The following is a 144179-nucleotide window of genomic DNA, read 5'->3' on the forward strand; positions in this document are numbered from 1 at the left end:
GGTGTATTAGCATACAACAGCTATGAGAGAGGAGCCATCATGCTCACAGATGGTATACGCAGGGCTCCCCTTTGGGTCCCCAATGAAGACTTTGGCTCCATATTGTTAAACATGTGGTATATGAGATCCTTTGAAGCTGCTCATCTCTGTTCTCTACCTGCCACCACACCCCAGCACCTCGATCCAATATTCCCTTCTAGTGGGCAACAAGAGACTTCAGAGGAGCCTTTGGTCCATTTCTGCCCACTATTTGGCATATTTCATCTGTTGCCTGTCGCATCTTCCAATGGGACTCTCTCAACACTTTTTCTCCCACTAATAATTGTAACTTACATTTGTAGAGGACCTCCTAGTTATAATATGGTCACATACTTTATCTCCTCAAAGGGCAAGTATCTTTGTTACCATTTGATAGGTAAGGAAACTGAGTCTATGAGGAGCTAAATAATATGTCCAATAAGAACTCATGATTATACAATGCTTTAAAGTTTTCAAAGGGCTTTCCCAACATCTGTCTCATAGCTTCTGGTAGGTCCTGGGGTAGTTTTGTGTGTGTGTGTGTGTGTGTGTGTGTGTGTGTGTGTGTGTGTGTGTGTGTATGAGAGAGAGAGAGAAGGAGGGAGAGGGACAAGGAGAAGGAGAGGGAAAGGGGAAGAGAAAGGGGAAGAGAGAGGGAGGGAAAGGGACAGGGAAAAGGAGAGTGACAGGGAGAGGGAGAAGGAGAGAGAGAGGAAGGGAAGGAGAAAGTCCATATATTTAGAAAGGACTATTATTATCGGGGACAAACTGGCATAGTACCTGGCACACAGTCAGTACTTAATAAATGTTTATTGACTGACCTTAGACATCAGTCCAGTCCTGTTCCCCAACCACATTTTATGGAAGAGGTCATTAGAGTCTGGAGAAATCAAGTCACTTGGGCAAAGTCACACAAGTGGCAAGACGACAGAGGCAGGATTTAAATCCAGGTTCCACAATTCCGAGCTTGTGTTCCTTTCACTAGTGTCTCTCTAAGCTCCTTAATCATCAAGTCTTCTCTCTTGTTTAATCCCTCCAGACTGCCTCTAGGATCCTAAACCCAAGCTGGAGTTCCAGTTCAGCCGTTCAGCCAGAGATGTGTGACTTCAGGCAAAGTACTGGGTCCCAGTTTCTTCATCCATAAACCGAGGGGCATGAGGCTCCTTACACCTCTCTTCATTATTCTGTGATTCTCCTTTCTAACAATGCAGCTCCAGAAATCCTGTCTCCCCACCAAGCAAGGGGAGGTGTGATGGGTCACCATGGCTATGTGGTCCCCTCTTCACCCCCAAATTGCGGTTGCCTGTAATACAGATGATATACTTTTATTATTTGCTTAGATACATGCTCAATTCCCCTATATATTTTGTTTCCTGCATGCTGCTACCCATTGACCCATATGAATAACTTACATTTATACAATTGTTTATAATCACTTTCTGGTATGTTAGGTCCCTTTATTCAACTCTGCAAGGCAATATTAGGTATTCTGATCAACCCTCATTTTACAAAGGAAGATACTAAAGCTCAGAGAAGTTTTGCCCAGAGTGGGATCCTAAGTCAGACACAAAAACAAAACTAGAACTCAGGTCTTTCCTTTCCTGAGTCTTTTGTTCTTTCCACAGTACATTTTGTTTTGAATTGCAAAATAGCAGGGAGTAGGGGTCCAGTACTGGAGCAAGTGTAACTAAGTGCTCTGTCACCAGGTTTATAGGTGATCTTCAAAAGAGCCATCACCATCCATCTGTAAAAAGTGAAGGGGGTTGGACTGGATGATCTCTCAGGTAATTTGCAGCTCTAAGCCTGAGTTCACAATTCTTGGTGAACGGTGGTAAACAGTACTGTGACTTTTCAGCTCCCAAGGGTGGGTGGGATTGAGGGAGGGCCTCTGCTGGGAGCCAGGCAGCCTGGGTTCTAGTCCCAGCTTTACTATTACCAATCTGCAGCTATTTGGGAAGTCGATTCCCCTCTTCTGTATAATGAGGGTGTTGGGCTAATTGAGTTCTAAGCTTCTGAGCCCTCACATTCTAAGTGTCTGATTCCATCTGATTCAGATGATCTAGAAGGTTCATTCTGGCTCAAATATGCTAGCGTTCTGTTTTGTAAGCCTTTCTGCTCTCATTTTACTACAAAAAAAGCAATCAGTTTCTGTGGTTGTCTACATTAAACAATTGGGACACGGTTTCTTTTTCCAAAGTGGAGATGAGCTGTAGTGGAAAGAAGCCTGGAGTTGGAAAGAGGAGCCCTAGGTTCGAGTCCCAGTGACTATAGACAACATTCCTCTATCAATGAGAATAGACTTGCACGGCCCATCTCACAGAGCTGCTGTGGGGATCAAATGAGAGGCTGGAAAACGCTTTTATTAAACGTCCTCTCGATAGCATGAACTCTTTTGGTAGTTCTGTTGGAAATATTACATATGATTTCAGAGGCCATCTAGTCCAACATATACCTGGAAATTTCTTCTACCATGAATTCAATTAGAGAGAATCTGTTTGAAGACCTCCAGTGACAAAGAACCTCCTACTTTCGGAGGTAGCTCACCATTCTTCTTTGGGACAGTTCTAATTTTTACTATTTTTATCAAGTCTAAATTTCTCTTGGCAACTTCCACCCCTCCAAAAGCTTATTCATAGAATAAACATAATTCGCTTTGGTTCAAGAGAACTCGGTAAGTGCCAGCCTTCAAAAAGTTGTATCTGCTTTGAATTGCCTCAGTTTACCAAAGGTTAACAGAAAGGAGCCATAATAGTATCTTAGACAGTTCATTTCCCCCTCCCACTGTACTGACTATATTTCAAGCCTATTTCATCTGGAGAGAAAAGGTTGTTTATTTGTTAGTTAGTAAGCTCTAGATGACCTAAGCAGGTAGTATTCAAAGCAAAGGCCATTTAAAACAAGATAAGCCAAGCTACTGACATTAGGTAGAGCAAGAGGGTATTTTAGGTTCAGATCAGCAACTTGTCCTCTGGAGCAAGGATTCCTTCAAATGGAGAGAGAATTGGGGTATGCATCACATGGGAGACTTCTCCAAATACTGCAACGTTGTCTCATCAGAATATTCTTGGCTCTTGGAAAGGATCCCATGCAAGCAGATATACACGTGGGTCTAAGGGACCAAACTTTTAAAGTTATTTCATTCATATCCTATCCCTTAGGAAACAAACTTCCCCCACCCCCCTCCCCATCCAGACATTTAATTGGGTAATGGAAAGAGCCCTGGATTAGGAATCTTAAAGAGATAGATCTGGTCCTTCTATCAACTCTTGGGGCCTGACTTTCCTCCTAAGGAAAACAGTACTCATTGTGGATGAAAAAGAATATTAAGATTCAACTAAGGAACACTGAGGTACTCCCCAAACCTGTATATGGTTCGGCTTGGTTCTTGAGAACTTACATTTCTTTTAGTGAACGTTTCTCATCTCCCGTGTGAAGTAAATTATTTTGGGGCGTTGATTCCAAGTAGAGGCTAGCCCGGCGTCAGAATGACCGCGAGCCTGCAACAGAGGGAGGAGCTAGAGGGGTTTAAAATGTGAGCGCAGAAGGGGGGCCTCTTTACTTCCATTCTTGCACACTCACTGGAGTGGGACACGCTGGGCTGAAATCTAGAACCTGATCTTACTTCAATCAGTAAGGCTGAAATCCATCTCCCTCTCTTTCTCTCTTTTTATTAACAAATGCTCACAAATCTGGGGCTGAGCCTCTAGACCACCTTTTATCTGTTACACACTCAAACACAAGTCCAGCTTTGGTCTGCTGGTAAACCGAATAAATCTTCAAGTATCCAAACGGTTAGGGCTTGACTACTTACAAAATCGGCTCTAGATTGTACTAATTACTCTCTTCCTCATCACTATAAGGTAGTAGAGTATAAAAGAACAAGTTCTGGACTTTAAATTAGGAAACCTGGATTCAGATCCCAGCTCAGATACTTGTTAGGTGTGTGACCATAAAGCAAATAACTTAACCTGAGATTATTTCCTTATCTGGTAAAATGATGAAAATAAGACTTGCACTACCTACCTCAAAAGGTTATACAAGCCTTAAGGACTATATAAAACGTGAGTCATCTGATTGGATGATGAAGTAAAAAATTTTAAAATCCAATCAAGTTGATACACACCAATATAAATACAGGAAAAGCAAACCAATTCCCAACTTTCATGTTTAATATTCAAATGATCTCATTTTGACCTCAGGGCTGCGCCCAGAAAAATCAGAAAGGGAAAACCTGAAGGATTTAGACTAAGCCTGGAGGCTGTGTTCCTCTGAATGGGGGAATTGGTTAAATATGGCAGCTTAACTGATTGTCTCAACAGTCCATGCTTGGCCCTTGGAGGCTGGCTCAGGATTCTTTTCTTCTGTAGCGGAGCTTGGCCTAGAGTTGCCCTGGAGCACCCTGAGGGCCAAACAGAGCCAGGAAAGCTGGCTTCTCAGTGGAAGGCCCACAAGGCTCCAGCAGATGGATGTCCTTGCCTGCTATCTTCTCTCCTGATGCACAGCCAGGCGCCTGTAGGAAAGGGGCCACAGCCTGAAGGGACATCAGCCATGTGCGTATCACAGCGATTCTTCAGACAGGACGTCCTTCACTGGCTCTCTTTCCAGGTTGGCAGGGAAAGGCCAAGAGCAGGTTCCCCCTGCAGAAGTCAGTCAGTTTTAACAAGAATCACCAGTGGGACAGCTCAGGGAACAAGGGAAGAGGCACCACTCTCAAGGGAACCCATAGGGACGGGGGCTGGAGGGAGCCAGGTTTTACTTTTCAGTCTGTACAGTGAGGCTTTGATGTAAGTATCTCCACCCTCACTGCACCCCATTTGTATTTTCATCGAGAGGACAGGTCTGGAAGGCAAGTGTAAGTTCAAGCTATGGTTTAAAAAAACAATCCTTACCTTCTTCTTTAGAACCAATAATATCAGTTTCTAGGCAGAAGAGTGGTAAGGGTAGGCAATGGGGGTCAAGTGACTTGCCCAGGGTCACACAGTTGGGAAGTGCCAGAGGCCACATTGGAGCCCAGGACCTCTTGTCTCTGGGCCTGGCTCTCTATCCACTGAGTCACCCAGCTGCCCCAGCTCAAGCTGTTAAACTAGAGCAAACAGAATCTACAACTTCTTTTCCTTAAATTATAAATTTGCTGGTTGCATGGGTGAGGAGATCCCATCAATGGTGAGAGTGGGAAATGGTAGAAGAGTCACTCCAATACAGGCAAACATGACTGAAAGTGCAGGAAGAACTGTTTATCAAAATATTTTATTTTAGGAGACCCCCTCAAAAAAAAGACCCTCCTCATTAGACAGATGCCCCAACAATACCCTTGCTTTTTTTCTTTTTTTCTTTTTTTTTAATCAACTAAAACAATCTGATGCTTAAAATAAAAGACAGGAAATATTTCCCAATCAGACTTTAGTCAAGAATATATATATATCTATATCTATATATATATTTTTGATCCTGGGGATGGGGCAAGGGAGGGGAAGATGTTGCCAGTAGTTCACAGAAGTATTCGGTTTTCTTGTTACACAGGAAATAGAATGGCATTGCTGAAGACACAACACACAGCAAGGCTAACTAGAATACGACTCGTGGCTAGCAAGGAGGGGTGAGGGGAGAAGGAGAAAAGAAAAGGGGGGCTTGGGGGAGGCGGGAGAGACAAAGTATCCAATGGGGCTGGATTAGGAGTCCAGGATTTATAATTTACATTGAAAATGTTGCTGCGTGTGCCTCTGCCTGCCTTGGCGCTGGCTTGGTCTGCCTCAGGGGATTCTGCTCTGGGAAGAAAGGGACTGATCCTCAATCTCGCTGGGAAGCAGCTGGGAATCAGAGTCATCTTCATTATATGGGCGGCTTCTTTTCCAGCTGAGAAACTTTTTTTTTCCTTTTTATTTTTAATTTTAAAAAAGAACCGCAGCCAAAATAAGACATTAACTGCACAATCCAAAATGGCTGCGCTTACACTATTTATAAAAACACGTAAGAGTCTATTCGGGCTGGTCCAGGAGCTATACTTTCCCCGGGATTTTGGCCCGCTTCCGAGCAATGGCGTCTTCCACGGCTTTTAGCTGCTTCAAGAGCTCTTCCCGTCTCGACAACGTGCTCGACTTCCCGGACTTGGCGCCAGCTGCAGCTGGGCCCCCATCGGAGGCTTTGCCGGGCACGCTGGTGACTTTGCTCGAACTCTTGGACTGTGGCGATAACTGGCGTTTCCTGGGAAGGAGGAGAGAAAAGTGAGAGAGCAGCCGAGGAGGGGCCAAAGGGTGGACACCACCTAAGTGGGCAGCCCTCACTGGCCTGGGAAGCTACTCCCGACTCCAATCCTACAGGATGTAAAAGGAAAGACGAGAATGGCTTTGGGCTGCCTAAAAGAATATGTGAAGAACTAAGGGCCGAAGTGCTCTGGATGCCCAGGGCGGTGGGGGTTGGGGCAGGTCTCCTGCCTATGTAGTTGCTGCTCTTCAGACAAGGCGCATTTGGAAATGGACTTCAGAGACTCATGGCCTGGATCAACTAACTTGCTCCCCAGCCCTTGCCCTTAGGCCCTAGCTGGCTGGTAAGGCTAGAAGAGAAGGCGCCTCCTGCTGACTCCTGACAATACCACAGGGATAAAAGGCCTCAATGATCTTGGCTCGATGGTGATTGTAACACTATTCAATCAGTCTCTGTTGAAGTCCAATAGAAACTCTCCAATCTCTACTTTCTGCCCTGAAATCACTTGATTCCAAAATGCTAACTGATATTATTTCCACTGAAAACTAAGTTGAGAATGTGCCCCTATTCAGAACTTCACTCTTGGGCAGCAACAGGTTCTGCTTGTCAAGTTTGGCAAAAAAAAGGGCAGAAAAGTATTGAGTTATGCTAACAAGGAAGACAGAGGGCTCTGCATGCCTCGCTCCCTCTGAGGGGGTCTCATCTCTCTAGGTCTCTCCTTCCAAGGAGTCCTCAAAGGACTCCAGAATGACAGTTTGATAAACAGTTAACTTTTCAGGCAATAACACTGTACCAGAGGTCCTAGAACCTAAAAGCTACAAGGAAGATTGATTTTCTGAAAGCAATTCAGTTGACCCAGCATGTTCATCTGCCCGCCTCCACTGAAATGGAGACAGCATAAAGAGATCCACAATGAATTTATTTACCCAAAGCTCAAGCTGGATTTGCCAGGCCTGGCACTTTCCTTCGTATCCCCCTTTTGTTCCCTTTTCTAAGTGCTTTGGGCAGATAGTAGGTACTCAAAAATGTTCTGACTGTTTGCCAGGCTATTTGGCTATTGGCTGCTTACCAGTACCTTTACTAGGAGAGGAAAAGGAACTCCAATCAGTTAGTCTGACTCTGCTATCATGACTAAGGAAATATGCGTTAGAACAAAGTGTGAAAAGAGCTAACATTAGGCTTTCAGATTGTCAGCGGATATTATCCATTTATGCCTCACTGTTGGCTCCATGCTGGGGAAGGGGAGCCCAGGAATAGGCTTTCAAGGCTGGCAAGGCTTTGGGGGTGGGTCCAGAGATGGACTGGCTACTGACTGAGGATGAAGCTAAGATCAGAGATGTGGATCTCCACTTTGGTCATCGGATAGTCAAAGTCTTTGGCCATAAACTGAATTTGGGAACTTTAGGCACAAAGGTCACGTTGTGTCCTCTGTGCTAGTGGGAATAGCGTCTCTGAGGAACTGAAGCATTCCCAAGCCAGGACTCTTTCCTGTGTAGCCAAGGCTCCTTTTCTGCTTTTACAAGCCCACGACAGGTGAGGATCTGCCTTCTCTTACAGGAACGGGGCCACCATAGATCTTGACTGAAAAAGACAGAAGAGAGCGCTCACCTATCTGGTTGAGTCAAAGGCGGTTTGGGGTTCTGTCCTCTCTGGCGTTCCTGTTTGGGAGAAGAGATTCTCCCACCTGGTTTCCTATCACGAGAACCTGAGATACAAAGGGAAAAGGAGTTATTTTTTTTATTCCATGACTAGCCAGGATCCCTTCAGTCAGAATATGATGATTTAGACTGTTATTAACTTCAGAGGCAGAAGAAGTTTAATACTTCTTTTCTTTTCGAGAGTGGTAAGGGCTTGGCAATTGGGGTTAAATGACTTGCCCAGGGACACAAAGCTAGGAAGCGCATGAGACTAAATCTGAACCAAGGCCTTCCTGACTCCAGGCCCGATGCTCTATTCGATGAATGAAAAGTCTTAACTATACTCCAGATTTTAGACTGCTTTCTTCTTCCAGATCTTTAAAGCGGTGCTCCCCCTCCTCCATTAGTCACATTCTATCTAATGTTCCACTGCTGGGAGCATCAAGAAGCAGTAGGAGGAACAGTAGCTGCCAGAATCATAGATGCTTCCAGTTCCTCTCTCTTCCGGCATTGTTTAGCTCCTTCATTCCACCGTTTAAAAATTGATTTTTTTCACCAATTACATGTAAAAACTGTTTCTAATATTTAAAATGAATTTTGCCTCTCAAATCCCACCCCCACCTCTACCTCTGCTGAGATAGTAAGCAGTCTCATATAGATTTTACATGTGCAATCATGTTAAATTTTTTTCACATTAATCCTTTTGTAAAAGGAAACTCGAACAAAAAAATTAAGAAAGTGAAAGAAGTCTGCTTTGGTCAGGATTCAATGACTCCCATCAGTTTTCTCCAGAAACAGATGACATTTTTTATTATGAGTCCTTTGGGACTAAATTGCTGAGAACAACTAAGTTATCCACAGTTGTTCACTGTACAGTATTCCTGTCCCTGTACAATGTTCTCCTGGTTCTGCTTATTTCACTCTGCTTCAGCTCAGTATAAGTCTTTCCAGGTTTTTCTTTTTTTTAAAAAACCTTATCTTCCATCTTAAAATCAATACCATGTATTGGTTCTAAGGCAGAAGGATGGTAAGGGCTAGTCAATGGGAGTCAAGTGACTTGCCCAGGGTCACACAGCTGGGAAGTGTCTGAGGCCAGATCTGAACCAAGGACCTCCCTTCTCTGGGCCTGGTTCTCAATCCACTGAGTAACCCAGCAGCCCCTTTTCCAGGTTTTTCTGAGCTCTTCCTCCTTGTCCTTTCTTACAGCACAACAGTATTCCATTACAATCATTAACTATAATTTTCTCAGACATTCTCCAATTGATGGGTATCCCCTTCACTTTCCGATTTCTTTGCTCCCATAAAAAAGAGCTGCTTTACATATTTTTGTACTTATAGAACCCCCCCCCCCCCTTTTTTAACTCTTTGGGATACAAAACTAGTAAAGAGATTATTGGATTAACTGGTATGCACTGTTTTATAGACCTTTGGGCATAGGTTCAAGTTCTCTCCTAAATGGTTGAATCAGTTCATAATTTCCCCAACAGTTCCTTAATGTCTCAATTTTCTAACATTCCCTCTGGGATTTGTCATTTTCCTTTTCTGTCATAATAGTCAATTTGATAGGTCTGAGGTAGAACCTCAGAGTTTTCTTCATTTGCATTTCTCTATTTAATAGTTAGTTAGAGCATTAATTACTTTGTCTGAGAACTGTCTGTTTTTTCTTTGACCATCTATCAATTGGGGAATAACTTATATTCTTATATATTCAATCATCTCTTTATGTAGTTGATAAATGAGGCCTTCATTAGAGACATATAAATTTCTGCACATTAGGATTACTGTGTATTACTTGCTATCCTATTTCCCTCTGCTTAGTTTCTAACCTCTATCTCCCTCAATTTGCCCTCTTTTCTATCAGCCCTACCTCCCACCTCCCCCTTATCTTATCCTCCTCCTCTCCTACTTTCCTGCACAATAAGATTGTGTATGTTCTTCCCTCACTGAGTCAGGTCCACACATTCCCCATCTCACCTCCTCCATTTTCCCTTCTACCATGAAAGCTCTTTCATGTTTCTTTTATGTGCAGTAATTTACCCCATTCTATATTTTCTTTCCCCCTCCTCCCAATGCATTCCTCTTTCTTGTGCATTAATTTTATTTTTTATATAATCTCATCATATTCAACTCACACCCTTGGTCCTCAATGTATACTCTTTCTAACTGCCCCAATAATGACAAAGTTCTTAGGAGTTACAAGAATCACCCCATATAGGTATGTAAATATTTAACCTTACTGAATGTCTTTTGATGTTTCTCTTGAGTTTAGTATTTGAGAGTCAAATTTTTACCAGGAATGTTTGAAAGTTCTCTTTTTCATTGAATATCTATTTTTTTCCCCTGAAGGATTTGAAGGATTATAATCCGCTTTAATGGATAAGTGATTCTTGGTTGAAGAATTTCAACCTTTGCCCTCTGGAATATCAAGTTCTATGCCCTCTGAACCTTAAATGAAGAAGCTGCTAAATCTTGGGTTCCTTTGACTGTGGCTCCACAGTATCTGAATTGTATCTTTTTGGTTACTTTCAATATTTTTTTCTTGACCTGGGAATTCTGGAATTTGGCTATCACATTCCTGGCATTTAACTTTTTGATATCTCTTTCCTAAAAAACTGGTAGATTCTTTCTATTTTACCCTATGGTTCTAGAACATTAGGGCAGTTTTCCTTGATAATTTCTTGAAAGGTGTCAAAGCTTTTTTTTTGATCATGGCTTTCGGGTAATCCAATAATTCTCAGATTACCTTTCCTATATTTATTTTCCAGGTCAGTTGTTTTTCTAGTGAGATAGTTCACATTTTCTTTTCTTTTTTTCCTCCCAATTTTTTGACTTTGTTTCTTCTTGTCTCCTGGAGTCATCAGCTTCCACTTGCCCAATTCTGCCTTTTTAAGTTCTCTTTGGTGGATTTCTGTGTTTCTTTTACAGATTAGCCTATTCTGTTTTTTAAGGTATTGACCTCTCTTCAGTGTTTTTTGGTGACTTCTTTACAAAGCAGTTGACTCTTTTTTCATGCTTTTCCTATATCATTCTTTTTTCCCCAACTTTTTCTTCTACCTCTCTTATTTGATTTTAAAAATCCTTTTTGACCTCCTCCATTAATTCTTTTTTGGACTTGAGAGCAATTCTTATTTTTCTTGGAGGCTTTGGATACAATAATATTGACTTTGTTGTCTTCTACTGACTTTGTGTTTTGATTTTCCCTGTCACCAAAATAAAGCTTTGAAGTCTACTCTATATGTCTCTATATATCCCATGCATATTCTGATTATAATCATTTACTGGTTGCTAAACATTTTCCCTTCCTTTCTTTTGGTTACTATTTCATATTTTTCTCTTCATCCCAATCCCCAACACACATACTCTAGACTTCAAAATACAAACACACGTGCCTGTTTTTTTTTTTTTTAAAGCCTTATCACCTTCCATCAATACTGTGTATTGTATATTGGTTTTAAGGCAGAAGAATGATAAGGGCTAGACAATGGGGGTTAAGTGACTTGCCCATAGTTAGGAAGTGGCTGAGACTGGATTTGAACTCAGGATTTTTTGTCTTTAGGTCTGGTGCTCTATCCACTGAACCAGCTATCTGCCCCACTGTCTTTCATATTTAAATATTTCCCTTAGTTTCTGAAGATCTGGGAGGCTAGAATGTTTCAATAGACATCAGCTTTTTCTCTCATGAACTACATCTTCCTTTTACCTCAGCCAAAAACAGGGATGGATTGTTATAATCTCATTCATAAGTATTCTACTTTTTAAACTCCTGAATTGGAATTATTCCCCTTAAGTAACCTCTTCCCTCCCTGCTGCCTCATTCTTCCCAATCCTATTTTCCTCCTTCATTCTGTCTTCAAGTCAATCCATCCCTCTCTCCTCTTTTCATCTGCCATTCTTGCTCTAGGTCTTACTTTTTTCCTCTTACAATCTTAATTTTATTAATTAGTCTAACTCGACCCTCTATACTTTGAGGAAGGAGTGTGCTCTCTACATTTGAATCTCCCCTTGTCCTAATGCTACTGTTCATGTCTTGTCAAACCTTGAAATTACAGATGAAGGAAAAACAAGACATCAATCAACATTATTCTAAAAGACCGAACCCTAGATCAGCAACACAAATTTGTAAATTAATCTCAACTGGGGCATCGATGTATTAAAAAACAATCTTCCTCTTCCCTAATTAATTTTCTCTTATTCCCTTCTCATCACAGTGGCTGTTCCAAATCTCCTTTCTCTCCTCAAAATTTCTCATTGTGCCTCTACTTCTTTTCTCTCAACTGAGGAGCTTGTTTCATACTCAGAAAAGAGATGCTTGGAAAAAAAAGTTATTTTTTCTCCCCTCATCTCACAATCCAATGACATGCCCCACCATTTCCTCCAGGCTCTGATGGTAAAGAAGGCTTATGTGTTCTCTCTCTGTACCAAGGTAAACAAATCTACATAGATATTTGCTGCCATTTCATTCTATCTCCTCTAGCAAACTGTCCTCACTTTCTTTGATTTCTTCCTATTTACAGCTTCCTTCATTATTACTTACAAAGATACAAAGTTCTCACCATACTTAAAAGTTTTCTTAGATCTTTCCTCCCTTTTTTATACTTCTTGAATAAGTTGTCTACTCTTGGTGCTTCTACTTCCTCTTATCTTACTCCCTAACTCCCTTTTTCGCTTTTGACCTCATCATCCAACTGAAACTGCTCTTTCCAAAGTTATCAATCATGTTTCAATTGCCAAATACAACGGTCTTTTTTCAATCCTGATCTTCCTTGATCTTTCTGCAGTCTGTGACACTGCTGATCAGTCCCTTCCCTTATATACTCTTTCTTCTCTGGCAGGGTTTTTGAGATACTGCTCTCTCCTGGGTCTCCTTTCTGCTACTTCTCAATATGTTTTGATGGATCATCATTATCCATGTCATATCCACTAACTCTGTGTCTTTCAAGATCCTTCCTGGGCTATTGGCTCTTTTCCCTTTATATTCTTATCTCTCAATTATCATCTATGCATAAGATTTCTAAACCTATTTATTCAGGTCTAGTCTCTCTCTGATATCACTAATTGCTTCCTGGACATTTTGAACTGAATATTCCATTAGGCATCTTGAATTCAACATGTCCAAATCAGAACTCATTTATCTTTCCCTAAATCCATACCTCTTTTGCTCTTCCCTATAGATGCTAAGGATACCACACCGTCGAATCAACTGAGTGTTTTTTATCTTCATTTTAGCTTCCATATCTCCAATTAGTTGCCAAATCCTGTCTTTTCTATGTCCTCAGAATCTCTAGCCCAGGTCCATTCTCTCCACTCACATGGCTACCACTCTAGTTAGGCCATCATCATCTTTTGCCCAGACTACTGCAATAGCCTCTTAATTCGTCTTCTTTGCTTCAAAACCTCTTCCTTTCCCCAAATCTATTCTCCATTCAGTGGCCAATGATTTTCCTAAAGCACAGGTATGATGTCCCCCCTCCCCCCCCACCTCTAGAGATTTCCTATTGCCTCTAGGATAAAATAGAAACTTGGGGGGGTGGGGGGGGGGAAGCATTTAAAGTTGATCCCAATCTGGTTTTTTCTCTTTCCAATTTTCTTACAAATCACTTCCCGCCACACATTCTATGCCAGTGTATTTGCTGCTCCTTGCATATACATATTGTTCATCTCCCACTTATCTGCTTTGGCACTGGCTATCTTCCATGTCAGGAGGGCACTCTCCCTCCACCTCCACTTCCTTTAAGATGCCTTCTAAAAGTCTCTTTTGACTCCTTAGCTGCTGGTGTTCTCTCTTCCAAAATTACCTTGTAATGATTTTGCATATATTCTATATAGACTTCTATATAGACACACTGTCTTCCCCATTAGATTGTAAATTCCTTGAAGGCAGGAATTGCTTCACTTTTGTCTTTATACCATAGCTACTTAACAGTGCTTGACCTCAACTTTCTTTGGTCAAACACCCTAACTCGTCCTCCTTCATTATTCTTACTTCCTCTTAGTAGAGCCCCCTGGGCTGTCAGTAGTGAATTTCTTCTTTTCACCTTGTGACAACCTTTTCCACTAGACTCTCCTTCCTTTGCTCCAGGTTCTGAGCAAGATGACAAGGCCACTCCCTCTTGCTCTGCTAGTCTTTTCTGAGAGCTTACTCATATCTTTGAATGTTTTTCCTCTTTCCATTCCTACTGCCTACCACACATACCTATTTCTCTCTTTTAGAAAAATAATTCATCACCTAAAGCTACTGTGGAAAGAACACTAGATTTGGATTCATCCCTTCCCATATTTGGCCTTGTGTTTCATTTTCTGTCAAATAAGGGGATTGAATTAGAAGAGTTTTCAGATCTCTCTCTGCTCTAAATCTATGATCTTTATTTTATTGCTTGAATAGTCAAAGCTGAATAATATTGGAATATACTCAATTCTGATTGTTTCCTACTTACTTTTAATTCCTTAGAATCTAGCTTCTGACATCACCACCCAACTAAAATGATTCTCTCCCTAGATTACCACTAATCTTTTAATTGCCATTATCCCTGTATTACTCTGTATCTTATATAAGTTCTCTGAAATTTCTGACACTGTGGACCACCCCTTTCTCCCTGCATACTCATGTTCTGTGACATTACTCCTAGTTTTTCTACCTATCCAAATATTCCTGGTTTAATTTTTTGGATTGTTCATCCTTGACATTCATAGGTATCTGTCAAAAGCTCTATTCTTAGGTTCGCTAATCTTGATATATTCTTTCTTGGCAATTTCATTATTCCTTAAGGGCTGATGTGACTGAAGCATCACACTCCTTTATCTATCTATCTATCTATCTATCTATCTATCTATCTATCTATCTATCTATCTATCTATCTATCTATCTATCTATCCATTTATTAAAAACCTTTGCCTTTCATCTTGGAATCAATACTATACATTGGTTCTAAGGCAGAAGAGTGGGAAGGGCTAGGCAATGGGGATTAAATGACTTGTTCACAGTCACACAGCTAGGAAGTATCTAAGGCTAGATTTGAATCTAGGACCTCTGGCCTCTAGGCCTGGCTCTCAATCTACTGAGCCACCCAGCAGTTGCTCAGTATCAAAAGTATTGATTCTAAGATGGAAGGTAGGGATTAAAAAAACAAACAAAAAAACTGAAAAAAATTACACAAAGTCTTTGGAATGGAAGCTGATGTGTGTAACTTACTATAATAGCTGTTCCAGTCATACTCATAAATAACTTGCCTATAGGACTGGGAGGAAGCAATTTTGGAGCTTTATTATTATTCTGGCCCATTTTTGCAGAGTGATAGTGAAAAAGTCAAGTTTGTGCCAAGAACTGCAAGTTGGGGCCTGAAAAGAAATTCTCTCCTTAATACTAAAATGACAACGGGGGGATTTCTTACCTCTATCAGGAGAAAGGTTAGCTCGTTTTGCTGGAGGAGAAGTTTGTCTATCTTTGTCTGATGGTTCATATCTCTTCCTGCTTCCTTTATCAGTTGCCTAAAATGAGAAAGGAAATAAAGCCAAAGACTAGAGGAACTCTGGGTAGGACTAAATTAAAAAAAAAAAAAAAAAAAAAAAAAGCAGAAACAGCAGTATCAAGTAACAAAACTGCCGTACATTCAAGGCAATACTACCTGACACAGCCATTGCCTCTCCAATGGACTCAAGTCAATTACTGATCCTCTGTGGGTCTCTGTTCCCCTATCTTTAAATACATAGGAAAGACTCATAAAACATTCCCTATTTCAAGAAAGTATTATATAGAGGACATTATTCTTTTAGTACAGGGACACAAAGTAATTCACTTGATCTAATGAGTAAATTGATGTATGACAGCCATGACTAGCTTTCCAAGTGTGGTCCAGAGCTTCTGATTTTGGCTTGGGTTTGTGATTTTACTGATGATGGGAGCTCAAAATGAGGAAACTTGCTCTACCAGAAGATCAGTAATTGCTCAGCAGATTAGACAGTGGTGTACAAATGAATTAAATTTACTGACATACAGTAAAGACTATACATTTTTATATCTTAAAAAAATCTCTTAATATGTATTATGTCCTCCTTTTGCAGCAATTCCTTATTTCAAGTATGTGGCATTGAATTCACAAGATCTTGATGTATATACTTTAATTTTCCACCCTCAAAAAACTTTGCTTTTATCACATTGGATATTAAGCATACTTTTAATAAAAAGTTCATTTTTCCAAGCCTAGATTTAATTATAAGTGATAAGTTTTCAATGGGATTTAAGTAAGGTGAGTTTCTAGAGCACTGACACATGTTTATTTCTTTTTCTTGGATTTATATATTAACTTTTTGTGAACTGGGACACGGTGTGAGGTCATGTTTGATGCATTCCATCTCCATTTAGGGATTTCTGTAAGTCTGGAACAATTTTGCTTTCCAGAGATCCTCATTTCTAATGGGCAAAAGCCTTCCAGGCCTAATGGAAATAAAAAACAACAAAGATCTATCCCCAAACATGTTTTATAGACTGAGGAAGATGCTCCAATCTTAACTTGTTATCTGAACTTTCTCTGATAATACTTTTGGTACAGCTTTGAATGAAAGACTGAGTCTCATCAGCAAAATCTACATTTCTCAATCTTAAGTACTCCAGCTTTTGCATTTTGCCCATGAGAAGAGATTTTTCTTCATAGCAAGTGTTAGTGACTATTTGTTTTTAAAATGGTCTTAATATGTGTTCCTCCAACCTCAAGAAGCCTATACTAGACATCAAAGGAATCATAACAACCCTTCTAGCTGTCAGATCCCTCTGAAGGTCTTTACCTGTTTTCAGAGGCTTTTGTGCATCACCAGTGTCAGTTCTTGGTGGTGTTTTTCATTTGCAAGTTGTAGGCTTGAAGATCAATGAAAGGTCTGACTTCTTCATATCAACAGTTATTATAAGTTATTGAAGTATGTGCTTTTATTAAAAGATACAACTTCTATACATTTCCATTGTTAAAAACCAGACTTATAAACACAACCAAAGAGAGCAATGAAATATGTGTATGGCATGACATGTAGTACCTAGAAAACTAAGTAAAGGTGGAGAAAACTAGATTCATCTGGTCCAGGAAGGGCATTTTGTCAGAACAATGTCAGTGGAAGTCCACATCTATCACTCTGTTTCCACAAAATGAAAATTTATCCAAATCATTCCTAGTCTCAAGTAAACCACACAACACTGTTGTATGAGAAAGCTGCCTTGTTCAGTGACTTGCCAAGGGATATAAAGTCTAGGTCAGAGAGAGGGAGTCAAAATCAGATACTAGATTTGAGGGATTGAGCCTAGGAGCGGCAGGAGGGCTCTAGGAGCATTCTGAGGCTTTCCTAGAAGATGCCATCTTTGAGAAGGAGTCAAAAATTTCTTTACTGTGTATCTCAATGACTTTTAGGGAGCTTAAGTCTTTCTTTCTTTTTTTAAACACATAACTTCTGTGTATTGGCGCATAGGTGGAAGAGTGGTAAGGGGGTGGGCAATGGGGGTCAAGTGACTTGCCCAGGGTCACACAGCTGGGAAGTGTCTGAGGCCAGATTTGAACCCAGGACCTCCTGTCTCTAGGCCTGACTCTCAATCCACTGAGCTACCCAGCTGCCCCTTAAGTCTTTCTAATAGTTAATGTGATAGCATATCCACAGGCTACAAAAATAATTCATGGTCTTGTTTTCATGGAATGTATTCATTCATTCATTCATTCATTCATTCATTCATTCATTCACTCACTCACTCATTCATTCATTCATTCATTCATTCATTCATTCATTCATTCATTCGTGGTCTCATTCTTCTCTTGCAGTCAGTATACTTTTTTGGGGAGTCACTGGTCAAATTTACAATGAATTCTCTGGGAATTTCCAAGTCTCACTACCAACATGAAGTCATCCTCTTGGTACAGTCTCCAATTTCTAAAAATGCCAGGAAACAAAACTGTAGTTTGTCTTGGCAAATGGCAGTACCAAAACCAGCACTGATTCTCAATCGTCTGCATGAATTTTAAGAGGCCAAGTTCATGAGACTAGAAGTCATTTCTTGCCACCCTGATGGAACTCCATTTTCCAAACAAAGGAGGATCCATTCCTAGTGAGTAGAACTATGGCTCTAATTCAGACAGGCTTGCTAGGTGAAGTTTCCTGTTACTGATATTTGTTTCTTACTTTTTTCCCCTCCTATTAGTAGATCATTAGCAGCTGAATTAGTTGAACTAATGTCCTTGCTTTATAGGTCTTACCTTATTTAATAATGTCAGTTTGATCTCTTTGTGAGCACTGAACCCTCCTTGCTGAGGTTGTGGTGGGAGCACTTGTTGGGGTGGTGGCGGCTGCTGAGATGATTTACTACTGGCTGTAGGTTTTGTGGATTTGGGAGGCTGTGTGGGTGCCTCCCTTTTCCTCTTCTCTTCTTTAACACTATCTTCTTTTTTTGATTTTCCTGTTAAATGACAAATTCTCATAGTCATTCACCTTAGTAATCTCTTCTTTTGGGTTATTTTTGGGGTGATATAGTTAATGGCAGGAAACATACACAATATGTATATGCAAATTAAAAGTGTGAATATGCAAAAAGAAATCTTTTTTCTATGTGCTGAATGGTTTCTGAAAGGTAGCAGAAATAATAAATATAGTTTGATTATATAATGGCTACTATGGGAAAACTCTGGCCTAGGCACTAGAGGTGGGTTGAAACTACAAAGATGAATGTTTCATCTCTATTTTGTTATAACTGAGAGGCAACTTGGCATAATAGACTTAGATTCAGAAAGATTTAGTTTCAAGACCTGTCTCTGCCACATCCTGGCAGTATGACCTTGGATCAATCACTTTACAATTCTCATCTTGAGACTATAAGCTTCTAAGTAGGTTTGATGTGCACTGGCAGTGGAAGTTTTCCATATCAGGTGTTTCCCATGATCTCTGAAATCACAGGTCTGGTCCAATCCCCTCCCCTGCCCCTAAACAAACCCTATGAACACATTTATCTTTCTTACAGCCAATGCAGTGGATTATTCTAAGAGAGGAAGGTCCCTGTCCTCCAGGAGCTTTACTGTCTAGTAGCTGGCTTAAAAAAAAAAAAAAAAAAAAAAAAAAGATGACAGATGCATAATGTGTGAAAGTGGATGTGAGATACATACATAGTACTAGGAGTTCACAGAAGGGAAGATTTAATTCTGGACAAAAGAAGATTGTCTTTCCTTTATCTTTTAACCCACTCAACTATATTAGTTTATATTTATATTTTTGCCAAAAATAGGCAACAGATATTCTGTAGATATTCTATTCCAGATGGATCTAAATGGCTAAAAAATTATTAAGAAAAAAAGTGATATATTTTATAATAGATCAAGATTTACCCTTGAAGGCTTTTCTTTCTATCACTGAGAATGAATGACATATACAGGCCCCCAAATTACTCTATATTACCTACCTTATGTGAGTGAATTAAACAATACTCATAAAATGTGAAAGGAGAAACTCACTTAAGGATAGGATGAGATGTCCACATGTGGTTTTTCATTTTTGTAGCCAAAGGTAACTAGAGATGTAAACTATGCAAAAATTCATTGTTTTGGGGGAACCATTTAGACATTTACTGCTTAAATTTTTGTGGCATGATCTTTTTATGAGCTCGAATCATCACTATATTGTTCTAAGTATCTTGTTTTTCTCTCTTCTTTTTTTAATTAAAGTTTTACTAAAGCCTTCTCTTTCTGTATTACAATTAGGTCCTTGCTAAATACACCTTCCTCAACCTTGTACCCTTGACTGAGCCCGAGTCACAGTCATATTCCTGAACACCTGCAAAGTGTGGCGCCTTCTCTACAGATGTATAATTCTTTCACAAGATGAAGTGGTACAGCATAAAAAAAACAGATGAGTTACCTTTCTCTTTCTTCGGCTGGGCAGGGGTGGGAGACCGGGAACTGGCAGAGGAAACAGGACTGGCCAGATCAGCATACATGTCTTCTGAATCAGCACTTCGAACAGAACTGCTACTCGAGGTGGCGCTGGAGACAGAGGAGACGCTGCTCACACTCAGGGACCTGAAACATACAAAGAAATCCATGCACCACCAACGGGACACTGGATTGCAGGACAGTGGGGCAGAAGGGGAAAAGCAGAGGGGGTGGGTGGGTGGGGGTTAACACAGATAGAGATTGGCTGCTTCCCAACTGTTGACCAACATGGCTAGGTCTCCTCCATTCTTAACCCTCCCTGGTTTACTCACCCCTGCTAGTTGTGCCACAGGCCATCTACAACAGGGGCCTCCACTCCCTCTCTCTTCACTCTCTGTAGTCAGGCTTTCTGACCTCTTCATTCCCCTGAAACTGTTCTCCCCAAAGTTACTAGGAATCTCTTATTAACTGTTACTCCAATAGCCTTTTCTCAATCCTCATTCTTCTCAAGTTCTCTGAAAGCTATGAGATGCTGCTGATCACTCTCACTTCACTGATACTCTCTTTTCTCTAGGTTTTCAGGATATTTCATTAGCTATTCCTCCCTTTTCATCTCCTCTTCTGATGACCCTACCTTTAGGTCTCAGCCTAAATCCTGTCTTGGAGAGGAAGCCTCTGCACTCTCCTTTATTGCTAATGCCTGCCCTCTGCTGATGGTCTCCGATTTTTCTTGTCTGAGGCTATTTCCTATTGTCTCTCTCACTAGAGACAGGGAGCTCCTAGAGAGCAAGATCTGCCTTTTGCTTTTCTTTGTATCTCTAGCACTTTAACATTATGCTGGCTCTAATAAATGTTTACTTTGTGTATATACTTCAAACATTTATTAGGTGCCTACTGGTTCAATGACATCTCAATAGTATTCCTATTTCCTACTGTTGTTTTCAAAAGGATGTGTGTGTTCAGAGCTGTAGGATTCAGAGATAATGGAACGTTCTTTCACTTAAGTAAAAGGATTCCCTGTCCAGTTAACAGAAGGAAATGAGCAAAATCTGTTGTGTTTGCACATGCTGCCTGCCAATATTTGAACAAAAGAGGCCCTGCTCTGTTAAAATGGAAAGAAAGAAAACAAGGAAAGATGATGTAAAAGCTAGATCAGGGATATTTCATTTCAAAACATAGTCAATCTGAAGTCAGAATTCTGAATCTCTCTCAACTTTGGGAAAGTTTATTTTGGATATTCCTTATAGATTCCTTAGTATCTAGACAAAAATAGTTTACAAATAAAGCTACTTTCCTTTCTCTTGTTCCCACTTTCCTTGTCTCTGAAATGATTTGGATTAGATAATCTTTAAAGGAAATATTAAACTATTACAACAGACACAGAAGTTTTCTTTAAAATGGCAGTGGTGGTGTTAAATATCATGTTTTATATTTTTCCAGAGAAAATACCTACCTGAATTTCCTAAGACCGTCAGTAAGTGGTATGGGGAAAGGGAAAGAACCAGATTTTAAAAAAAGAAAGAAAGAAAAAAGAAAAGGAAAAGGAAAAAACTATATGGGTAGGCCAATAAAGAAAAGTTTAGGATGAGAAAGCATGACTTATCCCACTGCCTGGAACACTGATAATCATTTTTATTTTACAGGTGGTCAAGTCACACATATCCACTGTGGTTTGATCTTTCCCACCCTGTACTTCTTACAAGATTTTAAAATGCTTTGCAGAACTCTTTTCTATTATCTTTCTTCTCTTTCAAGTGTCTCTTCAATGTTCAATGAAAGTTTCCTTAAAGAGTCTAACTAATTCTCAAGTTCTCACATTGCAAGCTATCAACTTTCCACCTGGTAAGATCTGAATAAGAAACTTTCTGGAACTCAACAGCATAGTTTCCGATACCTGCTTCCACCCATCTTTTTACTGGCATTCGCTGGGTTTAGAAAAGATACGAACATTCCTAGTTCTCTCTTAGACTGGGAAGTAGGAGATAGATCTGGTGATTTAATCCAAATGTTTCAAGGAGTAAGGGACATCATCTATAGTCTAAATTTTCTAGTTTTACTTCATAAATACAAAAGTATCTCCTTCCTATGCTAGATATATTCACTTGGAATATTACTTGTCTCCAGAATGAAGGGAATTATGTTTGTGAAAGTTATTCTAAAAAATTAAGATAATTTCAGAGCTTTTCTCTAACAGTGTAGTAGCCTTTTTCAAACTTACAGGATTTACTAGTAATTGGTCCCAGAATACCTCAAGGAGAAGGAAGCTAACACTTGGCTTAACTTCTTACCGGGACTTCCTGGACCCTGATGGGGAGGGAGAAATAGAGGCAGAAGTTGATCGGGAATGGGACCTAGAGAGAGATCTTGACAATGACCTGGATCGGGAACTAGATCCGCTATAGCTACTGGCACTGCCGCTGATGCTGCCGCTGATGGTCCGCCTGCAACACAATAGGAAATCCTGTTAGAATCGACAACAATGAATCTAGGACAAAGCAAATTTCCCCTTCATTATGATGGGGCTACTAAATAACAATGCCAACCCTTGGTTTAGACAAGTAAAGTCTTTCTACATATTAAGTTCAGGGTCCATTATAACTCCATTTTATTTTATTTTTCTTTTTTTTAAAACCCTTACTTCCTATCAGTATCAATTCTAAGACAGGAGAGTGGTATGGGCTAGATAATGGGGGTTAAGTGACTTGCCCAGGGTCACACATCTAAGAAGTGTCTGAGGCCAGATCTGAAACCATTGATTCCAGGCCTGGCATTCTATCCTCTGTGTTACCTAGCTGCCCCACTCCATTTTCTTTATGGGGGGGGGGGGGGGGAACACCTCAGTGATAGCTCATGCCAATTCTGAAGGGATACTGACCATTATCACATGGTCTATCATCACATTAAACTTGTTCCCAAGGAATGAGACAGAAGTTATTAGATGGAAAGAGACCCTATCGGTCCCTACTTTGCTACATGTTCAATTCCACATGTTGAACCTGTGAACATAGAACACTATTTTTAGTGGTAAAAAGCAAGATGACATGGCCTGTCTAGAGACTAAACCTTTAAATGTGGCAATATTAGCACCATGCCCTAAGTAATAATAATGATGGATGATGGTGATAAACTATATATTCCTTTCAATTTTAGTTTTTAAAGCACTTTTACATTATGTTATTTCATTTATTCTCCACATCCACTCTGTAATATGGGCAAAGTAGTTATCATTTTACAGAAAGACACTGAGGTTTAGGGTAGTTAAAAAAGCTGAGAAAGGTTACAAAACTAGTATGTGGTAAAGTAGGATCTAAAAGTCAGGCCCCTTACTTCCAAACCCAGGGGTCACTTGACTAGACAGGATAAATTACTTTTATTCCTCTGGTGACTAGATATACTTGTTCAGGAACTTAATTTCTTCTCTATCAGCTTGGCTCTGGATTCCTGAGTTTACCATCTCTTGATTTATATCAGTTTACTTTGGGACTGCTCACCTATACCATTCAGAAATTTCAGTGACCACAAAGAGAGCACAATGATCTCACCTTCTGGGTGGGGTTCTTGTTTGGCGGTCCTTCCTTCTTGCTTCTCTGTTATCCCCTGGCTTGGTTGGCTCTGGTGCAGGTGTAATGGTTTTGGTGGACTGTGGAGGGGCTGGAGGTGGAGCTGGCTTTTTCAGAGACTTCTCTCTAAGAGGTAAGAGTCCAAATATATCAGCATCAAGGAGATCTTACTGTCTGAACAAAATGTCTAAATGTCACTCCCAGAGTATTACGAAAAAAAGCACAACTCAAAGTTTCATTGCTTCATTTAAATGGCCACATTATATACTAGTGACACAATGTGTCAATGAACTTTGAAGATATTTCATTCATCACCATCTAAGACCCTTATTTGAGGAGGGAAGAACAGAAGGATTCTAGCATCACTAGGCTCTAAAAAGTAATATTCCCTAGGATTCTAAAGTCAAATAACACTGATTGTTTCTTGAAGACACCAATGAGAAAGTGTCTTTGTAATTCCACAAGAGCATGCTGCAATAGATTAGGCTCACAGAATGCTGGGCACCTGGCCATCATTTTACAGTTGACTTTAAGTACAGGAAAGAGGTCCTTGACTTGCCAAAGGCTGTAAAGACAGCTGATAGGTATCAGAGCAGGCTCTCAGACTCGAGTCTTTTCTATTCCACCATGCTGTCTCTCAAAAATCAAAAGTAGCGTTTACTAATATATGGGTGGTAGAACCAACCATTTGGGAAAAATGAAAGAATTACTTTAAAAAGTGACCAAGCTGTCTTAAAACTCTTGACAATGCAATCCCACATCTGGGCACAAATTCCCAGGAGATAAAAGACAGAAACAAAGTGTCAATATATAGTAAACCAGTCTTAACACCACTTATGAGGAGACAGTGTTGCCTAATGGATAGACAGAGCTGGCCTCAGAATTGGGAAGATATGGGTTCATAAAAGGTCTGGGACTAGGTGAATCACACCTCTCAGGATCCCATGCAGCTACCTAGGAAAGACAGTTTAGTACGATGTTCTGCATTTGGAACTTACTAGCTGGAGGCTATACTTTAATTATTGTTCTATAAAATGAGGAGTTGGACTCTGAGGATCCATCTAGCTCTAGATTGATGACCCTAAGATAAGAGGCCAAGCAGTGGCTGATCTGAACTGAGGGAGAGAATTTCCTCACTAGGAAGTCCCTATTGCCAGGAAATCACAGATTAAGTCCAAAAACAGAAATGACAGCTCTAAGTAATTCAGAGAAACATGGGAATTATTCATATGAACAGATGCAGAATGAAATAAAAAGAATCGGAACACACAATGGCTCCAATATGAATGAAAAGAACATGAATGTCAGGATTTGAGTCACTTAAAAAACCATAATGGTCCTGGAGAAGAAATGATGAAATACCCTCTTCCAGGAGAGGATTTGTGAGATTGCCAGGCACAGGGTCAGGTGCTTCTGCCTAATTGCTTTACTTTGTGACAAGGGAAGGCTCAATTCTACAGGCAAAGGTCCATCTAGAATTGAAAGCAGTATGTAAAGAAAAGGTACCTGTAAAACTTTAAAGATCAAATGTTTACCTGATTGACCCTATAGCTTCTTGATAAGGGCATGGTTCTTAAGGCAATATGCTAGAGCAAGAAGGGTATGATCACATGATCCAGAGTACAAAGAGAGGGGTTGATATATTGGTGAGAAGGGTAATTTTTTCAGAGACGGGAATAAAGGAGATGATGCCAAATGTTTCTGAGATGCAGAGAAGACAAGAGGAGGGAGCTCATAGCAAATGTCCTCTATTTTCTCAGTAAAACATGAGCTGAAAGTGTGAGAACAGAGGATGGATGATATTAGAGGCTTGGGGAAGGAAGAGGTTAGAGAGGAGTAAAAAGATTGCTTTGCTACAGTAAGGGTCCTGTTAAGATTAGATAATAAAACTGTAATGCACCCACAGCCCAGTTGAAAAACTTCCTTTTGCCCTATTTGGTAGCAGGTGAAGAAAAGTAGAGGTGCACATGGAAGGAGCAATCTAAGATTGGGGGATGTCAAGGTATGAATATATATATGAGACAAGGGTAACAGCATAAGCCAGTGTGATATTGAATTAGATTAACCATAGGATCAAAACTGTGAAGGGTAAAAATTTAGAAGGATGATGGTCTGGGAAAGAATTAAAGGAGGGGAAAGTCTAGAGCAGTAGTTCCCAAACTTTTTTGGCCTACCGTCCCCTTTCCAGAAAAAATATTACTTAGCCCCCTGGAAATTATGAAACTATTTATTGAACTCAGAATAGAATGTAATACAAAAGTGTGGCCATCACTGCTCCCCTAGATTGCTGCAGCACCCACCAGGGGGCGGTAGCGCCCACTTTGGGAATCACTGGTCTAGAGGTTTCAAGGACAAAGAACAGGTTTAGGAAGAATGAGTTATAGGGAAAGGTGAAATTATAGGTTATGATAAAATTAAAAAAAGGAATTTCAGAATTATTGATCATTATGTGTGACTACACTACTGATAATCTGTGGCAGAGATAAGTGGTAAAAGGTTATGAGAACTCAGGAGATTAAGGAATTGGGAGGTCTCAAGGCATTTGAGAGAAATTCCCTGTTATACAGGAAAGAGGTAGAATGGAGAAGATACTGTGAACCAGGCATTGAACACTTTGAGAAAGGAGGGAGAATGATTCTATATGGTGTACTGTGGTATATATATGGTATATATGGTATACTGTGAGACAGGTACTAAACTTCTTGAGAGAGAAGAGATAACAACTGTGGGCCACCAAGATCTGGAGTGGGAGATATATTTAGACAGAATGAACTTAACTGGAGGAGAGGTTTCTGAATGATAATGGTAAAGGAAGGTTTGGCATGTGGCCACAGGGAACAAGGGTATTCCAAAACCCTGTTTAAAACCATTGGAAAGGATATGAGCAGCCACCGAAGAGAAAGGCTTCTAAAAGACGTGGCATTTGAATTAAGTCTTGAAGATAATAATGGAAAAGGAGTAGTTTGGTGGTTTAGCTGGAATACTAGGATATCTGCCTAGCAAGAAAGGCTGTAGACACAAGGCCTTGAATGCCTAGATCAGAAGTTTACTCCCCCCTCCCCCTGCCCTGAGTGATAATTACTAATAATATTTAAGTAAGAATAATGCATCCGAAAGCTAAATTAGGAAGCTTAATATGAAGAATGCATTAGAAAAAGGATAGACCAGGGGCATGAAAAACATTTAGAAGGCTGTTAAAATAGACTAGACAAGGAGAAATGAGGGCCCATACCAGAGTGAAAAAACAAGAAAGAGAGGAAAGAAAGAAAAGAGTGCCAACCAGGGATGAAACTTCAAACTTGAAGTCATTTGTACAGATAGGAGGTCATCGAAAGGAGAAGAGGACCAAGGACAACATGTCTAAAGACATGAATGAGGTAGTAATAAAGGAGTCATAAATAAATACTGTTGGATAAGAGAAGAGTAAGAGTAGAGCGTCATTGAAACCAAAGGAAGCAAGTCAGCCAGTCAGTCAATATATATTAAGTGCTTCCTTTGTGCTGGGCACTGTGCTAAGAAGTACTCAGGATACAAAAAGAGAAGCTAGTAATCTATTAGGGGAGCCAATAAGTAAACAGTTATGTGCAGAAAGCTATAAACAGGATAAAAATGGTCCTCAAAGTTCAGGTCTGATCATGTCACCCCTCTATTCACTAAATTCTAGTGACTCAAAGCTTATAAGCTACACAGAATGCGCCCATCATCTGCATGGGGCAATGGAGGCAGGCAATGTGGGCACCTTTGGTCTGGCTTGCAGACATGGAATAGGGATGCTTAATGTCTTTTTGTTCACATCCCTCTGACTGTGCAGTGAAATCCATTGATGCACTTCTCATATATATATTTTTTAATTTAATTTTATCTTTTTTAATTTTTCTTTTTAAACCCTTAACTTCTGTGTATTGGCTCCTTGGTGGAAGAGTGGTAAGGGTAGGCAATGGGGGTCAAGTGACTTGCCCAGGGTCACACAGCTGGGAAGTGTCTAAGGCCAGATTTGAACCCAGGACCTCCCGTCTCTAGGCCTGGCTCACAATCCACTGAGCTACCCAGCTGCCCCCACTTCTCATATTTTAAAATACATAAAACAAAACACACAAGATTATAAAAGAAATGAACTCTACTTAAATAGTTATCAGCATATTAAAATAAATCCATGGCTCCTAGTCTAAGAATCTTTGATTTAGAGAGTTACTAAGAATACCGAGAGGTTGAATAAATTGTTCACAATCATGCAGAGTGTGGATCAAGGGGTATGACTTGAGCTGAGGTCTTCCTGGCTTCAAGGCTGGCTCTCTAACCATTAAGCAGTACTACCTTTCTAATGATTCATAATTAACTAATTCATAGTTGATGAATCAGTCTGATCATTTTCATTTCATAGGTAATTTCTCTGAGTTTTAGTTTTGTTCAAGTGATTTGTCTACAGTAAGTAAAACATAGCTGGGAATCACCAAGATCTAGTTATAGTAAAAACAATCTAAACCTGGTATAAAATAAAACATGAAAAAGTTATGGTCCTAGATATGTTAGTTTACAGGCAAGAATGCCTTTCCTGGATAACTGAACTTGCCTCCTGACACTTGCAGCAACAATGAAAAAATATGAGGTATAATGGCTTAAACCTTTCATATGGCTTTAAATACTGAGTGCCTTTACCTTAATTACACAAATCCACATTTCTATAAAAAATAAGAAGCCAAAAGACTTTATTTAGGAGAAACTGGAAAAAAGTCAGATTCTTTCCAATGCTTCCTTCAGTTTTTTATAGCAGCAGCAGCAGCAACTAATATTTCTATGTCACTTTAGAATAGACAAAATATTTGAGATCAACTATGTAGGAGTAGGAAATTCATTACTAACTTAATCTTTAGAAGCAATCTAAGTGGGAGATCAGAGAAATTCTTTTAAGAAAAGCCTATTGGGGGTTGTGTGTGGGGTAGATGGGTAGCTCAGTAGATAGAGAGCCAGGCCTAGAAATGGGAAATCCTAGTTTTAAATCTGGCCTCAAAAAAGTTCCTAGCTGTGTGACCCTGGGCAAGTCACTTACCCCCCATTGCCTAGCCCTGATTTACAAATCCTCTGCCTTGGAACCAATACACAATACCAGTACATTGGTACAGGTTTAAAAAAAGAAAAAAAGCCTATTTGCCCACTTAGAAGGTTCAAAATTATTTAAACTGTTGGAAAAACAAAAGATTTATTTCCTTATTTTCACCTATTAGAATATGGGCATCTATTCAAATGAAGTGTTTTCTTATTGAAATTGGTCACTTGACATTTATTTTCTTGTTTATTCTGTCACCTGATGTTCTGCTACCAGTCACAAATACTTAACAGAACTCCATTCTATAAGATTTTCATTCTTAATTTTTCTCCATAATCTGACACATTAAAAAAAAAAAAAAAAGGACAAATTATTGGGAAGATGAGAAGAAAACTGTTCAGAGCTTTCTCAAGTAAGGACACATTTAAATTCCTCCAAACTCACCCTTTTCCAGCAGGTGGGGCAGGCTCTCCTTTAGTTTTTATAGAAGGTTTATGTGGGGATGGTGTTGGTGATGGAGAAGGGGAAGATGAAAAAGACCGAGACCTGGGAAGTAAACAATATTGGAATGGCTGTCAGGGGTAAATATGACATAAATAAACACAATGCAAAAGAACAATTGTTAAGTTACCATGCTTAAGAAAGTTACCATCTTGAAGAATATAAGACCATATGAGGAGTTAACATTTTGCTGAAGTATTTAGGCTAGACTTAGAGAGGTACACTAATTGTTATTAGTAGTTAGAAATTTCATGAGTCATCTCCCACACTGTAATTTACTTTTATTTTCAGCTTTTTTCCTTTAAAATCCCCTAAAATTGTGGTGTCAGAACTGCAAGGAATATATAAAAGATAAAAATTGGTTAATGATATTTGATGGAATGCAAATGCTTAGCTTTATGGTAGTAGTTATAACACAAACATCTAAAAGCACTTAATATCAATAAATACAATGAAAACAGATGAATATGGAAGGAGTAAAGAGATACAGAGTAGAAAGAGTGAAGAGTTAGGTACTTAAAAATGGAAGGCCTTTTGCAGCGCCCTTTTTGACTAAACTTTCCTTCACATTTCCCATCTGTTTTGAGTTTAAATCTCTTGCATCTTTCCCTTACTCTGACTTCCCACTACAAATGCCTTTGTTTGGGCCCTTATCTTTTCTGACCTAATTTACTATTCTAGTATCCTATGCCTCCATTCCATTCTTCACAACACTGATACAGGTAATCTTAATGTATTATTCTGATCACATTTCTCCTCAAAAACAATCAAAGGCACCACACTATTTAATGAATAAACTACTGCTTTTAAGGACTGGTGAATTTAGCTCCAACCTCTCTGTCCAGCCGTTTCCCATAATCCCCATATTTATGTACTCTGTATTCTAGACCAGCGATGAGCAAACTATTCCTTGCGGGCCAGATCCAGGTGTAGTTTTCCCATCACTGCCTTAAGCAATTCCCTAATCACTACATCTGGATGTGGGGAATAGTTTGCCTATTACTGGCCTAGACAAATTAGATTCCTTTGAGTCTTGGCTTCTATGCATAAATGGCAATCAACTTGGAGCTAGAAATCACCTAGTCCAAGGTTCTCATTTCACAGATACAAAGTCATGGAAGCCTAGAGAAGGAAGTAATTTATCCAGGGTCACAAAGGTACTAAGTGACTGAGTAGGGACTTGAACTTAGCTCATCTGACACTAAATCCAGTATTTTTCTCCCACAGCATCACACTGCCTGCCTCCTGATTCCTCCCAAACTCTCCTTATCCTCTGGCTAGCTACTCTAATTTATTTTTTCTTCAAGTTTAAGTCTGATTCCTACCTTTCTTCCTCCTTTTTTAAACCCTTACCTTAGATCTTAGATCAGTTCTAAGGCAAAAGAGGAGTAAGGGCTAGGCAATGAGGATTGAGTGACTTGCCCATGGCCACATAGCTAGGAAGTATCTGAAGCCAAATTTGAACCCAGGACCTCCAGTTTCCAGGCCTGGCACTCTAGCAACATTGTGCTATCTAGCTGCCCCTGGTTCCTACCTTTCTTTTGAAGACTTCCTTGACTGGCCACTCTCTGGGACAAAATGACCTCTCCTTCATACTCATCTCACTCTCCCAAGCACCATGTGGATGTGACTTTTCCCTAAGGCAGAGGCAGTTATGTGTGGCACAGTGAGAAAAACTCCTTTGGAAGACCAAGAGCTTGGGGTCAAACCCCATAGTTGTCATTTGTTCCTTCTGTGATAGGGAGAAGTCATTTCTTATCTTTAGTCCACAGTTTCCTTCTCTGTATTCCTTAAGTCTGTAATGTATCTGTATCACTAGTGCTTATGTGCCCCTAAAGAACTATTTCTTGAATGAATGAATGAATACAAATTTAGTATCAGGTTTGGAAGGATACATATAGCTGAGAAGAAATGCAATCCAGGCTGGGAGAATGATTCATGTCATAGGACAGTCATGGGAATGAACTAGTTTTTGTGAGAGATCATCTGATTGGAGTGAAGAACCTAGACTGGTGAAGGGGTTGGGGGAGTTTGGGGGGTGTGAGAAAGCTTTAAAGGCCAAGATGAAGTATTTAGAATTGTTGAGATAGAGAACAGGGAAGAGGATCATAGGCAGAGCTGAAAGGTGCTTTAAAAGTCATTCACAATCCACTGCCCACTACTGAGGCATCTCTAAAGAAGAAGAGGTCACAGGGGCAAAGATGGAATTGGAAAATTTGCAAATCTTATCACTCCAAATTCATCACTTTCCCACCATGCCATGCCTTCAGTAAAGAAGGAACATAAGAAAAACAGTGTTAGAAGATTATTTTAGCAGGTGGAGAGAGTAGAAACAGGGAAAGCATCTGGAAAATGGGTAGTTTCAGGAAAATGACAAACTCTTTTGACAAGATAAGTTTCAGATATTAGGCTTATTTATCTAGAAATATCCTATAGCCAAAGGGAGAAATCAGAATAAAAGGGTGAAATGGGTAATTAAACTGAAGATGTACTATAGGTCTGTGAGTCACTCAAAAGTCACTTCCTAGACTGGGGACAATACTAATGAGGGATTACTAAAGATACTAAATATACTAAAGGTATTAATTAAAACAAAACAATCATAGCAAATAAGTGATTCAGGGGACTTATGTTGTGAATGAAACAAATGGCTTGTGTGTTCATATATATATTTTTCCTATTTAAAACTGCCATGCAAAAATGTAAATATTTTCTGTTATTTCCAGAACCTGAACATTAAGGAAAATTATACGCAAATTATTACTATCCATCTATCTAGACCAATAAATATAATTTTTTAAAAAGGAAGTTGTCAAGAAATTTGGATGATTCAGTTTCACAACATTCTGTTCATTGAACATTTTTATACAGTGAAAAATATTTATAAAATGATTCATTAGGGTAAAGACTCAACATTTCTCTTACAGAGTAGGAAGGGCCAAGTGAGTGAATTACAGTATGTTATCACAGTTCAATATAAAATTGCCACTTCTGTATTTCTCTCAAATCTGTCTTGAAGATGCTTTATAAACAATTGTCTACTGGCAATACACACTCTTTCAAAAGAATGTTTCACTATCGTTTTAAAAAATGTCAAATTAAGGGGGCAGCTCCAAGACAGAAGGTAAGGATTTAAGAAAAAATGTCAAATTAAGGAGAGAGAGGGGAAGGAGGAAAGGGAGAAGCACCCAGTATTCTTGAAACTTTCCCTTTGGCAGTCAAGGTTGGATCAGGCTCTTATAAGTTGTTACTCATCAATTATCTGGGAGAAAACTAATAGCTTTCTTCAAAGGTATGTGACTTAATTTTGTGTACTTGCTAACAATTTAATGTTCTTTATGTACTGTGTCTATGCTCATCAGTAATATTCACTTGTATTTTTTAGTACATTTAGACATTTTTAGTAAATGTTTGAGGTTCGGAGTAGGTAAGCCACTCAGAATACATGGGATTCTCTTGGCTCCATCAACTATTAGTGGGGTGATTTTAAAACTAGTCACTTTTCTGAGCCTGAGGTTTTTCCTTTTCTAAACTTGGGAGATGGACATTTGCTGTGTTTACCTTGCAGGGTGGTTGGGACAATCAAATGAGGATACTGTGAAAGTGCTATAAAAATGATACAGTAATATACAGATGGAAAACATTATTCTAACACGCTAGACCTAGAAAGGTCTTTTTAAGTCTTTTCCTATATATGAATATTGTGTTCACTTCAAGATCCATGAGGGCACAGGCCATACTTTCTAATTATTGGACCCAGTTGCTCAACCTAAGTACCTAGAAGAGCATCCAGCTCATAGCAAGTGTTAAAAAAAAGCTTGACAAGTGTAAATAACTGTTAAAACTTTTTATTTATACTTATTATTTCTCTGTGCAAAGTAATATTAAAGTAAGAAAGTCTGCTACAACTTTCTTATTCCTTAGGAATTGTGTATCAACCAGAATTGAGATGGTTAAAGGTTTTACTACAAGCATAATGTCCAATGATAAAGTTCCCAATGAAACAATAGCGAAAAGGAAAGTTATCCTTCTAAAGGCTAATGTTAATGTTTTCTATATGCTATCTAATGTGCTTTAGCTGAGAGTAAAATATTGTAGTTAGTAGTATAAGGTGATATATTTCTCATTGCTTACCTAGTTCATGGAACCCTAATGAAATTGGTCTACTTCTCAGTCCAGAATAGAACCTAAATGTGAAATTGTCTTACAGAAGCTGCCTGCATGGGTAGCTCAATCCCACCCATGCAATCCAGAGGGAAAAGGGCTGGGTTTCTAGTCAGAAGATCAGTGTTCAATTTCTATCTCTGACACTTGCTGCTATGTAACTTTGGGTAAGTTATTTAAACTCTCCAGGCCTTAGGTTCCTCAGCTATAAAGGAAGGAGTTGGACTATTAAATGGCCTCTGAGGTACTTTCTAACTCTAAATCAATGATAAGATGCCCCTTCTACTGTTAGTCAATCTTTTCCAAACAGTGACCTGGACAGATTGTGATTAGTTACATAAAAAATAGAGAAGAAAAGGAGAGTTGTGCTGAGTACAGAAACATAAACAGTCTATGTGACATGTTAGATAATACTGTGAAAGAAGGTTATCAATGGAAAACTGCTGCTCTGTGTACATGTAAGGATGCAGTGGGGTTAAGACTGAAATGGGATGAATCTGTAAAGGGTTAAAGTAGCTGGAAAAGCCAAAAAGAAAAAAAAAAGTATTAAGTAGAAAGACAATTAGAAAGGTATAGAGCTTTAAATATTTGGTGAATGTAGTTAATTTAAGTTCCATTCAATTCTGACTTATAAGCAAATGAACACAAAGCTAAGTAAAATTCTTAACAGAACCCGACAATTTTCAAAACCCAAACTCAACAATTCCAAAGGAGGGAGTTGTTTGAACTTTTTCCAAACTTTACTTTAGTAACTATGGATTACATTTTGGTGGCTGAAGAAGACAAGAACTGGAACAACTTATCCTATGTATGTGCTAGGCCAGTTCATTCATTGCATAGTTCTTGTTTTTTTTTGATTGGCATAGCTCAATTCCAGCATGCTTGGAAAATACATTGATATTTCTAGACTAATGACTTATGTTTCCACTGCTATTTCATTTATCAAAACTTATAATAATTACATTCTATTCCACTTGGTCTTAGGGCATATTAATAACTTTTAAAACATAGCATTCAACATTTATTTAATAGTTATCACAAATCATTTCAAAGCAATCAAACATTTAGCAGAATAATATAGCCTACCTACCTGAGACAAGGAGACAGAGACCCTCCATGGAGAGCAAACTACCTTGACCGGAATTTAGGAACTATTAAAGAGGTACCCTGGTTGACTGCCTCTGTTGCAAGGGTACATGGGGAAAGAGGTCCCCAAACTGTAAGTAACCAAGGCCCCAACTGAAAACTGTATAAAAATAAAGTCGTTCAACACAAAGTCCACAGATTGCCATTGACCCGCTTCCATCTCTTTTTCCAGAAGAGCAGGGAGGCAGTAACGCTGGAGAGCACTGGCCAAAGAAAGTATACCTGGATCTGCTGCCTGAGAATGAGCTGTGTCTAGAAGACCGACTAGAATAGGAGCTGTAGGATGAGGACCTGGACCGGGATCGTGAGGAGCCAGAACCAGAGTATGATGATGAACGAGATGATGACCTGATTAAAGAAGGGGAGGAAAAGTCATTTCATCAACCTAAGAATATTTGGTTACTTAACTTTGTTAACTTTCAGTTTTGAACAAAATTGTGTTCTCCCTGCAAAATTTATACCCCTTCTCCCATTTTATGGACACAACTCAATAAAATCTATTTTTCATTAGACATTAAGTCCCCTAATCTGCCTCACCTTCCACACTCCTCAGCCCAAACAAAAATCTAGGCTCTAAGTATTTCAAATGTTTTCTTGTGGAAAACATTTAATATTATCATTCTATAACACACTGACTTCCAATAGCTATTAAAGCCTGGCCTTAAAGGGGCAGGAGGGCCCACTGATTTTCAGTAGCCTTGCAAGAGGGGTTTTATGTGACTATTACTAACACGACTTATGGAAAACTAGTACCACTGCTCCTAACCTTCCCTTTTCTCCGTGAAATCACCTCAAATGTTCTTTGCAATTTTTGTGCATTTGGGAGTTAATTCTCACCTTTTAGATCCTATTTTCACTGGGAAACAACTCCACATAAATTTCATTCACATTAAAAACTAGTCCAAAAGGAAAACACAGCTACTGTTAATAACAATAAACCAAACTATCTAATGAAGATAATGCGGGAATAACAGTCTTGTACTCTAAGCTGCCCTTTCTCTCCAAGGACTCTTTTTACCTAGAGGAATTGGATGCAGATGCTGATGAGGCAGACGTTTTTCGACGCCTCCGTGCACGGCTTGGAGAAACGGACACACCAAGTTTCTTCTTAGGGGACTTAGATCGCCGCCAAGGATCCTTCCATTCATCTGCTCTTTTAACTTGTGGGCCAGCTGATGTGGTTTCCTTCTTTGGTGGTTCAGGCTGACGGCTGAAAATACACACACATACCAGTTTTAGTGAAGCTGTCTATCTATCATATGAGATTGATGTTCCAAAGCAGGGGGGAAAAACGCTACAAAAGTATTCTAACTCATAATTGTCATCTACCTCCTTTATCACCTAGCTTTGTGGTGAGAGGACAACTTGTAAATAAAAGGAAAGAAGATATATAGAAATAAAGAGGCACTTTCTCTTGGAGAAAATTATCTTTTAAAGGGAGATTCATTCACTCCATTGAGCAAAGTAATACAAGATTCCTTAACTCTTCTAATCCACCACAACAAAGTTCTATAAATTAAAAATCTAGCCTTGCAAATATTAAAATGCAGAGTATGACTTTAAAGAGATCAATTTTACTGCTTTAGTAAATAGTAAAGTAACCTAATTAAACCCTAAAACCAAAGCAATTCTAAGAAAAATAGTTAAGAAAGCAACTAGGAACCATAATGATTCATAAATAACCATGAACATAGGAGGTAAGATTAAAGGGTTAAGGGTGATAAGGAGAAAGATAGTCTATAAGGCCTTGAATATAAACTAATCTACATGACCAATGTTGATTTACAAATTAAATGAGTTTGGTGGACAATGGCTTGTCAAACTGAAAATAATGAAAAACAATTTAATGAAAGCAAATCTCAGATGTGAGACTCCTGGAAAGAACTGTTCTCCAAGTGAATGTCCTGATAAATGGATCCAGCTGACTAAAATAGTTCTTATAATTAAAGACATAATTTTGGCACAATATTTGAGGACGGGCAGATGCCCAGAAGGTATGACTTGTTTTTGTTTAGACTCCATGATATAAATATATTCCAACAGATCTAGGTAGTATCATGTGCTAATGATAATAGTTTGGGATTTCAGAGAGTTAATGATTGCAGGCCCTAAGAAAGAAGTTCTAAGATTATCATTTATAGAATGTTATATCAGATGAAGTTAAATCAGCAGAACAAATAACTAGAAGAGAAAATGAATGTTAGTGTTCCATTTTTTACTTTTTGGGATGTATTCTTTTGTTAATAGCAGTGATAATTGGATTTGCTTAATTAGTCAACAAGTGTTTGTTCAATACCTACCAGATACTTATTAGCACTATGCCTGTAATCTGGGGATACAAAACTTTAGCTATAACAGCTCAATTAACCTGAGTACACATTACCACTAGAATTAAGATCAAAATTTCTCTAATCTCAGTTGAAGTCCCTGAACCATTGCTACACAACCATGTCCTACTGTATTAAAGTAATACAGGAAGGAAATGAAAAACCAGATTAATTCCATTCTGAGAAAGACCATTTAAAAGATGCCTTTTCACCTTTTTTTACTTCTGAGATTCTCATCTTAGCTTAAACAGGAAGTTTGTGTTGCTTAATCAGGATTTGCCTTAATTATTACAGCATTTCAGCTCTGCTAAAATATTAATTTTAGTATTAAAATAAAAAAGAAAGGAGAGAAAAGATGGAATTAGAGAAGGTAGGGGGCTCTCTGTTCTGTGATTGGTCCTAAAATTTAAAACTATGCTGTGAAAGGAAGGAAGGCAAAAGAAGATTTGGCTTGTCTCCATGTCCAAAAAAACTATTTTAGATTGTAGATAGACTGGTTATTCCAGGCTGTTCACAATCCTTTAGAGTCAACATTTTCTCATCTGCAAGAACTTCCCACCTACTCTGTAGATAAAACTATTTGGAATCCAAATGAATTGGAAGATTCAACAGAAGCAATATTGAGCCCAGAAGGTACTTGTACATAGTCTTCTTTTCACACAGTTGCATTACAGGAAATTCTAGGTATACTCCAAGCACTCTTACCAATGACATGAGAACTGGGACTACTCTGATGACAAGCAAGTGAAGAGGTACTGGATTTTTTATAGGCAGAGAAAGATTGACAAAAAGGGCTGACTATAGGTATCCCTTCCACATCTCCAGGATTAGGGGCACAGTACCCTTGCATTGTGGAAAATTAGTATAAAATTCTTTGGCCCTTCCTTTGTACCAGAGGAGAAGTCTAATTTTTTTCTTTTATGGAGTATTTAAAGTAAAAGAAATTATGTATATTTGTGGCATTAAAAGATAAAATATGCTGATATTATATAATACCATACATATATTTTATGCACTTCCATGTTTCTAAACTTTTTCTGTATCATTTGCTGGCCTTCATGGGCCATTTATGACTTCTGCAAAACTCTCCCCAAATTCCCATTTGATTTCTTATGTGGATCCGCAATATATCAAAACTATGACTGGCAAAGTCACAACATGGAAGGGATATCTCTATTTTCAAAAAAGTAACAAACAGGCTATCATTTAAGAAGCCATCTCTGTAGGATATCCTGCCAACTGCTATCCAATGCTAATAACCCTTTAAAAAATAATTCCAAAAAAATTTAAAAATGCTCTCAGGCCTAGATACCAAACTGAAAAAGTATTGATTTTGGGGGCAGTTCATATTTTTTGATTAATGAACATATTATCAATAAGACAAAAGCTTCCTGAGTATAGGCAATGTCTAATTTATAATCTTTGTTCTATACACCACTGCTTGTAGAATATCCATAACAGACATTTATTATATCCACAAAGGAAAAAATGTAATATTATACACCATTTGCTTTGTTCTTAAATTTAGGTAATATAGAAAGAAAATTATTTTTTGTCCACTTGAATGAGGGGTTTTTTTACGGGGATCCTACTGAACTCAAGTCTATTTTATCATTTACCTTACTTTGTGGAAAAAATATATTTACTATATCTTTTATGTACTCTCACAAATCAATCAGTGTAATCAAGGAAATATTTAATGCTTAATTTGAATGAATAAATATAAAAGCATTTATGAGGGGCAGTTAAGGAGACTTTCTAGCAGTATGCCCCAAGGCAAGTAGTCCTTACCACTCTTCTGCCTTGCACATTCAATACTGAAGCTAAGACAGAAGGTAGAATTTAACAATAAATAAAAGCATTTATTGTTTCATTTATGCCAAATGCTCTAAGCATTTGGGATACAAAAAGAAAAAAGGAGACAATGTGGTTTAAGGATCTTGCAATCAAATTGGAGGAGACAACATATATGAAAGACTTGGAGGCGCTAAGGGTGCTGGGGTAGAACAGAAGGTAAGGCTTAGGGAATTTTAGTTCAGTCAGGACTCACTGGAAAATTTGTAAATGGTAACTCTAAATTCATCCAAATAATGTGAATAGCAATGTTCAATCATGTTCATATTTTTTTCTGGATAGGGTGTCCTTGTGAGGTCAGGGTATCCCTGACCAGGGATTCCCTTCCTTGCATGGGAAGGCAAAGGGAAAGGAATTTTTATGAGAGAGAAATCTGTTTGATAAAGATGTTAAGAAAAAAAAAAACACAAACAAAAAAAAAACAGGATAAGTAAAGTAAGGGAATGGAATAGCATTATATATTAAGATCCATTGATGTGAGGAAATCTAGAAACTATAGGTTTGGGAAACATAACTGAGGATATTTTGGTGAAAGTCAAAAGAGGGAAAAGTAGAAGTGATTTTGCCACTGGAGAATAATAGCGACTACCTAGACAGAAAAAGTAAATAGATGAAAAGTTAAGGAAATACAGAGTCATTCCACAACAGAACTGGAGGATTTTAATCAACCAGAACTTCTCTCTTCAAAAGGCAGAGTAGCTAATTTTGAATCATCTTAATTTAATTCTTCAAAAGGTTGAGGAATCAACAAGGGGAAATTATATTCTGGAACTGATTCTCAAAAACAGGAAGGAATTGGTTTCTGAGATGGATGGAAATTATGGGAACCTAAGTGGTGTCCATTCCATTTTAGAGTTTGTGATAAAGAAGAAACTCACATGGTCTGATATAGATCCAAGATTTTAGGAAAGCAGATTTCAAATGGTTCAGAGGAAAGGTATGCTCTTTTAGTCTAAAATGCTTTAGGAGAGAGAAGTCAGTCTAGGAATGATGAGAGATAGGATACAAAGGGAAGTAAGTACATTGAGATGGATTTGTTTGATGAGGTTAGTGTGAACACACATGGAACTAATCAACCAATATTTTAAAAAAGAAATGTAAAGACGCTGTAAGCAATGTCAGATAACAGAAGATAGCCTGGTTCTGTAAAAATAGTGCCAGGAATATGGAAGCTCAAGAGTGAGCTAAGGACAATACAAAGCTTTTTCCCCCCTTAGCTATACTGGGAGGAGGAGGATCAAAGAAGGGATAGCATCTTTGCTTAGAATGGATGAGATAACTGACAAATTCAATTCTTGTTTTGTTTCTGTTTTCTCTGAAGAGAAAGACCTTTTACACTGGAAATCAAAAAACTTGATAGCAAAGTTAAGAGATCTAAGAAGTATACCTAGGTTACTTGATGACTTCAGTTCACCTGGTCCAGGTGAATTACAGCCTTGGGCCTTGAAAGAGTTGGCAGATACATGATCACTGAACAACTCACAGTGATATCTGAAAGATCATGGAAAACAGAAGGGAACCAAAAGACTAGAGAAGAACAAAAGCTGTTCCCAATTTTCAATAAAAGGAAGAGAATAGAATCAAGATTCTGCAAACTACAGGACAGTGAGCTTGATTTTTATTCCCAGAAAAATTCATGTTTGTTAAAAACAAAATACTTTAAAAAACAAAAACCACACTCAAATCAGACTAACCTAATTTCCTTTTTTGACCGGATAACTAAACTAGAAGATGAGGTGAATAATGTGGCCATAAACTACCTTGATTTTAGAAAAGCTTATGTTATGCTATTGTGTTGGAGAATATAGAGGTATGGAATCAACAATAACATAATTAGATATATACTGAATTGGTTGGGTGGCTGGACCTAAGAGTAGTTGCTAAAGAGTTATGTCAACATAAATAATATATTAGGAGGTCTCTAGTGTAGTATCTGTGGATCTGTGTTTGTCTTGCACTGTTTTTAACATTTTAACGTCTTGCCTAAAGGCATAAATAGTATGCACATCAAATTTACAAATGGCACAGGTTGGGAAAGCTAACACAATGGATAAAAGAATCAAGAACATCAAAGGATTTTGATAGGCTAGGGTTGGTAGGGGGAATCTAATAAGATGAAATTTGATAGGGATAAATGTAAACTTCTTGTTCTTGGGAAAAATAAACAACTTCACAAATTTAAGATGAAGAAGACAGACAGATAACAGTCATTCTAAAAAAGGATCTGGGGGTTTTAGTGTGCTTAACATGTATCACCAGTAGATACAATAGCCAAAAGAACTAATCTGATATTTGAGTTGAATTAAAAGGGATAGCTTCTAGAATAGGGAGTGATGATCTCATGGTATTTGCCCTGCTTAAGATCTCATCAAGAGTATTATGTTCATTCTTGCTGGTCAGTCAAGAAGCATTTATTTAGATTTTACCATATGCTTGGAACTTTTCAGTTCTTTTTTTGTGTAACCTATTCCCTTTACCTTTACCTGGAAAACTCTCTATCTTCTACATCATTTCCTCATCATTGCTCTTTCAAAACCTGGCTCTAAAATCACATCATCTAGCAAATTTTCCATGAATAGTTTATATGTATAGATTATCTTAGTTTCTGAATACTTGATAATTATACTCTCTGCATCTTTTGGTTAATTCTTCAAGAGCAGAATTTCATTCATGTTCCTCAGGGTACTGAGTAAAGTTCTACATGCAATGGGATGTCATACAAATTCAAGATACGTTGAACTCCTACAAACATACCAGAAGCTGTTCATTCAAAATGAATTTAACAACTATTGCATATCAAAAGTTTAAACCAGAAGGGTCAAACCCTTACATTTGTAAGGTACTTCTAAAACAAAAAAGATTTCTTACAGTATTTATAGAAACAATTTTTTGTAAAAGCAAAGAAGTGAAGATAATGTAGATGCTTATATTATTTTGGTAAGAAATGATGAATACGAGCATAAGAAAGGTATGGAAAAATTTTTATGAACTGATACAAGGTGTATTAAGTAGAACTAGGAAAATAATATGAATGTAAACAATGAATGAACAATGTAAACAGAACAACAAAACTATAACTGAATGCTGTAAAATGATAATCACTAAACTTGTCTTCAAAGAAATGAATAGATACCTCCTTCCTTTCTTTGCAGAGGGAAAGTACTATGGGTATGTAACACTTCAGATAATGTCAGACTTTTTGCTATGTTGGTTATTTTGCAGAATTGTTTTGGTTTCTCTTTCTTTTATCCTTTATTATAAAAAACATAGAGATCTCATAAGGGGATGGAGAAGGGATATATTAGAAAATGCAAATTATGTAAAAACAAAAGATATCAATAAAACTTAAAAGTTTTCTTTTTAAAAAAGATACTTGAAAAGGGAAGCAATTTTCTATAAATAACTCATCACCAGTTATCTCTGATTGTCTTTTTCACTTTGCTGGTTGGTTGTTCATATTTGCAAAAAACTCAATGGTCAGGATATAGAATAGGCATGAATACCTTCAAAAGATGTTATTTCATCCTTATAGGTACTCTTTCTACTCATATAGATCACTTCTTCGGGCCTTACTAGATGGTTTTCATGAATTAGCATGAATGTTTCTCTAATGATAAAATTTAATAGTGATAGACCTTATTTGGACTGGTACTATAATGTCATTGGTGAAAGAAACTCGTTCCAGAACAGATCCAGTTTTAGAGCCTTAAGGGAGATGCTTGTGGTTACTGAGAGGGTGACTGATTTGGCCACTGTCACATAGTCAATGTCTCAGAGATAGGTTGAATGGGTCTTTCTGAATGGGAGGCTAACTCTCACATTGATCTCTGTGATAAACTTATCAAAACAATAAACCCAGTGATGAAGAAGGCCTTAAAAATATTTTCTCAGTTTTAATTTGAGTGTTTAACTTGCACATGTAGAGTTGGTTATCTTCACCAAAAGTGAGAAAGAAAATAATCTTTATCTTTTGATAGGAAAAAAATTGAATCTAGGGAACTACCAGGTAAGAAACCTGTCTCTACCAAGGTAGGACAGCACCCTTTTTTGCAAAAGTTTTAAGAGATTTGCCTAGAGCACTGAAATGTTAAATGATTTTGCCCAGGGTTAAATAGTCAGTCTACATTAGATACATTTAAAGTGGGGCTGGACATACCACTTCTGGGTTTGTATCCCAAAGAGATAATATGGAAAAATACTTGTACGAAAATATTTATAGTTGTGCTCTTTGTGGTGGCAAAAAAATGGGAAAATGAGGGAGTGTTCCTCAATTGGGGAATGACTGAACAAACTGTGGTATCTGACGGTGATGGAATACTATTGTGCTGGAAGTAATAATGAACTGGAGGAATTCCATGGGAACTGGAAAGATGGCCAGGAATTAATGCAGAGCAAAAGGAACAGAACCAAGAGAACACTGTACACAGAGACTGATACAATGGCACAATTGAATGTAATGGACTTCTCTACTAGTAGCAATGCAATGACCCAGAACAATTTTGAGGAACTTATGAGAAAGAATGCTATCCACATCCAGAGAAAGAACTGCAGGAGCAGAAACACAGAAGATTGATCACATGGTTCAATGGGGATGTTGACTTTAAATGATCACTCTATTGCAAAATAGTAATACTATGGAAATAGGTTTTGAACATTGATACATGTAAAACGTATTGGAATTGCTTGTTGGTTCTGGGAGGGAGAAGGGGAGTGAAAGAACATCAATCATGTAACCATGGAAAAATATTCTAAATTAACTAATTAAATAAATTTTTTTTTAAAGTAGGGATAGAATCCAAGTCTTCCTGGCTTCTAGGCTAGTTCTGTAACCTCAATACACTCAGAGTGGACAATTCTTACTGTTTTTAATTTTCCTTAGGCCCAATCTAAATTTGTCCCATTGTAACTTCTATCTATTTTTCTAAGTTCTAAGTTCTATTTGGTGCCAAATAAAACAAATATACTCCACTGCCATCATATCATCTCTAAGTCTTTCCCCTAGCTAAGTATCCCGATTTTTGAATCCACTCTTTCTGTGTCATGATTTCAGGATTCTCTTCATTGTCCTAGCTGGCCTTCTCTGGACTCTCCAAAAAATAATAATCAATTTAACAAGCATCTATTAAGAGTCTACTATAAGCCAGGCTTTGGGGGTACAAAGACAAAAACCAAGTATGCCCCATCTTCAAAGAGCTTATATGCTACTAGCTGGAAGTATAGGAAAGGAAAGAGATCAGGAAAGGCCTACTGGAAGAAGTGCCACTTGAGTTGTATTCTGAAGGAAACTAGAGATTATATGAGGTGGAGGTGATGAGGGAGAATGTTATGGGTCCAGGGGTCAGCCTGTACATGGGAGATTGGATATTGCATATGGGGACATCAAGTATTGAAGTTTAGCTAGAATGTTGTGTGAGAAAAGTAAGATCCTAGAAGGAGAGTTGCAAGATCTCAAGAGGCCATCTAATTCACTTTTCAAGCACTTTTCCCTTTGACTCTCATTTTAAAAAAGAAAAATGAGGCCCAAGAAGGTCAAGTCACTTGTCTCAAGTTATCCAGGTAGTGTAATAATTGATATTTGAATGAAAGTTCTGTGACTCCAGAAATAGTGCTTGTTCCATATACCATAAGCAATGTGTAGTTGATTTAAAAAGATAACTTGGAAACTGATCATGAAGGGATTTAAATGTTAGACACAAGAATTTGCATTTTTAAAAGTATCAAAGAGAGCAGAGAGGTTCTTGAAACTGGAAATGATCTAGGTAGGCTTACACTTTAAGATAACCAATTTTCCATTTCTTTGGAGTTTATATTGGAATAAAGGGAGTCTAGAGGCAAAGTGATAATGAGGTTGAACTAGATGGTGATTCTACAGGTTGAGAAGAAAGGTAAGATATGAGAAGTGGTGTGGAGGTAGAATTGATCAGACTTAGCTGACTGCTTAACTGCTTAAGAGAGGGGTTGTGATGAGGAAGAATTAAGATCAAAAGACAAAAATACCAAAAATGACACTGAACAGTAATGCACTGAAAAGAAATAGGGAAATTAGGTAGGGAAAGGAGATATTGGGAAGAAAATAGTGAGGTTCTATTTTAAACATTTTGAGCATAAGATGCCTATGGGAAATTCAAGTGGTGATGTAGGAATGGGGCTCAGAAGAGTTGAGATTTGTAAAGTTGTGAGTCATTTGCGTTGAGATAAACTGAACCTATGGGAGCAAAAGGTGGGGAGAAGGGGGCTGTGGAAAAATATCAGAATAGGGTGTGAAGCTTCCTCACTCTCCTAATAATAGTCCACAGAATCAATTTTGACTTCCCTGGCCTCAGACCCAGTACTATAGGCCCTAGGACAAGAGCAAAGCTAATAGAATGAACTCAACAAAGTAGCCCTTTGGGGACAGGATTGGCAACCTCACCTTGTTTGCTAAACTCCAGATGCTAGGAGGCAGAAGGCCCTGGGAATAGTTGTGTCTGCTGTGGCCTTGGCTCGAGAGACCCCAATTGGCCCATAGCTGGGGACTAAAGAAGTGGACACCACAGAGTCTATAATAGCACCATGCCCTAAGGGCAGGAACTCAAACCACACTGCTAATGAAGGAGGGATACAGACTAGACACCCACTCTTTCCCAAGCTGCAGCAGTAAGAGAGGAGTGAGGAAGGTGTGCACATAGGGGAGTATGATTGCTGAGGGACAGGATGTCAGCTGGGGTCACTCTCAGATCTGGTTGGAATACCTGAGGTCAATCATGGACCAGCATTTGAGCAACTAGGATTACATGTGACCTTGGACTATAAAAAATGAATTAACTAAATAGGACCCAAGAAAACACAAAAAAATACTAAGGCCTGAGGTAACATATCCCAACAAAATAGGAACTCTGAGACTCCAGCAAAAGTCAATAATTAAGTCTATTGGCTTAGCAGCTAAAATTAAAAAACAAACAACAAACAACAACGACAACAAAAAAAAACCACAACCCCTACCCCAAAAACGAGCAAGTAAAGGAGAAATTATCCAATTATTGATAGCTATTATGGGAACAGAGGAAGCCTCAGTTCAAACTTAGACAACAGTGAAGTGAAAATACCTACTTCAAAAACAGTAAAGAAATAAAAGAAATGTTCGCAAGCTCAAAAGAGCTTTTGTAAGACTTTAAAAAAGATATCAAAAATCAAATGAGTGAGGATGAAGAAAAATTAGGAAAAACAACATAAGAGTAATGCCAGAAAATAAAAATTATGAAAGATCATCAAAAGCAGAAAAGGAGATCCAGAAATTCACAGAAGAAAATAATATGTTAAGACCTAGAATTGGACATGGAGGCGCTAGTGATTTCCCAAGACAAGAAGAAATAATAAAGCAAAATCAAAAGATTAAAATAATATAAGAGTGTATGAAACATCTTATCACAAAAACACTGACCTAGAAAATAGATCAAGAAGAAACAATATAAGAATAGATGGACTGTTGTATAGTTATGATCAAAAAAAGAATTTAGACACCATACTCCAAGAAATCAAGGAAAACTGCCCCAAAATTCTAGACTCAGAGGGTTAAACAGAAATAGAAAGAATCTATTGATCACTCAAAGAAACTCAAAGATATTAATGCACAGGAACATCATTGCTAAGTTCTGTAGCTCTCAGAGTAAGGAAAAAGTACTACAAGCAATAAGAAAAAAACAATTTAAATACTGTGGAACTACAGCCAGAATAATACAATTTAATAGTCACAATGAATACAGGATGTGGAACATAGTATTTCAATGAGCAAAAGACCTGGACTTATAACCAAAGTGAACATCCAGCAAAAATAAGCATAATTATAAAAGGCAAAAAAATGTATCTTTAACAAATTAAAGGAGTTTCAACTACTCCTGGGGAAAAACCAAGAACTCAACAGAAAATGTGATCTATAAGAGATACACAAAGGTAATAAAAGAATAATCATAAACAACCCAAAAGGACAAAGTATTTGTTTTCTGTATGGGAAAATGTCATTTATGGCCCCTGAGAATGGCATCATTTTGATGGGGCATGTATGAATAGAAGGCTCAAGATCAAAGTGAATGTAATGGATGAGCTGAAATGGTAGTGGAATAGATCAGGAGGAGGTAAGGTGGAATGGTGATCTCATATGGAAGAAGAATAAGTGAAGGAACTGCCAGGGAGAAAGGGAGGACAGGGTGGAGAGCTTATAGTACTAGAGCATTACTCTCATTGGACCTGGGATAGAGAGAACAACATGCATAATTTAGAAAGATAAAAATCTTCTTAAAGTACAGAGAAACTGAAGGAAGGGGGATGGGATAAGAGAGGGACTTGGAGTTTCCTTGGGACACTGATAGAGTAAGAGAGGGAATGATGGGCTAAGAGAAAGAAGGACAAAGGGATAAATAAAGGGAAGGAAGAGAGAGATACCTGGGGGGGAGACATATCAAGAGGTAGTGGGTTAAGGTGAAGGAATAAAGGAGGGATTCTAAGGAAAAGATAGGAGAGGAATGTTAAGAACTTAATTCATATCAAGGAGTAGAAGGGCGAAGTTGAGGGGATAAGGGAATTTTGGAAAGGTAGACAGAACAAGAATTAAAAGGTAAGAGGGAAGGGAAATGGGAGGGTAAGGCCAGAGGATAACAGAGGATTTTGGGGAAGGAGTGTGAATTGGAAAGGTATTGGTCAAAGGAAATTAGATATCTGAGGAGAAGTATGGTGGAAAGAAAGGAAGAAGGGGACAAGCAGTACGGAAGAACAGAGTAGATGGAAATGCACAGCTAATAGCTATGACACTGAGTGTAAATATGGTGAATTCATCCATGGGAAGAAAATGGAGAGCAGAAAGGATCAAAAAACCAGGACCTGACGATGTATTGCTTATAAGAAACACACTGAAAATGAGAGAGTGAAAGTGAAAGACCCATACTATGATTACATTTTTTTAAATGTCAAAATCAAGAGAAAAAATATCAAAGTTAAACAAATTCAAAGAAAACTCAAAAGCAGAGGATGTTTATATTAGCACACATATATAATTTACATATTTAAAAACAAATGATAACTAATGTAGACTTTGGAATTTCATACATAATTACTAAATGCATTTATTTAAATGGTGGGTTTTTTGGTTTTTTTGGGGGGGGGGTTCAGGCCTTTAATCAGCACACTTTTCAAAGAAAAGCTTTTGGTGGACGTCCTCTAGCTTACACACCATTTGAACATTTGCAAATTGATTTTATCTCTATGCCAAAAGCTGGACACTATAAATTTTGTCTGATCATAGTCGATCAACTGACCAGGTGGCCTGAAGCATTTCCTATTGCTCAGGCCACAGCGGCTTTTGTTGCCAAAGTCCTTTTTTTTTTTTTTTTTTTTTTTTAAACCCTTACCTTCCGTCTTGGAGTCAATACTGTGTATTGGCTCCAAGGCAGAAGAGTGGTAAGGGTAGGCAAGGGGGGTCAAGTGACTTGCCCAGGGTCACACGGCTGGGAAGTGACTGAGGCCAGATTTGAACCTAGGACCTCCCGTCTCTAGGCCTGACTCTCATTCCACTGAGCTACCCAGCTGCCCCTTGCCAAAGTCCTTTTGAAAGAGATTATTCCTCATTTTGGCCTGCCAGCACGTATTGACTCTGATAAAGGAACTCACTTTACTGATTCAGTATTATCACAAATTTATTCATGTTTGGGGATAACTCCTAAATTTCATACATCATATCATCCCCAGAGCTCCAGCCAGGTGGAAAGGATGAATAAAGAACTAAAAACTATGATAGGCAAACTGTGTACCGAGACTCATTTAAAATGGCCTAAAATTCTACCTCTGGCCTTATTTTATATCAGAAGCAGACCCAGAGGTTATTTACACATCTCACCATTTAAGATGCTATTTGGACATCTACCGATTCAGGCACAACCATTTAACTCTGCCTATACTTCATTGTTAGGAGGGGATACAACCATTGCCACTCATATCAGACAATTACAACAAAATTGCGAGAACTCCAAGACTCTAGAACTGCTGTTCAAGTAGGCCACTTAGACTTCTCACTTTATGATTTGAACCCAGGTGATAGTGTGTACATAAAGAATTTCAAATGTTCTGGGTTGACTGAACCTGCTTATGATGGACAATTCCAAGTCCTATTAACTATACCAATAGCCATTAAAATTGGGGAAAGGGGGTAGGGGGCAGCGGTCAGTGGATTGAGAGTCAGGCCTAGAGACAGGAGGTCCTAGGTTCAAATCCTCAGACACTTCCCAGCTGTGTGACCCTGGGCAAGTCACTTGACCCCCATTGCCCACCCTTACCACTCTTCCACCAAGGAGCCAATACTCAGAAGTTAAGGGTTTAAAAAAAAATTGGGGAAAGGGACTTATAGATTCATTGCAGTCATGTGAAATGAGTACCGTCTATTGATGATGAATAATTCTCTGTACTAATTATAATTGCCTGTATCTATTATATTTGATTATTGATTGTATTTGACTATTGTGATAAGAATGCCCTATTGCTGGATTTGCACTATTTTGTTGCACTTTATTTGATTAATCCTTGTACTTGAACGATACATATACTACCTCACAACGGAATATTTGTATTAGTGACCAATATTGACCTGATGTGTCTTTCAAAATATTTTGTGCCTTTTGTCATTCCTTTTGTACTTTCTTGAATGTATTATTGCTTTATATGCCTCAGCTGCACTCACATCACTTTATCTACCTCATTTTACACTCACACTGTGGATCATGGCAAGTTAAAGAGGGAATAAATCTTATTTTTGAAAACTAACCTCTACTCTTTACCTCTGTGATTGTGTAAACTACACATTTTTAATATTTTTTTCTTCCTACATGTGCAATACAGTATTTGGTTTTTTTCTCTTTTCTCTCATTTTTTTTACATTTGAAGCACGTCACCAGCATTAAATAGACTTTTGACTGTTTAGATTTTTGCAACAAAAATAAGCCAAGATGTCCATTTGCCTAGCATATACATTTATACCTCAAAAGCTTTGGACTATAGAAACCTGTCACTAGTTATTTAATTATTATGAGACTTTTGCTCCATGACCATGTCTAATCCAAGGAGAATCGGATCACAAAGGAGCACAGAGTTTTGACCTGCGAAGTGCAAAATGAGCACATAAAAGGAAAGAGACTGAACTAATCCTATAGGGATTGATGACATTCTATGCAAAGACTTGATCCTGTGTGAGACTCAAGGTTGCAACACTTAGCATATGTTAAGATGTAGGACTTCCTTGTACCACACTCTATATCAAGTACTCAACATCTATTGTTCTGGCTCCATTATCTCTGAAAGTGAAGAAAAGGATTGCACCGGCAAATGCTATTTCCCATTTGTCTCGAGATCTAGTCTCTTTTTTTCTATTTCTTTCATGATGTGACAACTTACTGTAGTCCAGGTTGCTAAACTGGGTTAGTGAGTGATTGTTGTTGCAAAGCTTATGGGACATAGATCGCTATAAGAACCTGTTGTGATTTGTGAAATTCTTCTTTTTCTTTTTCCTAGAATTTTTTCCCTTCACATTTTATTTTAATATCCTGTATTTCCCTCAGAGGTTATTTTTTCCCCTTTTTACTTTTCTTTGGATTCTTTGATGTTTTGATAATTGATTCATACATCTTATGCCTTGACCATGTATTTCTGTGTGATTCCCATGTGTATCCCTGTATTTTCCTCGGGGGGGGGGGGAATGTAAAGTTATTCTCCTCAGGGGGGACTATGATATTGCTGTGAATTTGGACTCGAATTTGACCCTAATTTAGAACAGAAGACTACCTTCCAGAATCCAGAAGGTGCCATGAAGATGCCTGCAGAGATCACACACTGCACCAGAAGATCCAGAGTGAACTTTGAGACATGGTGAATTTGAACTTTGGGGGGGTTTGAACGTATTTATTTTGAATGGACATTTTTATGCCAGAAAGGGGACTTCCCCCTAAATGGCCTTTTGTCAATGCAACAAACAGTGGTTTTGTTCTTTCTCACTTTTATCTCCGAATTATTGCAAACTTTAATTTGATTATGTTTTCATGATCCACTGGAGAGACTGGTCTCCCAAAGGATCACAGGGGGGAATGTAAAATTGAAAAGACTTTGTACCCCTTTAAATTACATTAGCCAAACTCCCTTGATACCCATAATTCCCTAAGCCTTTTCCTATTGGTCGTTGGTTTTCACGGGCTATATTGAAAGGGAGTTTTTGGCATGGTCACGGGTCATTTGGCACTGGAGGCAGCATGGTGAAGGGTGAGTTGGGACCCTTTCCCTGCATTTTAATAAATCCTTATAAATATCATACTTTGGAGGCATTGAATATTAATTTTAAAACTTACAAGACTCAGGTCTCCCTCAAACCCAAATGGTAGCTTGAGGGAATAGAAAGGCCAAGAGAATTTTTTTTTTAAAAGGATGGTATATATTTGGGAATGTTTGTAGGTGGAGGGAAAGAGTCCATGAATAAAAGATAGAAGATTTCAAAGAGACATATGTTTCACCAGTTTTTTTTAAAGCCACTACTGCTCACTGCTTTGATCAGTCATTTTTTTCTTCTAAAGTCTCTCTTATTTAGTACTTTGATCAAGAATTCTGAGGTCTTTCAGAGTGGTTTTTCTTTATATGACTATTGTTTTTATTGTGCTAATTATTTTCCTGGTCCTATAGGCACCTATTTTATTGCCGTTTCTTTGCTACTACAAAAAGTGATGCTATACACACACATGTTCTCCTATATAAGAGTTCTTCCCCTTTCTCCTTGATCCTTTTTGGAATATGTGCATAATAGCAGTCAATGGAAAGAAGAGAATGTACAATTTAGTGACTTTTTAAAATAACAAAATGATTGTTAATTAAGTTCAAAACAAAAAAGTAACAAAAAAATTCTTAAGGGGGGGGGAATAATTGAGTTTTCCAAAGAGTTTTAAAAAATGGGACCAAGAACATGGGTAGGGGTTGATCTTGGCAAAGAGAATGACCTTTTAAGACTAGAAAAAAAGAAAGATGACAAAAGTATGGAATAGAATGCACTGCCTTGATTTTTTTTTTTTAAGAAACATATAAGCAAGAGGTCATTTGGAATAGATGATGTGGAAACTTCAAAAGAGTCTCAGGAAAGAGTAAAAGGATTGCCACATAGCAGGAGAGGCCCAGTTAAGCTTATGGTCAGCATATAATGGAGCTATCATCTTTTTGGGCTCTAGACATCCCTCAGTGCAAGCTAAGATAGCATCAGCCTTTTTTGGTTATCAAATAATAGGTGACTCATGTTGTACTTAAGAGTCTTCAGAGACAAATGTAGGGATTATATGAACACAATTACAAAACACTTTTCACACAAAGTTAGATTTAAACAAGTGGAAAAACATTAGTTGCTCATGGGTAGGCCAAGCTAATATAATAAAAATGACAATCCTACCTAAATTAATTTATTTATTCAGTACCATATCAATAAAACCACCTTTAAAAAAACCTTTATAGTACTTTATAGAACTAGAAAAAATAGTTTAAAAATTCATCTGAAAGAACAAAAGGTCAAGAATATCAAGGGAACTAATGAAGGATGGTGGCCTTGCAGTTACCAGATTTTAAACTGTACTATAAAGCAAGAATATCAGAACAATCTGGTACTAGCTAAGAAATAGAAGGGTGGATCAATGCAATAGATTAGAGGTAAATGACCTCAACAATCTAGTGTTTGATAAACCCAAAGATCCCAGCTTTTGGGATAAGAACTTGCTATTTGACAAAAACTGCTGGGAAAATTGGAAAACGGTATGGCAAAAATTAGGTTTAGATCAATATCTCACACCCAATATCAAGATAAAGTCAAAATGGGTAAATGATTTAAACATAAAGTAATATTATAAGTAAATTAGAGGAACATAGAATAGTTTACCTGTCAGAGCTATGGAGAAGGGAAGAATTTATAACCAAACAAGAGATAGAGAACACTGCAAGATGTAAAATAATTAATTTTGACTATATTAAATTAAAAGGTTTTGTACAAACAAAACCAATGCAACTAAGACTAGAAGGGAAAGAACTAGGGAAAACATTTTTACGACAAATTTCTCTGATAAAGGTCTCATTTCTGAAATATGTGACGAATAAGTAAAATGTATAAAATCCAAGTGATTCCCCAAATGATAAGTGGTCAAAGGATATGAACAGGCAGTTTTCAGAAGAATAAATCAAAGCTAAAAATCAATAACCATATGAAAAAATCAATAACCATATGAAAAAATATTCTAAATCCCCCTTGATTAGAGAAATGCAAATCAAAACAACTCTGAGGTACCACCTTACACCTATCAGATTGGCCAACATGACAGTAAAGGAAAATGATAAATGTTGGTGGGAATGTAGCAAAATTATATTATTGTCATAATAAAAAAAAAGTCTTCAGATACAAGGAAAAAGTTTAGAGAAATATGGGGAAATACTATTCTACTAGAAAGGAAACAGATACTATAAATACTGTTCTTATGAGACTTATTTTGCCAAAAAGTGAAGTCTGATTTTGATAACTAAGAAGCAGATATATAAGGGACAGAAAGATAAGAAGTAAACTTAAGAAAAAGACTGGAAACTCTTTGAGGGAAAGAAATAACACCACTATTCATTTTGTGCTTTCCAAAGTGTGAGGTACTTTGTAAGGGCCCTTGGATTTTGTGAAAAGGCCTAAGTTTGAATCCTGACTCTACTATACTCTTTAGTACCAAAGTCTATGGTCAATTTACTCTTACTTTTGGGCTCCACTTCCCTCATTTGTTTCTACTGTTATGCTTACACACAAACCCACAGAAATTGTAAAAATAAGAGGGTTGGGACTAGATGATCCAGTGACTACTATGTGTCAAGCACTGTGCTAAGCTCTGGGGATACAAAAAGAGGAAAAAGACAGTCCTTGCCCTCAAAGAGTTTACAAATTAATGGGGAAAACAAGATGCAAACAAATACATACAAAGCAAACTCTCTACAGGATAGATAGGAATTACCAGAAGGAAGGCACTGGAATGAGATTTTATTTTGTACTTGAAGGAAGCCAGTAAGTAGTGATGAGAAATTCCAAGCAAAGGGGATAGTCAGAGAAAATGCCCAGAGAGAAGAAATAGAGTGTCTTGTTTTGTGGAAAGGCCAGGGGGCTAGGTTATAAGGGACTTTGAATGCCAAATAAGAGCATTTTGTATTTGCTTCTGAAGGCAATAGTTACTGGAGTTTATTGAGAAGGGGGTTGCCATCATCATATCTGTGCTTTAAGAAAATAATTTTAGTGGCTGAATGGAAGATAGATTGGAGTGGTGAATAGATTTGAGGCAGACAGACCCATGAGCAAACTACTATAATAATTTAGGCATGAAATAATGAGACTCCTTCCAGCTTTACACACCATGGACTAAATTCACCTAGAGCAGAGTAGTTTAGCTTCATGAAGAACAGAGATAAGGAGCATGAGAAATGTTTGAAAACTTTCTAGTTGAAAAGGACCTCAAGGTCATTTACACAAAACCCTATGCAAGTATGAATTAAATCTATTATGTTCTTGATAGGTGATGCCCAACAAATGCTTGAATTAAGAGAATAAAGAACCAGTGACATACTTCTTAAAATGGATATGCACAAATCTACAAGTCTGAAAACTTTTCCTCTATATATTTCTAAGGCTAGCCAAAGTCTCTGCTGAACCAAGCTATTACTGATGATTCAATGGGTACAAAGGAGGCTTTTGAAAACTGGAGCAATCAAATGGTTCTTCACATTTACAAATGGGAAAAAAAATATAACTAAATAGTAGATATCTTTTAGCTTAATGTATCTAAAACCTGGAGCCAAAGTTGAATTATGAATTGGTGATTCTATGAGGAATTTAGCTAGAATAAATTCTTGTATACATTAATGACTTATTTCTGGGCTATAAAATATTTGGCAAAGTAGCAAAAGGATCAACTTAAATTACTTCACATATCAGAAATATTGTTTTTGTCTTTTCCATATGAAAGCTTTTTCCAAGTTACTGTATCAGAGTCAAGGTACAACACAATGAACTTACAGAGATGATTAACAGTCCTTGAGAATTATAGCGGGGCAGGTGGAAAATGTAAATCTATACACTAGTTTGAGTCAAAGCTTTATTAAGTGAGGGAACAGATAGGAATGCCACTTGCTACTAAGTCACTATGGAAAGAACATGAGTCTAATTGGAAGAGCAGCACACCTAGATCTTGTTTTTTAGTATGCCAATCTCAAAGGAAGAAGATGCTACTTTTAAATAAAGTTCACAAAAAGAAAAGTCTCTAATGAACAAACCAAGTTAGGAAATGACATCTGCCATGAACTACGATGAAAGGTGCTTGCAAATCTAACAAAGAAAGCACAACAGTGTGCCTTCCAATGGCAGGAAGCAGTGGGTATTTAAAAAAAAAAAAAAAAAAAGACACTTTAAAAGATTTGTAATACCTCTTTCTTTCAAAGAGCTCAAGGCAAACAATACTACAAAAAGTACATTTGTACATAAGTACTTTGCAAAAGCCATACATTTTAAAATAAGAAGATCCTTGAAATTTAAATCAAAGAAAAACAGATTTTTGCCAGGATTTAAGACCATTTTAATGTATGTGGGTAGTTCCCGATATTTTGACATACTCTGTTGAATTGATTTCACTATAAAAGAACAAAAGAATGCTATATTAAAAACAAAGACTGGGGGAAAGTTTGATTTTTAACTAATCTTTCATCACTTGGATCATTAGAGAAAAACAAATGTAAAGAAATAGAATGGGAGGTTAGGGACATTCTTAGTTCTTAGTTCATTTACTGTATCCATGGAGTCATGTATAAAACTCATTATTCTTGAACTGGTATGTTTATTCATTAAAAAAAAAAAAAGAAAACATACCATATGACTATAATTAGGATTACTACTAGTTAGCCTTTAGCTCATTTACTACTTTAAAGGATTCTAGGCACAATAACAAATCAAGTGACAAAATTCAAAATCTATTCAATTCCATTAGTAAAATAACAAATGGAATAAAGGGAAGTTTAGAAAAAGTTACTATATATTAAAGCCTTTTTAAAAAAAGAGGAAAAGCCTCTTTCCAAGGAATCTAAAGAAAAAGAAGCTCAAGATTTGAAAAAAAAGTTAAAAATTTAGAAGAGGAATAAAACATTTTTGCAGAAAAGATGGGAATTTTTGTCTAAATGGATTGGTAACAGGATTCAGACATTATCCCTATTTTATAGCTAGATTAAATTCATGTAGTTAATTAAAACACAGGTTTTATTAATTTCAACTCGAGTACTCTATCCACTATATATATATCAGTGTTCTCAAAATGTGATCCAGGGATCCTTAGGGGTTTCCAAGACCCTTTTAGGGGATCTTTTGCTTTTCCTTCTATTGTCCCTTTACCTACCAGTTAAAATCTCACGTTCACGTTGCAGGGGGTCAGCAATGTATGGCTCTCGAGCCATATCTGGCTCTTTTGAGGGCCAGATATGGCTCTTTCTGCAGGAGCCATAAAGTCAATTTTTTTTTCAGGTGCTGTTACAGGAGCGCGCACTGTGAGCACTGTATGGCTCTCATCAAATTACATTTTAAAAAATGTGGCGTTTATGGCTCTCATGGCCAAAAAGGTCGCCGACCCTTGTTCTATAGGAAGCCTTTCCTAATCTCTTAATTTCTAGTGCTTTCTCTCTGTTTATTATTATCTATATTTCCTGTATATAGCTTGTTTGTACATAAATGTTTGCATGTTGTTCTCTTAAAAATTGACTATATGCTCTTTCAGGACCAAGGGCTGTCTTTTGTATTTCTCTGTATCCTTAGAGCTAGCACAGTGCCTGGGGCAACATAGCAGGCACTTAAATTTATTGACTGATTTCTAATACAGTAAATATCAATAGATATAATTCACACAAACAAAAACTCTTGGGAGGAAGGAGAATCTCTTATAATTTTTAAGCATACAAAGAAAGGGGCCCTGAAAACAAAATTTGAGACCCCCTGCACCATACCATGTGACAGCTAAGAACTTAGGGATTCTTTCTATTTTGAATTTTAAAGCAATTCAGATCACACTAAACTAGTCAATTATAAAGGCTGCAAGGGTTCAAATGCTTGGGATTTAAAAAGTCAAAGTCAACAACTTGATAAACATGCACAAGTAAATAGCCAGTACCATGAAATATATATCCTTCCTAGGCATTTAGAAGAAATTTGCTGAAGAGAAGCTTCAAATTTTATCCTCTGGCAAGCCACCAAAACCCAAAAGAAAAGTCAAGGTTTAAGAAGACAGTAAAAGATAATATGTAGGTTTGGCAACATATAATATTTACAACTGAAATTTACATAGCACACTTTACCTGCAACACCTTATTTGAACCTCAAAACGACCCAAGTTTGGCAGGTACTACAATAGCTATTTGATAGAAAAAAGAAACTAAGGTTCGGAAAAGAGATTAGCCCATGGTCACACATCCAATAAGTGTTCAAGGTGGAATCAAATACATAATCTTCTTGATTCCAAATGCAATGTTCTATCCATTATATCATGCTGCTGCTTCTCAGGAGAAAAGGATACTCTTTACTCGCTTTGAATTTTAAAGCATAAAATAAACACAAAAAAAGACTAATTTGGCTAAAAGGCAAGAAGGGGTGCATTTTTCTCCTGAATAAAAACAGAATTATTATAAAGGTAAGATATAAACAAGCATGATAAAATCTAGAAAATTTGAAGTAAAATAGTACACTAAAACCCTAGGCTCTAACAACAAGGTAACACCAAATAAATCAACACACAACACAATTTTTTGAACCCTGTTAAAGTTCCAGAATATAGAAAAAAATTTTTGTGGTTAGATTGGAAAGTTCTGTCCTAAGTTAAGAATGGTACAGATATGGGGATAGGAAAAAGGTCAGAAAGTATATAGTAAAAATAAAGACATAGGCCAAATTAAGAATGAAAATGAATCATTTGGTGGAAAGGTGAGACTAACATTTTGTACCATAAACCTCAAAAATTCCAGTGAGATGATAGCCTTAAATGTATCATCATAAACTATGGAAGAAATGGAACAATAACTCCACTGGGGAAGAAAGATAAATGTTTTTTGATGGATAAGTAGAAGTAATCAATAGGGATAAGAGCTGTGTTTAAAATTTTTGTAAAATACAAATAGAATTTAAAAAACTCAATGAACTGAAAATAGGGTAGAAATTTGAAACCAATGGATTATACCAAATATGGCAGATTAAAAGCTTGTCATTCTAAAACATATGAGGAACTGTTTAAAATTGAGTGGAAAATTTCAGCCTACAATGGATAGAAATGACAAAGGATAAGAATAATTTCTGAAAGAAGAAATAAAATTTTAATAATTCCTTGAAAAATGTCCAACCTCACTAATAATGAACAAAACCTCTGAGGTATACTCTCACATTTATCAAAAATAATTAAAAGGAACAAAAGTCAAATGAGGGTAGGATTGTGGAGAAGTAGGTTCATGTATTCCTTGCTGTTAGAACTATAAACTTTCAAAATCTTTTGGGAGGGTAATCTAGCAGTACACATTAAATAGTACAAAAATAAACATACTCAACAATCAAACAAGTATTTTTTATGTAAGGCATCAGGCTATTCTCAGGGGATGCAAAGACAATAAGATAATAGTCCTTGACCTCAAAAAACTTACATTTAATGGAGGGAATACATGTGCATATTATGTAGAGAAAATGGCATAGAGTGCCAATTACTTGGAAGAAGCAACACTTTTGGTATGACTTCTCTTGTTACATCAATAGTCTGCAGGTGTGCTGATATTATAGTGACTCAATGTCTGATTTTGACCAAATTAAATTGGTTTGAATTTGCTTCTTTGCCTTTAGTTAGTTTTGTCAGCTCAGTATTGCATTTCATGCCTTACACATTTCACTGCTCTCTTTGGTTTAGGTTTTTTATTCAATAGTTTTTAATAACAGATATTATTTAAAGGGCTTATGCAAAAGTTATAGCTCTTAAAAGCACAATTCAATGACTATTAGAGATAGTGAAGTAAAAACTTGTATGAGAAAGTCAAGCTTTTCCTAAATCATTTGAACTCACAACAAAACAGCATCACTGCCCTGAAGCTCAAAATCAAGTGAGGCTGAAAATGAAAACTACCAAGAACCAAAACTGTTGATGCACAAAAACCTAATTAATCTTCTGAAAACAGGCAGACTTTCAGAGGGACCTGGCAGCTGGAAAGGGCTGTTACCGATTCCTCTGTTGTCTAATCTAGGCTTCTTGAAGCTGGAGGATTAATGAGCAAGAATAATTTAAGAACAAACAATTGGCACTGTAAGAAAAATTATAGGCAAAACAAGACAAAAGTTACAGTACTCAAGATTGAGAAAAGGCAAATTTTACTGATGAAACTTACTTTTTCATTTAATGCTTTGCTAAAACTATTTTCAAAAGGTGTCAAGATGAGGAGATAATACAGAGACATCTTCATGTAAAACTTCCACTCCAAAATGACATTTTTAATTTCTACTAGGCCTAGAAGTCTTGTCCCCACTGAGGGAATATTAAATTATGGTATATACTTATTATCCAAGAGATAGAAAATGCCTTGAACTCAGGTGATTTAAACTTTATAATCAGTCAGACTTAGAAAAATGAAATGCTTGTAGAAGGTATGCTTAATATTCTATGTGGTAAATGTGGTTTCATGATGGATAACTAAAGAACATATGTAAAAATCTTGTGAACTCAATGCCAAATCGGGTGAAACAAATCAATGTTGCAAAAAGAGGTCAGAATATATATTAAAACATTTTTAAAGAAGAAAAAAGTTATGATTCACTGCATGTCAATAAATTTATTTTATCTGCATTAATTTATACACTAAAAATTTTATATAGGTATGTTATATATAAAATAGATACAAGGTAATTGGGGGAGAAGACACACTAGTCTCTTCCAGATGAAAGGTCACATGAAGAAAGTAAAACTTGTTTAGTCTTGAAGGAAAGTAGGGATTCTAAGGAGGGGTGAGAAGGGAGTACATTCTAGGTACCAGTGACAGTCAATGCAAAGGGAATAGAAAAGGAAGATGGGAGTGTCTTGTCTCAAGGTAAGTTAGCAAGCATTTATTAGGTAGCTATTTTGTGCCAGGCAAGAAGTCCAGTTTGGTTATAAAATTGAGTACTGGATTGGGAAGATACACTAAAGCTGTAAAGCAGAGGCCAGATTGTGAAGAGCACTGAATAGTAAACAAATGAGTCTATGTTTGTAACTAGGAGGTAACAAGAATCCAATAGAGTTTACTGAGAGTGAAATGGTAGCATCTGCATTTTAGGAAAAACATTTTGGTAGGGCAGCTACGAGGCTTAGTGGAAAGACAGCCAGGTCTAGAGAAAGGAAGTCCTACTTTTAAATCTGGCCTCAGATCCTTCTTAGCTATGTGACCCTGAGCAAGTCACTTAACCCCCCTTGCCTAGCCCAGTGATGGTGAACCTTTTAGAAACTAAGTACCCAAACTGCAAACTGTGTGGAGAGGCAGAAGGGAGCAGTTGTAATCCTCTGGCTTTCCTTCTAGTAGTAAACTCTGGGCAATGGCAAGCATACCCACAGAGAGGGATGGGTGCCCCCCCGCCCCCTCCACCTCCAGCATGTATGCCATAGGTTCTCCAGCAAGAGTCTAAGTCTTACTGCTCTTCTGTCTTAGAACTGATTTAGTATTGATTCTAAGTCAGAAAGTAAGGGCTTAAACAAAACCAAACACTTTGGTGTGGAGAATAGCTTAGAGTGGGGAAAGGTTTGAGGCAGTAGAATAATTAGGAGGTTATTTCAATAGTTCAGGCTACAGACAAACTAGGATGGTAGTAGCTACATGGGTGGAGAGAAGGGTGGAGATGTGACAGATGTTATGGAGGTAGACAGTGATTTGATATATAGAGTGATAATAAGGAGTAGAGGATTACATTAAAGCCAGGGACCTCTGTGCTTGGAACCTTTTGTCAAATAACAAATAGTATAAATTATAATGTTATAATATAAAGAAATATAGAAAGACTTATGAAGTATCACAAAACAAAAAAGGAAGAATAAAAACAAACAAGGATCCTGACTAAGACATAGAGATCAAAAAGTTGTTACTTTATGTGTTGATGTTAAATTTAAAATGAAAATAGGGTTGTACTGATGTTCAATTAAATAAAACATTAAATTAAAGAAAAGTTGGAAGTAAATACTGGGTTAGATGAAAAAATGGTGGCAAGAAATTCTCAAAGTGGAAGTAGAAACAGACTATGAACTTACCACGAGCAGAGCGGAACAGTTAGAGAGGGGAAAAAGAATAAAAAAAATGTAAAAGGAAGAAAATAAGAATAAATATTTCACGTGGGGAAGGTAGGTGGCATAATAGATAGCGTTGGGCTTTGATTCAGGAAGACTCCTTTTCCCGAGTTCAAACTTGACACCAGACACTAGCTGTGTGACCCTGGGTAAGTCACTTAACCCTGTTTACCTCAGGTTCTTCAATTATAAAATAAACTGAAGAAGGAAATGACAACCATCCTAGTATCTTTTCCAAGAAAATCCCCAAAGGTATCATGAAGAGTCAGATATGACTGAAATGACTGAACAAAAACATTCCAAGTAGAGAGAGTATAACAAAAACTAAAAGAAAAACCAAAACAAAACACAAGGGGTGAATTAAAGCAAATGTTTTGAAGAAAGGAACTTTTAAAGCATTTTTTAAATCTTGGACCTCTCTGGAAGTCTGTCAAAACCTATGGACCTCTTCTTAGAATTATCTCGGTGGAGAGGTTTTAAAATACACAAATTGAAATACAAAGGATCACAAACTAGAATGAAATAGTTATCAAAATATTTTAAAAAACAAATTCATGAATTCCAGGTTAAGAACCCTTGGTTTAGAGCAGTGGTTCCCAAACTTTTTTGGCCTACCACCCCCTTTCCAGAAAAAATATTACTTAGTGGCCCTTGTCACATACTATCACCGGCCCCTTACAGTTAGTTATTCACTGCCCCAAATGCACCTGTGGCCATTATCTCCCACCCTAAATCCCTGCAGCACCCACCAGGGGGCGTGACGCCCACTTTGGGAATCATTGGTTTAGAGGAACACTTACCAACTTTTCCCTACAGTAAGACTTCTTTAGTAATACTCCTGATTTCTTCTTATCTCAGGGAATTGTGATTTTAGTGACCTGGGCACTCTTCCACTGATTAAGATTATAAAATTTCTAATCACTTAAGTGATTTTTAAGAATTGCTGAGGTCAAAAATTTCACTATCTCCAGATAAACCTGTGGTTAGCTTTTCCAAGTTTAACTTAGGCTGATCCAAGACAGGAGACAAGGTAGTACAGTCTTAGGTTCTGACTTTCTTTCTACCCACCTTCTACTTGAAGGTTAATTCCAATGCTAATGGAGTTAATGTTTGGAGCAAATGCTTCAAAGCTAAGGAGTAGATTATGTATTTATATTTTGTGTGTTACTCTAGCTACATTTCAGGAGGTTAACTTTAAAAGACTACTTTAAAAGTCTGTATGAAAGAGTTAAAAATAAAGAGACTAGGAAAGACTATTAAGTATTATCATCTATTTGGTTTAAAGTCAATTGTAATTTTAAAAGCAATATTTGCAGTGCATGTTCTTTAACATGTCACAATATATTATTTATCCTTTTAATGTCTGGCAATGAAGGAGGGATAAATTCAGGACAGTACTATGAAATGCTAGGTTTTTTGGAGATTCTGAGATGCCACCATAGGGAAACACTTGGATAAATCTGTGTAAGAGATGCTAATTGGTATCTGAAAAAAAACCTTATGCTTAATTTGAGGACTTTTCCTGGGGGATATATAATACAATTGTCTTCTCTGTAGGTAAACAAAATGTGAAAAAATTCTTTAATCACAGTAGCAAGCAAAATTCCTAAATGGCAGAGACCTTTGAGAAGTTTAATTTATATTGAAAGGGTGATTAGAAAGATATGTTTGCAATAGAAATGTATACCATAAACAGAGTATATTGCTGTAATAGAAACTCAAAGTTTAATAAATGACTCTCTTTTTCTGTTTTTTCTTTTTGTACACTGAAATGTTTGTATTTCTTTATGATAAGAAATTTCATAATAAAAAAAAACTTATTGTTATAAACCTAGATAGCCAATGGAAATAACAGTATACTTTTGGAAATGATGGTCTAGCTGAAACACTTGCCCTTCAAAAATAAGGTCACGGAGCAGAGAAGTGGCTCAGTGAATAGAATGCTAGGCCTGGAGACAGGGGGTTCTGGGTTCAAATCTGATTTCAGATACTTCCTGCCTGTGTGACCTGGGAAAGTCACTTAATCCCTACTGCCTAGCCCTCACTGTTCTTCTGCCTTGCTTAGTATTGATTCTAAGACAGAAGGTAAGGGTTTAAAAAGGGGAGAGGAATTTCAGCTAAATTAATGGATCATGAGATTTAAAAGCCTTTTAGCAGATGAGATTTGATTTAGGTGCATGGAATGATCCAATCAATAATCAATGCTAAGAGAATGCTATGGATAATTAGCAAAAAAACACAGACTATAGGTTATAGGTTCAGGCCAGAAGAGCCATTAGTGATTAAACAGTTCTACCCCATCATTTTGTAGATGAGTTCCAGAAATTTTACCTGATCTTAATCAAGGTCACACGACACTAATTTTTGACAAGAGCCAGAACTAGAATTTCCAGTCCAGGTTATTTTTATTAAGTTTGCTTCCTTAATTCTGAAAATCATGATGTATTTTAAAAAAACACATTAAGACTACTAATACTTCTGAGAGTATCACACAACTAATCAACTGATTCAGGACTTGGAGATTCTGTAATTAAACCATCCACCCATGTTATCATGCTAACTTCATTAGGATGTATAATATTAAAATTCAAGCTTTTGGTGAATTAAAAAAAGAAGCAGGTTCCCTCTGCCTTTTACAAAATTCTATTTCCATTCTTCTTTCCAAAGTAGTAAAAGAATTCTTAAAAAAATAATTTTAAATATGAATATAATGGAATGCATAATGCTAATAGAAGTTAAAAATCCTTCTGGCTTGTAAAGTCAAATTGGAAATGCCACATTTTTAAGAGGAGGGAACATAATAAAAAGTTTCTAAAAAACTAGAGATAGAAACATAGCTATTAAACTCAGGCCTTTCAAGTTACTTTTTCATAGGACACACTTAAGTCAAATTTAACCTAGCTCCTATGTTATCACAAATAATGAAATCTAAATTAAGGAAATTTTTATTATTTATGAAAATGTCAACCAAAAAACAAGAAGATGATTTCTTTTATTACAAAAAGTTTTTGTTCCCCTAAGTAAGGAGTTCCCCTAAAATATTCATGACATGATTTAATTTAAATATGGAAAATGTCTTGAGTAAAATGAGGTATACAAATATTGGTAAACTTCAAAGACATGGTTTGTGAGAAACACCACCTGATTTCAAGATGATTTCTCATAAGGCTCAAACCCATAGTGATATGAGAAAGCACTCCGAACATTTGCAGAATTCATCCACAATTCAAAGACTGAACATTTTTGACTTGGACCAGGAAAAAAAAGAAATAAGGGTTGGACATATATCAAGTTTACTATTCTGTCCCTGTGCCCAATACTTTGGCACAACACTGCCTAAGCAAATTTGGGCAAAATATCAGTTGGTGTCTGTCAATTCACAATAAATTAGGTGAGCTATTTTTATATTTAGGAGGAGGTGATGAGAAAATTTTGAATAGACTAGGGAGAAAGACTATAGAGCAAGGATCAGATGAGTTAAGATTTCAATACATACTTCATCTGACTCCCAGAATCTATAATTAGCTGTCTCAATAGCTGGCAAAAGAGTCACTGAATTAAAGGGAGTGATCACATTTTGGAAGAGAAGTACTAAAAGATTACAACAGGATGGATAAGGTAAGCCACAAATAAAGAAACTAGAGGTTCACCAATGGGAGACTAGTCTTAAAGATCACCTACCATCAACAACTTACTGGAAGAAACCCCCAAATGAAAATCTGCAAGAATATCATGAACAAATTTAGAAACTCAAGGTCAAAGAAAAAAATATACTATAAATAGTCAGAGAAAGAGTTTAAATACTAAGGAATCACAATCAAAATTTCACAAGATTTAGCAGTTACCATTATAAAGGAGCAAAGTATACAGAATACAATATTTCAAAAGGCAAAAGCTTATATATAACTAAGAATAACTTCTCCAGCAAAACAGAGTGTAATCCTACAGGGGGAAAATGGATCCTTAATGAAAGAGGACTTTCAAGCATTCCTGTTAAAAGACTATAGTTGAGTCAAAACTTTGAAATACAAACACCAGAGTACAAAGAATACAAGTGACCAATAAGGATGAAGTGTTTGCATTCTGGAGAGAAATGAAAAAGCTGTCAATTCATTTTCTTCCTCCAAAGCTAATCCATTTTCAGCACATTCCTTTTTCTCTAGAGGACACCATTCATTCTTTTAGTCACTCAGATTAACAACCCCAATATCATCCTTAACTCCTCCCTCACTCCACATTTCTATGTAGTTGCATTTTTACCTTCACATTATGTCTTAATCTTCTTCTCTCTACTACGCAGACATTATCCTAGTTTAGTTCCTCATAGGTATGAACTAGTTATAATTGATTTCTTGTCTCAAGTTTCTTCTCATTCTAATCTATCCTCCATACTACTCTCATGATTTTCCTCCATACTACTCTCATGATTTTCCAAAAGCATAGGCTATTCCCTTTTTCAGATTCCAGTGGCTCCCTATTAACTCCAGAGTCAAAAATAAGCTTTTCTATTTGTCATTTAAATACTTCACAATTTGCTCTCAACCTTCTTTTCTTCTTATACATTACTCCCCTCACATTCCCAAAGGCCCAGTCAATCTAGCTTTCTTACGTATCTAATACTAAGCACTTCATTTTCCACCTTTTCATCAACCAGTTCAATGATTAGAATGCCTTCTTTTTTTCATTTTTGTGTCCCAGAATCCTTAGTCTCCATCAAGACTCAGCTCAGCAATAACCTACTATATGAACAGCCTTTATCCTCATAATAGTTTCTAGTACCTTTCTTCCACAAAAATAATTTAATTTTTTTAGGGGCATGATCTATTTCACCTGTCTTTGTATTTCAGTACCTCTAATAGTAGATGCTTAATGGTAAATAATTTCACAAAAAAAGTTTGAAATGGTAAGTAGAAGTCACTACAAATATATAACTACATTACAAATATATAACTATAATAAAGTGGATCTGACTGAAAGTGCTTTAAGTCAGAAGGCCCCAATTCAGTAATTTTTTCCTACAAATTCTTTTATTCAGTCTTTATGCATATTATTTAAAATTGATAGAACAAGATTTAGGTCTCAGAAGGTATACATACTAGGAATTTTAAAAGAAAATGTTTTTTACAATCAAACGTAACAAACTCTTTTGTCCTAAAAACTTTTAGAATTCTTTGTTCATAACATTTTTTCCTTCTTCTTTCTACTGCTCTTTCTTTTAGCATTTCTCTATAGTCCTCCTAGTTCCTGGTTCAATTCTATTCCATGCCATAAGTTCTATATTTACTTTATTAAAGCATGTAGAAAGCAGGCTTCAATTCTGCAGCTAAACTGAGTTCCTTAGGCCTATTGCCCCTCATTTCTATCACTAGATAGTGCTCCTGTTTGTGAAATGCTTTCCTTTTAATAATTTTGTGAGGCAGGAAGTACATTTTTCTCATTTTTCATAAGAGGAAATTCAGGAACAAAGGCATTCTGACCTCATTGAGTACACCACCACAAGTATCTAAAAGTGGGATGTGTGAACCCAGGTCTCATTCCAAATCTAGGACTTTGATATTTAGAATTTAGACCAGGAGCTCCCAAACCATTCTCACGAACTATGTTTTCAGTTCCTGAAGTCTTATCACCAGATACAAAGAGGATAATGTCAATAATAGTTTTAGAAAGGAAAAGAAGGAATACAGCTAGCTATAAAATCAGGAAAAGCTTCAAGGGTGACAAATTTCAATATTTGTTGGGGAATTCTATAGACTAAGTCTCAGATATTATTCCAATAAGTCCCATTATGACTTATAACTTCTCCCCCAGGAAGTGACATGAATATTACCTTCACTATTACGTAATTATAAGTTATTACATGATCACATCATAAGAGTATCTTTAGGTAGCATTTTTAGAGTTCACAAGTGTTTTAAAAATAATAACAAAAAAAACCCAGACAAAATTATTAATTTTTTAAAACCATAAAGAATCATAGACTCATATTGGAAGGGATATTTATAAGTCCTAAAGGACTGAATAGGAAAGTAATTGTCAGGTTATAATGAAGACACATATGAACAGCACAAAACTTAAAGAAAAGGGGTCTAGAAAAAAACAACTTTCTAGGTTATAAGTATTTTAGACAGAAAAAAAACCAGAAATGCTAAATTACTCTTAGTTTAAAGACTCTCCCACTTAAAAAACAAAACAAAATGTAAAGTAGTACATTTTAATCTCCTGTAACACTTTGTGGCCAAAAAAGTTAAAATGTTATTTGTCCCATAGAACACAGAAAAGAAATGAGTAACTGTCTCATTTAAAACATCAAATCTCCTCAGGAGGTGGCAAGTATTCCCACACCTCACCTGCCCTTACACCCAAAGAACTTGGGAAATCTCCTACCTTGGTGGTTGAGGGGATCTAGGTTTTGGTTTTTCCTTTTCTTTTTCTCGCTCTTTTTCTCTGTCCCGGTCTCTGTGCTGCCTGTCTTTTTCATCTCTCTTGGCTCGTTCTCGTTCCCACTCCTCTTTCCTTCGTTGACGTTCTTTGTCCCGTTCTCTTTCTCTTTCTCGCTCTCTCTCCCTTTGCCGCCGTTCCCTTTCTCGGTCTCTCTCACGTTCCCGTTCCCGTTCTCTCTGTCTATTTTCTCTCTCTCGCTCCCTTTCCCTCTCCTGAGTTAAAAAATATGTAAAACACAACTATTTAAACACATTTACTCTTACGTGATTGTGAAAGAAACAAAGTTTATAGTTTCAAGTGGTTATTAAATTTCAAAGTTTCATCTGAGAAGCTAAGTAACAATGAAGTATTTGCTGGGTACAATGTTAGGGAATAGATTAAACACTAAACCAGAGTAACATAACTAAACCTTCAGTACTGAATTCAATCCAATCCAATAAATGATTCTATCTAGCCCTCTCGAATAGTACCAGAAAACTATACTGGGACTTTTCTCTATTCTTATTCTGAAATGTTTAAGTCTACCACAGGCTAAGAACTATGATGAAGGGCTCCCTCATGTTCAACCCCAAATCACTGCATATGTGAATAGAAGTAGCTTTACTTTGTTTTATCTTGCTCTAGAGCATGTACTTCCTTATTTTGGCCTTTTATCTTTTCACAATTAAGAGGAAGCTTTGCGGCTAGTACTCTTAAGAAGCTTCTTATGATCTTTAAAACATGGATTTTGTCCCCATTGCAGAAGAGTACCTACCCTCTATACCTGGGACAAGAACAAAGCTGACCAACAAGTTTCCCCTGGAAACTAAGGGAAGTCTCTTTGGCACATGATGTCCCCTTCTGATGTGGTCATCAGGCCGAATTAAAATGATTTTTATTATGCGTCCTAAATTTTGTTTTGAAAGCCCACTATTTTGTTATAATGCCTCATAAGTCACACTAGTGATGATATATTTGATAATGGCAATGGTTTCTAGTTAAAATAGCTCCATGATGATTCAAGATGATGGATAAATTTGAATAATTTGCAAATACCTGGTGATGGATTAGTTTTAAAAATACAGAATACAGAATGACAGGAAAAACCAATCTGAACTAGCTGAATTTAAATTTTATGGATTTTTAAATATAAGAAATGCAGCTTTAAATAATACTCTTACTTCAGGGAAAAAAACTATCCACAACTGGGATCTATAAAACAACTATAATGAGATGATAATGAATTAATTAATATATCAGTAGTATTTAATATTCTGTGGTAACCACTACAAATTTAGAACTGGACTGTTCTAAATGAATTTTAAGTAGAAATCCTGCCCATTCATTTTAGCTGTGATAATTTGCACATCCTGCCAACAAAATTCAAATAAATCTTATACAAAAAAGATGGTAATTAGAGTGAAAAAGAACAAACACATACGAGAAAGTTGAAGTCTAATTGTCATACTTACTCGGTAATTATGATATGGTTCAGTTTCTGTGTATTGCACTCTGAAGTTCTCATACTGCCCACCACGCCAAAACCGTTCTATCTCATAATCATAATAAGGATCGGAATAAGGTTCAAGTCTGAAAAAAAAAAAGGATTAAAAGTAAATTCTCCTTGTATAATGTAGGAAAAATCTGCATGCAACATTATGAATAAACACATATTTACTAAGAACCTATGTGCCTAATTGATTACAAACCTAATATGCCTGAAGTCTAACTGGAGAGATAAGAAACAGACATTCAAAATAATCAGATAAATAATAAAAGACTAGAATATAATACTGAGTTTCAATAGGGATGATAAGTACTAGAGCTAGAAAATGGGAACAACATGACTTGGTTATCAAGGAATGCTACTTCTTCTTTGGAATCCTTACTTTCTGTCCTATTAATAACTCTAAGGAGGGGCAAAGGATAGGCAAATAGGGTTAAATGACTTATCCAGGGACACAAGTAGGAAATGTTTGAGGACAGATTTGAACTAAGGTCCTCCTGACTCCAAGCCACGACGCCATTCAGCTGCCTCAAAGAAGGCTACTACAAAGTGGAATTTCAGATAAGTCATGACATAAATTGAGTAGAACCTTAAAAAAATTTTCCATGTATTTATCTGCTTGTTTTTTTTTTAGTTTTCAGCTCCAAATTCTTTTCCTCCTTCTAGCCCCTCCTCTACCCTTTGAGAAAGCAAGCTACATAATGATACCCATTATATATGTAAAGTCTTGCAAAACTTTAAAAAAACTTTTCATATTTTTTTAACATTTGTTTTTAAGTTTTCAGTCAATTGAATGGGGATCTTAAAGGATCTCTGATCCAGTAATCTTTATTTCCCTTTAAATCTGGGGATGGGGAGGATAAATGGGGAAAGAAAAGAACCTATCTCCTACTGTTCCTTAATGTTCTTATTCATTCTCATCATTATTTCATTTTCGATGACTCAGAAATCTGTATTGTGTTCTAACATTTTCCCAGAATTCCAGTCTTTTACTCTGCCACCCTGGATTGCCTCAGTAAACTAAGCTTGAAATTTTAAGAGTTTTGCCTCTTCCCCCTTTCATAATCTTTCCCCTAACACTGCCATCTAATTAGCTCCTGTCAAATACTGCTAATTTGACCATTTCTAGATCTTGAAAGTACAATCATCTTCTTTCTCTTCTCAAAGGAACCACTGTAACACAAGCTGGAATACAATCATCTCCTAATTGGGTCTATGGTGCCAAGCATTTTTACTTCTCTAATTTGCTCTTTTCACCAGTGCCCAGGCAAATACTTAGATCCTGGGCTTTGATCATGTTACTCATCTACTGAAATACAACCACAATCACTACCACTACAACTATAAAAACCTTTAGTGGATTCCCAAGTACAGTCACAAATCCTTTTATGATATTCTAGGACCTCACAAAATTTGGCACCAATCTAAGTTTCCAGATCTCTTTCATACCAGTAACATCCATTGGTGATATATAAGAAGGGAAAAAATGTGTCTTCTTCCTTCAAGATCCAACTAAGGAGTCAATCCATGAAGTTTCCCTTAATTCCTGTTCAGTTGTAAAAAATATCTCCCTCAAGGTCAGATTCATTCTTTTCTTCTGATCACATTCTGCCTCCCATTAGTTATTTCTATAGTATCTTCTGCTAGTTTGTCAACTCTTTTGAGAGCAGAGATAACTTTACATACTTCTCTTTATTTGAGAAGCAAATAGCACAATGCTTGGAACACAACACAACAATCTCTCATACTTGATGAAAAGAATCAAGAATTGGTATTGATGATAAAGTGCAGACAAAAATCTAGGAGAAATGAAGAATAACAAAATTTTTCTCAGCGAGAGGTCATAGGCAATGCCCTCAATGCCACTCTTTTTAAAAAAACAAACCCTTATCTTACATCTTAGAATCAATACCATGTATTGGTTCCAAGGCAGAAGAGTGGTAAGGACTAGGCAATGGAGTTAAGTGACTTGCTCAGGGTCACACAGCTAGGAAGTGTCTGAGGTCAGATTTAAACCTAGGACCTTCCATCTCTAGGTCTGACTCTCAATCCACTGAGTCACCCAGCTGCCCCCACCACACTTCTACCTTAGAATCAATAAACATATTGATTCTAAGATGGAGGGTAAGGATTAATAAAACACCCCCCCCCCAAAAAAACAACCTTTGATCAATCTTGGTTGAACTATCCATTATAGCAAATATAGCATTTATTTATGACAGTTTAACTTTTGCTCTTACTGTAATGCCTCTCCCAATCTGTTTTACATGCTTTCATTTGTGTCAATGGTGTCTGTTTTAAAAGCTATGGACTCCATGTACCATTTCTAATTAGTTTCAAATACCATCCACTATGCTTACAAAGAATTTTAATTTAATACAGACAATTTAGGCTAAGTATATAAGTGCATTTATTATTTTAAGGTAAAGCTAAACTATACTTCATTATGTTCAATACAAGGACAATAGATATAAGTTAGGATTATGATCTTATAGAAAAGAAATTCTTTACACTAAAATAAAATAAAAGAAAGTAAATAGTATTTAATTTTTGGAAAAGTAAATAGTATTTAATTTTTGGAAAAGTTTAAGGAAAAAAGAAATCATTTTCCTTTGCTCAAATTGTGTCAGAATGTTATTTCCCCTGTAGTTCTGAAAACAAAAACAAAAAACAAAGTTGAAAAACATCCACCTGAATTACTGTAACATCTTCCTGACAGATCTTCCAGTTCTACTCTTCTTTTATTCTAATAGATCTTTTATAACATTGGCTAAAATCAGCTTTCTTATGTTTAAATCTGGTCAGGTCACTACTTCGTTTAAATTTTCAATAGCTCTCTATAATCTATAGTAGGTAAAATTAAACAATTTCCCTCTGGCACTCATGGCAACTTATCTTTCCATCTTACTGCCTTTCTATCCTACCCCTGTGTACTCTGCTCTTGCCAAAATGAAACAACTTATGCCCTGCCAAAGAAGCACTAAGTCCTTTGCCTTTGCTCATACAACTTCCTCTGCTTGAAATGTTCTATTACCTACTCTGATTCATTTTTTAAAAGAACTCTTTACCTTCCATCTCGGAATCAATACTACCTATTGGTTCTAAAGAGTGGTAAAGGCTAGGCAATGAGAGTTACTTGCACAGGGTCACACAGTTAGAAAGTGTCGATTTGAGCTCAGGACCTCCCCATCCTTAAGCCTGGTTCTCAATCTACTCAGCCACCTAGTTGCCCCCTCTGATTCATTTTTGAAAGCCCAAGTAAAATTCTATTTCCTCCATAAAACTTTTCCTGACCATACTCCAACCCAGTAAAAAATCCAACAAATTTCTTTTTAGATCTCACATAGCACTTTACTTGGACCTCTAATGTATGTTCATCTAACAATTTTGTTAAATTTTATCTATAATTTTGCATAATATCTCAATTAGACTATAATTTTTACAAAGGCAGGTTACCTAGCTTTACAAATTTATATTTTACAAAAAGTTAAGAGCTTAATTCAACTAAAAAAACATTTATTATCATCTCCTTTGAAGAAGGCAGACATCCAAACACAAAGGGAAAAGTCTCTGACTTCAGGGAATTTACATTCTAATGGGGAGGGATACCACATTCACTCAAATAACTATTACCTGAAAAGGGAATAAACACTAATAAATAAGGAAATCATAAAAGGCTTCTCAAAGAAGGTGGCACCTGAATTGAGTCTTGAGTTAAGGATTGTAAGAGGTGAAAGTAATGAGAAAGTATATTTCAGGAAGATGGGAGGGTCTTTATAGAAGCATAGAGAAAGGAGAGGGAATGCCAAATTCAAAGGAGAGCATATATGTCTGACTGGAAAGATATGTGTGAAGGGAAGTACATGAAATAAAGCTGGAAAGGTAGGCGGGACCCAGACTATGAAGGGCTTTCAATGCCAAGCAAAGAGTTTATTACTTTATTCTTGAGGCAATAGAGTCACTAGAGACTCAAGCAAGGGAATGATGTGTGCTTTAGGAAAATTATTTTGGTAGCTTTGTGTAAGATAATTTGGAGAGGTGAGCACCTAGAAGCAGAGACCAAACAAGAGGCTGCTAAAATAATCCAGGCAAAAGGTGATGGGGGCCTAAAACAGGGTTGTTGCCATTTCTTTGGATAGGGTATGGCTATTACAAAAATCACAGAGGTAAAATAGATAAATCTTAATTAAGTCGATATGAAAAGTATGTGAGAATGAAGGGTTGAGGAGGTATTTAGATTTATAAACCAGGTTGATTAGGATGGTAGTGCCCTTCAGTAAAACTGGAAAGTTTGGGGGAGATTGCCTGTGTCTGTAACATTATCTTCCACTATTAATTTGCTAACCTTTGTCAGACAGGTTGAAAAAACATCAATTTAGATTGGTTCATTTAAATGAATAGTACTTTCTCCATTTCCAAAAGTAATTTTTAGAATTCTAAATTATTAAAAAAACAAACAAACCTATATGGCCTGAAGTTATCTGTTATTTATATTCTAGAGTGCTATGTCATATGTTCTCCTGGTCCTATTAGGAGTACATGTATAGATATTATAAGTTTCATTAATATGTATAAAGTACTTTATACACTGGAGACAACACAGTACAGAGCACTTGACTTGTAGTAAGGGGATCATGGAATTGTGGCTCCATCTCCTTTCTCCAGTGTGTGGCTTTAAGTAAGATGTTTGTCTCTGAACTCTAGAATCTTCATTCATAAAACAGGATAATTATATTAGTACCAATATATCTCACAGAGATGTTGTAGGGAAAGTATTTTTGTACCCTTAAAAGACTACAAAAATAAAAATAATTTATATTATTATTATTAAGAGCAGTTATGGGAAACATTTAACTAGAGGAAATAAGAGTACCTCTGCTCCATCATGCTTGGGAAGCTGATCATTAATAACAGAACAGACAAAGGAGTAATAGGTGAGGAGCTTTAAGACAATGGCTGTTCCACCACACGTCCGTTATATTTTTGTTCTGTTAAATACCTATCCTTCTACTTCTTTTGCCCATTTTCTTTTACGAATTATGTCCAGATTAAAGAACCAGTCTTTGGATATTTACTTCTTAGGAAATAAGTTGTTAGTAACTTTGAAGATCCTTCTCCCTACTGTATCATAAAGCAGGGGTAAACAATCTATAGTATACATTTTTTACAAAATGTATCCGGAAAAATTCCAACATAATAGCTTTTTTTATGAGCAAAATGCTTCATCTATGCAGGTCTTTAAAACTCTGCCAGTTTGACTTTGTGGGGTTATTCCTTTTTAGCAGTTTTGATTACGCCTTATCTGGTGAAGGTAATAGCTTATCACTCTCTTCTGAGAGCAAAAGGAGACCTAAGCAACACTTTCTTTTATTCATTCAACAGAGTACCTAAGAACCTACTCTGTAACAAGGCATAAATAAGAGTTTCACTTCCATCTTTGTCTCAGCCATTAAAAGGGCAAAAATAGGATGTTGGTAATGGCACTGAGTTTTCTTTGAATATAGACTATTAAGGGATATTCAGAGGTCATGTTTGCATGTATTATCATCCAATTAAAAATATATAAAAGAAATCAAAAGTCAAAGGTATAGGACTGAATCATAGACAAATATCTATCAGTTCCAGTCCTAAGTTTTTATTTTTAAATTCATGAACATGATTTATGATGAGTTTTACCATGACCAAAAGTAAAAAGTGACTAACTACAACTGTGATATGCTGATAAATCAACGTGGATAGTTAAAAGCATTTTAGTTTATGCCAAGTAAGTAGAATAAATGATACTCCTGGTTAGAAACCTGGCTTTAAGGCGTTTTTATGGCTGAAAGGTGATACAATTAATAAACTTACCTTGTAAACCCACTAGACTCCAGAAAGAGCTTTTTGCTGCCAAAAGCATGCACCCATAATCAAAGTTTCTAGCAACATGGTGAGGAAAAACAAAGGCAGCAGTGTGGGTTGGCAGTGGATTCTGTAATCCAACCTCAGAGTCAAGGCTCACTGTACCTTCTGTGTTTTTATGTCAAGCTCTACAGATTTCCCATTTCCTGATGTGCCCATGCAGGGCTAAGGAAAGCATAAAGGAGCAAGACTTTTGAAACTACTATAAGAAACTCAAACTCTTTGGGGTACAGCAGATGACTTGCCAAGGGGACCCAAAGCTCAAGTAATTACTTAACAAAATCTGAATAAAAGAAAAGCCAAATGCTAATATAAATCCAGAAGTTGTTTCAAAGATGCCAACCATATTACACTGGAACAAAGTTAATATGCTCCAGGTCACCACAATGTATCTCCTCTTGCTCAGATCTTGACAAAGAAGAGAAGCAACTCCTTCTCCATATAACTACCTAAAACTTCTGAAACTAACGGAAAGATGTGTTGGCATTTCCCTCCCACAAATCACTAGAGAAAAATGGTGCCATTTCTTACGCTGTATCTCTGACATCTCTAGTAATCCGATAATTCCATTCTCTGAAAAATTCATTTTCTTTGTCAAATTCCCGTTCATCTTCTCCAATGGTCACTGTAAACCTTTTTTCTTCAAAATCAGGTTCCTGCTCTTTTCGAATGGTTGCCTTTTTTAATACCTACAATTGCAAGAATAAAACAACATATAAATCACTTACAAACAAAATACTATCACAATAACTGAGGAGAAGGGGGAAGGGGAAAAATTAGTATTCACCTATATTCTGGTTTGGCATTTAGCACTCCCAGAGACCCTAAATGGGAAGGATGCTAAAATTAACACAGCTGCATGATGGTGGAGATATTTTTAAAAAATGATGCCATTAGCTTTATGGGAAAAAAAAAATCAAAGCACAGAAAAGTATCCAACAAAATCACAAATCTCTGGGACTCAGTTTTTTTATTTGTAAAATGAGGAGTTTAGAATAGATCTTAAAAGACCTTTCTAGTCCTATATCTAATGATTCTAAATGCTACTGGTTTTTAGAGTAAACAGAATAAGCAAATCAAGTTCTTCATTAAACCACTGGAATTGCATTCAGCCTTTAAGCCAAGCCCATCAAAGATAGTCACAGATTTAACTCATATTCCAACAGGCAGAGATCCTATCATTATCACAAATAATTTTGGGGCTGAGCCATGAAACCAAAAATATTCAAGCAGCCAAAAGCATGAAGGTGAAAAAAGAGGTAGAATGGGACAAATGGTTCATTAAAAAAAAAAGAGCGAAGGCTTAACCATTCAAAGCAATTGCTAAGTGTCAACATCATTATTAAGGTCACTCAAGATTTTAAAAGGTGAGGAGGGAAGGAATAGGGGTGAGAAGGAAAAATGTGTTGGCTAATTTGCTCATCATTGAGTTTTTCCAGAGGACACATCAAAGTAAAGGGGATAACATTTTATCTATACAGAAATTGTGAAGAATGGAACTTGAGTAAGGCTATGTCCATAAACTTTTAGGTCAAGTATACTTTGTGGGATTTTCTCTATTAACAAATTTGATTTAAAGACAGGTTAAGTTTTCTAATATAGTATACTTGCAAAATGCACCTGACAATGGCTGGATCTGGTTTTAATACTGATCAAATATAAAATCAATAATAACATTTATCTAATGTCTTTTAAGTTTACCAAGCACTTTCTTTCCAACCTTATGAGACAATTCTGTCATGGTTTCCACTTTATAGATGGGGAAACTGAGGCATAACAGAGATACAGTGACTTGTTCATGGTCAGCAGCACAGCTGATGTTAGAACCAAGACTCAGATATTTTGATTTAAAAACAGTTGTTATTGCTACTATATCGGGTTGCCTTTAAAATAATAAGTAGATCTTCTAGTCTCCTCTTTAATTCAGGCTGTAATATGTCCTTCCCAGGGGATGGGCCCATATGAAGAAGTCCATAAACTTAGAGATGTACTATTCATTAATGTCTTTCTTTTAAAAAAAGTAATAAAGATATAATTAGGAATATAGTATTTAGAACTAGGAAGATGCTTCAAGATCATCTAGTCCAATCCCATATTTTATAGATGAGTAAACTGAAGCCTAAAGAGGGGAGGGAAATGACAAACAGGTAGTAAGCAGCAGAAGCAGGATTCGAACCCAGGTCCTCTGACTCCAAATTCGGATAGCATGAGTCCACAGAAGTGTGAAAATAATTCCCAGTGGCTTTACTGTGTTTCATTTCATTCTCTCTGGATCAGATAAATGCTAATAATGAATTTTAGGCAATGAAGACTGTATTTTTCTTTTCAGGTTTTCTGCTGTCCTTTTACCTCCTTTGCATGCCGGAGTCCTCTCTCCCAGGCACTCTCTGTTGGGGGTTCTGGAGGTGGTGGAGGCAGAATTTCATCAACAACTGGTCCACCCTATTAAAAGATTAGCCCCAAAATTAAACTTTTACTGGATGTTAGGAAGTGGAAATGACAAATATAACCTTAAGACTTCCAAGTTTCATTACAGCAACCTGGATAAATCAGAAAATGTTGAGGATCACTGACCACATGTAGAAAACATACATTTGGAAAACATAATATCTGAAGCTGCAAAAAATGTCTTCTTACAACTAAAGAAGTCATCAGATTTAAGTTTAAAGACACTAACAAATATCAGCATTTCTTATTCAGCCAGTATCAAAACAATATTTTAAGTATGAAATGTAACCCCCTCCCCAACCACAAATCTACAAAGCTTTAATGAAAAGAGTTCATACCCAAGGATTGGCAGGCATCAATGGATGAGGTCCAACAGGTGGTGCACCATTGGGTGGAAAAGGGTCTGGTTTTGTGATCAAAGAATAGTTTCCTTTGTCATTCACTCCAGGATGGATAAATCTACAATTCATTCCCCATGTACAGTGACCTATAAAAATATAAAATCTGGTAAGAATTTGTCCACGGCTATTTTTAAAAATCCTATTACTAAAAGATCTACATAGGATAAAGTAATTCAAGATACAGCATTTCATAAAATTAAAAAACACAGACAATAATATTCCTTTCTTTTTAAAGTATATCAGAGCAAAAACTGATTTTCCTGCAAAGAATTACAGATACTACTATGAACTTTCAACTGAAACAGCACAATTAGCTCAGACATCTGTCTTTTTTAAAAAACAAATTTAAATTCTTACAAACTAACTTTAATCATCAATTTGGTCTGAAGAATAAAAAATATTCATTAAATAAGCGGCTAACGATTATTAAAGAAGGACTGAATTACACATGTAAAAAATTGAGCACATGAACAATACATTAGATATTATACTTTTAATATGGGCAGTCAAGAGCAACAAGCACTTATTAAGTGCTAGACACTATGCTAAGATGCTATGGGCAGTGGAGAGAAGAGCGGAAAAAAAATAAGAGACATATACCCTTCCCAAAGGGAAACCAAGAAGAAAAGGAAATGAGGATCTACCTATATGTAATAATATGGATAAAGGTACCCTATCTCTCCTACTTCAGCATAGTTCTAGGCATATCTATGACTATCAGCTTCTGCAAGTTATAAGAAGGATAACAAGAATAAAGATGGCCCTGAAGCAGAAAAGCAAAATGATTTGTGTAAGTGGCTTGTAATAGTAAAAACCAGCACAGGAGTTAAAAAGAAAGAAAGGAAAATACTACTTTATCTGTGAATCAGAAACAACAAAAAAAAAATCAAAGAAGTGTAATGTAAGCTTCTACTCTGGTGAAAAAGAGTCAAACTCCCCTACAAATAGAGACAGACTATAGGAAAAAAGTGGCCAGACCTCAGTCGCATTGTAGCACTGATTTTAACACTCTAGACTTCTTAAACAGTAAGTAGTATAGATCCTATCTAAGAATTATTTTTTAATAATATACAAAAAAAAAATCAGAAACAACTTAAGCAGTTCACTTTTTAAAAAAATAAAGAAAAAAACAAACCACCAAACCCTACCAATATTTTAAGTAGCTACAACACTTGGCAATATTTCTTATGATAATAGTATATCACATAATTCCCTATCAATCTAATATTTTTCAAATGCTTAAAAATGTAAACTAGAATTTAAACCAGTTTTTCTTTGATTCTTTGGTGCACCTGCACTTAATTTGGGTAACTCTTGTCTCCATTTCCCACTTTTCCTCCATTAAGCCTGAACAAGCAAGAGTTGATTTTCATAAAACATCAAGTAAGAAATCAAAATAATTATAGAAATTGCTAAAATAAAACTACATATTTTCATGTCCTGTTGTTTAGTTATATTTGATAGTAAACAGATAACATTATATAAATAAGCATATACTTCTAAGCTTTCCCCAACAATTTCCCCTCCAGTTTCCATTCTTTCAATGTTTAATAGGAAGATACTTTAATATTCAGAGATTCTGAAATTTTTAAGAGTGCATAGGGTAAAGCTTAAGAAATAAATCAATTCTATGCCTATGCTTTACGTTTATATAACCAATGTATGCTTTAAACACAAAGAAGAAAGAAAAACTAAACCAGCAATGGTGGAAACATAGAAGAGAACCAATATAATGAAGGAGATTGGTCCACAATCTATAAGGAGAATGAATTAGAAGCTTAAAATATGAAAACAGGCTATTTTGTTAACCTTTACTTCCAATGGTAATTTATAAAACTAAATAATTACTTCATAGAACTACACTAACTAGTTTGATCAGAAACTACAGAATTTATTTGAGTAACTGGGCAAGTAACTAGACTTGATCTCTGAAGTTCCTTTCTGTCCTTTATGTCATAATCCCATATGATTCTTGCATATGCATTTTTAGGAAATGCAGTTTTCTAGATGATTGAACTTACTCTTTTTAAGAAATAAATTTCAGTCATTTATCTTTTTAAAACACATCATAGGGGGCAGCTAGGTGGCTCCGTGGACTGAGAGTCCGGCCCAGAGACAGGAGGTCCTGGGTTTAAATCTGGCCTCAGATACTTCCTAGCTATGTGACCCTTGGCAAGTCACTTAACCCCCATTGCCTGGTCCTTACCACTCTTTTGCCTTGGAATCAATATTGATTCCAAGACAGAAGGTAAGGGTTAAAACAACAACAACAACAAAAAACCCACATTATATACTTCCTAGTCTTCTTAAACCGAGTGCATATAATTCTTTTCTTGATAACTCAGGCCACCATTATAAATATCAATCATTGTTTTGTGCTATAATACCTTTAGAAACTATTGAGTTGTATAGGATTATTCTATGACTCTACACTAAGTAGTCCCAGACTTCTAAATGCTTTTATATGGGTATCCTAAAGCTGACACAGGATGCCACTTCTTCCTAAATGAGTTGCTATTCACCTACCTTAGCTTACACACAATTTTCTGATCTGATGTGTAAGGATTTCTCAACAATTACTGACTCCTCACTCAAACGCAATTTTCTCTTATATATTTGTATGATGGATAGTTGATCCTGCCAGGAAATAAGACTTCCATAACAGCCAGAGGACAGGGGATAATACTATATCAAACATGAATAGGATACAGCATTATTTTTTTTAACCCTTACCTTCTCTCTCAGAATCAATACTGTGAATTGGTTCAAAGACAGAAGAGCAGTAAGGGGTAGGCAATGGGGGGTAAGTGACTTGGATTTGCTGAGGGTAATGCAGCTAGGAAATGTCTGAAGGTAGATTTGAACCTAGGACCTCTGCCTGGCTCTTAATCCACTAAGTCACCAAGCTACTCCTACAGCATTATTTTAAACTAATTAGCTGCTTAGGAGAGAATTTTGTATTGGACAAAGATGAAAGGAAGAAGATATATCCTATAGATTAATCCTCTGCATTAAGTGATTTTTAAGTTTAAGTTGAGTGGGCAGCTAGGTGGCTCAGTAGATTGAGAAACAAGCCTGTAGACAGGAGATCCTGGGTTTGAATTTGGACTCAGATACTTCCTACCCGTGTGCTCCTGGGCCCTATTGCCTAATTAATAAACCCCAATTGCCTAAGCCTTATCATTATCACTCTTCTCCCTTGGAACTGATACTGAGCATTGATTCTAAGAGATAAGGCAAGGGTTTAAAGAAGAGACTAGTCAGTGAGAAGTCATTTCAGAGGAAAGAGCAGAGAATCAGAATTTTAGAATTGGAAAGGAGTTTAAACACCTTCTAGTTCTATCACCCATTATGATTCCAAAGTTTTCTTTGGAACAATTTTCTTATTAAAAATTCTTAAGCAGGGGCAGTTGGGTGGCTCAGTGGATTGAGAGCAAGGCCCAGAGATAGGAGGTCCTAGATTAAAATCTGGCCTCAGAAATGTCCCAGTTGTGTGACCCTGGGCAAGTCAATTAATCCCCATTGCCTACCCCTTACCAATCTTCTGCCATAGAACCAATACACAGTATTGATTCTAAGATGGAAGGTAAGAGTTTAAAAAAAATTCTTAAGCTACGTACATGTTATTATAGTCCATTTCGCATCCTCCACATGCCAGAGACTGATCAAATTAAATCATGACATGTCTATTTAATCTGGAGATAACAATTAGATCAAAATCAAAATGCTATTTACAATTAGGTAAATTTGAACTTGGATCTTAGGAACAGAGGATAGAGATAAGAATGTCTGGAATTAACCAATGCAAAAAAAAGAGGGCCAAGACAGTAGGCTGAAATGAGTGGAAGAGAAAAACATAAAACTACAAACTTAGTAGGGAACAATAAATAAGATCATAGCAGAGAAAACAAAAGGAACAGGATATGCCAAGCCTGCTAAACAAATTCATTTCAAATTCATACTTCACATTTGAGTTTCTGAATCATGAATGAAAAGCCTATCCATATTAAAAACAAAATGAAAAAACAACTAAAAACGACACACACAAATCCAAACCAAAAATCTCTTCCCATATAGTATCTTAAAGCAAATTTCAAGGTAAAAAATAAAAGATAAAAAGAAGAAAACAGGTATTAAGTCCAGATTTTAAAGATTAAGATCTTATCAAACTTCCACCTGATGTTCCACCTAGAGTCATACTGTTCAATTCATAGAGAAGAGATATCACCGTTTCTTTCTGAGGGCTGCTCCGCTTGGAAATCCATGCCGAGAATGTTTCTGTTGCATCCTGTTGAAAGGGGGAACCCACCTTACAGAGGTGGGACATGATCAAAGAGAGTACCTTAAGAATCTGGCCTTGTAAAGGGGGCCTTATTCACCTTTCCTTATGAAAAGCAATTTTTTTAAATAAAAAAATTCCAAATAAGGTCCTGGGGCTATAATCACTTATATATAGTCAATTGTATAGTGATTACTATATAATCACTCATTGTACAATCACTTATATTGTCAATGATCATTCAAGATCTCATGGGGAGTGGGGTGTAGCATCAAGACACAAAAGAGTATAAAAAGCATCATAGCATGGACCCCTGAGAATATCATTATATATTAAGGTTCCAGTGTACTCAACACTGTCCTATTCTCAATAAAGACTAAACATCACCTTTAATTCCTTGGGGATGCAGTAGGCTTTTTAAAAATATTATTTTCAAGCTACCTGAATTCATATACAATTACCTTTCATGAAGAATCGGCAGGTGGGACGAGGCCTCACCTTCCTATCACTAGGATCCTTCACTTCTCCTTCTTCCAGATCATCATCCTGAAATAGAAAACAAGATAAAGTAGTAGGAATCCCAATAACAAAAGATCTTTTCACAACAAAGCAGGGAGAGAGAAACTTGACAACAAGGAACCACTGTCACTAAGCTAGATATGTAAAAAGCAGTGCTGTAAACTGTGGCTATTTTCTTTTTAGTAATCATGAATAAGAAGTAGGCTGGCCAGGAGTCAGGAAGACCTGCTTCAGACACATACCAGCTATGTGACAATGGACAAATCACTTAATCTTTCAGGGCCCCAAGGCACTCTCTAAGAACTACTGACATTACAGACAAGTTGTAATGTACTAGTAAGAGAGTTTCTGATATTCACTTGAGAATGCCAGGTTCAGATTAAAAAAAAAAATCCATCCATCCATCCTCCTCACCTCCCACTAGGTAATTTAAATGTGTAAGGGATGAGCAAATAACTAGCAAGTTTTTTTATTTTACAATTACATCTCCATTTAAGGTTTGCACAGCACTGTTCTCACAACTCTGGGGTAGACAGTACAAGTATCATTATTTCTATGAGTTTAATTGGTAATGGGAAACATTTAAAAGCATAAACATTTTATATTGTTTGATTCTTAATTACATAACACAGTATGCTGTGGCATATTACTAATGAAAAACTGAGAGTGACAAACAGAGTAAAAGCCATTATCCACAACATGCATGAGAAGAAAAGGAGGCTGGCCCTTTATAAGGAGAATGAAAGTTAGATAGAAGCATAAATCGCCTGGAAAATGCCTTTTACATGTTTACAGCATGAGATATTATTTGTGAAGTGTCTGGCACATACAGGTACTTAGTAAATGTTTGTCCCTCTGGACCCTAACACTTCCCTCCCCTAAAGTTAGGCAGATCATCTATGGAGGATTTATGGAAAGACTAAACAAGACAGAAGAATAATTTGGGATGAGAGAATTTGGATGAACTGCTATTTGTTATCAATGAAAATATCTACACTGATGAGAATACATGAATAGAAACAGCTGTACTAATTAATTTATCCTGAAAATAAAACATCCCCTACTCTACTAAGAAGAACTTATGTCAAGTAAATAATATTAATTTGTCTTATTATTTACTCTTGTGCAGAATTATTTTTCAACTCAGTAAAAAATGTATGGTTTGATAAATATATTTTCTAAGAGTTCATTTTTAAGTACATCAGTTTTGAGAAGATTACGAAAACCTTATTTCAACCATTCAAATGAAAGATTTCTAAGAATAATGTTCCCTTTAATTTTTATGGAAACATCAAGTTCATACTATGTCACAGCAATTTAAAGCCCATTTCTCCTCCCATTTTCCATTTAACTCCTTAAAAAAAAAGATTCCGTTCCCCTCCCCCCCCCCGACTGTGATCATCACACCAAAACCCTGGTGGAGCCATTTAATGTCAAAATCAATCTAAAAATAATTAGGCAATGAGGACGAACAATGTTGAAAAATTCTCAATAGCTTCCTTTCAGAAACTGTAACAAAGTCAATACATTTAAATTATAAAAGGTGACCTTGAAAATAGATTCCATTTTCCCTTTCTTCCTATATGAGAAATTCCTTTAGAAAGGATCATAGCCATTCCACTCTTCCTGTTAGGCTTAGAAGGTCAAGCATAGAAAATAAAATTATAGACAGTTGGATGGCATAGTAGATAGTCGGGCCTGGAGTCAAGAAGATCTGAGTTCAAAGGTGGGTTAATCTTTATTAGCAGTGTGCTCCATGGGCAAGTCATTCTGCTTGTCTCAGTTTCCTCAACTGTAAAATGGAGATCATAATAGCATCAACCTCATAGGATTATTGTGAGAATCAAATAAGATATTTGTAAAAACACTCAGCAGAGTACTACATGCAAATTCTCTGTATATACACATATGTATATATGTATAGACAAAAAATTTTTATAATTTTATTGGATTATATATATAGCTATTATGATTGGACAATAATTTCCAGAAATAAGAGCATATGACAAATACTATTAATATCATTAAGAAGTAAAATGGAAATTCTAATGAGATTAAAAAATGCAGTATAACTTGTTGAATTTTCAGATAAGTAATTCGACTTCAATACTCTTCTCTAAGTTGAAGATGATTAAAGTATATTATCATTTTCTATCAATATGTCTTATAATGTGCTTAAAACACTAGGAAAAGTGACACCTACATCAAAATAGTCAATTCTTGAATTATTTAAGGGCTGATTTATCTAATTTGTAGATTATTCAAGTTCTGCTTTTAAGTAAAAACCAGTTTCTCAAATCCTGGTAATAATCTACCAGGCACTGGAGTTACAGGGCAATAAGTCCAAAAAAAGGCAGGGAAAGAGAACAGAGTCAACCTTGCCTAATTCAGGCAGAATCTATAATAAAGGATGCTATTAATGAAAATTTCAGCAAATAAAACCATATGCAATTTTGACTTGGAAAAAGAATTTAAAAGTAATATAAAACATTCCCTGAAGACAAAGGATCAACCGGTGTCCAAAAGAACAACAAAATTTTGGCATCGTTGAGAATAAAAGAAATACAAAATACTCTCCTATTCTTAGACAAAATCATCAGACAACTATGAAGTTCTCATAACAAAGAAGCCAGAGAACTTTTTTTTTTTAGAGCTGTTGTTTCTTTATTTTCAGCCAGAGAACTTTTGATAACTAACATGAATGGAAGGATACTTAATAGCTGTAAAAGGAGAGACTTAAAAAAAACAACAAGCCTCTTCAGTTCTGAAAAATAAAAGACTGAAAAAGGATATGATTAAAGACCACAAAAATAAAATAGTGAAGGTGAAAATGGACTTGTTCCTGAAATTCCGGAAGATGAAGATGGCCCTCAGAAACATTTCACATCTGGCCTCATTCACTCACAAGTAGGTGACCCTGAGAAAGTTATCTTAACCTCACTGTACAGCCTCTTTGCCTCAGTTTCCCTGAAAGTGGGGGTAATAACAGTACCTACCTCAACTCATAGGATTGTTTTGAGGATGAAATGAGACAACATGGGCAAAGTATTTTACGAACCTTTAAAGTACTACATAAATGTTAGCTTTGGAAACTAAGTGGAAAGCTTAGGACAAATATAAAGTTGCAATTCACAAAACTACAAATTTGTAAAACTCTTAAATCTGACTTGAAAATATAGAATATATTTTAAAAGGTTTAGTTAAATTCAGATAACTGACCCATAAAGAAAATAGGGCCATTGGAAATCAGAAGATTCTAAAAGAGTCGATGTAAAAAATTTTGACGATTTCATGCCACATTATGTCCTTGGCATCTCCAAAAAAAGAAAGAAAGCTGGTCTGGTTGGACCAAGGTCCTCAAACTATTAATTAAAAAACATCTAATCCATAGATTAGTTCTTGGTGATTTCTTTGTCCCCTTGTTTTGCAATCAAAATAATTCAAGTGTTTGCTATAAATAATTATTTAAAAAAACTTGTAAAAATAACTTCATCTCTGATGATGGTAGATAATTTGTTTGGTTTTCTTTTTCTAAATCCTTATCTTCTGTCTTGGTTTTTTCTAAGAGAGAAATGGAGCAAGGGCCAGGCAAATGGAGTTAAGGGCAAGGGCTAGGCAAACAGAATTAAATAACTTGCCCAGGGTCACAGAGGTAGGAAGTGTCTGAGGCCAGATTTGAACCTTAAGGTCCTTCCAACTCTAGGTTTGTCACTCTATCCATGTGCTACCTAGTTGTCCCTTGTAGTTATATTTGAAACTAAAGTAAAATTTATCATGACAAAACATAAGTGATACAAAGTTTTAGTTAAAAAATGCTGGTCCAAGTAAAACATGTTCAAGAAGATTAATGTATGAATTGATGCCATAATCAAGGAAAATCAAGCAGACTACAAAAGTGATGGAGAAGAGGAAGGAGGGATAAGTTTACCTGCCACAATAACTTATAACTTAAAAGCTGAATGTATATATCATGCCAACAGAAAAAGTCCTCGAAAATTGAAAAAAAATGATCAACCCAAGTCACTTTCTAGACTTAACACAGCTAAGAAATAATTATAGCTGTTTTGGATGCTGAGATGAAGAAAACAATTAAGTAACAAGATCTCCTTTGGTAATGAAACTGTTTGCCTATCCTATTCACTAAAAATAATTAAATAAGATGACTGCTAACTAAACCAACCAAACCTTATTGGATGCTTTAAGTATGTTCTAATTTCTTTTTAAAAATAACCAGGGGGCAGGTAGGTGGTTCAGTGGATTGACAGCCAGGCTTAGAGGCTGTAAGTCCTGAGTTCAAATTTGCTCTCAGATAATTCCTAGCTGTGTGGTCCTGGGAAAGTCATTTAACTGCCACTGATTAACCCTTACCACTCTTCTTTCTTTGAAACAATACAAAATATTGACTCTAAGATGGAAGGTATGGGTATAAAAAAAAAATAAAATAAAAAGATAATCCAAACTGCAGATTCTTTTCCCCACTTAATTTAGAAATCTGTGGACTTATACCACAATGTAAAAATGGTTCTTTGAGTAATAAATGTATATTTTTACAAGTCATTACGTCACTCAAAACAAAGAAAGAAAAAAGTATTTTCCATTTTTTTAAGTAAAGGTGTCCATGCCAAACAAAAATTTCATACTGGTTTCCCACTTATTCCCAGCCACTAAAGGAGTACAGAGTGGGCAGGGCAGGACATTAAAGAGGAATGAAAAGTCATTGCTAGAAACATTTGAAAAAGAGAATAATGAATAAATATCATTGAAAACAAAATCAAATGGGACCAACACCCTAGTAATTGATCAAGGATAAATTTCCTATGTGATACAAGATTTGAAGATTAAGTAACAGAAAGGAAAGAAAACAAGAGTACCTGGTCCTTCATATAACCAAGAGGGTAGTACTAACCCAGGAGAACATGTTTTTTCACTGGTAAAAGTTCAAATTATCCTTGAATACATTGAGAACTGTAGAACCCAGGACTATTAGCCTATGTTTGTTTGTGGAAGTGGGTTTTAACTGGTCCTATAAAATGGGAATGAAAGGTAACAATACAGTATAATCAGTACTTTGCTCATACTAGCTAAATGGCCTAAGCAAAAGGATGTGTCTTGACAAAATAAAAATAAAATAAAAATTCCAGATATATCCTAGACTTATAAAATTCACATTAGTTTCCTTCTCTACCAGAAATGAAGATTATTACATTTTATGAAGATTTTCAAAGTGGATTACCATAAAAAAGGCTTATGATTAACCAAAGTTCAATAGATAAAAACATCAAATTTTTGTGACATTCCTTTTAAATGAGGTTTTATTATACCTAGAATTCCTTCTGTAGGGATCAGGTAATTATAGATTTAGAATTGGAATGGACCTCAGAAGTCACTTAGATCAATCCTCATTTTAGAGATTAGGAAACTGAAAGTGCAAGGAGGTTGAGTGTGCTAAGTGCTTTACAAATATTATTTTATCTTATCCTCACAACAACTCTGGGAGTTTGGTGCTATTATGATCCCCATTTCAGAGTTGAGAAAACTAAAGCAGAGAGAGATTAATAACTGAAGTCAGACTTCAAGTGTTCCTGGTTCTAGGCCCACTGGACATCTCTAGTTGCCTCTACTACGAATAGAAATTGAAGAGGAGTGGATTAAGGTAGGAGAAAACATAATGTGTTGTTTTGGACTTGTTGAGATTCTTACAGGACATTCAGTTTGAAATGTAGAATTGTAGCTGAGAGAAATTTGGAATGGATGTAAAGAACTTGTGAATCTTCTGCATAGAGATGACAATTAAAAACATGGAAGATGATGAGGTCACTAAAGGGGAGATTTCAGAGAGAAGAGCAACAAGGTCAGAGGTTTGGGGGGTTCACCCATAAGTAGAAGGCATGATGAAGATGCTAATCCTGACTAGTTAAGAAGTAGGGGAATCGAAAGAGATCAGTGCTATAAAAACCTAGATAGGAGAGTAGCTAGGAGTAGGTCAAGAGTGTAAAATGCTAGGGAGAGGTCAAAAAAGTAACTAAAAAAAGGCCATTAGATTTGGCCATTTAGCAATTATTGACAATTTTAGAACTGAGTTATTTCAATGCAGGAAAGCCAAGTAGAAAATGTTTGGGGACTGAGAAAAAAGGAAATTGAAGCACCAATTCTAATAGCTTTTTCTAGTTTAGCCACAAAAGGAAGGAAAATATGATAATAGTTTAAGAGAATGAAAGGGTCTAATGTAGATGGGTTTGTTTTGTTTTTCTTCAAGGATAAGGGACACCTGGGAGCATTTATAGGTAGCAGGAAAGGAAATAAGACAGGGAAAGATTGATAATTAGAAAAAGAGAATGAAGAATTATGGGACAATCTTCTGGAAAACACAAGAGGGGAAGAAAGCAAAAAGTTGGCCTTGGTGACCAAAGGGACCATGTTTTATCAGAGACTAGAGTAAATGAGAAACAAATGGGAATTAATGATATTAAGAGGTTGTGAGAGAAGAAAAGGAGGCAGTAATGAATGGCCTTAATTGTTGAGATTCTCAACTGTAAGCACTGGGAGAGAAGGTGATGGTGAGAAGAGAGGTTTCGGAACAGCTACCTTGAGAATTGTGATACAGATTCAAGTAATGAGAAGTAAAATGAGGGACTAGTTGAGATTAGCTTGCAAATTTGTATTAGACCCAGTAAACAGTACTGAGTGATTTCCTTTAACTACCTGGTGAATGCATGGTGGGAGTAATCCAGGATTGATATGTGGGAAGGCATAAGTAGTGGCAAGACAAAAACCAAAGAATTTGGGAGTAGATTACATAAGAGTTGTAATGGGAAAGGAGGAAAATGTAGCAAATACAGGGGTTATAGCCTCAGAGTACAGAAGGACAGGAATAAGGCAAAGAGAGACCATTAAAGAGGTGATTATAAATGGATAAAGGAATGTTTGAGTTTTGATCAAGGAAGTAGCATACTTGTGGATGATTATGAAAGCAAGAGTGTGATTATCTCTGTATGGGCTTGAGGTGGAATGGTAGATAAGAGTTGAGGAGCTTGAGATCTTAGGAGGTTAGTGTTTAAAGGAATATCAACATATATTGCCAAAGTCCTTTAGTATAAAAGCAATAATTTGGGGTTGAGAGAAACTGAGTCAGGTGTGGAATTCCTTGAGAAAGAAGAGAGTATGACTTGTGATTATATAACTGCTACCAGGATCCAGACGGAGTTGAATGGAGTAGATTTCAAAGGAAGAGAAGGTACTGAGTGGAAATAGCAGAAGGAGAATCTAAAAATTGAGAGCAAAGGGCATTCTAACTGTCCCTGCTGGACTAGTGTGCCTTAGGGTCCAAAAGAAGAAGCAAGTGTTTCTGGAAAAGAGGGCTGGATCTTCTGCCTCTAGAGCAAGTGCTTTCTTAATGCATCGTGAGGCTTTCTGGTTTCAGAGAAACTCTTCCCTCTCCCTTCAAAGCCTTCCCAGAACACAGCAACATTCTATTATTTAGAAAGTGAAATCCATTGGGAGAAGAGGTTCATGAGACAAGAATATAATGGTAGGACAATTTTAATTTTCCTTATCCAGGTTAAGGTTAATAGCAACAAACTAAAATAAGCAGTAATCATCAAAACTACTTGGTCCTCATTAAAAAACAGAAAATATGATAGATAATCTAAAACTGACGCTTTAGCTTTAATCTCTTTCCATTAGGAGTCTTTAGCCAAATCCAATAAGCAATAAATTAGTTAAATTTGAGTTTCAAGGCATTTTCCTTCCCATTTTTACTATATGGCAAAAGTTGTAATAATCACTAAAGTTTACTAAGCAAGGCACTACAATCTAAACTGATCCATGGTCATTTATTTTCAATTCAACTATACAATCCAACGAATGCCAAGACAGGCTTATGATTAGCCAACTGCCAGGTCTAGGCACAACCTTTATAACATTTCCTGGACCAATATCATTTTGCAATGGCATCATTAGTATACCATATTCCTATGATTCATTATACCAAACTATAAAAATCACAAAACTCAGCTAAGCATCTCTTTATAACATTCCATGAAACTGTTTTCCCTATATCTTTTTGCCTAATGTCATGTTTTCAGATCATCAACTAATGACATTAGGCAGTGGGGTAATGAGTACACACACAAAAATTTATGCTGAGTGGAAATCTTCTTTGTTTCTGTTGACGTGGAATCTAGAGACTCCAAATTTGTGGCCTAGTGAGATCTGATGAACCCCAAGTTTTAGGAATAGCTTATAGGTTGGAGACCCCCAAAGCTTGTGCTTGTTCCCTGTTCCCATGAGAATCCACCCTGAAGGGAACCTCAGGCTAGCAGGTGCAGACTGAATAATGGACCCTAGGGTAGAAACTAAGTGACTCTTTAGCATAGTAGGCAGCACATCAGTCTCGTAAGCTTAAGGTCCTGAGTTCGATCCCTGAAAGGAGGATGTGGTACAATAGGAGAAGCTTCTAAGGCAAAAGAATCATTTAGCTTTTACCCTAGGGTCCATTATTCAGTCTGCAACTGCTAGCTTGAGATTCCCTTCAGGGTGGATTCTCATGGAACAGGGAACAAGCACAAGCTTTGGGGGTCTCCAACCTACAAGCTATTCCTAAAACTTGTGGTTCATCAGATCTCAGTAGGCCACAAGTTTGGGGTCTCTAGATTCCACGTCAACACTTCCTTGGGAGAAGACAGGAATGTTAAAAACTTTAAGTTAAATTTATGTTAGTTTTCAAGGCTATTACTTACATCAATCTCTCCATCATCGATTTCTCCATCATCTTCCTCTTTTTTTTTCTCCTTAAGAGATTCCAGGTGCTCTTTTTCCTCCCCATTTTTACCACTGGATTTCTCTTCTTCCTCTGGAGTACCTTCTCCTTTCTCATCCTCATCTTCTCCACCAGCCTTCTCAGTTTCCTCCTCTTGAGCAGTAGTTGTTGGTTCCTCAGGAACCTCCTCATCATAATCTAATTCATGCTCATCCAGTTCTCTAGTGACTGAAGAGGCTTCATCTCTAAGATCATTTGTCCTGTCTTCTTCTTCCTCCTCCTCCTCCTCCTCCTCCTCCTCCTCCTCCTCGTCCTCCTCTTCCTGACATGGGGAGTTCTTAAGATCTTTGCTCTGCTCATTATTATCAGAGTCCTGAGACTTTGTCTCACTTAATCGGTCCTCCTCATCTGAATGATTCTCTTCTTCACCCTGACTCAGTGCCCTTGCTGCATCTTCCTCCTCTTCCTCCAAATCAGTGCCCCTCCCACCCTCTCCGTCCAACTCCCGATCAGACCCACTTTCTTTCAGAATGTCATCATCTGAGAGCTCTTGCTGTTCTTCCTCTGGAGATCCAGGATCTCGATCAGGGCTCTCACACACATCCATCAGTATCTTCTGATCTACAAAAGAAAGAGAAATATATACATTTACCAAATTCAACACAAACTGGAAAACAAATCTCATTTCTTAGCTCTCCTGACCTGAAGGGGAAGAAAGGGGTATATGTGTCTCTCCTTCACTTGGCTTTAATCCTGAACAGATATTCTCCACAATCTAATCTTATTCTCCAGACTACTGATTCTATGCTCCCTAGATTCAAATGTTTAGAGCTGAAAGAGACTTCAGAATTCATCTAGTCTAACCCTTTACAGAGAAGGGGACTGAGATCAATCCAGAGGTTAAATGACTCGCCAAAGGCTATATAGTAAGTGGCAGAGCCAGAATTGAAACTCAATTCTTTTGGCACCAAATCTAGCAATCTTACTACTGTACCATTCCAAGAGAAAACATGCAATTAAATTCTTTAAAATCATATAGATCCAATTAAGAATTATATATTAATGTGATATTTAAAAACTACTTTAGAGATTTTTAGCAGTAACAATTCAAGTGAAATATGCCAAATGGGTAAGATCATCTGTATCCCCGCATGCTTCCTCCTTATTCTCTACCTTGCCCTAAATACAAATGCAATTTAAGGCAATATTTCAATGTTACGATTTTGACTTAGGATGTTTGTTTGTTTTCAATTGTAGCAATAGGGGGAAAAAACAACACCTGAATAAGATCTTTTGCCGCAGGAAACAATGTGATTTTATGTAATATGTTGCTTCCGAAATTAAAGGTGGCCTCCATATGGTACCCACTGATACCTGTACATGGCACCAGACTGTAAACCATAAACCTACCTTTTGCTTTAGAGTTAACCTTAGGGGCCTAAAGCAGAATAATTGTAGATAGTTCTTTAGCAACTCTCAGCATGCATTTCAAAGGGTGTCCACGTTGGTGCCTGTCACTTTTCATGTACAGGTACTGTGTTAACATCCACCCAGATCAGAATACCTATTAAAAATAAGTTAGGATAACAGGTAGTAGGCACTAGTGGTCCATCTTATGACCCGGGACAACTCAATCCACTGGGATGGATTTATTTGTATCAATGTACACTCCAAAAGTAGAAGAGCTCTTGTACAAAAGATGACCATAGAAGCAAAGATTTAGAATGCTATGAACTAAAGGATTACTAGTCTAGCCTTTGAGGCCAATATAAAGGGAGATCATAATTAGGTATAATATTTAAGGCCATTTTGTATTGTCAGGTAGTTTAGTGGATATTGTCACATCTACAACAGGTCCTCCCCACCAAAATTGTGACTCATGACTTTGATATAAGCTGCCAATGGGTATATTCACCTGTAGAGAAGAACTTCTGGTAGAAAATTCTCCATATTACGAGAGCTGTGCTTACATGATGCTGACAGTCTCATTCTGCTCTATTTCAGAAGATATTCAAGTCTATTTTTACTACTCCAGATTTAATTATAAAGTGCACACATGCTGGTATCCCACTCAGATGCTTTAGGAGGGTACTTTGTTCTTCCTTCTCCTGTATTTAAATGCAGGGCAAGATGGCTGACATTTACTAATTTCATTCTGCATGTTGGTGGCAGAAAAAACACTGAGCAGTTTTCATGCAGTCCTCTGAAATCTACAGGGATGTACACACTGGCTACATTCACAGCATCACAGGATTTAGAGCTGAAAGAAACTTTAGAGATTATCTAATCCAACCCCCTCAATTATAGATGAAGGCCATGAGGGTAGGAGATGGGAAACAGCTTGCCCAAAAGTCACATGGAATATTCAGGGACAGGATATTCCACCCCCTCCCCATGCCATCCCCCAATTTCAAATTCACTTCTGAACCCAGGTCTTTTTTACTCTAAATTCAAAGCAGTTCAATACAACACAATGCAGCTAACCTAATATCCTGGTAGACTTCTACCTCAGTCTTTCCCTTAACAGCAATGCCTGAAGACTCATTTCAGGCCATGCTCTCCATGGCAAACCACCCTCTTCTAGCATAGCCTCACACAAATTGTCCCGCCTCTTGATGTTTGTCTCTGTCACAATCTCAATAAAATTGGATAGTAATATCACAACACACTATTACCTTGGTGAGCTAGGGCAAAAAAAAGTACCCTGAATTAAAGCCTACTTGTCATCCAGTGCTTACTGGTTTGGGCAGAAAGTCTCTGGGCTCACTCTATTTTAAAAAGTAAAACATGTTTAAAACTATAGAAGCAGAGTAAAAGCTCAGAAATTCATTCCTCCAAAGAGCTAGTCACACTTCTCTGACAATTTATTGTTTTGACAAATGCAAAAATTCTCTGAAAAGGATAAGTCATGTCAATTTACTTTAAGATGTGTTTACTTAGAAGCTGCGATTTCATATGTGTAGCAAATCCAATAGGATAAATTCCCTCCATCAATGAAGTTTCGCAACTCTGTAACTTAAGAGGCTGACAGTTGCTTAGAGGCAATGGGGTTAATGGTCACACAGTTAGTATGTGTCAGAAACAGTACTTGAACCCAAGTCTTCCTGATTTCAAGGCCAGCCTTCTCTCCCCTGCCTTGTTTGCAGAAAGTGACCAGCCAGCCAGCCAGAATACAAAGAAAGAAAACAGACAAAGTTAAGAGTAACAGACATATATAAGCCATTAACAGAAAATATGGGACATATTCTCTCACCCATCTGATTTGAGTGACCCACATCTCCTCCTACAGTCTCTTCAATACTATTGTAGAAAGAGAATTGAATGAGAAACTTGTCTTAGAATGAGAAAGGAAAGGTGAGAAAACAATCTTTTTCTTTTTGCAAAGCTATACTATTTTGAACCTCATGCTTAAAGTTGCTCTAAAAACAAATGACTAAGGGAGTGTGTGTGTGTGTGTGTGTGTGTGTGTGTGTGTGTCCCTCTCTGCCAGGGAGAACAAGAATTTTGGTCTTTCTGCTTATACTTCTCACTTCTCCCTGAGTCAAGTGGGAACGGGGTTGACATCAATTAACAATAACTGCCAACAGATCAGCATCCATTATTAGCAAAGTGAAAGTTATCATTTTCCAAGCCTTGATGATTGGAAAATATTATGGTATTATATGAAGAGCCACTTTTGCACTGGCTGTTGGTTACACAGTAAAAGAGCCTTTTGTACTCTACCTGATGAATTTAGATAATCTTCAAAAGAATGTCTTTTCTATGCTACTACTTCCCAAGAAATGAAGATACCAGATTTCATGGACTACCTACAAAAAGCAAATTTATCTACAAAATTAAGTTCCAATTGAAACTATAGCTAAAAACCATGCTCCAGATGGGCTGCAGCTATCTCCTGCATATGTGTGCTAAGCACAAAATCAAAGTTGGATTTTAGAGGTTCCTATCTGGTCCAACACCCCTCTGGTGTAATCTTTAGTTATTAATCTAATTATGGCATGACATACTCTTATTCAAAGACCTTACATTCCAAGTAATATTGTAGTCTACTCCTAAACCCTCACACATATAGATAATTCATTATAAAGCATGCTAACCTGGCTTAAATTTAATTAGGTCAAGACCCAATTGCATTTCACATTTATGTAAAAATCAACTTAAGATCTTAAATGAGAAAATGTAGAAATGAGGGCCTTTCTGACTGAATCAGTTTAAACAATCCAGGAAAAGGGCTTCTAAGTAAACAGAAGAAAGTTCACTTTAAATTTGCTGTCCTTCCTATATGTAAGGAACATTCTAGTATCTCCCAACTTATAAACACTAGACTTTGAATAATCTTTACCGATAAGTCATTGCCATTAATCCCCATTTGCTCTCTTCTGTACTACGCTGTGGATACCAACAAAACTCCAATCCAGAATGGCCCTCCATAATGTGTTACTGCTGCTACATCCCATTCCCTACAATTGTACATGTTTCAGAGAGGTTCCAAAGGCTCAGGGAATCTTTCATGTATTATTGTTCTGTCATGTTATACATTAAAGAAGCTTTGGGGGCTGTCCTGGAAACCTAAACACCATTTATAAAGACTTTCTGCAGAAAATGCTGTTATTTCAAGCTCCAAATAGTCAACCCCAAAATGATCTTTTGGGACACCCCATTTCTAAGTTGGGGACTGAATGTACTAATGGCAAAAGGACATTTTCTTTGAATTGTGTTCTTCCAATGCTGTTTGATTCATCAAGACATATGCATTAAGTGCCTGCTATATGTCATATCTGTTTGCTCTCAAAGAATTTACTTAATACCAAAAAGAGATATGTATACATCTAAGAGATATATATACATGTGTGTATATATGTAAATATACACACACATGCCTTACTGTGGAATTCCTCTTATTCGATAACCTTTTTTTCCCAAAATAAGTATAAGAATTTACTTGAAGTCCATGGAATAGTGACGGCCAATAGAAGAATCAAACTTGTGACCTCGGCCTTAAGATTATGAAATGATAGACTTATTTGTGATTTGAACCTGGTATTAATGGTGCCAGACAAAAGAATAATAAAAATACAGATGTGATCAATTAAAATCAAGCTCTGATTCCACAGGAACTGCTGCTTCAGTTTTTATTCTTGTGAAATTATCTCAGATTATAAAACCTCAGAGTGATCTCTTTTAATCTATGCTTGAATATGAATTCCCTTTCCAACATTTTCAACATAAATCATCCAGTCTTATTTATTTATTTATTTGGAATCCACTTAAATGTACAAGCTATCCCTTCCGGCTTTGTATTATTTTCAAATTTAATAAGCACAATATCCATATCTTCAAAGTTATTAATTAAAATGTCAAACACCACAAAGCTAAAGTAAGTAGCAAACAGATCTAGACATAAATATATTTTAAAAATTATAAAAAACTAAGTACTTGCTAGGTTTGTGTTCCCTTCTAAATTCGATTTTTTAAAAAAGAAGTTCTACTTTAATATGCTGGAAAAGAAGTTATCCAAAAGAACTTCCCAATTCCATTTCCTATATTCTTCAAGGCCAAAGTCAAGCTTTCATATGCTCATAAGAATGTTTCAGAGCAGGGGCAGCTAGGTAGTATCGTGGACAGAGTGCCAGAGCTGGAGTCAGGAGGGCTTGGGTTCAAATATGACCTTAGACACTCCCTAGCTATGTGACCCTGGGCAGGTCCTGATTAAATTAACCCTGATTGCCTATCCTTTGCCCCTCTTCTGTCTTAGACTTGATACTAAGATATAAGGTAAGGGTTGTTTTAAAAAAAAAAAAGAAGAAGAATTTCTAAGAGCAATAAAAGCACTAAATACACTAAATACACTAAGTTCATCCACTATTCTAGGAGGATGTCACTTCCCAGGCAATCAGCTTTGCCCTCCCTTGTAAGACTAGCAAAAGTTAAGCCTCTGGTGTTATAACTAAGTGTATTATTTTTTCCCCCAAGTGTCTTTTATAAGTATAAATGGCTTTACTCTGAAGCCTTTCTTTTCAACACAACAGTAAGAAATTTGAAAGCATAAAAGCATAAATAACATTCAGTATAAGAGAATGAATACTGGTTCTAGAGTCAGAGTTTCTAGGTTCATATCTCATTACTGCTGTTTATTACCCTTATAAAATCTTGGCCAAGTCACATAACTTCCCTGGGTCTCAGCCTCCTCAGCTGCAAAATGAGAGTTGGCCTACCTTGCCTCTGAGGTCCCTTCTAGCACTAGTTCTAGAACTCTATGAATCTATAGGGATCTGAAAGAAACATCAGACTAAGTACAACAAATATGGTTTAGTAGAAAGAATCCAGTACTATAGGTCAGAAGATATAGGTTCTTCAATCTGTCACTATTTATATGCCTAAGTTGCTAAAAAGGACATTGACAATTACCATCACCTTATAGCTAAGTAGAGCTTTTACAATTTTCAGGACTTGGTTCAGATATTTAAGGAATTGCGTATGACATGATATATGACTTTGAAGTGATAAAAATGGTTTTTAAGAAGCAAAATTTTGAGATTCATGATTTCAACAATGTGAATACTCCCTCCAAATAGCATCTAAAATAAGTGCATACCTAGATAGACTATTTTAATGAGTTATTGGGTCCAAATAAATTCATCACCATGTTAAGGTTCTATTGATACAACCTCAATGAGCAAGGCTGGTCTTCAAACAAGTTCTACTGCCAGACCCCTAACTCAAAATTTTTGTTAGGATCTACCAGAACTTTGTACTCAGCTAGTATAACATTCAAGAACACAATCTCACCTCCACAATATTATAAAGCAACTAGAGAAATTATTTGGCTCAGTTTTAATATGTAAAATAAATAAATATGTAGTTACCCTGCAAGGTTATATGTTTATTTCAACAAATACAGCTAATTTATAAGCCAAAAGAAAATTTCAGTCAGTTTTATTCAAACTGTTTTAAAAACTTCTTTTCAGTTACATTACAGTCTTTTCAAATATAGTCAATAGTGGCAAATCTCTGTCCTCTTGGGAACAATTTGAGTTCAGAAAGAGTAAAAAGCAAATCTCTGGTCAAGTTTAATAAATAACTAAGATATTAAACTTGGTAATAATATTTTTTAGTCAAAAGGCAAGCACCATTATAAAACAATCACCTTGCTATTCTTTCCTAGCTTGTAAAGGGGCTTTAATAGGCCTCCTTAAAATCTTTTCTCCAATAACAGCATCAATGGAATAATTATATATAGTTACCTAAGGTGATTTGTTTGAAGGTCAACATTCATTTAACTGTATGAGTTCTTATATGCTTTTTCTGGTTTTGTTTTGAAAGCATTGCTACTTTACACTTATAACTTCTAGAGCTCACAAATGAGAGTTACTCAAAAGCTGAACACTCCCAGAAGGAAACTTAATATTGTTGGTGACAGGGTATTTTTTATTAACAACTTTTAAATTAAACCATGAATCTCATGGATCCATGGTCCCCTAATGAATCTTAGGGCAGTCACTCATGCTTTAACAATCAAGAATCACTGAAATTCAAGGCAGTTAGGTGGCTCAATGGATAGAGAGTGAGGCCTCAAGATGTGAGGTCCCTGGTTCAAAAATAGCCTCAGACACTTCCTGACTGTGTGACACTGGGTAAGTTACTTGACCCTCATTGCCTAAGTCCTTACTGCTCATCTGCCTTGGAACCAATACAGAGTATTGATTCCGAGACAGAAGGTAAGGGTTAAAAAAAAAAATACCGAAATATGGTAAAAGTCAAAACTTACTCTGTTCATGGTCAAGGCTTTACTGCATCCTTTCTGAGGTGGCAATACCATTTTTCTTTGGTTACAGATTACCAACTAAAGACTTGGGTCACATCTCAACCTCAGGAAACTGCTTAGCATCAACAACTTAAAGAAAAAATGTGTCCTGGCCTTGGTGGAGCTGACTTAATGAATGGCCAATACTCTCTGATGAGAGTCCCTAATCTTGGAGAGGGGTGCCCTCAATTTCCTTGCCAAGGAAAGATATGAAAGAGCAAAATCACAGAAAAGGAATTATTTAGAAGGTTTTGTAGGATGGAAGGAGAACCAATGATATGGGGGCAGCTAGGTGGCTCAGTATATTGAGAGCCAGACCTAGAAACAAGAGGTCCCGGGTTCAATTCTGTCCTCAGACACTGTCTAGCTGTGTGACCCTGGGCAAGTCACTTAACTCCCATTGCTTAGCCCCTACCACTCTTCTGCCTTGGAACTCATAGGTAGATTCTAAGACAGAAGATAAGGGTTTAAAAAAAAAAAAAGAAGAAAACCACTGTCACAAAATGACATGCACAAAACGAGATTCCTTTCTTCTTTTAGGAAAATGTAAAATTCTCCTAAGTTAGCACAGTTCCAGACACACAGTAAGCACTTAATAAAAGCACAACTCAATTGGACAATGGATTTAGAGACCTCAATTGACTTCGCAGAAGCCTCAGTTTTCTCATCTGTAAAAAGGAAATAACATTTGCACTATCGGCTTAAGAGTTAGGAAAGGCGAGTTCTTTGTAAACTTTAAACTGCTACTGGAATAATTTTAAAGGTTTATGTAATAAACTTCGCTCTCCATAATAAGGCATCGTTGACAAACGTATGTAGCCAAGTTTAGGTTTTAGTGTTAGCTCTGCTGCTGGGAAAATATGCGCAGGAGCTTCACACTTTCCCTGCCATTGCTACAGTTACCTCAAGCCAATCAATAACCCTCCCGTTTTGTTTCCATCTTCCTAATCAAACAGACGAGGAATTTATGTTGTTTTTTCCTATTAATAGGAGCAAGTGCGGCTTGGAGCAGAGCCAAAGACACACGCTAGCGAGGAAAAGCCGCAAATTCTAGGTCCCCTGCACCCCAAAGTTTCTCATGCCACAACTTTCCCCTCAGGAAAGCCCTCGCAGAATGGGGCTGCGGGCCTTTGTGGTCGACCGGCCCAGGTCACGTAAATCTCGGGCCCAGGATCTGTGACAGGCGCAGGGAACGACCCCCACGGCCGGCCAGCCCGCCCAGAGCACAGCCACAGGAAGGAAGCCTGAAGGCCCGGGCTTCAGGGGCGCAGCCCCCCGCGCGCGCTGCTCCCCCACGGAGCCCGGCGCGGAGCCCGGCCCCTCCCCCCCACGCCCCACGCGCGCACGCGCACAGCCTCTCTCGCGCGCCGGGGGAGCCACGAGCCCCGAAGTGCTTGAGCCCCTCCCCCCTCCCCGCCTCCGAGGCCCCAGCGCGCGGCCTGGCCTCTCCTCCGGGGCCGCCGCCTCCGGCCAGCCCCCGCCGCGGCCTCCAGCCCAGGCCGGGCCTGCGCAGCCGCCGCCGCCGCCCAGCCTCCGGCGCCCGCTCCTCACCTCACCTCAGCGCGAGGGCGGCCGCGGCGGACAGGAGGGGAACGGGGCGGGGGAGGGGGGGACGGCGGCGCGGAGAGGCGTCTTCCCGGTCCTTCCGCTCCTCACAGACCTTGGCTGCTTCGGCTCCGGCTCCGGCTCCGGCTCCGGCTTCGGCTTCGGCTTCGGGGCGACGCGGGCGGAACAAACGGGCTCCACTACCCGCGGGGGCCGGCCATTGTGCGACGTCATCAGGCCGCGACCGCCTCTCTCCAGAGAGCGGGCTTCCCTCCTCCCTCCTTCTCTCTCTGGCCCGGGCCGGGCCGCTCCGCCCCCTCCTTTCGCCGCGCCGCGCCCTGCCATGCGTACCGTGCGCGTCGTACGTGCCTTGCTTAAAGAGACAGGCGCTGCTTCCAGCGTGAGACTTTTCTGAGTAGGGAAGACAGGAGATAATGGAGGGAGGGGAAGGATGGAGGAAGAGAAAAGGGGGCGTTCCGGTCAATCAGTCCTTTGACCAATAAGAGTTTATTACGTGCCAACTGGAGTTTAGTCTTTCTCCTGCTCACCGGAGAGAAATAAAAAACGAAACAGTTTCTACCCTCAGAGTGCTTAACGTTCTAACATGCATGTATGAAGGCAAACACATGAAGAAGATACAATATAGCTTTGGGGTTGGTGGAGGAGGGGCAGACTCCGAACTGCGGAGGGACACCGAGTAGAATCTGCCTGAAGAACATAGCACTTGAGCTGAACCCAGAAAGAAACCAGAGGATTCTAGGAGGTAGAAAAGGAGAATGAGGAGGTGACAGCCTGTGCAAAAGCATAGAAGATGGAAGGTGGAGTGTCAAACATGTCTGTGGTCGGGAGCAGTAACGGCCAGTAAGCCATCTCAGAGTCCCATACATGGAAGGGAGGAATGTGTAAGGCGACTGGAAAGAGACGGAGCCAGAGCATAAATATCTATAAAGTGCCAAACAGGAGTTTATAGTTGATTCGACAAGCAACAACTGGCACATAGTTGGTATTTAATAAATGTTTGTTAACAAATGGGCTGCTAGGTGGTGCAGTAGATAGAGTGTTGAGCCAGGAGTCTGGAAGACTCATTTTCCTCTGTTCAAATTTGTCCTCAGACACTTACTACCTGTGTGACCTTGGACAAGTCCCTTAACCCTGCTTGCCTCCATTTCCTCATCTGTCAAATGAGCTGCAAGAGAAGAAGGCAAACCACTCCAGTATCTGCCAAGGAAATCCCAAGTGGGGTTACAGAAAGTCAGACACAATTGAACAATGACAATAAAAATGTTTATTAAATAAATGAAAATGGGAGATTATTAAGACAGAGTTGGAGGTGCCAGTGCTAACACAGTCAAAATTGTTCTTTAGGAAGAATTGCTTTGAGAAGCTTAAGATAGAGAGACCAATTATGAGAATATCTAGGTGAGAGATTAAGAGGGCCTAAAATAGGGTGGTGGTTGAGAGCAAACAAGGAAGGAAGAAAATAAGCATGATTTGATCCTTACAACTACCCTGGGAGATAGGAGCTATTATTATCATCTCCATTTTACAGATGAGGATGAGACAGAGGTTAAGTAAATTGCCAGGCTCCTTACTGAATCTCACTCTGACAGCAGATTTAAACATCTCTTCCTGACTGTAGGCCCAGGTCTCTCTATCCACTGGGGCACCCAGCTGTGAGAAAACATTGCATATAAAATCTTTGTGACTAAAAGGATAATGGTGCCCTAAACTAGAGAAGTTCTGGAAAGGAATTTAAGAAATAAACATAAGTTCAGTTTTGGATCTATTGAGTTTGGTTGCAGGAAATTGGATGGGTTCAGAACTCTGGAGAGAGACTAGTCCTGGATATATCAACTTGAGAGTCATTTAAACAGAGATCATTGAACTCACTGGATTGAAAGCAGTCTCTTACGTAAAAGAATGGAGACACAGGAGCAAAGACTTAGGGGTACACTCATGGGAATGTGATGATAATGAAGATTCATCCAAAGAGAGGGAAAAGCAAGAGGTTGGGATTGGTAGAAAGAGAGCCAAGAGGAAACTTGAGGAAAAAAAAAAAAGAGGAAGCAGTATCTGGATGGAGAGATTGGTCAGTCGTCTAAAGCTGCCTAATTGGAAGAAATAAACCCTTCTTTGAACACCTCCCTTGATAATTCAGCAAACCTACATTGTGAGCCTAAGGCTTTGTATCTAGTAAGCATTTAAGTGTTCTGGATTCTCAGATAAAAGTGAAACAACCCTAAGAGTCTTACATTACCCATTGAGTAATCAATAAATATTTACTTAGCACTGAGGCTGGAGATACCAAAAGAGACAAAAGATAAGTCTACACCCTCAAAGAAGGTACAGTCTAATGGGGGAGATAACATATAAACAAAAATATACAAGGCAAATAATATACAAGATAAATAAGAAATAGGGGCAGCTGGGTAGCTCAGTGGATTGAGAGCCAGGCCTAGAGATGGGAGGTCCTAGGTTCAAATCTGGCCTCAGACACTTCCCAGCTGTGTGACCCTGGGTAAGTCACTTAACCGCCATTGCCTACTCTTACCACTCTTCTGCCTTGGAGCCAATACACAGTATTGACTCCAAGACGGAAGGTAAGGGATTAAAAAAAAAAGATAAATAAGAAATAACAGAGATAAAGCACTGGAATTAAGAGGGGTTGGGATGGATTCCAGTAAAAGAAGGGATTTTAGTTGAGACTTGAAGGAAGCCAAGAAGGTCTAAAGTTGGAGCAGAGGAGGGAGAGAGAAAGAGTTCTAGACATGGAGGATAGCCAGAGAAAATTCCTGGAACCAGGAGACTAAGTTCTTCAAGGAACAGCCAGGAGGCCAGTGTCAATAGATGGAAGAATACATGTTGATGAAAAAGGTGTAAGAAGTCTATAAAAGTGGGAAGTTAGGTTATGTAGGACTTTGAATGCCAATTAATGCATTTTATATTTGCTCCTGGAGGTGATAGGGAGCCACTGGCAGACAAATGCCTACATAAAACTATGTATAATATGCACAAACTGAATTAAAAGTGGTTGTGAGGAGGCAGCTAGGTGTCAAAATGTATAGAGATCTGAAGTCAAGTAGACTTATTTTCCTGAGTTGAAATCTGACATGAGACACTATTCACATAGCCAGTCACATAACACTATTTGCCTCAGTTTCCTCATCTGTCAAATGAGCTTGAGGAGGAAATGGCAAACCACTCCACTATCTTTGCCAAGAAAACCCAAAATGGGGTCACAAAGAATGGGACATGTCTGAGACCCCACTGTGTGTGGAGTGGTGGGGGGGAGGGAAGAGGGAGTAAAGTCAGGCTTTACTCGGAAGTTGGCACTTGAGAGATTGAATTATATTGGAAAGAACATTGGATTTGGAGGCAGGGAAGCTATGCATTCAGATCTTGCCTGTCACTACCATAGTGACCTTAAGCCAATTGCATCCTCTCTGGACCTCAGTTTCCTGATTTATAAAATAAAGGGACTGGAATAAATGGCCTCTAAGGTCTGAAATCTGTAACCCTACTGGGAATACTTCCCCATTGTCAACCTCATTTATCTTTTTGTTCTGCATTTGCATGAAGCAGTGAAGTTTAGAGTTTCTTTGCCCTCTAATTATCTGCTCCAAGAGAACAGGGACTACCTGTAATCACCTGATTTAGTCCCTGAACACAGAAAGAGCCTGATAGGGGTTATTGAGCTTACTTTAAGGCACTATTCTTTGATGTCCCTAGGACTATCATAATAATAACAGCTAATATTGGCATAGTGGATTATGCTTTACAAAACATTTACACCAGAAAATAACCCATTGAGGTCCCAAATATTCATTTTTGCATTTGTATCCCAAGCTCATAACATAATATCTTGCTTATAGAATTAAGTTTAATAAATTCTTGTTTTATTGAGGGAGAGTGAGAGGGGAAAGGGAAAGGGAGAGAAGAGAGAATGAGAAAAAAGAATTAAAAAGAATAGAATGAAAAAAGAAGAGAGAGGGAGAATGAGACTGATTGGAGAGATGGATGGAATTTCAAATGACAGAGCAATAAAAGAGAAAAACTTTGGATCCCACCAACACCTGAGCCCCAAAGCAGCAGACCTCCATTTAAATTGTGGGCCATTTCCAAACATCTTGCAATTCCTTCAGTTTTATATGTCTTCACGGTACTCTCAAATCACCACTTTAGTGGTGTCCTCAAGTCTGTATTCCATCTTGCCCTCAGCTTACAGACCTAAAGTAACACCCTTTGGTTTCCTATTCATAGCCCAGCTTACTGGAGGTAGAGATCTCTACTTCTGTATTCCCAGTTCAGGGCATGCTGTGTTTTAGCCATTCTGGACCAGTGGCTCCTAGAACAATTCTTCACAGTTTGAAGCCAAACTTTCCCTGGACAAGATAAAGCACACAAGGGTGTGTAATCTTTTGTTTTTGATATTGTTTTACACATACATTAATTTCATAATTTATTCCTTCCCCACCTCCCATCTCTAAGAAATTTTTAAAAATGGAAACAGAAAAAACCCAAATATGTTCAACACAATTAATCAGCAAATCAACCTGAGCATAACAGTATATGTAATATCCTAGACCTATAGTGCTGGGCTTATGCAAAGAAAGATTGGGCAGCACTCTCCTCTTGGAGGTGGAGTCAAACTTTATTTATTTATATTTATTAGAGCATTCAGTTTCCCTACCCCCCCCCCCCTTTTTTAAATTTCTATCCAGGTTGCTACGTTTATTTTATATATTGTTTTCCTGTTTTTGTTTTTGTTCATTTTTTTCTGAATCAGTCCATCTAAGTTTTCTTGAGCTTTTCTGAATTATTCTCATATTCATTGTTTCTCTGGGTAAAGTAATATTCTGTTCTATTCATGCATTATAATTTTTTAGTTCCCCTCAACCCTATGGACCCCACTTGCTTTAAAAGGTTTCTTTTATACCAGTTAAACTAGTTCTAAAATGATGGAGTGTGTCTACTATAAGAAAAAGACCAAGAATACAGAGACATAAACCTAAGCAATCCATTTTCTAGGAACTTAATGGCTTGGGGTTGGGATGCTGAGAATACAACCTCTCTAAAAAGAATGAATATAAGGAGATTTAAGAAAGGAGAGGAAAAACTAACAGGATAAGGGAAGTGAGGGTACTCAGGGAAGAAGACTTCACAGGGAAAGTGGCTCTTCTGCCATGCCTTGAAGGAAATGAAAGACTCAGAATCAGAAAATGAGAAAGCAATGTGTAAATTCCAGACATGAAAATAATGACTGAAATGGGGAATGGAATGTTGGATTCAGGGAATAGCTAATATAGTTCATTTTGGTTAGAATATGGTTTGCATGATGGGAGAGTAACATGAAGTCTCCTTAATAAGGGAGTTGCATGGTCATACTCAAGACTGGACTTTAGGAAGAGTCCTTTGACAGCCAGTCTGAAGATGGATCAGGAAAGGGAGAGTCTAGCCTTAGATTAAGTAAGAAGCTAAAAGCCTGAACAAGGGTCGTTGCTATGTGAATAAATGGTAAAGAAGGAGAAGAATTTGACAGATGTATAGATATAGCAAGAGTTGAAAACTCATTAGATATAGGGAAGGGGATATGACCATGTGAACAAGAAGGAATAAATAGTCCAGGATAACTGAGATTACTATCCTAGGGGAGCGGGGGAGAAGGGAAGGTAATGTCCTCAATAGAAAGAAGGAAATTTTTAGGAGGAATAAGTTTGTATAGGGCTTTGCATATAGTGGACACAGATTAAATTATTCAGTGATAAGTGATCTTTAAATGTAGCTGGTAGAGCATAAAACTTAAGAGTTAGTTATGTTTCAAAAGCTACCTCAGACATTTACTAGCTGCATGGCAGTAGGTAAATCATGTAACCTTTCTTGGCCTTAGTTCCTTATCTATGAAATAGGAGAGGTGGTTTAGAGATCTCATAACATTCTTGCCAGCTTTGGAATAAATCTCTCGGGCTCATCTATAAAATGGGGATAATCATAATCCTTGAGATGAAGCTTCATGTGGCAGGTCAAGAAGAACTAAATTTCTAAGATTTCTTCTAATTACAAATCTGATCCTCAGTGCCTGCCAGAGCACTGACAATGTCATTGTGAAGGTAAGGAAGATGCCTTTTCAAACAAAACTATGGAATCAATTTAATGACAGTTTCTTAGAGCAAATGGCAATTCTGTTTTGATGAACTCAGAAAGATCATGGAGAAATTATTAGTTCCGAATGAAGGAAGGAAGAATGAAGTGATTTCTAAATCGAGAACTGAGTAGTACCCACTTCTTTAAGATCATTTTCTTTACCTATAAAATTAGGGCATTGGACAAGGTTGTATCTTTGGGTCCTTTCTAGCTCTAGATCTTAAAATATTAAGACCTTTGTTAAGTATATTTTGTTAAGTGAAATTTCCCATGTAAGTGAATTTTTTAAATAGTTGAGAATTATCTCTTTAAGTCCTAATCCCCGCTCCCACATTTATCCATATTTTTATTTAAATTTTGAAAGTGGCATGAGTCAATGTGGCTTAAAGGAGAGAGAGTTGGCTTAAAAGAAACCTGGAAGGGGAGAGAAAGTACATGAATCAGGTAATCATTGAAAAATGCTTTAATAGGGGGCAGCTGGGTAGCTCAGTGGATTGAGAACCAGGCCTAGAGACGGGAGGTCCTAGGTTCAAATCTGATCTCAGACACTTCCCAGCTGTGTGACCCTGGGCAAGTCACTTGACCCCCATTGCCTAGTCCTTACAACTCTTCTGCCTTGGAGCCAATACACAGTATTGACTCCTAGACAGAAGGTAAGGGCTTAAAAAAAAGATGTTAAAAAAAAGAAAAATGCTTTATACAAATTTTTAAAAAATTAAAAAAGAGAAAGAAACCTGGAAAATAGAAAGTAGGCATAGACCATTAACTCACAATATACACCAAAATAAGCCCCAAATGGGTACTTGATTTAGACAAAAAGAGTGATGTCATAAGCAAATTAGGTGAGAATGGAAAAGATTATCTGCCAGATTTTTGGATAAAGAAAGACTAAACCAGAGACAGAGAGGTGAAGTGGCCAATTTTGATCACAATAAATTTAAAAGCTTTTACATAAACAAAATCACTGCAGTTGAAATGAGAAGGAAAGCAGTAAATTAGGTGGAAAAGTTTACAGCAAGTTTCTCTGATAAAGGACTTATTTCTCCAATATAAAAGGAACTAAGTCAAATTTGTAAAAAATAAGAGCCGTTCTCAAATGGATGATTAGTCAAAGGATATGTACAGGTAGTTTTCAGAAGAAAAAAAATCCATGTTATCAACAGACATATAAAATGCTCTAAATCACTAATAATCAGAGAAACACAAATCAAAACAACTCTGAGGTACCACTTTATACCCATCAGATTAGCTAACATGACAGAAAAGGAAAATGACATGCTGGAGGGTATGTGGAAAAGCAGGAACACTAATGCACTGTTGGTGGAGATGCAAACTTATCCAACCATTCTGGAGAACAATTTGTAACTATACCCAAAAGGCTATAAAACTATATATATGCCCTTTGACCCAGCAATACCACTACTAGACCTATATCCAAAAGAGATGAAAGATAAAGGACCCACATGTACAAAAATATGCATGGAGGTACTTTTTGTGGTGGCAGTTAGAAACTGAGGGATACCCATCATTTGGGGGATGACTAAACAAACTGTGGTATATATTTCTAATGGAATGCTATTGTGCTGTAAGAAATATTTAAAGAGATAAACCTGGGAAGATTTACAAGAAGTGATGTAAAGTGAAGTGAGCAGAACTATGAGAACATTGTACACAGTAACAGTAATTTTGTAACAAGAGTCTACTATGAAAGACTTAGTTTCTCTGATGAAGAATCTGCAACAATTCCAAATGAAGAAGACTATCCACTTCCAGACAGTGAGATCTGATGGATTTGTTGTGAGAACTAAAGCCTATTTTAAAATTGTCTTTTCCTTGCTTCCCCCTGCCCCAACAAGGCTAATGTGGAAATATATTTTGTCTGACATCATACATATAATAGGTATCATAGTTCTTACCTTTTCAGTGGGTTCAAATCTGCCCTCAGACACTTCCTAGCTGTGTGACCCTGGTCAAGTCACTTAACCCCCATTGCCTAGCCCTTACTTCTCTTTCATCTTAGAACCAATGCACAGTAGTGATTCTAAGATGGAAGGTTTTTTAAAAAATTTGTTGGGATGACTAGAAAGCAGTTTGGCAAAAACTAGATATAGACCAATATCTTACACCATTCATTAAGATAAGATCAAAATGGATATATGATCTAGACATAAAAGGGAATATCAGAAGTAAATTAGAACAGGGAACATATTAGGAGAGGAATTTATGAGCCACAAGAGATGGAGAGCATTGTGAAATACAAAATAGATAATTCTGAGAACAATAAATTGAAAAGATTTTGTACAAATCAAACAAGTATTGCCAAGATTAGAAGGTAATCAGAAAATTGTGTGTGTGGAAGGAATTTTATTTTTTTTTTTGATTAATTATATTTTTATTTTGAATATTTTCCCATAGTTACATGTTTCATGTTCCTTCCCTCTCCCCTAACCCCCCTTAGCCGATGCACAATTCCACTGGTTTTTACATGTATCATTGATTAAGACCTAATTTCATATTATTTATAATTGGACTAGAGTTATCGTTTAGTGTCTTCATCCCCAATAATATCCCCATCAGCCCATATGTTCAAGCAGTTGTTTTTCTTCTGTGTTTCTCCTCCCACAGTTCTTCCTCTGAATGTGGCTAGTTTTCTTTCTCATAAGTCCTTTAGCCTTGCTTTGGATTCTTGCATTGCTGCTAGTAGAGAAGCCCATCATGTTCGATTGTACCACAGTGTATCAGTTTCTGTGTATAATGTTCTCCAGGTTCTGCTCCTTTCACTCTGTATCAATTCCTGGAGGTCATTCCAGTTCACATGGAATTCCTCCAGTTCTTTATTCCTTTGAGTGCAATAGTATTCCATTACCAACAGATACCGCAATTTGTTCAGCCATTCCCCAATCGAAGGACATTCTCTCATTTTCCAATTTTTTTGCAAGCACAAAGAGTAAGGCTATAAATATTTTTGTACAAGTCTTTTTCCTTATTATCTCTTTGGGGCATAAACCCCAAGCAGTGCTATGGCTGGATCAAAAGGCAGATAGTCTTTTAAAGCCCTTTGGGCATAGTTCCAAATTGCCATCCAGAATGGTTGGATCAATTCACAACTCCACCAGCAATGCATTAATGTCCCAATTTTGCCACATCTGGAGGGAATTTTATAGACAGCTTCTCATATCTAAAACATAGAGAACTTTGTCAAATTTTTAAGAATAAGAGTCATCCCTCAATTAATAAATGGGCAAAAGATATGAGCAGACAATTTTCATATGAAGGAATCAAAGCCATATATATGAAAAAAATGCTTTATATCACTATTGATTAGAGAAATGCAAACCAAAACAATTCTGAGACCTAATTTCACATCTATCAGACTGGTTAAAGGGCAAAATAACAAATATTGGAGGGGATCTGGAAAAATGAGGCTACTAATACACTGTTAATAAAGCTGTGAACTGATCCAACTATTTTGGAGAGCAATTTGGAATGACTCCCAGAGAGTTATAAAACTGTGCATGCCCTTAGATCCAGTAATATTATTGGTATGTAGTATACATTTGTGAGGGAATATGACTGTGCCATAAGAAGCAGTGAACAGGCTAATTAAAAAAACTTGGAAAGAACTACATGGGATAATGAACAGTGAAATGAGTGGAACCAGGAGAACATTATACTCAGCTATAGAATTAATTCTGGAAGACTATATTGTGAATGCTACCTCCAGAGAGTGAACTAAAAGGTGAAAACATGAAAGACTTAATTTGTATGAACAAGTTGGTCCATAGCTTCTGTGATGCAGGATGGGTGGGGAGGGGCTGGGAGACTTGTGATGGGATTTATTATGTAGATATAAAGAAAAGTAAGCTAAACAAATAAGAGATTTGGGATTTAACTGAAGCACAGTTTTCTTTTTCTTTGTATGTGGAAATGCTTGTTTTATTTGGTTTTGTAAAATTTTGGAAGAAAATAAATAGAAGAGTGGGAATGACAGAGAGGCCAGTCTATTGGAGGAGATGGGATAGAATGGTATTTTTTGATTGAGTAGAGAGTTTAGAAACAGTACTAAGGGACTCAGTAGATAGAGAATCAGGCTTGGAGACAGGAGGTCCTGTGTTTAAATCTAGTCTCAGACCTTTCTTGTCTGTGTGACTCCAGCTAGTCCCTTAACTCTAATTGCCCAGACCTTACTGCCTTTCTCTATCCTAATCAATACTTAGTATCAAGTCTAAGACAGAAGGCAAGGGTTTTGAAAAAAAAGTAAGTATGGGTTTAGTCTTGATAAGAGCTTTCTAAGGCCACTTCATCATGTAAGGCCAAAATGAAGGAAGAGAAAGGAGACAAAAGCACCTGATGGAAGAGGGAAGAAGAGTAAGTTCATTGGGTGTATGGCCTCATTTTTTTTTTTCTCTCATTCTCTCAGCTGAGAGAATTGGGGAGGAGAAACCCTAGGAGATTTGGGAAGATGAAAATATTTGGAAGAATCTCTGTGGACAGTAAGAGAGTGAGTTGATAAGGAGGGGAGGGAGAAGTGTAGTAGGATTGCTAAGCAGGGCAAGGATTCAATTAGAATTGTGCAACATAATTTGTAGCAGATCTACCTAGAATTCAAAGCTCCACTGACAGTGCTGATAAATATTTATTGAATTTAACTGAATCAGGCTAAAATTTTCCTCCCTGTAGTTCCTATTATTAATTTAATTCTGCCCTCTGGGCCAAGCTGAATAGGTCCAGTCACTCTGCATGCCAGTCCTTCAAATATTTAAAAGCAGTATTTCCATTCCTAATCACAGTCTTCTCTGGTCCAGTCTAAACATCTTTAGTTCAGTTCCTTTCACAAATTCTCCTGTAATATAGTTCCAAGCCATCTTACTCTCCCTATCCCTCCTCTAGATAAGTTCCAGCTTGTCGATGCCCTTCAGTAAAAAACCGATTAAATGCCTACCATGTGACAGGTCAATCAGAGCTGGATACAATACTCCTGATGTGGTTGTACCAGAGCAGAGCACAGTAGGGTGATTCTTCTTGTCATTTGCCCTATATAGTCAGTTGAAGCAACCTAAGGGGGCATCTAGGTGACTCGGTGTATAGAGTGCTGGGCTCAGGAAGACTTGAGTTTAAATTTGTCCTTGAATACTAGCTATATGACCCTGGGCAATTCACTTAACTTCTGTTTGTCTTAATCCACTGGAGAAGAAAATGGCAAAGCACTCCAGTATCTTTATAAAGAAAACCCCATGAACCATATTGGCATGACATGGCCCATAGGATCACAAAGAATCAGCCACAACTAAATGATTGAAAAGAATTATTGCATCGACTTGGCTCTAGCTGCCACGCCATACTTGTGAGTTTGAATGTCACAAAAACCTTCCAGTCATATAAATTTTTGTCTAGCTGGGTCTCCCCAATCCTGAACTCAGACAATTTTTTTTAATCCCCAGAGTATCTCCATTAAATTTCATCATATTAGATTCAGCCTATTGCTTCTCCCATAAAATTCTTTCTGGATGTCACTTCTGCTAGCCAAAAAATAAATGAGCTCTCCCTCTCATATCATTCACAAATCTGACAATTATGTTATCTATGCCTTCATCTGAAAGGATAATTAAACTTTTGGCTACAACAAGGCCTAGAACAGAGTCTTGCTTCCTCCCCTCCATCCCCCACAACTTGTTGGTTAGATAACACTCAATTACAATGTTGGTAGTTTTTTTCCTTCTCCCTGGAGTTCTAAAGTTATAAAACAATCTTTTTAAATGCCTTATGTGACACCAGGAACTGTGGTTAAGCATCCTGGTCCATACTATGACACCTTTCATGAGGACTTTCTAATGCAATGGAACCAGATGTTTTGCTTTCGTCAAGGGAGTACTGGTTATGGGGTACCCTCCTCCTTTTTATGGAGAGGAAATAAGCCTAGAGAGATTTACTGACTTACTCAAGACCTACTTAATGAGAGAGTTGAGACTCAGGTCTGATGCTAAAATAACAGTTACAGATCTCAATAGAGATGTTAGCATAGATATACTCAATTCATAGTATATTCAGTCAAATGTAATTGGGAGTATCTCACCACATCCTGAAACACCCAGGGAATTTAATTTACCTGAGGAGGAAGGAACATATGAAACATTCCTCTGGACCATGGGGTGAAGAAAACTCCAAGGCTCCCTCATAGTTCAGTCTATTCTAGGATAGTGTTGCAAGGCCAGGTTAAAGGAATCCAGCTTTGTGAATAATTGGAAGCTTACCTCAGCAGCTAAAATATTAATAATAAAACATTATGTTATATAATAATTTAGGATTTACATAGTAGAGGCAATTAGGTAGCATAATGAATAAAGTGCCAGTTGAGAGGATCTGGGTTCAAATCTGACCTCAGGCATTTTTTTGCTGTGTGATGTAAGGAATTAAATTAAGGGTTTGACTAAATATATGAGAATTCTAAGATAATCTTGTGGTCACTGATTTAAAAACATTATAACTTAAGTCAAAATGACTTTTAATAGCTTTTATTTACAAAGAGATGGAAAAAGTGAAAGTAGAGAAATACAAAAAGAGAGTAGAGAAGATGTCTAGCCTATCACACTAAATATTGCTCCAGTGCATGGCTCAGCCCAGCAGGGATTGTTATCCCTCGACCAGAGGACCCAGAGTTCCACCCACATGGCCTCCTCCAAGAGGGGTGGAACTAATCTCTCTCCAGAAGCCAGGAAAGGAAGACCAGCTATCCACTCACCCAAGAGCCAGTCCAAGAGCCAAGGTCCTAAGTTGAAGCTGAAGTCCAAGTCATAACTCCAAGCCACAGTCCCAGTCCAAGATCCTCCAAACTGAAGATTCAAGCTGAAGACCCCCAACCAAGGACTTTCAGGACTTTTTATAGTCACCTCCTGTCCCTTCCCTTCTTCACAGGGGCTAGTCACAGCTTCCAAATTGCCTAGCACTGCCCAGGGGGCAGTGTCTGTGGGATCCACCCCTCATCCTCGGAAGGTGTCAACTCTTATCATAGGATTCACAAGTTTTTAATTGATTGGGTTAACAGGGTAGAGCCTCTCTAAGTAAGTGACTTGTGAATTCTCTTCCTGAATAACAAAGTATTAAGTAGGGGCTAAGTAGGCATTAAGTAATTGTTAACTTAAAATAGACAGAGAATAAAGAATTCCCTTTCACAGTGACTCTAGGCAAATCACTTAACCCCAATTGCCTAGCCTTTACCATTCTTGTGCCTTAGAATCTATACTTAGATTGATTCTAAAAAAAGAAGGTAAGGGTTTAAAAAAACCCAAGCAGAAGAATTTATATTTGTTCATAGAAAGGGAGCCCTTGTATTTATGTAGGTAGCACTTCTAGAATTGTGCTTTAGAAAAATCACTTTGGAACCTATGTAGATGATGGATTGGAGTGGTTTGATACTTGAAGCATGGAGACCAATTATGAGATTACCAATCAGTTAGTCAACAAGCCTACTATATGTTAGGTACTATGCTAAGTTCTGGGGATATTAAAAAATGCAGAAGATAGTCTTTGTTCACAGGAGTGGTCCTCAAGGAGTCCATGGTCTGATAGGAGAAACAACAGGCAAACAACTACATACAAACAAGATAGGTACAAGATAAATTGGAGATAACCAAAAGAGAAGAGGCATAGCATTAAGGTAGAGAGTGGTCAGAAATTTTTGTTGTTGAATTTTGGGGGAATTTTAGTTAGAAATTGGAAGAAGTCAGGGAAGCCAGGAGTGAGAGATAAGAAAGGGAGAGAATTCTAGACATGAGTGACAGATAGTTAAAGGTCTAGAATCTGGAAATGGATTCCTTTGTTCAAAGAAGAGCTAGAAGATTGGTATAACTGGATCACAGTATACATGAAAGTGAATAAAGTATAAAAAGACTAGAAAGGGTGTGTGTGTGAAGGAGAAGGTTATGAAGGGCTTTGAATGCCATAGAATTTTTTATTTGATCTTGGAGGTAACTGGGGACCGCTGAAATTTCATGAATTGGGTAGAGATAGTCTGACCTGTGCTTTAAGGAAGATCACTTTGATAGCTGAATGGATTATGGACTTGAGTGGGGGAGGGACTCGAAGTAGGGGATCAACCAGCAGACTATTGCCATGGTCTAGGTGTGAGGTGATGAGATTGTGTACCTGGGAAGTTGTGTCAGAGGAAGGAAGACCTTATATAGGAGAGATATCATAAAGATAAAATCAACCAAGACTTGGCAACCGATTGGATATGGGAGAGTGAGAGTCAAGTGAAGAGTCAAGAATGACACCTAGACTTTGAGTCTGGATAGATGGTGGTACCCTTGAAATATGGCTAGAATAGAAAAAGTTCAGAAGAAGGAAGGGTTTATGGGAAAGATAACAAGTTGATAACAAGTACCTGTTGGAATCCAAGATATCTGTCAGACATTTAGTTCAAGATGCCCAATAGGCAGTTGGAGTTATCAGGCTGGGCTAAATAATTGGATTTTAACATAATAAGCATAAAGATGGTAATTGAAACCATGGCAGCTGAAAAGCTGAAAAAAATTATTTCACCACATGAAATAATATAAAGGGAGAAGATAAGAAGGTCTAGGTCAGACCTCTGGGGGATATCCACCATAAGTAGGTATGACCTGAAAGAAGATCTAGCAAAAAAGACTAAGGAGCAGTCATATAGATTAAGTTAGAATAGAGTACTGTCAGAAAAACCTACAGAAAAGACAGTATCAAGGAAAAGAAGGTGATTGGCAGTGTCAAAAGCTGCAGAGAGGCCAAGATGAATGAGGATTGAGAAAAGGCTATTAGATTAGAGACCACTGGCAACTTTGGAAAGAGCAGTTTCAATTAAGTGATGAGGATGAAAGCCAGAATATGGAGAGTGAAGAAGATAGTGAAGGCAAGGGAAATGGAGGCACCTATTGTAGACAGCCTGCTCAAAGAGTTTAACAATGAAAAAGAAGAGAAATATTTGATAATTGTTAGTGGTGATAAATGGATCAAGTAAGGGTTTTTGTAGTATGGAGAAATCATAGCTATGTTTGTAAGCAATAAGGAATAGCCAGGAAGAGACTGAAGATTGGTGAGAGGGTAATAGAGTGGGGCAATCTACTGGAGAAGATGGAATGGTATGGGATCACTTTACATGTAGAAGAGTTTGGCAGAGAAGGGCAACCTCTTCATGTGAGACAGAAGATATTTGCTATTTTTCCTTCATTTTTGAAGAGGACCAAGGACACATAAGTCTTGACTTGAGCATGCATTGGATTTAAGTGAGGCAGAAGCACACAAGTCATTAGCCTCACTCTCTCTTCTTAAGTCATCAAAGTTCAGTGGTAAGACAAAAGTCAAGATGACTGGTGATGGCCTGGAATGCAGTGGATGTCTTCCAGTAGAAGAATGAAAGAGATCTCTTCTCTGTGCAAATGACTTCCAAGTTTGTAGTTTCATTCATAGGAAGTCACTGACTGATCAGGAGAAAGCAAAAAGAGGACTCTTGGCAAATAGCCTCTCTTTTTTTAGTGAATAATGAGGGAGAGTTTTCCCCTGATAGAGTAGGGGAAAGGAGAACTATAGGAGGTTTGAAAAGAGATAAAAATGTTTGGAAAAGACTGTGGTGAGATAGTGAGTCAATTAGGAAGGTGGAAAAGAATTGCCTTGCTACAGTGAGAACCAGTTGAGATTATGTAATATAAATTTATAGTGGACCCAACCAGTTCTGCTTGCCAAATCTGCTTGCCAAAGTAAGATCCCTGATAGTATAAAAGGGCAAGGAATCAAAGAAAAGAGGACCAAATAGTGTTGAATTGATTAACCAAGAGATCACGAAGAGTTGGTCTGAAGTGATTGAATAACAGCTCTCTCTCTCTCTCTCTCTCTCTCTCTCTTTCTCGCTTTCTCTCTCTCTCTCTCGCTTTCTCTCTCTCTCTCTCTCTCTCTCTCTCTCTCTCTCTCTCTCTCTCTCTCTCTCTCTCTCTCTCCGCCAGGGAGGGTATATAATCAGGTCTCATTGAGAGGCAGAAGAATGAACAAAGATTTAAGATAATAATAAGTGTATGACCTATGGAACAAGTATTCCAGAGAGCACAATGAAAGGGTAAGTAGCTTTAGAATACAGTGATGGGCAACCTTTTGAGCTTGGTGTGTCAAAATTCACCAAAAAACTGAGCATAACTCAGGTGGTATGTCACTTCGAGAAAAAAACCCCCAATACTTATAGTTTAAATAACAAAAATGTATAATTGTAATATATAACTGTATTTAATAAACCAAAATAGGTAAATTAATATAGGTAGAATTGTCATCTATAGTGCACAGAGTGTCTACACTACACTACAGCAAATGTTTCATCCTTGGCATATGGCCCCATACTTCTCTGTATGCAGCTGCATGTGGCCACGTGTCATTGAAAATGGCTATGCATGTCACGTGTGTCATAGGTTTGCCATCACTGGAGTAGGACATAGTAAGGTAGGAGTGGAGGGAGGGAAACTTGGTTGAGGGAGATGAGAATAATAGGAGAAGCAGTTCGGGATGGAGAATGGGTTTGAATAATGATTGGGAAAAGGTTCAGAATCAGTTGTGGAAAGGAGATAGATGTGAAAGATGCTATAGAGGCAGAATTCACAAGATTTGGTAAATGAATGAATATGTGGGATAAGTAAGAGTGGGAGATGATGATAATACTGATTGAGAACTGGGATACCCAGAATGATGATGGTGCCCCTGAGAATAACGGGGAAATTCAGAAGAGGGATGTTTTTTTGAGGCAAAATTATGAATACTGTTTTGGATCATGCTGACTCTAAGATGACTATAATACACTTAATTTGAAATGTTCAGAAGCTTATCTAGTTTGAAATGTTCAAAAGGCAGTTGGTAATACTATTATCTCTATGCAGATGATTCTCAGATCTATATATCTAGCCCTGATCTTCCTCTAGAGCAGTGATCCCCAAAGTGGGTGCTACTGCCCCCTGGTGGGTGCTGCAGAGATCCAGGAAAGTGGTGATGGCCACAGGTGCATTTATCTTTTCTATTAATTTCTATTGAAATTAAAAAAAATTAAGGGGGCTAAGTAATGTTTTTTTCTGGAAAGGGGGTGGTAGGCCAAAAAAGTTTGGGAACCACTGCTCTAGAGCAACAATCCCACAAGTAAACAGAAGCTCAGTTGGAATACAAAAGGAGAAATAAAAAGTAAAAACTATGACAAACCCTCAAGCAGAAAGAAAAAGAAATAGAGAATATGGCTTTATGTAGATTTCTTAAAATCCCCAAACAATAAATGAAACCTAACTTGTGTGAAATATGAGAGAAATAGAATAAGAACTTAGGTTTTCTGATTCTCTTTCCTATTCTCTGTTGCCTCTTAACTAATCAACCCAATTCAATAAATTTTCATCTGTTATAGCCTTACTGAAGGAATGCCTCACCTTCACTCTGCCCTGTGTTAAACTCTAGGGAACACATGTGGCTATAACATAAGGGAAATAATTTACAGAGTAAGTTGGAAAACTAAAGGATACATGTGGTAGACAATTAAGAAAGAATTGTGTTCTATAACTAAAAAGCAAAAAGAAAGAGAGAGAAATTATAAAATCTTTGAGTTGGAAGTGACCTTAGAAGCTATCTAATTTAGCATTAACCAAAAAGGAATCTCCCTAATAATGATAATTATTATTGTTTTAATTAATATCATTATATATTCCTTTGAGGTTTGCAAAACTCTCTATATATGTATATATATTCTCATTTGATCCCTTACTATACCCTACACTTGATCATTCAGGCTTTGCTCAAAGAATCTATCAGCAAATATTTAAGTGTCTATTATGTGTCTGGCTTTTATTAAGGGCTGGGGATATAAATTCTGTGAATGAAAGAATTCTTGCATTCAAAGAGCTCATATCCTAAAGGTGGTGACAATCTGGATTTACAGACATGTAAATATATGTAGAACAGTCTAAAGAGAATAAATAAAAATAAATATACACAATCAAGAAAATAACTTCATATACATATTGTAAGAATATAAATCTGAGCCTGTTGTGAAGGATGGATTGAAAACTGTAAGTGTTGAAGGTACAGAATCAGTCCATCCATTAATAAGCATTTATTTATTTTAAACCCTTACCTGCTATTTTAGAATCAGTACAGATTATTGGTTCCAAGGCAGAAGGGCAGCAAAGACTGGGCAATTAGGATTAAGTGACTTGCCCAGGGTCACACTAGGTCAGATACAGCTAGGAAGTATCTGAGATTGAATTTCAACCCAGGACTTCCCATCTCCAGACCTGATTCTCTATCCACTGAGCCACCTAGTTGCCCCAATCAATAAGCATTTAGTAAATTTTACTATATGTCAGGAACTGTGTTAAGCTCTGGGGATACAAAGAAAGACAGAGTTAAGATGCTATAACAGGAAAAATTCCTAATTATATATAGTTATTTTCAACAATGAGAACAAGTATAAATCTCTTTGTAGCTCCTTGACCATCTTCCATTTTCACTCTCTACTCATTGAGTGGAACCATCTAAGTTGATGATTTCTCTAAGATTTGATGTTCCTTTGCCCCTTAGGTTGAATAACTGTTTGTTGTATTGAATGCAATTGAATTGGAATGATTCATTTATAAGAGACCTGAGGATGACACAGTCAATATGTATCAACAGTGAGTAATGACAGCCAAAGAGCTAATTCAATCCTAGGTTGCATGTCCTGAATAAGGGGTCATTGTCCTGCTGTGCTATGCCCTTTTGCCAGCCAGCATCAGGAGCACTGGACTCTATCTTGATCCTATATTTTAGGGAAAGCATTAAAGAACTTGAACATGTCCAGAAGGAAGAGATCAGGATGGGTGATGGAACTTGAAATCATGATATATAGACTGTTTGGAGGAAATAGGGATGTTTCAACTGGAGAGAAGATTAGTGGGAAAAAGGAAGGAGGATAGTGGAAGATAATTGTCTATAGCTACTTGAAGAGTTCTCATGTGGAAGAGTGATTAGACTTGTTTTACTTGGCATCAGTGTATCAGAGAAGCAGATTTTACCTGTATATTAAAGACAATTTCTTAAAAATTGGTGGTGTCCTTATGTAAAGCATATGTCAAATTGCTTACTGTTTAAGGGAGGAAGGAGTGAAGAGAGAGAGAGAATTTAAAAATCAAAATAAAAAAAAGTTAAAAATGATTTTTACATGTAACTGGGAAAAATAAAATATTATTAATATTGTGGAAAAAAATTAGTGCTGCCTAGGATTGGGCTGCTTTTGGAAGCAACATTTCCCTGTTATTAGAATCTTCAAGTGGAAACTGAATGACTATTTGTTGCAGAAGCTATGTAAAGGGCTCCTACTTCAGGAAGGGATTGGATAGATACCCTTTATCTTTTCTTTCAACTCAGAGATTCCCTGTATCATCTCAACAGGATTTTGTATTGCATGAGAGCAGAGTGTTTGGGTGTTATTCTCACATTTGCCACAAGGAAGCATGCAAACCCAACTGTTGTTTCATAGTCAACTCCAGAAATGAATCATTCTTTCTTCCTCATGATGACATGCAGGGAGCAGTCATCAAATGGAGGAGCGACTGGAAAAGGTGGTGGGGGGGAGGGGAAGAGAAAGGAAGAGCAGCTTTTTTAGGAGACCAAAGTTTGGAGTGAGTCAGACACTGCAACATATAATGCTTTAGCATTTTTCTTTTCCCCCAGCCTATTAAAATAATCTAGAAGAGTTCTGAAAAAACCTGGGAGCTTTCAGGACTTAGGCATTTGAAATATTGTTAGCTTCCCTTTTTTTCTTATTAACAAAAAGAAACAAAGAAGGTGCAATAAAACCACACCACGATAAAGTATACCACAGTTCCTTCTGTAGTACTATTCTTATTAGCATTAAAAATGAATAAATATAGGGCACTGGCTCAGTGGATAGAGAACCAGGATTGCAGACAGAAAGTTTCAGGATTCAATTCTGATCTCAGACACTTCACAGATGTGTGACCCTGGGCAAGTCACTTAACCCCAATTGTCTGTCCCTTACAGCTCTTCTGCCTTACTGATACTTAATATTAATTCTTTTTGTAAGACAATAATCACATAAAACCAAAACCCCAAAATAAAAACCCCAAAGTGAAAAATAGTATGCTTTGATCTGCATTCCAACTCCCATAATTCTTCCTCTGGAGGTGGATAACATTCTTTTTCTTAAGTCCCTCAGAATTGTCCTGGATCATTATATTGCTGAGGGTAGCTAAGTCTCTCACAGTTAATTATTTCACAATATTGCTGTTATTATGTATAATATTCTCCTGATTTTGCCTATTTCACTCTGTATCAGTTAATGTAAGTCTTTCCAGGTCTTCCTGAAATCATCCTGTTCATCATTTCTTACAGGATAATAGTAATCCATCACTATAATAGATCACAATTTGTTCAACATTCTCCAATTGATGGACATTCCCTCAATTTCCAATTCTTTGCCACCACAAAAAAAGAGTACTATAAATATTTTTGTACAAGCAGGTCCTTACCCCAACTTTTTAAAAACTTTTTGGGGTACAGACCTAGTAGTGGTATTACTGGATTGAAGACTATGCATTGTTTTATAACCCTTTGGACACAACTCTACCAGCAGTGCCTTAGTGTCCCAATTTTGCCACATCTCCTCCAACATTGATAACTCTCTTTACTGTCCTACTGGTCAATCTGATGGGCATGAGGTGGTACCTTGGAGTTTTTTTAAAATGCATTTCTTTAATCAAGAGAGATTTAGAACATTTTTCATATGATTGTTGATAGTTTTGATTTCTTCATCTGAAAACTGACTATTCATATCCTTTGATCATGTCAATTGGGAAATGGCTTGTATTCATATAAATTTGACAGTTCTTTATATATTTTAGGAATGAGACCTTTATCAGAGAAATCTGTTGTAAAAATATTTTCCCAGTTTGTTGTTTCCCTTCTAATCTTGGTTACATTGGTTTTGTTTGTACAAAACCTTTTTAATTTATTATAGTCAAAATGATTCATTTTACATCTTGTAATGTTCTTTAACTCTTGTTTGGTTGTAAATTCTTTCCTTCTCCATAGATCTGACAGGTAAACTATTCTATGTTGTATACCCCTAATTTACTTATAATATCACTCTTTGTTTAAATCATATACCCAGTTTGACCTTATTTAGGTATAGGGTGAGATATTGACCTAAACCTAATTGTCACCATAATGTTTTCCACTTTTCCCAGCAGTTTTTATCATATAGTGAGTTCTTATCCCCAAAGCTGGGATCTTTGGGTTTATTGATTGCTAAGGTCATTTATCCTTAATGTCTTTCATTGATCCATCATTCTGTTTCTTAGCTAGTACCAGATTGTTTTTTGGTGATTCTTAATATTAATTCCAAGACAGAAAATAAGAGTTTTAAAAATGAATTAATATATATTTTTTCCAGACTTATTTTGAATTTAATTACTCATTTGAGAAGATCAAGAACTTATAATGTCAGGCTATATATTTAGTCACTTTGTATCATCCTGTGAAAAGCAGCTAGGTGCTGGAGATGGAGTCAGGAAAAACAGCAACTATAATTTTGATTCGTATACTTAATAACTTTGTTGCTCTTTGAAGGTCACTTCATTTCTCTCAGTCTTGGTTTCCTCATCTGTAAAATGGGTTAAGTAGAGCATTTATCTCAGAGGATTATTGTGAGGATGCAAATGAGAGAATACATGTGAAGCACTTTTCAAATTTTAAAGTGATATTGGCATATTGTTCTCATTATAAGGATACACACACAAAATATTTGCCATACCCATCTTCCTCTCCATACACCATTTGTTAATTTTTAGATAAACTTAACAACCATGATACAAACAAATGTATGAGCATACAAAATAAAGAGAAAATTTTTATGAGGTGAATAAATAAGGCAAAGCTAAATGAATAAACAAAGAAGCAAAATAAATAAAAATGAGCAAAACTCCCTTTTTTGAAGATTTGATTTTCTCTATGTTTTAAAACTACAGCCAAAATCAAGCATGTACCACTTCATAGATTTTCGTATCTGAATGTGGTCACACTTTGGTATATCTCCTTGCTGTTCAATCATGTTTGACTCTTTGTAACTCCATAGATGATCCTATTCATGAAGTTTTCTTAACAAAGATACTAAAGTAGTTGTTATTTTCTCCTCTAATGGATTAAGGTAAACAAAGGTTAAGTGACTTTCCCAGGGTTACTCAGGGTCTGTGGTCAGAGCTGAACTCAGGTCTTTCAGATTCCAGGACCAGTGCTCCATCCATTGAACCATCTGGCTTCCTCAATTCTTGAAAGCCTACAGCATCTACCCAGTATTCTCAGGAGGTCTCCTATCCAAGTACTAACCAAGTCTAACTCTGCTTAGTTTCCAAGATAGATCTGGCATGTTCAAAGTGGTATGGCCATATACCTGCCTCAAATCTGGGCAACAAATTCATAGTTACCCTAGAATTATCTCTTCAGGTTGAATCATAGGAATGTGAAATGTCCAGGCTGGTAGAGATTATTTAGCCAATGCTCTCATTTCATAAATGTGGAAACCGAAGCTCCAAGAGATGTGATATGAAAAAAATCAAGGAGTTGGACTAGATAATCTGTGAAGTTTCTGCCATCCTGAATCTATGATCCTATGATCAAGTTGAGTAGCTAGTGGTAGAGCAGGGAGAGCAGGTCTTCTGACTTCCCTGTTCTTTTCATTGCCTAGCTCTGTATACATAGACATATATGAATATAAATACATACATAGCCTTTGTTCTTTATATGTACTTTGCATGCAGGATTTCTAATCTACATATGCTTACCCATCCCCAGCATTGTTCATATGTACCTGAGTAGTTATTTCACATCACAACTGTTTTTTCCACATCTGTTTAAATTCTGTTATTTCTCAAGTTGTTATCCCCATCAAACTCCCTTCCCTCAAGGGAATAGGAAAGTCACCGGTAAGAATAGTACCAGCAACTGAGTTCTTTGAAAATCTCCCTCTCTCCTTAGAAAAGATATCAATTTAAGTAAATAAGACCAGTTTTGAATCTAGGGACTGCCATCTCCAGGTCTGGCTCTCTATCCGCTGAGCCACTGAACTGCCCCCGCTCAGAAAATCTTTAAGTCCCTTCCTTAAACCTTTAAGGACCACAGTGATTGGGAGTTAATTGCTATAATTATAAGAGGATCCACTGGGTTTACTACTCCAAAATAATAAATGAATATGGAATAGTCACCTCCTTCTTCCTATCTCATCTCTACCTTCTTTAGGGAAAAACAACGGAAGAGGGAGTAGCTAGGTGGTTCAGTGGATTGAAAGCCAGATCTAGGAGATGAGAGGTTTGGGGCTCATCCTTAAGACGAACACACATGAAACAACCATAAACAATACAAGACAAAGTCCAAGTCAGTAGTACAAGGGACACTAGGGAGCACAGTGGATAGAGCATCAGGCTTAAAGACATGAGGTCCTGGGTTCAAATTCAACTTCAAACATTTTCTAGCCCTGTGATCTGGGCAAGTCCTCCTTAACTCTATTGTCTAGCTCAGTGATGGGCAAACTATGGCCTATGGGCCAGATGTGGGGGGGGGGCCTGAAATGTTCTATCTGGGGTTGCAACATTATTCCTAATCTGATGAATACAATGAGTAGGATATGAGACAATGAAACTTCGAAAGAGTTGTGTTAGAAACAGACTGACAGATGAGCATTTCCTTTCCTTTGGCCCTCTCTTTAAAAAGTTTGCCCATCACTGGTCTAGCTTTTACCACTCTTCTACCTTGGAACCAATACATAGTATTGATTCTAAGATGGAAGGTAAGGGTTTAAAACAAAACAAAAAAAATAACACAGGAAGGTGTTGTTATAGTATGGCCCTTCTCAAAAGTTAGTGTGCCAGGGCAGCTGGGTAGCTTAGTGGATTGAGAGTCAGGCCTAGAGACAGGAGGTCCTGGGTTCAAATCCGACCTCAGACACTTCCCAGGTGTGTGACCCTGGGCTAGTCACTTGACCCCCATTGCCCACCCTTACCACTCTTCCACCTAGGAGCCAATACACAGAAGTTAAGGGTTTTAAAAAAAAAGTTAGTGTGCCTGGAAATTGTGCCATATGTGGTGGGGAGGAGGAGAGAAAAGGGAGATGTTGTAGGTAGAGGGAATGGTATTAGTATATACATTTAGGTGGTGTCATGAAATTATTTGAGAACCACTCATCTATCTGTGTAGGAGATAATGCTTGGAAAATCTTTTGGTTTCTCATCACCATGATCATCATCTCTTCTGGGAAGAACAAGCCAGAGCCATGAAAATTCTAGGGGGATTTAATACTAATCCCCAAATTTACAAGTCAAATCAGCAAGCATTTATTAAGTACTAATGACGTGCCATCTGCTGTGCTAAGCATTGGGTATTCAAAGAAAGGTCCCTGGTCTCAAGGAGCTTATGGTCTAATGGGGGAGACAGAATTCAAGCAATTATGTACAACAAGATAGAGACAGAATATAATAGAGATAATCTCAGAGGGAAGGCACTAAGGTTAAGGAGAACCAGGAGAGTATTCTTGCAGAAGGTAAATTATTTATATGAGATTCTCAGTTTCCTGGAATTATTTCTAAAATCCCTCCCCCTTTCCCCTGCACAATAGAATATTAAAGATTCTATAATTTCATAACGTTTTCTACCTCAGTGGTGACATTAGCAGTTGCTGTATTTCAGCACCGACACTAGAGGACAGCAACAGCCAGGGAACTGTCCGTAAACCATGCTACCTTCTGGGAAACAAGAGAAATTAATTACCTAGAGGACTCTGTTAAAAATGATGGCTTAGGATTCATAGGCATAGTGGTGTGGAGAGAGGAGAGAGAGACCAAATGAGAATATCTGTCCCTTTCCGCAAGTCAGAGTCTGTAGGAGAAAGGAAAGAGTGCCCCCAGGAATAGAATTGTGTCCGTGGTGGCTGTGTTTGTAGATGTCTTGATGGTTCTGTCAGGGAGTTTCAGTTCACTTTCATCTGAAAACATTTTCCAGAATTTTTGGAAGAAATATCTGGTTTGCATTCACTGGAGACTCTCATTTGCTAAAAGAGCAACAGTCAGCAATGTCTGATTGAAATCACTAGTTACAGATGAGTACTTCTAATATGTCTGGTCTTCTTTGATGGGCATTTTGGATCATTCCAGAATTTTTTATAAGTGACCTTAGAAGTTAACTTGTATATGAACAGGAATTTCTTCCATAACATCTTCTCTAAAACAAATCCTCATCCAACTTCCTCTTGAAAACCACTAGCAGTGACCATCTGCGACAACCTGCTCTACCTTGCACAGATCAGGAAAAAGATATATTTTAAACCTTTACCTTCTGTCTTAGAATCAATACTAAGTATTGGTTTCAAGGCATAAGAGTGGTAAGGGCTATGCAGTTGGGGCTAAGTGACTTGCTCCTGGTCACTTAGGGTAGATGAGTTTGAGACAGTTTTGTTCTCAGGACCTTCCAACTCCAGGCTTGGCTCTCTATCCATTGAGCCACCAAGTTGCCAAAGCTCAGAAGTCCTCTCCTAGAATTCAAAATGTGACACTATATTTTAAAAACTTTTTATGTTCTAAAACCTCTGACAAGCCAACAAGTACTTATTAATAATAATAATAGTTAACATGCATAGTGCTTTTTTAGTATTTTATAAATACTATATCATTTTCTCTTCATGATAATTCCAGGAGGTAGGTCCTATTATTATCTCAGTGTGACAGGTGAGGAAACAAATACAAAGAGGTTAAGTGACTTGCCCAGGGTCATATAGTTAGTAACTGAGGGCAGGATTTGAATTCAGGTCTTCTTAGCTCCAGGTCCAGGACTCTATCCACTGTACCATCTAGCTGAATATAGTATATTAAACTCTTACTATGTGCCAGGCACTGTGCTAAATGAAAGGAATACAAATACAAACAAAAAAAACAGTACCCACCCTCAAGGAGCTTACACTTTAATGGTGGAAGGCAATATGTTGGGAAATGAAAAAGGGGAAAGGGAAGGTACATGTTTGAGGATATGATGTCAAAGTCTAGCCAGTGAAATATAAATGATTTAGATTCTTCCTCAAAATGAAGGCTCTGGGAGAAACTCAACTTGAACATTCTGTGTTCTAAGAATGGAATAGGGAGGCAGCTAGGTAGCTCAGTGGATTGAGAGTCAGGCCTAGAGATGGAAGGTCCTAGGTTCAAATCTGACCTCAGACACTTCCCGACCTGGGCAGGTCACTTGACCCCCATTGCCCACCCTTACCACTCTTCCACCTAGGAGCCAATACACAGAAGTTAAAGGTTAAAAAAAAAGAACGGAATAGCCCTGGTGTGTAGGGCTCTAGTATTCCATGCTCTATAAGCCCTTCTAGCTCTAGCAGTCCATGTTTTTTTTTAACCCTTACTTTCTGTCTTAGTATCAATTCTAAGACAGAAGAGAAGCAAAGGCTAGGCAAATGGGGTTAAGTGACTTGTCCAGGGTTACACAGCTAGGAAATGTCTGAAGCCAAATTTGAACACAGGCCCTCCTGACTCCAGGCCTGGCACTCTATCTACTGGGTTACCTATGTGCCTCCCTGGCCATAGCCTTTTTCTTCTTCTTTTTTTAAACTCTTACCTTCCATCTTAGAATCAATACTGTGTATTGGTTCTAAGGCAGAAGCATGGTAAGGGCTAGTCAATGGGGGTCAAGTGACTTGCCCAGGGTCACAAGGCTAGGAAGTGTCTGAGGTCAGATTTGAACCCAGGCCCTCCTGTCTCTGGGCCTGGCTCTCAATCCACTGATCCACCTGGCTGCCCCCAGACCATAGCCTTATAATCTGCTGTGTTCATCCTGGCATGGTAATTTCTCAGGTCTGGAATACTCCTAGTGTTGACACCTTATCTCCATCTGTTGAAATCTCATCATTCAAGGTCCAATTCAAATACCACCTCTTCAACAAAGCCTTCCCTGATTCAACTCTTGCTTTGAAAGAAAAAAAAGCTAGAAGTGAACTCTCCTCCCTGCACTGTAACAACTTTTCTTGCTTCATTTTTCATACACTTTATCTTCTCTATCTTCCCTATGAAACCGTAAGCTCTAGAGGGAAGGGACCATGTCCAAATTCCTTCATAATGTCTAGCACTGTGCCTTGCTCAGAGTAAGTGCTGGAGAAAGATTTTAATAGATGTGGAGTTTGCAGAATAGCCATGTCGACCTGGGGCTCCTCTTTCCAAGACAGTTGAGACTACTATTCCAAGCCTTTCTCTGGAGTAATGTGCAGAGCAGAGCCTGCTTGATTCTGTCTCACTGGAGCAAGCAAATATGAAAGGAAGTGGCCCCCAGGGGGAAACTGTTGAGGGAGCTCCTCTCTCCGAGATTTGGGTGGTTGGTGGTGGTGCTTGGCTTTCCCAGGGTAGGGAGGACTAGGCTCTTTTCTCATAGGTTTCTCTGAGAGAGAAGAGACATCAGCTGATGAAGAGCTGGTTTTCTGTCAGTCTGCAGGCAGCTCTAGTCCTGCAGAAGAGAGAGAGTGAGGGGCTGTGTGCATACTCACACACTGAGGAGAAGAACAGAAGTCACAGCAAAGGGGTGTGTGTAGGTGTGCGTGTGTTTGTGTGTCTGCACTCATCTGGTCTTTCTTTTTAAACCTAGGATAGGGGAAGCTCTTCTGTCAGTTAAATCGGAGAGTCTGAAGGATCGCCTTGACTCGCTCTCTTTCAGAAATGAATGAAACAGGATGGAAATGGAGTATTTCTAGGTAAGTTCTTCCAGGAAGTTTCACTGGGACCCCTGGGTGATGGGGACTTGCACGATGCCGGAGCAGGACAGAGGTGCACCAAAGTTGTTTGTTAGCGGGTTGGAATGGGAATTCCACTGATGGGAATGAAGGTGGAGAGGCCACAGTGACCATCGGTGGGGGGGAATCAGCCCACTTTCAGCAGGAGAGGGAAGGCTAATTCTGTTCAGCCATCCAAAGCTGGTTAGCATCGGGAGATACGATACAGATTGTGATTGGGTGAGCCTCCATGTTCAGGCAGATGTTAAACAAGTGTTTACATTCTGGTATTCCAAACCCTAGTATCTCTCAGCTGGGAAAGAGGGGCTGCTTTGGGTGGATTCTCTTAAACCACCTAAAGGGGAAAAAATCTTATTGAAATATGCGAGTTTCCCATGGATGAAGCCTTGGACTTTGGGAGTATGTTGCAGGTATCAAGTGCCTTTCCAGGGATTGACCATCTTTTCAAAGAAAACAAAATGTTTAGCCAGAGGAGGGAGAATGATGAGTGGGAGGGTGGGCGGCAGGCAGGAGAGACAGCTGCTCCCCCCCCCCAGGTACCTAGAACTTCCCACCCCCTTGTTCCTGGCATCTCTAGAGTCCCCAGCAGTTGTATGCTGTTGCCAGGCAGGCTGAGTTTCCTTCACTCCGAGGCTTGGGTTGGGGAGAGGGAACTGCAGCTTAGCCCACTGCTGGGGGGATATTAAGGGTGACTCATTGCAGATCAGCTTCCCAGCTGCTGGGTTGAGATTGTGTTTTGCGTGTGTTTTTCAGGGCAAAGTGACCATTGTGATGCTCCAGTTGAGTGTTTGTTTGGGTTATTCTTTTTTCATTTGCTTGGTTGGACCAATGCAGGTAGGTAGGCAGCTGTTTGTGTGTCTTTGGTCTGTGCATGGATATGTGTCTGTCTGCATCTGCACAGGTGTCATTTCTGTTTCTCAGAATCATGTTTATCCACCTTGGTCTGCCCACGTTCCCGTTTGTCTATCTGAATCACCACGAGTTTTCTGTCCATCCATGGGGGTGTAAGTCTATGAGCCTTTCTCTCCCCTTCTTGATAGAAATAAGCTCTAGGACTCCAATCTAATTAGGAGAGATACTGCTCTTATGTTATGTGAACTATTATTATTTTATGAATGATGGTAGAAGATTCTGTGCCTTAACTGGGTTTTGTTATTGTCCAATTTCACGAAGCCCCTCGAAGAAGCTTTGTTGTGAGAAATGGTTTAAATCTATTGACCTCAAATCTAGAGAACTGAACCATTTCAGAGCCAATATAGGGGGAGAAGTGTAAATAAAATACCCCAGACAAGGCTAATGTTTAGTTCCAAATTGGGATCTTTGCCCCCAGAGAGAAGATACATCACAAGGATTTTCTCTTTTTGCCTTTATGGCTGCCGTTGGTATACTTAAGGATACCAGCACCCACCTCCTATTTCCCTAGAATATTTCTTTAGACTACTCAGAGCTGTTAACACATCTGACCCCCAACTGTAAGGTTCAAAGACAGGGGCTCTCTGAGAGTTGGTAGCTGGGAGAAATTCAGATCTAAGATCCAGGGGAGTCCAGTCTTCCTGCTCAATAGACTCCAGTTGCCTCTTGCCAAGGAACCCTTTAACAAACCAGCAGTTCCTGAAGCAAGGTGCTTAAGGTGGTCTGGTTGGTCCTCATACCCTTACTCCCTTCCCCTCTATAGAGATTTTTTCCAATTCCCCCTCCATATTAGCTTATTTGTGCATAATTGATAACATGCTATATCCCCACTTTAAATGTAGTCTCCTTATTGGAAGGGACTATATTTTTGCTTTTCTCTGAATCCTCAGTGCTTTGCACAGTACCTGGGACAGGGTAAATGCTCAATAAATGCTTGTTGGCTAACTGACTCAGAGCATTCTAACCCCACATGCCCCTGTCTCTATCATAAGATTGTAAAATCTTATGAGCTGAAAGAGATCACAGAAATCTACCAGTTCAATACTCACATTAAAGAGTAGGAAACTGAGCCACAGAGAAGGATTAGAACCTGCCAAAAGAAACACAGTTTAATGTAGTAGAAATGGAATTGCTATTTTCTCTCCCTCTTTCCCTCTCTCCCATCAAAGCCTATTCTCTGGAAAGATTTGTCATTGTCTACGAATCTTTTTTTTTTCTTAAACCTTTACTTCTTGTCATAAAATCAATACCAGGTATCAGTTCTAAGACAAGAGAACAATAAGGGCTAAGCAACTGAAGTTAAGTGACTTGCCCAGGGTCACACATCTAGGGAATGTATAAGGCCAGATTTGAACCCAGATTCTCTTGACTCCAGGCCTGGTGCTCTTTCCACTGAGCCAACTACCTGTTTTTATAGCCTAAGAATCTTGAGGGGGGGAATTCCTGAGATATTGAGACAGTATCTAAAATTATGATGTAAACTCAGAGACCTTAGCTATCATTTCCTAATCTTTTATTTAAAAAGGGAAGGTGGGGGTGACATATAACTGAGAAGAACTCAAATAAGGGAGTTCTAAGATGAAATAGTCAGGCCTCAGAGTACCCAAAGTTATTTCCAAATTCTTGCAGGTTAATATTGACTCAGCAACTGTTAAGTAGATCTACAAGGTTACTGAGAGTTGTATGTATCATGTATTAAAAGGAGAGGTTGATGGCACACGTCAAGCGGCAGGGTATCCTCAGCTGGTTTTTTGTGTGGAATCGACATCAAGAGATTTTGGAAGCATATTTTTTGTTATCTGGGCAGCTGGTGATCGTTGGTCCTGGCGCCCTTTCTATACTGTAAGAAAAAAAATTAAAAAAAGGAGAGGTTGATACTATAACAAGGGACAAATGTCACTCCTCTACCTTAAAATCTGCAGGAACTTCCCATTGCCTACCGAAGAAATATATAACCTTTTAATTCTGATATTCAAGGTCCTCTCCCATGAGGCTTTACTTTCCAACCTGATCTCTCTCTCTCTCTCTCTCTCTCTCTCTCTCTCTCTCTCTCTCTCTCTCAACTCTTACCTTGTCTTAGTGTCAGTACTAAGTATCAGTTCTAAGGCATAAGAATGGTAAGAGCTAGGCAACTGAGGTTAAGTGTCTCAGGGTCACACAGCTAAGAAGTGTCTGAGGCTGAATTTGAACTCATGTCTTACTGACTCTAGGCTGAGTGCTCATAACCACAGAGCCACAGAATTGCCTATATCTCCTTTGTTGAAGTCCCTCCCTTCCTTTCAGAATCTCCTCAGATGTTCCCTCCTTCTAAAGCCTTCCCTGAATACTCCAAAATATCTATCTCTCCAGTTACTTATCACACTTTAACTCTGGCTCAGCATCATTTGTAAGCAAGTTTATTTGTCAAGTATTTATCCTGTTCCAGGACTAGGGATAATAGGCAAAAGTATAATCCTTGCCATCAAGAAACTTACATTCTAAGGGGGATATAATGTGTAAACAGCTATGTGGATCATTGTATTGCTGTTAGTAGCAAAGTCTATCACATTTGATTGTTCTGTAATATGGTAGCTATTGTGTATTATGACTTTGCTTCTAAAAGCAACACAATGATCCAGGACAATTCTGAGGGACTTATGAAAAAGAATGCTATCAGCATCCAGAGAAAGAACTGTGGGAGTAGAAATGCAGATGAAAGCATGAGATTTTTCACTTGTTTATTTGGGTTTATGTCTTGGGGTTTTGGTTTTATAAGATTAGTCACTTACAAAAATGAATAACATGGAAATAGGTTTTGCGTGATGATATATGTATAATCCAGATTGAATTATTTGTCAGCTCTGGGAGGGGGGAGGGAAGAAAGGAGGGAGACAATATGGATCATATAACTTTGGAAAATTTATGTGGAAATTTGTTATTAAAATAAAAAAAATTTAAAGACAACCCCCACCCAACAATGTGGGATATTGAATGAAGTTTGTGTAAGACAAGGATCGCACAAAACAACAAGTTTCCATGTAAATGCTAAATCTTGGATTCCAGAATCCATCTGGATCAAGTAAAATGGACTTTCTGAACCCCCAGATACCCCTTCTGCAAAGTGAGGATGACTTGTTCCATCCTCAAAGCAGATATCTGGACAAAGTGATTTACTGACCCCCTCCCAGCTCTAAAATCCATGGCACAATCTTGGAGTCAAATGATTTTTAAGAGGAGCATCCCTTTGATTTTATTAGAAAAGCCCATAACAAGATATTTTCTATTCTGCTTATGCCTATATAAATACTTAATATTTTCCTTTGATAGAATGTAAGTTCCTTCTGGGCAGAATTTGTTTCATTTTTGCCTTTGCTTCCCCAGTCAGTCAATCAGTTGGTCATTTGGTCAGGAGAGATTTATTAAGGCCTTACTGTGCTCCAGGTATTGTGCTAATCAATGAGGATACACAGAAAACCAAAAACGTAGTCCTTTCCCTCAAGAAGTTAACATTCTAATAATGGAGGAGATATTTCCTTCTCTGTCAGAAACTTGTCTTATTATCCACCAGTCTCCTAGGGTTGCAAGGAATAGAGCACTCAAGCTAGAGTCAGGAAGACCTGAGTTCAAATCTGGTCTCAAGATAACAGAGTAGCTTTGTGACTCTGGGTAAGTCACAACCACCATTTGCTTCAGTTTCTGTGACCATGACCATGTCATTTGTTCAGAAGTAGAATAGGCTGCCATGAGATGGTAAGATTTCTATCACATGAAGGCATTCAAATTAAAGGGGATTCATTCATAGACAAGATCTATGAAGATCCTTCTAACACTAAAATTCTGACATCTTAAGCCTTAAAGTGCTGTAGAAATGTGAATCAGAATTAAGAAGACTTGGGTACAAATTCTGGCTCTACCATTTCCTACTAGAATGGCTGTGGGCAAGTCATTCATTTAACATCTATGAACCTCAGTTACCTCATCTGTAAACTCAAGGGGATTAACTAGATGATAACTAAGGTCTCTTACAGTTCTAAGTGCTATGACCCTATCTTATATCTAATGAAGAAGAAATAGAAATAACTCTGTCTTTGTGTTGCTTTTGCAGAAGCTAAAGGAACAGATTTCCTTCTTGAGGTTGTGGTGCTTTATATGGTCTAAAGCCCTCCAGGTTCTCTAGGAAATGAAATTCAACCATCAATAGTAGCTCCTCTCTCTCTCTCTCTCTCTCTCTCTCTCTCTCTCTCTCTCTCTCTCTCTCTCTTATTCTCTCTCTCTCTCTCTCTCTCTCTCTTATTCTATCTCTCTCTCTTATTCTCTCTCTCTCTCTCATTCTATCTCTCTCTCTTATTCTCTCTCTCTCATTCTATCTCTCTCTCTTATTCTCTCTCTCTCTCTCTCTCTCTCTCTCTCTCTCTCTCTCTCTCTCTCTCTCTCTCTGTCTCTGTCTCTGTCTCTCTCTCTCTCTCATTCTATCTCTCTCTCTCTTATTCTCTCTGTCTCTCTGTCTCTCTGTCTCTCTGTCTCTCTCTCTCTGTCTGTCTCTCTCCCCACATATACTCACACACACAACATATTTTTCTGTCTTCATCATCATCATGGAGAATCACAGCAAAGTTGACAGCCCAACCAACACGTCCCTGATGGCCAGTAATACCGTCCTGGGCCTGATTGAGTACAAGACTGTTTCTGTCTTTCTGGTACTCCTGATCTGTGGAGTGGGCATCATTGGCAATATGATGGTTGTACTAGTTGTGATGACCACTCGGGATATGCGGACGCCCACCAACTGCTACCTGGTTAGCCTAGCCTTGGCTGACCTCATGGTCCTCCTGGCAGCTGGACTGCCCAATGTCTCTGATAGCCTGGCTGGGCAGTGGATCTACGGGCATGCTGGCTGCCTTTGTATCACCTATTTTCAGTACCTTGGGATCAACGTCTCTTCTTGTTCCATCATGGCATTCACTGTGGAGAGGTAGGAATGTTTCTTTTATCCACATTGCCCTGGCTGTATCACAAGGCTTCTTGTGATCTATGAAGCTCTGACTTATCAGAAGCCATTCACTCTGGGAAACTGTAGCAAAGCCTGGAAGGGAATTATGACCCATTGCAGGACAGGCCACATTTTAGACAAAAAAGATCACAGGATTAGGAGGCAGGAGACCTAAGCATTGAAGATGCAAAGAAGGGCAAAAATGAGGTTCCTGCCTCTTTACATTCTAATGGAGGAGACCACATTCCCTTATCTTTAAACTGAGGATAAAAATAGCCCCTTTCTCTCAGGTTTATGAAGACCAATGAGACACCATCATGCTCTCCACTCTGATACTTATTAGTTGTTTGATCCCCCAATGAGTCACGTAACCAGCGGAGTTCTAGCTGTCCCTAACTTGTTATTTGTCCTTGAACAAATCACCTTCCTCCCCACCCCTATGCTTCCACCACTCTGGGCCTTTCTCCACATTTTTGTATGTTCTGATTCCCTTTGGCAGTCTGGTAAAATCTAGGAACCATTTTTCTAGAACAATGTCTTTAAATGAATAAATAGAAATCTATTGGTTTATAAAGGAAATCAATTATATTTAAATAGGCAGTTGAATGTTTTTATAAAGTAGCTCAGGTTAAGAACCCTTGCTCTATAAAATGAAGGAACTGAACTAGGTTAAAATAACAGTAGACCACATTTATATGGTTTTCAAGGTTTACAAAGTACTTTTGTAATCACTACACTGTGAGATGTCATGTCAATGTAATGCTCCTTTTTCAGATGAAGAAATCAAAGTTCAGAGAGATTAAGAGATTTTCCCAGGGCACACAACTAAAAAGTATCCAAGTAGGAATTCAGAACTAGACCTCCTGTCTCCAAGTTCTACATCCTTTCCCTGTACCTCATTACTGCTTCTTTTATTTTTATTTTAAAAAACTCTTACTTTGTCTTAGAATTGATACCAAATATCAATTCTGAGGAAGAAGAGCAATAAGGACTAGGCAAAAGGGTTAAATGATTTGCCCAGGATCACACAACTAGGAAGTACCTGAGGACAGTTAGGTCCTTCTGACTCTAGACTTAGCACTCTATCCACTATGCTCCCTAGCTGCCCCATACTTCAGTTCATTTTCCAGATGAGGAAATTGAAGCAGAGAGGATTAAGTGACTTGTCCCAGGTCATACAGCTAATAAGTATCTGGGGTCAGGTCTTTCTGACTCCATGTTTAGGGCTTAGCTACTGTGCCACTACCCAATAAGACTAAGTGTTTACTGCATCTCCTGCACCATGCTAAGAACTGGAAGAGATTGACAAATGCTCAAGATAAGCAGGACCATTCAAAAGGTCCTGAAAGGCTGGCTTTTTCAGCACTTGTTATAGTTTGTTGATTGTCGAATCAGTGATTCCCAAAGTGGGAGCCACCGCCCCCTGGTGGGTGCTGCAGCACCAAATGCAGGTGCATTTGGGGGTGGTGAATAACTGTAAGGAGGCAGTGATAGTATGTGAAAGGGGGCACTAAGTAGTATTTTTTTCTAGAAAGGGAGCAGCAGGCCAAAAAAGTTTGGGAACCACTGACCTAGACTTAAGAAAATCATGGAGAAAAATTTAATAATGCAGATTAAACTTAAAGTGGGTTGGGCAAGTTATTTCTTTAGAAGAGTTGGTTGTTGGTTGTTAAACTTTTTCTAGTATACCTTTGAAGACATGGTTCCCAACTCAACATGCTCACTGTCTGGCCTATGTTCTGTTCTCTCTGTTCTCCAGGTACATAGCTATCTGCCATCCTATTAGGGCCCAGACAGTGTGCACAATATCCCGGGCCAAGCGTATCATCTCGGGGGTCTGGGTGGTCACGTCAGTCTACTGCATGCTATGGTTCTTCCTGGTTGACATCAACATCACCAAGAGTCAAAGTCTGGAGTGTGGTTACAAGGTTTCCCGGAACCTCTATTTGCCCATCTACCTGCTGGACTTCGCCATTTTCTTTATCACCCCCTTGGTGGTGGCCACTGTCCTCTATGGGCTAATTGGGAGGATACTCTTCCTAAGCTCTCTCTCCCACCTACCCAGCTGTGCAGGCACAGAGGGCTGCCCAGAGGGGAGTGCCACAGAAAGGGGACAAGGTACCAAGGTGGAGCAGGGCAAGGCTGGCAGTCGCTCTCGAACCAAAGGGGCTCTGTCTTCCAGGAAGCAGGTAAGATGGGTCTCTCTTCTTGTTTGGAGTAGAAGCAACAGGGAGAGAAAGAAAAGTCAGGGGAGGGGGTGTGGGTGAAAGAGGAGAGGAAGAAAGATACACAGAGAAAGAGAGAGGGAAAGATGAGCAGAAAGACCCACAGTTAGAGAAAGGCAAAAATAGGTAGCACCCACAGAGAGACAATCAGTCAAGCATTTAAGAACTTACTATGGGGTGGAAGCTAGGTGGCTCAGTGGAGAGAGAGCCAGGCCTGGAGACAGAAGGTCCTGAGTTCTAATGTGACCTTAGATACTTCTTAGCTAGGTGATCTTAGGCAAGTCACTTAACCCCCATTGCCTAATCCATATCAGTCTTCTGCCTTGGAACCGATACACAGTATTGATTCTGAAACACAAGGTAAGGGGTTAAAAAAAGAGAGAGAGCTTACTCTGTGAGAAGCTCCTAAGTGGTGAGTAGACAAAGAAAGGCAAAAACTCTTTTCTGCCCTCAAGGAGATCATGAAGTCAGTGAGATGGGGAAAAAGGAGAAGATAACAACTGAGAAATGCACAGAGAAAAAAGAGACAACCACAGAAAGACATTCAAAAACAGAAAATAACAACCAAGTGAACAGAAAAAAAGAAAGGACTTTGAAAAGGAGACTGAAAAGGCAGAGGGAGGCCTGCAGGCAGAGAAAGGAATTCAGTAGACAGAAAGAGAGAGAATGAAAGCTTGGGTCTCACATCTACAATAACTCTCATAGGATTCCCAGGAAAAGAATACTAACAGAACAAAGCTGAGCAGAGGGGGAGAAAAAGATACACAATTTTCCAGCTAGTAATTGCCACAATATCAAATTGGTCCAATTTTATGTTCATATTTTTGCTGCACTTTCAATACAAGGGAAAATAGGGTTTATTCTCCCAAGAAAGCACAAGCGCCCTTTCCCTCCTCCCCAGCTCCTCATCAGAAAGGTAACATTAAAATTGACCAGTGGGGCAGTAAGGTGGCTTAGTGGAGAGAGAACCAGTGGAAATGGGAAGATCTGGGTTTAAATCTGTCCTTGAATACTTCTTTAGCTATATGACCCTGGGCAAGCTACTTAACCCCCATTGCCCAGCCCTTACCACTCTTCTGCCTTGGAACCAATACTTAATATTGATTCTAGGACAGAAGGTAAGGGTTTTTTTTTATTTTATTGACCAGAGATTCGTTGATAGGTATTGCCGCCATCATACTTATCGACAATGCAGAGACATTTTAATTACTAGCTAATATGCTAAGCATTGACTTAGAGTATGTAAAAGTCAGTAGGCCCCCAGTAGCTATTTTCAGTAACTTTATAAAGGTTTTAGTTACATCAGCAGAGCAGTATAATGGAATTTTACAGAGGGCAGAACTAGAAGGTTAAAAATTTATATATCAAAGACCAGAGAGTGGAAGGAGATGATGTACCTCAGGTAAAATTATAAACCAGCCAGTAAACATTAGGAATAAGAATAAGCTGGGATTTGCAGATTATCCATTAACAAAGGAGCTATAGCTAGCTACTTAACACCCTCATCTTAAGTAGAGGGAATAGAGCTGAACTAGAAATTCTTCTATCACTAACCAATTAATCACTGGAGCTAGAGTTTGATGGTTTCAGCTAAATTCTGCAAGTTCCAGCTAGTTATGTGACTTGTCTCATGCTAATTAAATTATTTTTTCAAAGATATTTTATTTTCTCAATTTTTATAGATAAAATATAAAATATAAAATTACATGTAAATAATTTTTTTATTTTTTATGTATAAAATATAAAATATAAAAAAACATATTTTTATGACAAAGAGGACACAGGGGAGAGAGAGAGAGAGAGAGAGAGAGAGAGAGAGAGAGAGAGAGAGAGAGAGAGAGAGAGAGAGGAAAAGATACAGGAAGAGAGACAGAGAGAGACAGGGAAACAGAGAAAGAGACAGAGAGACAGAGAGACAGGGAGAGAAAAAGAAGTTGAGATAGATAGAGAAACATACACAGAAAGAGACAAATATACAAGTGATAGGCGGAGACAGAGAGAAAAAACACAGAGAACACAGTAAACTAGTTTTAGGTCCCAGAACTGGCCCACTGGGAGATGGGATAGGGGAATATTTGCCAGGTTCTTCCTTACTGAGACAGACTCAGTAGACTAGACTGCTAGTTCCTAGACTGCTCTCCTCCAGGAGGCTTTAAACCAGGCTCTAAAACAATCCAGCTATGGGCTAGACCCAGAGCTTTGGAGAAGCAAGTGATGGCCTTATTAGATGCTTTCATGTATGTTTTGTGTGTCATGAAGGTCATCGGTATTTAGGTTCTCTTCTCTGCCCTTACCCATCCATTCCTAACTCATTCAAGAGTCCTCAAGAAGTTTCCCAGCATTCTCAGATTTTTGAATAACTAGTAAGTGCTTAATAAATGTTTTTTCATTCATTTGTAATTGTATCTTACTCCCACCATAATCATGTTGCCTCTCAGTGAGTGCCTGAATTTTCCCTCTCTGTAAGATGAGGGGGTGTTATTAACAGCCAGAAGAAGCCCAGTGACTGGAAAGGGATTCAGGCATATAACAGCTCTGCCTTAATGATGAAGATGATCTCTTAATGCAATTAAGGATAAGATTTTAAATATTCTTCTTTTCCTTTCCTAGCAGCCTCTACTCAGGATTTGCTGTTTTCGTGCGATCAGCTAGCCTGAGGAAAGAAAGGCAGCCCAGTGTGACAGAGAGATCATTAGCCTGGGAGGTAGAAGACCTAGAGTTAGGATATACTAAGTCTACTCCTTACTTTTGGCCAACCATGTGATGTTGCTTTTGGCCAACCATGTGAAGCAACTATGGAAGTTGCTTTAACTCTGTTGGTTGATTGATCAATACTTATTAAGCGATGACTATGCCAGGTACTGTGCTAAGTGCTAGAGATACAAAGGAAGGCAAAGCATAGTCCCTGCTCTCAGGGAGCTTACACTCAAATGGGAGAGACAGTATGTAAACAGTCATGTAAGAACAAGCTATAGACAGGATAGACAGCAGCTAATCAATAGAGGAAAACATTGGAATGAAGGAGAATTAGGAAAGGCTTCTCTGAGAAGGTAGGAGTTTAGCTGGGATGATTTGAAGAAAGCCTGGGAAGCCAGGAGGCAGAGAAAAGAAGGAAGATCATTCCAGGCATGAGAAACAGCTGGTGAAAATCAGTTCTTGTGTCTGTAAAATGATCCAATTGTACTATTAGATTAGTAGTATAGGAGGAAATATTTCCTCTATGAGTTCAGGTGGTAGGTAACTGCTGCTCAAATAACTCTTCTAAAAGTCAGAAATTATACAGGTAAGAAGATCCCAAGTTTTATTATGCTTAAAGTTCAGATCTCAGGCACAAAAAAAAACCTGAACCCCAGTTAGGATTCTAGCCAGGTTTCTTAAAGACAAAATTATGTCAGAGTGAGTGAGCTCAAGTCTTTTACACATTACAGTTACTGAATTTAGACACAAGTGAAGTCAAGAGAACTCACATGATTTCCCACTCCTCTTGTAACAAACATATGTGACAATACTCTCATAAGGAGGGATGCATAGGTATACCTGAAAATGCCCTATTTTTAAAATGTTTTAAAATTATTTTACAGATTACATATTGATATAATTTTTGTAATAATTTTCTGACATTTTGCAATCTATTTTCTTCCTCTCTCTCATACCTCTCCTACCTGACAGTTCCCTCTTAAGGTGAGGAACTATATAGGTAAATGGGACAGTTCCATGGTTAGGGGACAGGGCACACCCAGCAGAGGGAAGAACAGTCCCATGGCCCTTTTAATGCCCTTTAGAAATTAGTACCCTACCGGATATTATAAACTGGACTCGTATAGAAACACTAATCCACTCCCTTTTGATTTGGAAACTTATCGAAATGGATATTCCTCATCTAAGAAATGGTTAAAAACATTTTCACATCCCATGGGATCAAATATAAAATCCTCTGCTTGGCTTTTAATGCCCTCATAACCTAACCCCTGCCTACCTTTCTGGAATTATATGGTTTAGAATCTCAACATAATCTACAATAATAATGGTCTTCTTGCTATTTCTCTAGCACAAGATGCTCCACCTCCAATTCCATGCCTTTTCTTTTCTATTTTTAAAACCCTTCCTTGCCTTCTGTCTTGGAATCAATACTAAATATTAGTTCCAAGGTAGAGGAGTGGCAAGGGCTAGGCAACTGGGGTTAAATGACTCGCCCAGGGTCACACAGCTAAGAAGTATTTGAGGCCAGAGTTGAACCTAGGACCTTCTCCTACCAGGTCTGGCTCACTATGTACTGAGCCGCCTGCCTGCCCTTACCTTTCATGCCTTTTCAATGGTTGCCCTTTCCCCTCTCATATCTGGAATGCTATCCTCATACCCACCTCCTGCTTATGACTTTTCTGGCTTATTTCAAGACTCAGTTCAGATCTCGCCTTGTACAAGAGGCCCTTTCAGATCCCCCTTCCTTGTCCGTAGTGCTGTCTTTACGAGATTTCCCTTCATTTATACTGTATTTATCTCGTTTGCATATTATCTCCTCCATTAGAATATGAGCTCCTTCTGAACAGAGCTTGCTTCCCCTCCTCTCCCAACTCTGCATCATCACCTTTAGCAGAATCTGGCTTGCAATAAGTGCTTAATAAATATTTGTTGACTGTTGGCTGACTATTGATTCTCTGGCAGCTTCCCTGCCCTCCGTCTAGGCTCTACCTCCAAATCTCCCAAGTTGTGGGGAATGTGGCAGAGTGGGGAGAAGAGAAGTGGTGCCCCATAGAAGCAAGCTGTTTGAATTTTGGAGCCAGATGAACTGAGTTCAGGTGCCAGCTTCGACCCTTATTAGCTGTATGACAGTGAGCAAATCATGGCACCTTTCTGAGGCTTAATTTCCTTGTCTTTAAGATGGAAATGACAAATCTGGCCTTAGACACCTCCCAGTGGTGTGACCCTGGCCAAGTCACTTAATCCCCATTGCCTTATTGTTCTGCTTTGGAACCTATATTTAATATTGATTCTAAGACAGAAGGTAAGGCTCAAAAAGAGAGATGAAGATTATAAATCTGGCCTCAGACAGAGTGATCTGGGCAAGATCACTTAACCCCAATTGCCTAGCCTTTCTGCTCTTCCATCTTAGAACTGATACTAAGACAAAAGGTAAGGGTTAAAAAAAAAAGCCAAAGATGATAAAAATGGCATTACATATATTGAGGCAAAAATTGTACAAGGATCTATTGATAGGTACAGCTATCAGTTATGTTATCAACGATGCAAAGATATTACAAACATTGGTTTATTGTACTCAGAGCATCATCTCTCTGTGTACAAAAATCAGTGAGCTGTGAGCAGCAGCTTGAAACTATATGATGTAAATTTTGGTAACATAGGCAGGACTGGTACAGTGGAATTTTACAGAAGGCAGAAAGGTAAGGAAATGATTTATAAATCAAAGAATAGATATCAGAAAGGGTACGTTGGTGTCAGGCAAAACAGGAAACCTCAGTAAACACAGGGCTGGTGGATAGCTCAAGTTGGAATTTGCAAACTGGTTAGCAACAGGACTATAGTTTGATAGCTTAGCTTGATTTTGCAGACCATTGCTAATTCAACACAGCTCAAATTCCACCTTCTGTACCAGATACCCCTTCCTCGTCCCTACTGCCTTTCCCTACCCCATTAAAAAAAAAAAAAGAAAGCCTTATTTTTTTTATTTTAGGATTGAAACTAAATATCGATTCCAAGGCAGAAGAGTGATAAGGGCTAGGCAACTGGGGTTAAGTGACTTATCTAAGGTCACAAAGCAGAGAAGTGTCTACAGTTGAATTTGAATCCAGGACTTCCTGTTTCCAGATCTCACTCTTTATCCATTGAGCCACCTCGCTGCCTGTCCCTATTGTCTTCTTTAAGTAAATGCTTTTCTTAAGTATTAAGTGAATGGTGGCAATAAAATTGAGCTAGAAGTTCTCTAAACACAATTTGATAGGATTTTGTGAAGATTCAATGAGATGTAAAGCATTTTACTGGCACTAAATACCAGTCATTGTACTAAATACCGAGGAAACAAAAATACAAGCAAGCAAGATGGCACCTGCCCTCAAGGAGCTTACGTGCTATTTTTAGTGATTTTTCAATTATATCGGACTCTCCTGACCCCTTTTGGGGAGAAGATAATAATAACGATGTGTGTGTGTGTATATGTGCGTGCGTGCGTGTGTGTGTGTGTGTGTGTGTGTGTGTGTGTGTGTGTGTGTGAGCTGGAAATGGTCACAGGAATAGCATGAACTGAAGATTTCAGAGGAATAGCCTTGAGGTTTGGTTCCTTGTGGTGTCCCAGGACAGAGTCCAAAGCCTTCATGGGAATGGGTTGGGAGATGAGATGGGAATGTTGTCTGAAGTAGAAGCAGCATGTTTTGGACATTGCCAAAAAATGGCCTGGAGGTCTGCATAAAGCAAAATAAGGCTGAAAGTTTCATACAAAGGCCAAAAGTCCCAAGTCATGGAGTCTAAAATTCTGGCAAAGTCCTCTGAAACCATTAAGTGCTATAAAATTTTATTATTAATTTTTATTACAGTAGTTAATTATTAATAATTAATAACAATAATAAATTATTCACAATTTATTATTATTGATCAAACTAAATGAGAGGGGAGGCAGCTAGGTTGCTCAGTGGATAGAGAGCCAGGACTAGGAGACAGGAGGTCCTGAGTTCAAATCTGGACTCAGACATTTCCTAGCTGTGTGACCCTGGGCAATCTCCATTGCCTAGCCTTTAGTCCTCTTCTACTTTAGCACCGATATGTAGTATTGATTCTAAGAAGGAAGGCATGAGTATTTTTTTAAATTCTAAGTAGGATATAGCACTATTATACAGGAAAGCTGGGGTTCCCTAATTTGGGGAATTTATCCTGAAGCTTCTGGTTACTTCATTGTAATGCCATCGAATATTATTGGCTCTGGCATTCCCAGGAGATGAATCGTTGCCTGCACTTTTCTCCTAATAGGTCACCAAGATGCTGGTTGTGGTTGTAGTCCTCTTTGCTGTCCTGTGGATGCCCTACCGGACCCTGGTCCTAGTGAACTCCTTTATGGACCGCCCTTATCTCGACCCATGGTTTCTTCTATTTTGTCGCACCTGTGTCTATGCCAACAGCGCCATCAACCCCATTGTTTACAACCTCATGTCCCAGAAGTTCCGGATGGCCTTTAGGAGGTTGTGCAAATGCCCAGAGGAAGAGCCCCAGCGGAGAATGGTCTATCTGACTACCACCAGCTACAGCATGGTACAGGAGTCCTTCCAAGCCAAGCCCAAGGCCTTGGGCAAGAAGCAAAAGCAAACTCAGCCACACTTGGCACAGGAGCAGGTGGCTGAGGGTCCCCAGTCAGCTCGTCAACCAGTCAGTCAAGAAAAGCCATATTTCAGCGTGGTTTAGCACCTCCCGTTATCTCCTTCCCTTGCTTTCTCCCTTTTCTCTTATAGCCCATGCATGATTGAGTTCTGCTGATCTACGTCCCTTACCCTCTAAGAGACCTTTCAAGTGGACGAGAGAGGAATGTGCCAGGATGGTGAGGAGATGTCACCTTAACACTGAATGGGCCAATCTGAACTGAGGAGGGCTTTTCCTACCAACAGATTGGAAAGTCTGGTGGGCAACTCTAGGCATTGCTCTGGAAACAGTAGTTAGCAGTAGGGTGAAGAATATCGGGCTAGAAGATAGTCCATATGGAGAAGGAACTGGGAGTAAGTGCAGGCAGTCTAATTGTAAACCAAATCTTTGTCTTTTCTCTACTTTCCCAACTACACAGATTCCTGATTGCTGATGTGAGGTTGACCCAATGAATGTTCTTCCCAAGGTTAAAGACCCAAGGGAAGGAGAGGCAT

General features: G+C 37.9%; 2 protein-coding genes and 1 non-coding gene across 6 annotated transcripts; 2 read left to right on the forward strand and 1 right to left on the reverse strand.

The window, feature by feature from the left end:
- Window positions 1-5246: 5246 nt before the first annotated feature.
- ZC3H18 (zinc finger CCCH-type containing 18) lies at window positions 5247-100428 on the reverse strand. Of its 4 annotated transcripts, XM_044663183.1 has the most exons (19): window positions 100396-100428; window positions 90912-91552; window positions 82116-82200; window positions 81604-81684; window positions 77313-77461; window positions 76876-76968; window positions 75058-75215; window positions 68591-68708; window positions 67083-67351; window positions 35175-35366; window positions 34379-34504; window positions 28790-28891; window positions 23284-23427; window positions 22030-22182; window positions 19728-19888; window positions 18080-18279; window positions 15245-15341; window positions 7828-7924; window positions 5247-6219 (listed from the first exon to the last, which is right to left on the reverse strand). In XM_044663183.1, the coding sequence occupies exons 2-19, from the start codon at window positions 91536-91538 to the stop codon at window positions 6015-6017; spliced, it is 3057 nt and encodes a 1018-aa protein (XP_044519118.1). In that variant the 5' UTR covers window positions 91539-91552; window positions 100396-100428; the 3' UTR covers window positions 5247-6014. The 4 variants fall into 4 exon arrangements, with proteins under 4 accessions (XP_044519118.1, XP_044519120.1, XP_044519119.1 ...); XM_044663185.1 differs by lacking the exon at window positions 100396-100428 and having other exon boundaries at window positions 22117-22182; window positions 81604-81663; window positions 90912-91608; XM_044663184.1 differs by lacking the exon at window positions 100396-100428 and having other exon boundaries at window positions 22117-22182; window positions 90912-91608.
- Window positions 100429-130794: 30366 nt separating this feature from the next.
- Window positions 130795-130966, forward strand: LOC123238501. Its single transcript, XR_006505663.1, has one exon. It is a non-coding gene; the product is annotated as a U11 spliceosomal RNA (small nuclear RNA).
- A 2740-nt stretch (window positions 130967-133706) lies between these two features.
- On the forward strand, window positions 133707-143730 carry LOC123233244 (thyrotropin-releasing hormone receptor-like). Its single transcript, XM_044659395.1, has 3 exons — window positions 133707-134083; window positions 135861-136290; window positions 143302-143730. The coding sequence occupies exons 1-3, from the start codon at window positions 133707-133709 to the stop codon at window positions 143728-143730; spliced, it is 1236 nt and encodes a 411-aa protein (XP_044515330.1).
- The last annotated feature ends 449 nt before the right edge of the window (window positions 143731-144179 follow it).

This window comes from Gracilinanus agilis, chromosome 2 (assembly GCF_016433145.1).
Source record: "Gracilinanus agilis isolate LMUSP501 chromosome 2, AgileGrace, whole genome shotgun sequence".
NCBI lineage: Eukaryota > Metazoa > Chordata > Mammalia > Didelphimorphia > Didelphidae > Gracilinanus > Gracilinanus agilis.

Bases quoted from the DNA above. Each gene is read 5' to 3' on its own strand.
- ZC3H18 (XM_044663183.1), bottom strand. From the start codon at position 91,538: ATGGATGTGTGTGAGAGCCCTGATCGAGATCCTGGATCTCCAGAGGAA. The intron at 19,889-22,029 runs GTAAGAAGTTAA...TGTATGTTTCAG, and splicing joins TCAGGGTCCAGGAAGTCCCG to GTCCCTGAGTGTGAGCAGCG. The intron at 6,220-7,827 runs GTGAGCGCTCTC...CCTCCTTCCCAG, and splicing joins CCTTTGACTCAACCAGATAG to GAAACGCCAGTTATCGCCAC.
- LOC123233244 (XM_044659395.1), top strand. From the start codon at position 133,707: ATGGAGAATCACAGCAAAGTTGACAGCCCAACCAACACGTCCCTGATG. The intron at 134,084-135,860 runs GTAGGAATGTTT...TCTGTTCTCCAG, and splicing joins ATGGCATTCACTGTGGAGAG to GTACATAGCTATCTGCCATC. The intron at 136,291-143,301 runs GTAAGATGGGTC...TTCTCCTAATAG, and splicing joins CTCTGTCTTCCAGGAAGCAG to GTCACCAAGATGCTGGTTGT.